At 44.3% G+C, this 127907-nt stretch overlaps 3 protein-coding genes and 1 long non-coding RNA gene across 6 annotated transcripts in view; 2 read left to right on the top strand and 2 right to left on the bottom strand.

The window, feature by feature from the left end:
• Positions 1–8425: 8425 nt before the first annotated feature.
• Positions 8426–56629, bottom strand: LOC118367366 (sodium/hydrogen exchanger 1-like). 3 transcript variants are annotated; one of them, XR_008090377.1, is made up of 13 exons: positions 55513–56629; positions 31452–31915; positions 27959–28209; positions 25081–25298; positions 24334–24536; positions 21888–21977; positions 19822–19892; positions 18852–19028; positions 18402–18525; positions 17776–17877; positions 16594–16675; positions 13454–15453; positions 8426–13406 (listed from the first exon to the last, which is right to left on the bottom strand). XR_008090377.1 is itself a non-coding variant. In XM_035750750.2 (12 exons), exons 1-12 carry the CDS (start codon positions 55835–55837, stop codon positions 15131–15133), a joined length of 2430 nt encoding a protein of 809 aa, XP_035606643.2. In that variant the 5' UTR covers positions 55838–56629; the 3' UTR covers positions 8426–15130. The 3 variants fall into 3 exon arrangements, 1 of the variants encoding a protein (XP_035606643.2); XR_008090378.1 differs by having other exon boundaries at positions 8426–13218; positions 13313–15453; XM_035750750.2 differs by having other exon boundaries at positions 8426–15453.
• LOC127915151 (uncharacterized) lies at positions 55665–66766 on the top strand. Its single transcript, XR_008090379.1, has 2 exons — positions 55665–55809; positions 65219–66766. It is a non-coding gene; the product is annotated as an uncharacterized LOC127915151 (long non-coding RNA).
• A 21897-nt stretch (positions 66767–88663) lies between these two features.
• fam110d (family with sequence similarity 110 member D) lies at positions 88664–107505 on the top strand. The gene is made up of 2 exons (XM_035750751.1): positions 88664–88957; positions 103501–107505. Exon 2 carries the CDS (start codon positions 104282–104284, stop codon positions 105653–105655), a length of 1374 nt encoding a protein of 457 aa, XP_035606644.1. The 5' UTR covers positions 88664–88957; positions 103501–104281; the 3' UTR covers positions 105656–107505.
• Positions 107506–127612: 20107 nt separating this feature from the next.
• Positions 127613–127907, bottom strand: part of LOC118367583 (uncharacterized protein C1orf232-like) — a 3294-nt gene continuing 2999 nt past the window's right edge. Inside the window, exon 4 of the mRNA XM_035751173.2 lies at positions 127613–127907. This exon is cut by the window's right edge and continues 78 nt beyond it. Coding sequence (XP_035607066.1) covers positions 127613–127907 — 295 coding nt within the window.

The raw sequence follows: 127907 nt of genomic DNA on the forward strand, positions 1-127907 counted from the left end.
GGATTTACTAAAGGTGCTTTTCCTTAAGGGAACTATACAGTCACCTCTCATGGCAGACCTTGTGGATCGGCTGCCATACGTTTGGGTTTTCTGTTTAACAAAAATTCGACGTGGATTTTATTCGGCACTTACTATAGTCCTTTTTTATTTAACCTCTTGATGGGGAAAAAAACATTTATGAAGTTGAACATGAGCTCTTTATTATCACAGAATGTTAAATGTGAATTTAAAGTTACACTTCAAGTTAGACTTCTCAAAAAAAGCACAGAATCGGTGGAATGACCCATCTCACACTCCAAATGTGAATTGGCAGTGCTATGCCAGGATGCCAGTTCAATTTTAGCAAGGCAGCCAACACAATCTGGGTTTAATTCGGACTGTCAAAAACAAATATGGGGTACATCAAATTAGACCAAGTCAAGCATCCACAGTTTGTTCCAAAAGTAGGAACTTGATTGAACTTTTCAAATGTTTCCTAAACTCGAAAAGTTCACAAAAGTCACTATGAGTGACTGGACTATCGCATAACATTCACCCCTTCTCTTTTTTACTGCTCCCTCTACACTCTCAAATATGCAGGGTTAAAAACAACACAACTTGGGTTATAGCCACAATCTCCATTGTGTAATTCCGTAAGAAATACACTCATTGACATTGCATCCCAGAAACACAATCCTTTTACAAAGGTATTGTCCCTCCTTTGTGAAGAAAGTGCAGGCAACGCCATAGGGTTGAACGTTCTCGATCATGATAGGTAGGCCCAGATAGTTCCTCCCAGCATGTTGTGCTGCCGTCTGTCCTGAGCTGTGTAGTTGAGTTTTTGTGCTTCTACACCTCCATTGCTTGCTGTTTGGGGTTTTAGGCTGGGTTTCTGTACAGCACTTTGAGATATCAGCTGATGTACGAAGGGCTATATAAATACATTTGATTTGATTTGATTTTGATTTAGTAGCAGGCCTGTCTGTATTGCAGGCATGTCTGGCTGATAGGCTGAAGTGGACCAGCAGCCAGTTTATTAATGGCTGCCCTTTATTTTCATCTGGTCCAGGGGTAGTGGTTTACACACTAGGGGCTCGTTGTGTTTCCTGCTGGTCAATACTCTGCTCTTTTAACCCTTTACAGAGGAGTGGCTTGTTGTGACCCAGGGGTTGATGTGTCCATGTTATAGGTTGCTGAATTTGACGCTTCAGGAAGAGTGATCTTCAGCTAGTTTGATGTGGAGTAGCTAATGTCTCCCAGAGCCGACGGTTGCGAGGTCTCATTAACGGAAGGAAAACAAAAATGCCTGGAACAATTTTCTTTGCTCATCGTGTTGTATTTGGTACGGTCAAAAGGAAGGGTGTTGTGTTTTTCCCTGGAGATTTCAATAGACTCCTATGTTGCTATAACTTGTAAATAGTCACCAAAATGCTCACTGTCAATTGTTGTTTGTTTTTCATCCTGGCAGTTGCCGTGCCTTGATCCTCGAGAGCCAGATTAGTAGCATTGACTTCTGACATCGGGGGATGGAATTTCCAAGTTGCAACATGATCGATCCCTGATTTGTTTTAACCGCTGGTAATAACTATGATATTGACCAATTTTTTCTCCACGAACAGCCAATTAGATACAAAGAACATCCAAAGGCATCCTGTTTAATTATACTTTATTTACCCCGTCCTGTTCATTGAGATCTTATTTACCCCGTCCTGTTCATTTAGATCTTATTTACCCCGTCCTGTTTATTGAGATCTTATTTACCCCGTCCTGTTCATTTAGATCTTATTTACCCCGTCCTGTTCATTTAGATCTTATTTACCCCGTCCTGTTCATTTAGATCTTATTTACCCCGTCCTGTTCATTCAAATCATATTTACCCCGTCCTGTTCATTCAAATCTTATTTACCCCGTCCTGTTCATTTAGATCTTATTTACCCCGTCCTGTTCATTTAGATCTTATATACCCCGTCCTGTTCATTTAGATCTTATTTACCCCCGTGAGCACACCCAATCTATTTCCACCCAAAGGTTGCCTTGGGGGTGGCCTGCTGGGGCTGTTGTGGCTGCCCTCGAATGGTGCCATCTGTCTTCTGTGCGTTGGTGATGACTGAAGGGGCGTTACTCCTGTGATCCTTGAACTCTCAAGGTTTCTAATGAACATCACTAACTTCTTACGGACCAGAACTGGTAAAACATGTGTCTTTTGCCCCCTTCTCTTTGTCATTGTCCTTCGAGACGGAAATGAAAAACTACCCCCAGAACAACGACCGACTGACATGAGTCTCAGTCCATTCTCCCATTAGCAGATTATGCAACTCTTCTTTTTCAATGGAATCCATTTCAATTAAGAACGTTGAGTTTTCCAAAGGGATGGTGAACCTTCCAGGCACGAAATCTATTTAGCAGGGGCAGTTGGGGGATTCTGAATCCCATTGTTTAGATGTGTGGCTTATGTGTGACAATTGCATGCTTGTAAATGTAATCCACAGCAAATCAATAATCCATCCCTGACATTGGCGTCTACCCCCAGTCCAATTTAATTATGGTCATTGTTGGAACCAGAAGGGCATTAAAGCAGGATCAATTAGTTAGTCAGCTAACTTTGATAAACAACCAGGAATAACAGTTGGTTTTCTGGTTCATTTAAAAAGCTAAACATCGGTATTTGAATAAATTAGACCATTCCCATTTCAAGCTTGATTCTGAAAACAAAAAAGATATTATTTCAGAATATTCAGGCAAATTAGATGGCTAACTGCTTTGTTGCAGGGCGTCAGTTTAGTGCCCTGTTCCTTTGCTTCTGGTCTTCATTTCGGATGCACAACTGACCAAGGCGATCATTTTGGCCGAGTGATGGTTATCGACCAGGGGCTAACAGCCCCCCACAGGTTTCTCTCAGCCTTCTCTAAATGTTTAGTCCTCATGCGTTGGAATAAGATAACCGAGGAAATAATCCTCTCATAATTGGAGAAGAGACATTTTACACCCACACAACTTCTTTAGTAGACCTCTAGAGGCTGTTTGGTTCGCTCAATTCAATTCCAAAACACTCTTGATAGGAACATTCAAGCAATGGCTTTTTAACGGCTAAAACAACAATTAGCCATACTTGGCAGCAGGTATATGGACCATGGAAATTAGAATAGAATGCAGTAAACAGACCATTACCCCGACGGAATTTGAACACTGTAAACCTTATTCCCTATCAACTGCAGTGATGAAATGTCCGTGTTTGCTAGGTAGTTATAAAATATCAAATGGGATACAATCTAAAAAAATGGGTAACGCCTGCTCTGTGATACTAGGATAGGGCTCACCCATCAGCAAAACCCAAGTCCATTTTTGGTTGCACAGCACCATCTTCTGGCTGTTCCTGCCAATGTCTCCCAGGCAGGACAGATAAACCCTGCCTTTAAAAACGATTTTTCCCTGGCTCTTCTTCTGAATGTAAAAATAATCAAATATATGACATAAACATTCAAATGTATTATTCCACCAACTCCAACATTAAAAGGTGACAGGATGTATTCATGGTAACCGAGCACATTTGATCTTGTCCCACCATATTCGGGAGAGTACTGTGGGTCCTCACGCAAGCCGTTTGGGCAAGCAAGAGTCACACAAATTTAACTGCGGTATAAATCAGTGAACAGGATCAAATAGACGGGATAAATCGACAGAGTCAAATGTGTTGCTAGTATTGCATATTTAGCAGTCTCGATGACTGCGAATTCGCTGCAACGCCAGAGAATATAGGCTCATTTAAATCTCGTCGGTGCAGCCAATTCATTCTAGGAGGGTCAAAAACAAATAGAGCACATCAAATTAGAGTAGGGCAAGCATCCACAGTGCTGTATTGTGTTCCAAAAGTAAGAAATTGACAAAAATGGTCAAAACCCGAGAGAGAAAATGCGTAAAAGTGCTGTGTTTTCTTTGTTTAAAGTTATTGTACAGGTTTGCTGTAATATGATGGTACATCACTCCCCCTTCTGCAAAGATTAAGAATTACATGTTAATAATGTACTGGGAAAGTATACAGAAGTGAAGTGGGAGTGAAAGGTATGTGAACCCTTTGGAATTACCTGGATTTCTGCATGAATTGGTCATAAGATTTCATCTGATCTTCATCTAAGTCACAACAATAGACAAACAGTGTGCTTAAACTAATAACACATAAATTATTGTATTTTTCTTGTCTATATTGAATACATAATTTAAACATTCACAGTGTAGGCTGGAAAAAAGTATGTGAACTCCTAGGCTAATGACTTCTCCAAAAGCTAACCTGGAGTCAGGAGTCAGCTAACCTGGAGTCAGGAGTCAGCTAACCTGGAGTCAGGAGTCAGCTAACCTGGAGTCAGGAGTCAGCTAACCTGGAGTCAGGAGTCAGCTAACCTGGAGTCAGGAGTCAGCTAACCTGGAGTCAGCTACCCTGGAGTCAGCTACCCTGGAGTCAGCTACCCTGGAGTCAGCTACCCTGGAGTCAGCTACCCTGGAGTCAGCTACCCTGGAGTCAGCTAACCTGGAGTCAGCTAACCTGGAGTCAGGAGTCAGCTAACCTGGAGTCAGCTAACCTGGAGTCAGCTAACCTGGAGTCAGCTAACCTGGAATCAGGAGTCAGCTAACCTGGAATCAGGAGTCAGCTAACCTGGAATCAGGAGTCAGCTAACCTGGAGTCAGCTAACCTGGAATCAGGAGTCAGCTAACCTGGAATCAGGAGTCAGCTAACCTGGAGTCAGCTAACCTGGAGTCAGGAGTCAGCTAACCTGGAGTCAGGAGTCAGCTAACCTGGAGTCAGGAGTCAGCTAACCTGGAGTCAGGAGTCAGCTAACCTGGAGTCAGGAGTCAGCTAACCTGGAGTCAGGAGTCAGCTAACCTGGAGTCAGGAGTCAGCTAACCTGGAGTCAGGAGTCAGCTAACCTGGAATCAGGAGTCAGCTAACCTGGAATCAGGAGTCAGCTAACCTGGAGTCAGCTAACCTGGAGTCAGCTAACCTGGAGTCAGCTAACCTGGAGTCAGCTAACCTGGAGTCAGCTAACCTGGAGTCAGCTAACCTGGTCAGCTAACAGCTAACCTGGAATCAGCTAACAGCTAACCTGGAATCAGGAGTCAGCTAACCTGGAGTCAGCTAACCTGGAGTCAGCTAACCTGGAGTCAGCTAACCTGGAGTCAGCTAACCTGGAGTCAGCTAACCTGGAGTCAGCTAACCTGGAGTCAGCTAACCTGGAGTCAGCTAACCTGGAGTCAGCTAACCTGGAGTCAGCTAACCTGGAGTCAGCTAACCTGGAGTCAGCTAACCTGGAGTCAGCTAACCTGGAGTCAGCTAACCTGGAGTCAGGAGTCAGCTAACCTGGAGTCAGGAGTCAGCTAACCTGGAGTCAGGAGTCAGCTAACCTGGAATCAGGAGTCAGCTAACCTGGAATCAGGAGTCAGCTAACCTGGAGTCAGCTAACCTGGAGTCAGCTAACCTGGAGTCAGCTAACCTGGAGTCAGCTACCCTGGAGTCAGCTACCCTGGAGTCAGCTACCCTGGAGTCAGCTACCCTGGAGTCAGCTACCCTGGAGTCAGCTACCCTGGAGTCAGGAGTCAGCTAACCTGGAGTCAGGAGTCAGCTAACCTGGAATCAGGAGTCAGCTAACCTGGAGTCAGCTAACCTGGAATCAGGAGTCAGCTAACCTGGAATCAGGAGTCAGCTAACCTGGAATCAGGAGTCAGCTAACCTGGAGTCAGCTAACCTGGAGTCAGGAGTCAGCTAACCTGGAGTCAGGAGTCAGCTAACCTGGAATCAGGAGTCAGCTAACCTGGAATCAGGAGTCAGCTAACCTGGAATCAGGAGTCAGCTAACCTGGAATCAGGAGTCAGCTAACCTGGAGTCAGGAGTCAGCTAACCTGGAGTCAGGAGTCAGCTAACCTGGAATCAGGAGTCAGCTAACCAGGAGTCAGCTAACCTGGAGTCAGCTAACCTGGAGTCAGCTAACCTGGAATCAGCTAACCTGGAGTCAGCTAACCTGGAATCAGGAGTCAGCTAACCTGGAGTCAGCTAACCTGGAGTCAGCTAACCTGGAGTCAGCTAACCTGGAGTCAGCTAACCTGGAATCAGGAGTCAGCTAACCTGGAATCAGGAGTCAGCTAACCTGGAGTCAGCTAACCTGGAGTCAGCTAACCTGGAATCAGGAGTCAGCTAACCTGGAATCAGGAGTCAGCTAACCTGGAGTCAGGAGTCAGCTAACCTGGAGTCAGCTAACCTGGAGTCAGCTAACCTGGAGTCAGCTAACCTGGAGTCAGCTAACCTGGAATCAGGAGTCAGCTAACCTGGAATCAGGAGTCAGCTAACCTGGAATCAGGAGTCAGCTAACCTGGAGTCAGCTAACCTGGAGTCAGCTAACCTGGAGTCAGCTAACCTGGAGTCAGCTAACCTGGAGTCAGCTAACCTGGAGTCAGCTAACCTGGAGTCAGCTAACCTGGAGTGGAGTCAGCTAACCTGGAGTCAGGAGTCAGCTAACCTGGAATCAGGAGTCAGCTAACCTGGAGTCAGGAGTCAGCTAACCTGGAGTCAGGAGTCAGCTAAGCTGGAGTCAGCTAAGCTGGAGTCAGCTAACCTGGAGTCAGCTAACCTGGAGTCAGGAGTCAGCTAACCTGGAGTCAGGAGTCAGCTAACCTGGAATCAGGAGTCAGCTAACCTGGAGTCAGCTAACCTGGAATCAGGAGTCAGCTAACCTGGAGTCAGCTAACCTGGAGTCAGCTAACCTGGAGTCAGCTAACCTGGAGTCAGCTAACCTGGAGTCAGCTAACCTGGAGTCAGCTAACCTGGAGTCAGCTAACCTGGAATCAGGAGTCAGCTAACCTGGAGTCAGCTAACCTGGAATCAGGAGTCAGCTAACCTGGAGTCAGCTAACCTGGAATCAGGAGTCAGCTAACCTGGAGTCAGCTAACCTGGAATCAGGAGTCAGCTAACCTGGAGTCAGCTAACCTGGAACCAGGAGTCAGCTAACCTGGAGTCAGCTAACCTGGAATCAGGAGTCAGCTAACCTGGAGTCAGCTAACCTGGAATCAGGAGTCAGCTAACCTGGAATCAGGAGTCAGCTAACCTGGAGTCAGCTAACCTGGAGTCAGCTAACCTGGAGTCAGCTAACCTGGAGTCAGCTAACCTGGAGTCAGCTAACCTGGAGTCAGGAGTCAGCTAACCTGGAGTCAGCTAACCTGGAGTCAGGAGTCAGCTAACCTGGAATCAGGAGTCAGCTAACCTGGAATCAGGAGTCAGCTAACCTGGAATCAGGAGTCAGCTAACCTGGAGTCAGCTAACCTGGAATCAGGAGTCAGCTAACCTGGAGTCAGCTAACCTGGAGTCAGCTAACCTGGAGTCAGCTAACCTGGAGTCAGCTAACCTGGAGTCAGCTAACCTGGAGTCAGCTAACCTGGAGTCAGCTAACCTGGAGTCAGGAGTCAGCTAACCTGGAATCAGGAGTCAGCTAACCTGGAGTCAGCTAACCTGGAATCAGGAGTCAGCTAACCTGGAATCAGGAGTCAGCTAACCTGGAATCAGGAGTCAGCTAACCTGGAGTCAGCTAACCTGGAATCAGGAGTCAGCTAACCTGGAATCAGGAGTCAGCTAACCTGGAATCAGGAGTCAGCTAACCTGGAATCAGGAGTCAGCTAACCTGGAATCAGGAGTCAGCTAACCTGGAGTCAGCTAACCTGGAGTCAGCTAACCTGGAGTCAGCTAACCTGGAGTCAGCTAACCTGGAGTCAGCTAACCTGGAGTCAGGAGTCAGCTAACCTGGAGTCCAATCAATGAGACCAGATTGGAGATGTTGGTTGCTACCTTGCCTTATATATATATTTTTTTTTAAACTCACAAAATTTGAGTTTGCTATTCACAAGAAGCATTGCCTAATGTGAACCATGCCTCAAACAAAAAGAGATCTCAGAAGACCTAAGATTAAGAATGGATGACTTCCATAAAGCTGGAAAAGGTTACAAAAGTATCTCTAAAAGCCTTGATGTTCATCAGTCCATGGTAAGACAAATTGTCTACAACTGGAGAAAGTTCAGCATTGTTGCTACTCTCCCTATTATTGTATAAATAAAGCAAAAACGTTGAATGAGTAGGTGTGTCCAAACGTTTGACTGGTACTGTAGTTGTAGCGTACGTTGGCCGGGATTCAATGCAAGGCGCTGTCATGGCGCTGCGCACGACAACAACTTTAGTCCGCAATTTACGCTTGAGAGGAAATGGGCAGCGTTTACAATAAATGTGATCTCCGCAAGTGTTATGGAAATGACTTTAAAAAAACATTGTTGGCTGTATATTGCTGCACGCTATAACACCTCTTGCAGCCAGCCTTTTTCTTTGTAGCTGACCTTTGAAGCAAATTAGGCCCACTTTTACTGGAGAATCAATAGTAATTGTATTGCAGAAAGAAAGAAACATTGTCAGAGAAACATATATTTTGATAAATTACAACTTTAATTTGGTATATTGTTTCATTTCAACATTACTGCATTAGTTTGTTTTCATAATCCGAGGTTTGGAATGCTTAAGCTAGGCTAACCAATAATACAGTGCACAGTTGTCACTAGTGTCATTTTTCCATACAGTTTGATATTTTACAGTAACATTATATATTTATATAACATATTGACTTATAGATTTGAATTCACTTGTATAGAAAATAAAATATTTGTATTATTGCGAAGTACACATTGCAAATCACTGGAGATCAATTAGCCGACATTAAAACAGAGATCTACGAGAAGAAGAAAAACACACAAAAAAAAAATTATGAGTGGCTGGTGGGAAATACAATCGCCATGCTGTGGACGCCATCTGTAGTAGAGCAAGGGAATTCACGAAGAAAAGCATTCATCCTAGTCTGATTTAAGTCAACGTTAGACTGCATCTCTGTCTTGCACGTGGCATAGACAGATCCAAATTCGTACCTGACCTTACCGTAAAACTATTAATGCCACACATACATCCCGTGTTACACTGGGCCATGCAAAGCCTGTGTGAACAAAAATACCCGTTCTTATTGCTCCTTGCTTTAACGTGAGTGATTTGAGTTAAAGGTATCGGTTAAAGTGCTTTTATCAATATGGCGTGGCAAATTGTTACAGACTCAGAGGTAAGGAAAGGAAGTCTACATACATTGCTCTGCTTTGTTGATCGCTTGTAATGTTCCAGGCTGCAGTATGTTTAATTAAGATGTTATATCCACATGTGCACGTCAGGAGTGAGATCACTCTGAGAAGTCTTTTTTTTTTTGACAATCAAATTCCTTTGGACATATGAAAATGACGACTGTGGAATAATTATTCAAGTCCAACCACCTGTCCATTCTCAGCAGGAGAAAAGGAAAACAAGCTCTTTTACAGTACAGCCAGTAACGGTTCAGGCCATAATAAACATGACCTTCTGACAGATCGTCAACCATCATAGTCCTATCGAGGTTGTTTTTATACCCATGATCTAGTGCTCCAACCTATCAATGCAAGGAGAACAATCATTTTGTAACGACACTAGTTCAGATGAAAGAAGCGTTTGGTCTCTTAATGTCAGTCTGGTTCGGTTCCAGTAAGGTAGCCAACCATAAGATGGAGTGACTTTAAAAGCACATAGACCCATGTCAAGCACATGGAGCAATATAAAGCACATGGAGCCAATGTAAAAAAGTGTATGAAACCAAATAAAGCATGTGAACCAAATATAAAGTACTAGAAGCAATATAAAGCAAATGAACCCAAATGAAGCACATTAACACATCGTAGAACACATGAAGAAATACAAAGCAAAGGATCAAAAAATAAAGCATGTGAACCGAATGAGAAAAAAAAATAAAAAATCACATGTAGTAGCAGCAATTATACAAATAAACACATGTAAAGCACGCATAATGCAGACAGAACCACAAGCATGGCCAAACTTAGTCCTGGGTAACCCTCCTCCTTGTGATTCCTGAACCCACTTCCAAACGAGGCCAGAGAATTTATACAGACTTTGCTTCAACAATCCATTAAAATGTAAAAAATGATTCAGTGTGGAGCTGAGAAAGGAAACAAAAATTAATTTGCATTTGAACAATTAAGGAAATCAGTGAAGCAAGACATTGAAGCCACTTCTAAAACGTTCACCTTCCTTCCCTACAGGAAATATTGAACAAAGGCTGCTGCAACGTGACAGACATAGCATTGTCACACACCAATTAATATTAAAGTCCCTAGACAGGTTGTATGGCTTGAGATTTAGTTGTCTGCAAGGAACGAAAACATAACGATGCAGAGAGTGTTACAAACACACTGCATGATTTTCAGACACCAACCGGGGCTTGCTTCGATACAAAAACTGTTTGGATGGAAAAATCTGTGTTGGTGCACAATATGGTTGGGTGAGAAACACCCTGACTATGATTTTAAGATAGCCTACATGCACCGGGCAACTACACTGAACAAAAATATAAACGCAACATGTAAAGTGTTGGTCCAATGTCTTATGAGCTGAAATAAAAGATCTCAGAAATGTTATATACGCACAAAAAGGTTATTTCGCCAAAGATTGTGCACATATTAGTTTTACATCCCTGTTAGTGAGCATTTCTCCTTTGCCAAGATAATCCATCCACCTGATAGGTGTGGCATATCAAGAAGGTGATTAAACAGCATGATCATTACACAAGTGCACCTTGTGCGGGGGACAATAAAAGGCCACTCTAAAATGTGCAGTTTTGTCACACAACAATGCCACAGATGTCTCAAGTTGGGGGAGAGTGCAATTGTCATGCTGACTGCAGGAATGTCCACCAGAGCTTTTGCCAGAGAATTGAATGTTCATTTCACTACCATAACCCACCTCTCCAATGTCGTTTTAGAGAATTTGTCAGTACGTCCAACCAGCCTCACAATCACACATCATATGTATGTAGGGTGTTGTGTGGGCGAGTGGTTTGCTGACGACAATGTTGTGAACAGAATGTCCCATGGTGTTGGTGGGGTTCTGATATGGGCAGGCATAAGCTACGGACAACGAACACAATTGCATTTTATCAATGGCATTTTGAATGCTCAAAAAAAAACGGTGACAAATTCCTGAGGCCCATCGTGAACCAACAGGTTCCCAGTCATGGGAAATCCATAGATTAGAGCCTAATGAATTGCTTTCAATTGACTGATTTCTTCATGTGAACTGTAACTCGGTAAAATCTTTGAAATTGTTGCATGTTGCACTTATATTTTTGTTCAGTATAAATTTAAAGATCGGTCTTCTGAACACTCATGATAACAGTAGTTCCTCCTTTCCAGCAGGAAACCATTGACGGTCTTTAAGTGATGGCCAAATAAAAGAGCGATGGGAAAGCGTTGAGGTAAACTGCTCTTCCACTAGCACGAAGGCTAATTTAAAAGAAATAGGGGCTTAGAAACCATTTCCAAGGCTAGTTGCCAAGCTAACGTTGACTTTCTATGGCTGCACTTACAGAACCTGTTTTGGAAACCTTGTAAATGTCATGTTCATACTATACTACATTTCTGGTCGTTTAAATAACAATACAATGGAGAGAAAAATCTGCCAGGGAAGTATCAAATGTCAATCATTAAGTAAAGCTTCATTTTAAACCCCTCTCTGATCAATAAGACATTGTCCTCGTCTAACTCTCACAGCCGAAGCAGCCTGTCTTTGACAACAAGCTCTGACATTTCAACATATCATTCATTCAATTTGGTTTCAGTGAAGATCTATTTTACCTTCCTGGACTCAACCTACAAGTATCCGCCACTGCAATGCCCATGTGAGCGAATGGGGACATGAAAGGAGAACACCACACACACACACACACACACACACACACACACACACACACACACACACACACACACACACACACACACACACACACACACACACACACACACACACACACACACACACACACACACACACACACACACACACGATGTAGTACTTTATGTGCACGAGTGGCCACAGTTTCTTAGAAGCACGCCATTACGTCGTCACCCCGTCCTCATGTTCGCCTCTCTACCGTAACCTCAGTAACCACAATGCACCTCTCCCTCCCTCTCGCTCTCCTCCCCTAAGCTGTAAGGAGACCCCTCTCTCTCCTCCCTCCTCTCCTCAGCTGTAACAAGACTCTCTCGCTCGCTCTCTTTATGGGCGTAAAGTGACAATACATGGAAGTCAGAGAGGAAGGTGACAACCAGCAAACTAGGCCACGGTCTTGGACATCCTTAGGCTTCTCTAGTTGAGACAGTTACAGACTCCAGCTAAAGTTGTCACTCACGCTACAAATCTAAGTTGGTTGTACAGGAGGTGGGTTAAGGGGTTGCTATGCTATTGAATCAATGTTAGGTGCAATGTACTTTGCACCTAAAAGTGGTTGAATGTCCCCTTGAGATGTTCAGATCGATGAGCGACAGTAATCACATTGACAATATATAGCATGCAGTCTTTTGACTCAAAATCAAATCAACTATTCAATTGTTCCTTTTGATCTTATGGCTTTGTGTAGAAAAGAGAAGCAATGTACTGTATACATAATACCTATACAACCATATACTGTACACGTCAAGGTTTTCATAGTCTTACGCAAACCCTAGTTTAGCTTTACGCTGTCGTGCGAGCAGAATAGGTGTTGGCTCTTGCGTTCGGGTGTGAATTTGCTTACAACTAGCTAGCGCACAGATCGATGGTTATAGACCTCAAATGTTAGCAGAGGAGCAATGTCCTCTTCGTTTGCGTCGACATTACAGCATGGCATTTGCTTTAAAGGGCATCGTTCAATTAGAAATGGTTATAATCAAAATAATCCCTATGTACATTTTACACCAATATACTGCATTGAATAGCTAGTTTTGCCCATGTCCTCATGCCTGTATCTCCAGGCCATCATTCACCGGCCATGTGGTGCTCGCTCGTGTGACGAAGGGTCTGCGTAGCCAAGAGCTAAAATACAACTTTGTTCTATTAGAGTCGCGCCCTGCAAGTCCCCTCCTCATTGGATATCAGGAAGACACAAACCCACGCGAAAGCTTGAGAGACAAAACGAGGAGAGATTCACTAAAGATAACGAACTAAAAACGAACTAGGTTTCCCTTTTTCATCTACGGATTAGACGTCGGAGTAGAGAAACACTCCGGGTCAAAAGTTCTACAAAGAACCAGCTAATAATTAGGACCATATGCATGTCGGGTAAAATAACAACCCGATGCCCATCTCCTAGGACAAACTACCTAGCAAGAGCTAGCTGGCTAAATGTCCATCTCCTAGGACAAACTACATAGCAAGAGCTAGCTGGCTAAATGTCCATCTCCTAGGACAAACTACATAGCAAGAGCTAGCTGGCTAAATGTCCATCTCCTAGGACAAACTACATAGCAAGAGCTAGCTGGCTAAATGTCCATCTCCTAGGACAAACTACCTAGCAAGAGCTAGCTGGCTAAATGTCCATCTCCTAGGACAAACTACCTAGCAAGAGCCAAATGTCTATGGAACACTAGATTTTCAAAAGGGGAGTGCTAAGAACCAATGGGGAACGTTAAACTGGCAACAGGGTCTTTTAAAAATGTCAAAAACAGCTGATGTAAATAAGGTGCAAGAGAGTAAAGAACAGATCAAACCCATAAGATGTAAGATGCGACTACCGGCAAGAGAATACGGAGAAAACACCACAAAATGGTTCTGAAATGGCCCATACTAGAGCATTTTCTTAAAGGGAACATATCCTCCTGAGACCCACCAATTCATTTTTGTACACTCTCTTTAACATGCCACTGCATTAAGTCCTGTTGTACCAGAGAGGACATTCTGGGTTTTTCAATGATATCACATGAGTGGATAACTTTCTCTTCCTGGGGTTTCAAAATGGCTGCCAACACAATTAGCATGTGTTGTGGTAAGAAGAGAAGTGTGCGTAATTATAATTTTTGTGAGTTTGATATTCAAATTGCTTCGAGTAAATATCTTAGAAATAATTTGGTGAGTTTTCAGAGCAGTGTAATCATTTTCCCACGTTTAAATAAGAGCTGGTTTAGAGGACCACATGTGACAAATATGTTTACCTACTGTACCCATTTACTGTAATATACATTTTTCATATTTACTATCAACCGTTTCTTTTTGTCCACTACAGCGCACATGCAAATTTCTCTTTGTAAATTATTTGAACTCAAAACACAAAATTAAGACATTACAAAACCTTTTTTTGGCTGGGTGTCAGGAGGATAACAGTATTTGGTGTGATTTTAGGGATTGGCTTATATATAGGGGAGTTAGGTCCATTCAAGATCAACAAATCTCTTGGTGTTGCATCACAATCCTTCTTTTATGTAAATGAGCTTATACTGCACAGCATACACGTCTCGGTGATGCTGCCGAGGATTAAAATAGAGGCGATATAGAGGCGATGCCAGATTTGCATCTCAACATTTCCAAGCCTGCGCTTGCCTTAGGGTCTCCATAGGCGAGGTGGTGAAGAGAGAGGTCCGTCGAGATTAGCACAGTGAAGACATTACAGTGTGAAGTACATCCAGTGTACAGCACCGAGTACACCAAGTAGAACTCTGACCAACTGAATGACAAACGATGACAAAAGACAACCACATAAACAACAGTCTCAAATGAACCCTGAAATTCAAAACAAGCCGTTAATTGTGTGATCAAATGCACCAAGTGAAAAGGAGTTGTGTCTGACAAAAAGAATAAGGCAAACTTTTCTTGAAAGTAGAAGAACGATCGTAAACGTTATGAAAACAAATGTGAAACATTGTCACCAGTCCAAAACTTTGGTAACGCATAATTAGGTTCCCCCGTCATTCGGGCTAATTCCCACCAAACCCAAGATCACCCAAGGCGGCGAGCTTCCTTCCTATCACTTAAAAAATGAAAAAAGAGCAATGAAAACTTATTGAAAAAAGATGGCTATTTAGTCTCCTTTTCTCTTTTGGTTCATAAAACAAGTTATGTCCTATGTCCTTAACAGTTTTGGCTTTATTGGTTCCTCGACCAATGGGATAGCAAACTCAAATGAGGTGGTGGTGGAGTGAAAGGAGGAGGACCTTTCCCCTGTAGTGCCCCGCTCAGGGGGAGGAGCTGTTGCAACCAGGCCCCTCCCTATTCCTCACAATGGGAGGAGCTAGTTGTTTTTTAGGGAAGGAATGGTTCATCTTCCTCATCCTCATTACTAGGGCCCGGGTCACTCAGACACCTCATCAGCCCTGGGTTCTTGTTTCCCCCCTCTTCCTCTCCCTTCTCCTCTTTCCCAGCTGAGGACAGCTTCATCATCATCAGGCCTTGGTCCTCATCCCGGGTGGCCCCCTGCCTCTGACCCAGGCCCTGGTCCGTGGCACCCCGCTTGGAGAACTCGTTCAGCATGTTGACAGAGTCCGGGGACTGGGGGGAGGCTAGGTCCACCTGGATGGTGGGGACGCCTTCTGAAGACGCCTTGATGTTGTAGAAGGCGTTGGGGTCTGCGCGAGGGGCAGGCAAGGAAAGGGTTAGCGCACGGTACATTACTCCAAACAGGGGAGGCCAACCCGAGCGCACGTTGAGTAGGCAAACGCTGTGTAACGTCGCAGATAGAAATGTCATGAATAGAGCTTACCTAATTCATATTCTACACGTCAGGTGTATGTTTGTTCCATATATCTGTATTTGTGACCGTTCTACAGAGTCATGGCATGGCTTGTTTAGTAGAAGCAGGTGTGCTAGTGTTGAGCTGGGCTAGAACAGCAGCACACACACTGTGCCTCTCTACGACTAGGGTTGGCCAACCCTGACTAGAACAAATACTTAAACTGTTCCCCAAACAAAAATAGATATACAATACACATTCAAAGTCACAAAAACACTCACATTACACTTTTTTTAAATGTGTATATACACAATCACAAACAATTACACCACAACTGTGGTGCTGGATCATTCCGTAACCTGATCGTGTCAACCACATGAAAAATGCACATTGCATTTACAAATGGAAACAAGCAACAGTTACATGCATATACAGTAAGTTTGTAGCCAAGGCTATTGGCCGCCACAGCCCATCACCTTCTACACTCGCTAGAACTGTACTACATACCTGGAATGACTTTGGCCCCTGCCTTTTCAGCTTTGAAATCACTGTCTAAAATAAAAACCAAGCGCAATGCTGCTTTACATGCCAACTTACACATGCAAACCTATTTCCAGTAGAAATACAATAAAAGGTAGAGCGGCCTACTGCATAACAGAGTAATGTAATCGTGCATTCTGTAGATAGCATCACTGCCAGCCATTTCAACGTCATTAACTGGAACAATCTTGCCAAACTAAGTATACTACATTTGAAGCAAATTGCATTCCTTTCGACTCATAACTCCCCAAAATAATTTGAAGTGATAAAGTGCAAAGGTGCCCAAAAAGGTCTGAGATGGAACAAGTCTGTTTCCATCATCTTTCCTGTTGATTCACACAACCAAGCCAACCTGGTTACACAACCACCATAGTTCCTGGAACCATGCGGGAAAGGACCATTTGAATAGAAATATCAGCGCCAGACCAGTAATGGTCGGCACGAAAGTGTAAAAAAGGGAGTGTCAGGGTGTGATGTGGGTGTAGGATGGACTCACCCGAGGCCAGTCTGGCTCTGCACATGGTGGGGGAGTCGGGAGGTGCGGCAGGGACCGTGAGGTAGTTACTCATCTCTGTCATCTGTTCACACGCACACACAAGCAACCCTTTCAATATACAAGGGTTGTGGGTTCGATTCCCGCATCAGACATACAGTATTCACTACGTGCATGAGTTGTCGGCGACTGCCAGTCACTTTAGATGAAAGCATAGTGCCATACAGCCATATTATTTACGATACAATAGGGATACTTTATTGTCCGTATTAATGGAAATTATTTTAGTGAGGTCAGCAATACAGAAATCAATGCATTACAGCAATACTTCCAAACACTAGATAGGCCAATATCATAAAACCCAAGCAAAACACATCTTGAATACAAAAGTGCTATTAAAGTTTGACAGGTCAGTAAATTGTGTTTAACCGGTCTGTTGGGATCAGCGTTTTCCTCCACTCTACAGTGTCCTTTTAAAAAGTTATAATCAATTCAAAATGTTACTTCATTTCCAAAATGAACTATTCTGCTAGGATCCGCATAGTCCTCAGTCTAGTGTCCTCAGTCTACAGTGTCCTCGGCCCACAGTGTCCTTTTTAATCAAACAGTTCCATTTAATCAAGATGTTGCTTCCATTTTCATTACATAATTAGAGACGGATTAAATGCAAGTTGGCCTCCGGGCCACAAAGCTGCATAAATTAATCAGGATCTGATTGTGTCAGGCAATTTATGGACCACTGACTAAATCCATAATAGTTAGGCTGAATTAATGCGATTGTTTAAAAAAAAAAAAGTTTACAACTGTGAGTAATGAGAGAACTTTGTGTCTGGTTGTCTGTTGAAGTTCTGTCTATGTCTGGGGGAGGCTTAGCATGGCTTCCAAAACTGATTTTGCTACATTTCATTGTTTCATCCAGTAGAATAAATGTTTTGACTAAATCCAAAGAGCAGAGTTTGGCCATGTGGGCTTCCATCCTTAATCCACCCTCTTTCAGAAAATAGGCTGTTTGTTATTTTGGGGAGGATCCCTTGTATCTGTCTATTTATGTTTAGTTTGCCCTTGAGGGGATAAATACAGTTCTATTGAACTGAATTAGTGGAATTCCAGACTAAGTGAGCACAAAAATGGTGAACACAGTGTTCAATCTGGTTTAACCAGGCCAGGAGAGTCTGCTGGTCTTACCTTCTTCTCTAGCTCGATCATCCTCTGCTTCTTCAGGAGGAAGTCGTTCCATCCATCCTCGAAAGGATCAGCCACGAGAGTGTGTCGGTTGTAGGAGCGCAGCTGGAGGGAGAGACAACACACACAACACACACTATGGGACAGGAATGCTATAGAGCTAGGATCACACAATAATAATAATAATAATACACTTTTCAGGCACCAGAGTGGATCTGTTGTAGGAGCGCATCTGGGAGGAAGGAGAGACTAAACACATTCATTCAACTCGCACCACGGGACAGGAAGCTAGGACCACACAGCAACAATGCACACTTGTATTCATGAATGTGCAGGCTTATGTCTACTTTAGTACTATAATCTTAAGAGATTTAACGTTTGACAATACTAATGAGGAAATGGCAAACAAAGCAATGTGATGTATGCAAGCATGACTGAGACGCTATGGATAAATGGCAAAATTATAATATGTAAAATTGTCTTCTCTCTTCAAACAGAGTGAGCATCTGAATTCCTACATTAGTAGCTGAGAGCAAACCCCAAATCGAGAACAAACAGATCTGAGATCAGCTTTGCAGTTGCCCTCCTAATTAGCGGAGGGGGAAATCTGATCCTATATCAGCGCTCACCCTCTGGCGGGTCTTCTGCAGGTTACTCCTGAGGATCTTCCTGATCTCCTCCTCACGGCCCTTGGTGAACTGAGGCAGGGCCCGCTCTGCTACAGCGGGTGGCAGCTTCTTGGGCTGGATGTTCCTGGGAGAGAGGAAGGAGAAAAACAAGAGACATGTTGACTGTGGCTCTACGGATAACGATGGTTGATTTTGGCCATTACCAAGCTCTAACTCACTTAGAAATTACTTCCTGTAACACCCACGAGAAAGATTTCAGGCACTTTCTCCCATACCAGTTATTTACAGGAAGTAATTGCTAGTTCAGCCTCTTGACCTTCAAACCTCTCTGGTACTCGACACACACACGGGCTTACGAGGATATAGGCTAACGCAACAATGTGGAAATGGCTATCAAGTGTAGAGCTGGTGAGCTAAAAGGAGCTGGAGGGGGAATGAGGGAGCACTCACTGCATGGAGACCTGCGAGGGCATGGCGGAGGGCAGCTTGACGCCCCCGCCGCTCTCCACCAGCTCGATGGCCTGCTTGAACTCCATCTTGTGGTAGAAGGCGATGAGCTGCGGCTCCTTGTAGCGCTCGCCCGCTATCAGGCACTTCTTTATGTACTTCTTGTTGAAGCGGTTTAGCCTGCGGGGAGAGAAGGAGATCGGGAGAGACAAGAAAACAAGTCAACCTTGGAGCCTTTTTATCCCATTGCCTCCATTTCTTGCCCCTCTATATTACACAGCCATTACAAGCCTCATTAAACCCTTATAAAGGTTAATTGATGAAAAGCTCTTGAATATGAGTAGAGCACACACACACACACAACATTGGAGACAGTGCTGTTACTGGCAGGAACACACAGTGTGAAAACAGACCGCTGTAGGATGAGCCCAGTGTTTTCATCATAATGCTCTAAATCCAAGGAGGGACTCTACACTAGAGATCGATCCAGTTAGACAGTTATCGCAAAGCTCTAAAGTCTGTCTGGGAACTGGGTCGGAAGGTGAAATATGACAACTGTCAGGTGATACAAAAAAAATAAAAATATATTTTTTTAAATCAGCTTACAGAGCTGTCTGAACAAATCTTTACACGTGGTTCTCTTGAGAGAGTAACTGCCACATAAAAACATGATTGGGTTCAGGACAGTTTCATTGAAGGACAACCATCGGTTCTGAAAGATAATCCACTTAAGGTGCTACTGCCAACGCCTGGTGGATCGCAGCTTCACCGCCACGTTGCGGAGTTAGCCTTGGGATCTTTGTTAAATTCAAACAGAAGGCAATAGACTACTATGACTGGACTGTGTAATAGAAAGTTGTCACGGTTAAGGATCTTCAACCTAAGAGGTAATCAAATGTTTTTTAATACAGTGAAAAATATATATACAGCGCTCGTCACCGTGACCTTTTAAGTCCATCCTTTTGCTACGTACTTGTCTTTCCAGTGATGATGGCCGTAGTGTCCACAGATGTCCTCAATGCCAGTCAGCAGATGGTCCAGGAACTAGAAGGGGAGAAAACAACGTTTACGTCCAAATATTGTATCTACGCAAACCAACAAGAGAAGCAGATATTTGAAATGCTTTTTAAAAAGGTGAAGTGAAAAGTGTAACCAAGCCTAATCTGTTAGTACTTTTTGTGTTTCTATTACATGTAAATAGTATATTGTCCACATCACACAGGCCACCATTTTGTCATTTTTGGATTATCCCTTAAGTAGCCTTTTCCCCACAGAGATTCTGCTGCATTGCAACAGGAATAGAGAGAGCATTAGCTCTAGATGATGTCCATCACACTCACAGATTAAAGCAGAGAAATAGGCACTGACAGAGGACGTTCAGCCGGTGGTCAGTTTTGTTCCTGTATTTTGATTACGGCCACTGCTGTGACAGTTCTGCACAGGGACAGTTTGACATGCAGAGTTGCTATGGGAACACGCAGTTTGGTCATGCCACTGAATTTATTTCAATTCGCATCGAAAATCGACATGCATAGCAATATTTTCGGGCAGCGAAGGGACTTTCCTGACAGTCGTTTCTGCATTAGTTCTACCTCTGGTAGAAGAAAACGTCTCAATCTCTCACAATAGATGGTAATATTATAATGAAAGCCTCAGGCAAGGTGACACACAGTGCGTCAGGGTCAGCCCCTGGTGCCAACTAGGCAAGAGATAAGACTTTCTAAAGTAAAACAACGGCAACCTCAAATATCCATTCATCAAAACAACCTACTGAGCAATTTGTGAGACCACAAACACAATGGTTCTGACATTAAAGCCCCGAGGGACTCCATCGGGCTCTTAAGACACCCTCATCCACTCATCCGGTGCACTCCAGGAGTCCTAGAACCGCTCTGTTTATTTTCATCACTGCCATTTACATTGGAGAAGAAGCTATAAGCTGCTAACCAGGGCATCTAGCCTAGAGCGCCGGTGACTCATCGCTCCTCTGTGCACCAGAGAACCAGAGAAACCAGAGAAACAGAGCCCCGGAGAGACAGTGTGTGTGTGTGTGTGTGTGTGTGTGTGTGTGTGTGTGTGTGTGTGTGTGTGTGTGTGTGTACAGTACGTGCCGTTATTCTGTGGCTATTATTAGCAACAGAAGCCGCCGAGTGACGGTGTGCCGTGCTGCTCAGAGGTCACTCCAGGGCAGAGCGAGAATGATCAGTAGCATCGGAGGAAGCTCGGCCTACGCAGGGGGATTTCACTTGCCAATCTGGCACCCATGGTGGATGAGTCAGTGGAGACAGTGGAGAATGAGAGGACGGTCCATTGGGAGCCACGGAGCAATGCAGGACGTTTAATTAGTCGGGAGTTAAGAGGAAGCAGGGGAATGCTGCGTTCCATTATTAAAACCACCCAGCAAGGCAATGTCAGCAAGACAAAATATATTAGAAGATCATTCCATTAATGGCAGATAGGGGGGTGCAGAGAAATATTTTGCACTCAACATTTATTTATTTATTGTATTTTACCTTTATTTAACTAGGCAAGTCAGTTAAGAACAAATTCTTATTTTCAATGATGGCCTAGGAACAGTGGGTTAACTGCTTGTTCAGGGGCAGAAAGACAGATTTGTACATGTAATGACAGTACTGTAATCTGGACAGATACTTCATTTCAAAGTCAAATGGCCATCCCTCAGATTGAAATAACCAAATCATTCATTTAACCACAGCCATTAATGCAATAGCCCATTTTACAGGGCAAGCTGGTTAGACAATTACAGTGAACAACACTAGCCTTGCAGTGCAGCTTCAGTTTCTTGCTCTTGTACTGAAAATGTCATAACCTGACCAGGGCCTGTGGGCCTGTATTTATAAAGTGTCTCAGAGTAGCAGTGCAGATCTAGGATCAGTTTTGCCATTTGGATCCTAAAATATCAGCACTCTTACTATATCCCAGGAGGAAATGAACTTTTCTGATGGGTGGTCCGGCTAGAGGAGCGGTTAGAGAAGGAGAGGCCAGGCTGTGAGGGGGTTGACGGGGTTTAAAGGTCACCTGGGTGTGGATCTCCTCATTGATGGAGCGCTTGGCCTCCTGCTTCTTCTTCACGGCCAACAGGTCCACCAGGGGTTTGATAGTCATGCCCTGCGAGGGTGAGGAGGAGGAGAGAAAGAGAGAAAGGGAGAGGTTACTAAGGTAACATTTGTGATCCTGACGCACAAATGATAAAATGTCCATCTTTAAAATCTACGCGACACCAGTGACCCAAGAGAAGCCTGTAATGTCCATTTCAACACCTTCCATTCGTGTGCATGGTGTTTACTCTGTCCCTTTCCTCAAAGTCACTGCAGAGAAGCACTGGCTGAGGGGCGACTTTCATGTCGTTTATTTCCACAGCTACTGTATTCTGTATCCATTTTGTGTATTTAGACAGTCAAGCAACATTTGCATTTAAATGAAGTTATGCGCAGGCGGTTGGTGGTGTGTGCATAAGGCCGTTCCATCCACGACTGAGGCATGCTGGGAAAAGGATTTCTCAGTGCTGGTTACAATACCATTTGGCATACTGGTTCTATCAATCTCTTTCATCCTGTTCCACTGTGTGTGTCCGTGTGTGTGTGTGTGTGTGTGTGTGTGTGTGTGTGTGTGTGTGTGTAGGCTTTAGCGTATCATTCTCTCTCTCATAAGGAGATTAAGTATATCTGGTTAACTATTATACCCTGAGTGGATGACAACAGACTCTGGCCCTTAAATAATACCCCTGCCAGCACGCACGCACGCACACACCCAATCCATCCCAGACTGCCAGCGCTGAGTGAAAAATGAAGAAGTCATTTACTGAAGACATTTGTTTCACAAAAGGCTTATAGAAGGCTTTATTTTAGTAGCTGCCATTTTGGGGATACTCTGCCAGATGACGAGTGTCCTACTGCTTCAGCATGCATCAACAGCTTCACTGTAAGATGAGTTTGCTCTGCAGGACTGGGGAATATCTGACGCGCAGAGCTTCAAACGGACAGCGTGTGTGTGTGTGTGTGTGTGTGTGTGTGTGTGTGTGTTTGTTTCAAAGTAGTAGCTCCAGTGACCTTGTGTCACACTAGCATACAGTGGCAATGGCTGCCAACAAACCATGAAAATCATTGAACACTTTAGGCCTTAAAATATACTAGAGACAAGAGGGCAACAGCACAATGTAGCAGCAAAGCAACCCATTTTGACCCAAAAGCACTCTGTAATATAGTCAACTTCCTATTAGGGCTGGGCGATATATATCGTGTGACGGTAGAAAAACATCTGTCATTTAATATTATGCTCTATCGTTTATTCCGTTGTGTCGGAAATCACACTCTTGACGGCAATATTTTTCGTCAATTGGACGTCGCTTTGCGTGTGGAAGGAAATTTGCAACACAAACAAACATGGAGGGGAGTGAACGTGACACAGAGCACGGAGACACGGAGTTCGTACCTAAAAGAGGGGCTACTTCGGTCACATGGACGTGGTTTGGGTATGAAAAGTCTGGTACGGAATAGAAAACTGTCCTCTGCAAAATATGCCGCAGGCCGGTCCCGACGACAGGCTCAAACACCACTAACCTCTTTAACCACCTGCGTAAGAATCATGTGAAACAGTGCGGAGAGAGTCTACCGATGAGACCCAGAAAAGTACAGTCAAGTGCTCAAAACAAACCCCCGACTCAGACGTTGCAAGAGGCTTTTGCCCGCGGCACACCATATGGTAAAGCATCAAGACGGTGGAAGGAGAGAACAGCTGCCGTTACAACTTACATCTGCAAAGACACGGCCCCAATATACACGGTCGAGAAACGGGGGTTTCGTGGGTTGGTGCTAACGCTCGACCCAGGGTACCAAATACCTTTTATTTGTTGAGTATAATTCAAAATGTAATAAGAAATAGGCCTTTTAGATGTGGTCGTTGTATATAAACTATTTATTCATCTAAATTTATTTTAAAAATGTGCTATATCGTCATATTATCGTTATGGGGATTTGAAATGACCTATATCGGATATGAGATTTTGGCCAGATCGCCCAGCCCTACTTCCTATATTTAGTGTTCACTCAGTGACACATTTGTATCTGATAGTCTTTAACTTGCCATAATTTAAAGAGTGCCTTCGATTTCATTATAAATCTGAAGACATAAGCAGAATTCGAGGGTTGCTAGCCAGGTACTAGCTCTTTTTGTGCCGTCTTGCCAACTCCTATGGTCATTGGCGTGGCAACCATGGCCGGCATGACAACTGTGGTCATTGGCGTGGCAACCATGGCCGGCATGACAACTGTGGTCACTGGCGTGGCAACCATGGCCGGCATGACAACTGTGGTCACTGGCGTGGCAACCATGGCCGGCATGACAACTGTGGTCACTGGCGTGGCAACCATGGCCGGCATGACAACTGTGGTCACTGCCGTGACAAGGTGCTTAGATAGCACAAATCAGATCAGGGACAAGGCTAAAGGACTTGCCCAGTACCCACCTGTACAAACACGGTGAAGAAGATTTCGGTGATGATGGCGGTGAGGAACATGGTCCTCATGGGGAAGAGGTCCTTGTCTAGCAGGTAGCCCAGGGAGAAGGCAATGGCCCCTCGCAGGCCACCGTAGGCCACAATGAACTGGTCCTTGGTGGTCAGCTTGACGATGCGGAACTTGTTGATGATAAAGGTAAGGCCCACCACGCCTTAGAGAGAGAGGGAGAGGGGGAGGGAGAGAGCAGAAGCGAGTCAACCTTCAAGGCCTTTTATCTGACTCCATGTTTGCTCCCTCCTTACACACAGACAATACCAGCCTCATTAGAACCTAAGAAAGGTCAAGGATTCCCTTTACAAATTGATCAAAAGCTTCTGAGAAAGAGGAGTAGAGCCCACACACTACATTGGAAACATTGGAACACACATTGAAGAAATATTTACGCTTCCTTTTTTTAGGGACGTGTATCTGACGAGTCTTGAAACCTGGGTTTCCTCGACGTGAGGACCAAGCAGAAATAGTGGTCTCATGACCTAACAAATGTAGTGACTGGTATTTCAGTCTGGCTCCAAGAATAACTTGCCCTTGTCAAATTGAGGATGTTAAAAATCTGTATCCTCTACTGAAACAACTTGATCAAATTATAACTAACTATGAGAAAGTTGAGCCGGTCACGTCATTTCTCTCACTATCTTTTGGAATCTGATGTAGAGACTGGTACAGTACAGTGAAGAAGGTGTCCGTGTCCGACTCACCAATGACACGTGACACCAGACAAAGGATGACGGTGACGGAGACAAAGGTCCAGTTCCAGGCGTGCGGCCCGGCCACCGTGGCCACGCCCAGGAAGATGAAGATGAGGGTCTCGCTCACGCTGCTCCACATCTTCAGGAAGTACTTGACGGTGGTGTGGGACTTGTGGGATATGTTGGCCTCCACGTAGGGTCGCATCACAGCGCCGCATGCAATCAGCCTGGGGGAAGAGAGAGAGAGAGAGAGAGCGAGAGAGAGAGAGAGAGAGAGAGAGAGAGGATGATTATAAATTTGTTCTCTGAGAAAGAAACCTTTTCTTGTTTTCCGTCATTTAATGTCTATTCTGAATTGTAGCATCTTAGAATGAAAACTCCAGACACAAGTACATTTTAGTATTTAATTGGAACTTAAAACTGTTCATTTACTGGCTGCACCTGGCGTAAGCTACGCAAGGTTCCCTGAGCCAGGAAATATGGCAGATATTTAAAGGGCTACGGATATCAGGAAGCAAACTCTATATAGTAACATGTGCATTTTGCTACTCCTGCTATAAGACGTGCTTAAGTGTCTACGTGACCAATACATTTTGATTGGATTTGATATTGATGCAATATAGTGATGTGGGGGGTCGTTACAGTTAGACGTCGCAATATTATTTCTGGACGATATTACATCGATATTTGACTCAGAGTATCGATTTTTGCTACTGTAGGTAGCGTTAGATGGTGCTAGTCAGTTGTACTTGCACCAAATAGTGGGCCAACATGTTTGTTTTTTAAACTTTTATGTCCCTGACGTGTTCAAAACTAGTTGTTTTCTCATGCCCTCACTTGTCTCTCTGCAGCCGACATATAGTGAGCAATATGTTTGGGAACATCCAATTGCCGTACCGGAAAGCAATACATATAGAATCGTGAGAGTCGCAAGACATATTCTATCAATACGTGATTGTGTTTACATCTCTTGCCTTGGTATAGGCTCAGATTATATAGGCTATGTCGTCGCACTCCTATCGCACAGCACTGTAGCCTACACATACTGTCAAATAGGTGACCGGTCTATTTACTTTCGAGCATTCTTGGCTATTGAATGAGCAGTTGGTAAATGGTAGTCTACTATTTGTTGTGTCGCGGGAATAAACCAGATGTCAGAAAAGGAGAGACATGTCCTGCCATAGGATTATGACTTAGGCCTATATGACAAATGTAAAATAAATAGGTTAAGACTACACGATGCTATTTGATCGCCTTAGCAACGGCAAAGGAATCCGTTTTATCATTAGGCCTACATTTGACCGATTTCTACGAGCCTACCAGTAAAATAATTCCTGTGCATCAAACACTTCCCTTTCCTCCAAACAATAAAAAAAAACTACATTTGCTTGCAGTACAATTAATCAACCATGAGAAGTTGTGCGTAAGTAATGTCTGAGCTGTACGTGGAGAAACATACACTTTCCCGTGAACCTTTGTGGGACAACTGAGCACGTAATGTCTTTTGTGCGCGCACACACTTTTGGTAAACGAGGCCCCATGTTACGACATGAATCAAACTACCTACATTGTAAATATAGGCTAAATTACATTCAAGTTCATGCTAATGACAAAGTTATAGTCTCGTACTTCATTGAAATGGCATAGAAAGTAGTCACATCAATTAAATTGGTTAAAAAAAACAATACAGTATAGATATATATATATATATATTTTAAAGTATTTACATGCTAAGAGAGCAAGTATTTCACGTATAGTAGAACCATTGCAACAAGGATACACAGTTTCCAAAACAAACTGGTGTAAGAGCTTATGAAACAAGGGCTCCATTTCCTCAGCTTGTTCCACGAGTTTGTTCCACGTGTGAACCAATGACTCAGTGTGATTGGACATACGGAACCAGAGTTAAGATGTGCACATCCACTCCCGCATTGCAACCACTTCTCTATTCCTCGTGTCTAGCGTGAGGCAACCCTCCTCAGTGACATTAAGGGCAGCTAGCTACCTCATTCCCTTACACAACACACTGCAGCTGTCCATCATTCCGCTCAATTTCACTCTGGGGGGGGATCTCATATACAAGCACTGGACAAAAAGCACCATATACTAATCCAAATCCTATTTAGGATGGAAGGCACAGACAGAGTGCCAACAGGCCTGGGAACAGATTGTCCTACAGTCCTACCATTGGTCCTGTAAAACACACCGACAGGAAACTCAATTCATCAGCAGCACCGATGTTTATGATCCATATTCCATACCTCGCCCCCTTTTAGGAGACGAAAGTGGAAGAGAGGAAGGGAGATGAGAATGATATGTATCACAGGAGGTGTTCGGGCCAGAGGCGTGACAGGGGGCTGTAAATTGAGCGTTGTATCCCTGCTCTGGGCTGCACATCCGTTGGCCTGTCACGACATGGGAGTGAGTTACTGACGTTTTGATAGAATTCGTACAGACGTCCTTGGCTGGGACAGACCCGGTTACATTTGATTTATTTGACCATTTAGTCAGGAATATTGCTAAGAAGCTAAGAATCTAATTCAGTGTTCACTTTATGAGTGAGATCTTTTTCCAAGGAAACGTAGAAGATAATGCAGGGATTAAACATGGTCATACTTTTCCTTTAGCTAAACACAGAATCAATGGTGTTGATGGACCAGCCGGACAGGTTCAAAAGGTCACGTATCACAGCCACTCTGTCAATGCATTATAAACACTAAACCAGCCTAAACAGAACTCTCATAGAAACCTTTTTTTATTCTCAACAATATCTATGATTCATGACCGAGAAACTCATAAAACCTTGGCCACTAGAAAGATTGTGTGTATGTGTGTGTATGTGTCTGTCTGTCCGTGAGAGTGTGTGTGCCCCACACTCCCTACTTACGCCATAATTCCAGACAGGTGGAACATCTCGGCCGAGAGGTAGGCCATGTAGCTGTAAACGAACACGAAGAGGGGCTCGATGACGCGGGTGTGCGAGGTGAACCGGGAGGTGAAGGCCGCCAGGATACCGTAGATGGCGCCCACGGCGATGCCGCCCAGCGACACAATCAGGAAGCAGATGACCCCGAGGACCACGTCCATCAGCGTTACCTCACCTGCGCCAGAGTACTCCTCAAACAGGTGGTATAAGACCTAGAGTGGAGGGGAGGGAGAGAGAGACCTTCGAGACATGGCTCAAGTGTACAGAGAATAACAGAGCCCACGCCCGAGTGTGCTCCTCAAACAGGCGGTATAAGACCTACAGAGAATGGAGGGGGATTTGAAAATAATCTAAAATAAACAACTGGTTTGGATTCCGTTGGTTAAAGCATGGTGCTAGCACGCCAGGGTCATGAGTTTGATACCCGCTGGGGCCCCTTTAAAAATGCATACACTCCCTGTACTGTGGATAAAAGTGTCTACTGAGTGGCATAAAAACCTGCAGAAAAGATAAATCAATGTTCCCAATCCCTCGTGGACAGATGCACTCAACATAAATGGTATCATAGCAACAGACTGGGATGCGACAACTAACAAGGAACTTTATTCGGGGGGCCCTGATTTTTCTTCACTGATCTTCACTTTATTCGGGGGGGGGTATGGCACATAGACTTGCCCAAAACCTACACCCTACTTCCACTCTTCCATGATCTTTTACAACACATCTGCCCTCAGAACTTAATCAAGCATATGACGCAAAAAGTTGAGGTTTTAGTTCTGGGTTTCCAAGATGAAAGTTTTTACAACATGTTGTCCTGGTATTGCAAATAAACTGAACATAGCAGAACAATTCTGCACACGGGCGCCTGTCTGCCCCACAATATTAAAATGGTTCGGCTGAACTATTGTTCATTTAAGTCTCATGACTCCAAGGCTATTTTAAGTGAACTGGTCCTATCAAAACAGTCAGTGTGTGGAGACAGTATAATCAGTAAATATAGCAACAGGAACCACTGTGCATCACAATATATTCAGAATATATTCCACACTATGCCACACTTAATCAAAGCTACTTACAGAACAGTAGTGTATTTTTAGTAGGCCTATGTGATGCCTGCTTAATGCAAGGACGCAAACAGTAAAAGAAAACAAAACTAAATGTTTTTTCTACTTTATATTTTCAATGACCAACCCATAAGAGAGAGATGGTCCATCTCACAACTGTTTCAGAGGAAAGAGAAGGAAGTCATGAGAGAAAATAATTGAAAATAGATTTGGCCTCTGGTGGCCCACTAAACTGGGCCAGCATTCGCACAAAAGGTCACAAAAATCAACAAAAACCTAACCAACCAATCACTGTTGAGGAGCTAAATGTTAGGTAGAAGGTATGAATTCAATATCCAGTGACAGAAGTATGGTGGGATTTTCCTAAAAGACTAGGCCCAATTCAAAAATGAGGCTAATTTGATACTAGGCTATTCTGATTTCTTGTGCCAATAAGAACACGATCAACTAACAACAGAGTCCTCTTCATCTGGAGGATGAATGTAGCCTACTTCTGAAAATATAGTTTGGTTTTATTATATTGTACTGCATAGCATAGTGCTGTATAGTATTGTACTGCATAGCATAGTGCTGTATAGTATTGTACTGCATAGCATAGTGCTGTATAGTATTGTACTGCATAGCATAGTGCTGTACAGTATTGTACTGCATAGCATAGTGCTGTACAGTATTGTACTACTGCATAGTGCTGTATAGTATTGTACTGCATAGTGCTGTATAGTATTGTACTGCATAGCATAGTGCTGTATAGTATTGTACTGCATAGCATAGTGCTGTATAGTATTGTACTGCATAGCATAGTGCTGTATAGTATTGTACTGCATAGCATAGTGCTGTATAGTATTGTACTGCATAGCATAGTGCTGTATAGTATTGTACTGCATAGCATAGTGCTGTATAGTATTGTACTGCATAGCATAGTGCTGTATAGTATTGTACTGCATAGCATAGTGCTGTATAGTATTGTACTGCATAGTGCTGTATAGTATTGTACTGCATAGTGCTGTACAGTATTGTACTGCATAGTGCTGTACAGTATTGTACTGCATAGGATAGTGCTGCATAGAATTGTACTGCATAGGATAGTACTGCATATAATTGTACTGCATAGGATAGTGCTGCATAGTATTGTACTGCATAGTATTGTACTGCATATTATTGTACTGCATATGATAGTGCTGTATAGTATTGTACTGCATAGGATAGTGCTGTATAGTATTGTACTGCATAGCATAGTGCTGTATATTATTGTACTGCATAGTGCTGTATAGTATTGTACTGCATAGCATAGTGCTGTATAGTATTGTACTGCATAGCATAGTGCTGTATAGTATTGTACTGCATAGTGCTTTATAGTATTGTACTGCATAGCATAGTGCTGTATAGTATTGTACTGCATAGTGCTTTATAGTATTGTACTGCATAGCATAGTGCTGTATAGTATTGTACTGCATAGGATAGTGCATAGTGCACAGCTTCTATCTCAAGGCCATCAGACTGTTAAACAGCCACCACTAACATTGAGTGCCAACACACTGAAACTGACTCAACACCAGCCACTTTAATAATGGGAATTGATGGGAATGATGTAAATATATCACTAGCCACTTTAAACAATGCTACCTTATATAATGTTACTTACCCTACATTATTCATCTCATATGCATACGTATATACTGTACTCTATATCATCGACTGCATCCTTATGTAATACATGTATACTCATCTTAATAATAATAATATATGCCATTTAGCAGACGCCTTTATAGTGCTTATGTGCATACATTCTACGTATGGGTGGTCCCGGGAATGAACCCACTACCCTGCGTTACAAGCGCCATGCTCTACCAACTGTGCTACAGAAGGACCACCCATCTTATATGTATATACTGTACTCGATACAATCTACTGTATCTTGCCTATGCTGCTCTGTACCATCACTCATTCATATATCCTTATGTACATATTCTTTATCCCCTTACACTGTGTATAAGACAGTAGTTTAGGAATTGTTAGTTGATTACTTGTTGGTTATTACTGCATTGTCGGAACTAGAAGCACAAGCATTTCGCTACACTGCATTAACATCTGCTAACCATGTGACAAATAACATTTGATTTGATTTGATTTGATATTGTACTGCATGGCATAGTGCTGTATAGTATTGTACTGCATAGGATAGTGCTGTATAGTATTGTACTGCATAAGATAGTGCTGTATAGTATTGTAGTGCATAGCATAGTGCTGTATAGTATTGTACTGCATGACATTATCTATTATTGGGGGAAACCCTGACGTGATTGTACTGTAATTCATTCATTGATTGTCTAGAATTGCATTGTACTGTATTGCCCTGCATTACACTGCATACCACCCCATCCACCACTCACCACAGTGACGGCATCATTGAGCAGCGACTCTCCGAACACCAGAATGTGCAGCAGCTCGTTGATGTGGATCTCCTCAAACACAGCCAGCACGGCCACCGGGTCCACGGCTGAGATGATGCTCCCGAACAGCAGGCAGGGCAGCAGCTCCACCTGGCTCAGGTATGTGCCCTCGATCTGGCACACGGCGTAGAGGAGACCCCCTACGAAGAAGGCGTTCCACAGGGTGCCGACCACGGCGAACATCAGGATGGTGCCGATGTTCTCCATGAACGGCCGGATGGGCAGGAAGTAGCCCGCATCCAGGATGATCGGGGGGAGGAGGCACAGGAAGAAGAGGTTGGAGTCCAGCACGGGGGGTACCTCCTCGCCCGCCAGCTTGATGAGGCCGCCGACCAGGAGGCCCACCACAATGAGCAGACAGGACTCGGGCACGATGCTGGACAGCCGGGGGATCAGGTGGAACCCTGAGGGAGGGAGAAGGTGATTAGATTCATTGTTCTCAAGGTTTACACTTTCTAGGCGGGATCTGGAATGTGCCAGTCGCCTTAAGCTACAAACTCATTGAAGATAAGGACCAGAAAACAATCACCAGTGACTCACTGAACCGGTTTGAGTTGAAAGCCCCACCAAATGCATATTCAGAATAGACTTAAGTGGAACAGAATCACATTATTTGTTCTCTTTTTCATAGCTAATTTAACATGCCAGTGCTTGCTTGCACAAGTGCCATTTCAACAGACCACAACATATCTAGGCCTCGTAGATATGGCTGGTGGGTGTGAAAACGCACAGAGGAAACAAACTTGATATCTGGCCAGAATCTGCAAGTCAGAACACGAGAAGAGTGGGCCGCATTTTCAATGTCACACAACCACAGTATCACATGTATTTTGTCAGAGGTGGAAATTGTTATGCAAATCAAATTCCTCATAATATGAATCATGTGACTCCTTTCAGAGAGAAACCACACACAGACCATTCTCGTTGTGACCATATGACATTGTCACTGAGGAAAACTTGACTGAAAAAGGTTAACTTCAACTTCACATTAACTAGGCCTAGTATGGGACCTCCCGAGTGGCGCAGTGGTCTAAGGCACTGCATTGCCGTGCTAGCTGTGCCACTAGAGATTCTGGGTTCGAGTCCAGGCTCTGTCGCACAATTGGCCCAGCGTCGTCCGGGTTAGGGGAGGGTTTGGCCGGCAGGGATGTCCTTGTCCCATCACGCTCTAGCGATTCCTGTGGCGGCACACGGCTGGCATCCGGGTTAAGTGGGCATTTCTAACAGAAAAATATGGTCTTTTTTTCTGATAGTTTATTTCCTAATCCAATTTCCTTATTTCAACAAAGCTATTACAATTAGCTGCCATGGCAACACAGTTTGGTTGTCTCAACATTGGCTCAGACAGGCTAGCTTAGTCCCAGGGCCCAGTTTTTCAAAACGCTTAATCTGGATCAGAATGAATGATCCTGTAATCCTATTTTCTTGCTATCCAGGATCAGATTGATCTGACTGTTTTTGAGACAATAAATCAGATACCACAATATCAATGTCACAGAATCAGGATTTTCAGTGCTTTTGAACAGGCCATCTACTAGACAGGTTGTGGTACTACCTCTAAACTGTCATAGGGGAAAACAGAGATGAGTAAACCACATTAATAATAAAAGGGACCTTGAGTGACCTAAAGTGACCTTTGACACTTCTCAATAACAAAATGACCACTTAGGCCAACCCAAACTGTGGTCAATTTAACACAATGAAACTTTGGTTTTCAGATATAAGAATGTTTTTTAAAACATCCTTAGTTTAGTTACATTGAAATGTCTTGAAATGTCTGGGCCCGGGAAACTGCTAAACGAATGCCTTTTCAAGCCTTAAGTGGAAACTATCTGACAAATGTTTTCAAGTGGTGAAATAGAAAGAGACATTTGAACTGACAGGCTAGCCCATCAATGGAGGGCATCTGAAACTGTGACCCATCAAATCCCATTACTCCTAAAGCCTTTCTGTAGTCTGATCACGAAACCCTGACACAGAATCAACACAGTGTCCATTTACATTGCTGCCGCATGAGGGTAAGCGTGGCACGTTGGCAGCACCATCTGGCCTGGCTAACACAGGGTGTGATCCCACTGGGACATTGAGAGGAGATGAGAGGCAGGCAGGCAGGCAAGTAAGTAAACTGCCCTTCAACGCTCACACCCTGAGCATAGCTAATTAGCATGTCATCATTTGCAGACTGTAGTGTTAGTTACGTAATGGTCACTGTCGGAGGTTTTCAAGGATAGGAGAGGAACGTGGAGAGGAACGTGTAAAACAGCAGGAGTCTAGCGCTTACGGTGGGAAACAGTAAGAGTCTGCAAATTATAGAAACAATTAACTTTGTCAATGTCTTCACAGATGATGCCTTCTTGAACGTACAAAAAAACCCTGCAATCTCCCGGGTATACAGAGAATCTGATGTTTTTCATCAACTCAGTCAGCTGGAAGGCAACACTTTCAGTGTTGGACACACTCTTTCACGGGCTAAACAAATCCATTAATGGAGTCCAGAACACTTCCACGCACTGCTGCCGTTTTAAAGCACTTTTACCGCTCTAGCGCAGAGTCCAGTGAGAAACGGCCAAAAGAGGCCTAATCTTCACAGAAAGAGATGTGTGGTGCTAGGGGCACTCTTCGCCTTTCAACCGGCCTCGTCAGGAAACTGGCACCATTCCACAAATCCCAGGAAGCATCTCCATGTGGGAAAACAAAGGAGTTAAGATAACACGGACTAATTGGAAGGCACTACAAAAGGCTCAGGCCACCTGGCTCTGCCTTTTTTGTGGAGATATGCGCATCCCTCTTGCGAAGAGGGGTTTGTGAGCTTGACGTGTAGCCTACCGTGTTCTCTCAGAGACTTGTGTTTATGCACAATATGCAGAGAAACTCATTAACCCCTAACCGATTTGATAGAGTGCGGGCTGTTTTAATTAGACAGACATTAGCTTACACCTCAGCCCCAGCCAACCACATTACACAGTTAGGCTTAAGCAAGTGGTGACTGAATAGAAGCTTGAGAAACAACCTGTACCAAACTACTTCTGAGGAGCTGTCGGAATGCCTAAGTCATGCTGGTACTAGTACATAAGACAGTGTGGTATTCAAAATTCTTCAGCCAGGATCCCATTTTGTCACGGCAGAATTCCTGGGGACCCCATTTTTTTTGTGTGTGTTTTTTTTTACCCAATCATTTCCCATGACTAAAAGACACATTTCGATTTTCACATCAACAAATAACCTTGAATTCATAGCATTTTCATTCATTTTCAATACAATCAATCAATATTTTTTCTGTTTATCTTTCTCAAACTTTTGTATATTGCCCCATACAACAATTGGTACTCCAAAACAAAATTAGGAATAAAAAATGTTAACGAAAGATAAATAAATAGGTGACCCCACAGCAGTTTCCCCGTTGCGACTCCGACATAAGAGCTTGTTGGATGTGTTGCCAGGTGAAAGAAAACAGTGGGACACAGCGTTTCCTCTGGAAATTTCCTGAAAAGCAATAACGAGTATTGGAATGCGTGTCCTTCCAGAATTGACTAACATTGAAGTGGAATTGGCCCCAACCCTGATGCATATCCTGCAAAACATAGCTTCGGTCCCTAAGGGAAGTGCGCCTTCTATTTCCTTTGAGTAGGGACTCTGATCCAGAGAGACTTCGGGTTCCCAGACTTCCAAATTCTGAATCACAATCCATAAATAACCTGGCTGCAGCAAGTTGTCAAATCCCAGAGCTTCGACAGGAAACGGGACACCAAGGTTGTATGCGTGTCAGTTACTGCACGTGGTTGGAAAGGTTTGAGCTGTCAGCACTAGGTCTGATGCATCTCCTCAATGCATTCTCTCCTATCTAAAGTTGTCACTATATCATGACATTTTTCAATGCAATTTTTATTTCAGTCTGTGGCGTCAGTCAAAAGACTGTTTGAGAATACAAGTCTGTTCTTTGACAGCAAGGTTTCCCATCTGAGGTCACACATCTTGCTTTAGGGTAGTTGTGATCTAATTAGTGTTTTAAACACATTGTTCAAATATAGGCAGAGTTGGAGAGTAATTGATTACATGTAACGGTTTACAAAAAACTCAACTGTAATCCATTTCCAGCTAAAATATTGTACTCAGATTAGAGATACTTTTGAAAAACATTACTTCCAGGATTACTTTTAAATTCAGACAGGATGTTTCTGAAAGAAAGACATTCCAATTAGCATTGGCAAATGGCGCAAGTTTAAGTTTGTTCCGCCTGAGCGAGTCTGACTAAAAGTCAGACCACTATGATGACACAGCAAATGCATTTGATGGATCGCTGGAAAAGAGCAGGAATAGGCTTTTGTAGGCTACAGTCCAAGCTATGTCTTCCAATGTTGCGACTGGTGTCGGAATCCAACGCTTGATATCTACACGATGTGACTCACGCTGTCACTCTCTCATTTAGCTATTTGCGCCTTATGGATTGTGGTGGATGTGGATGGCTGTTCACAAATGTGTGTGTAATGTCAGTGTCACCAATAAAAGGTAAATAATAGGTCAAGGAAATAAAAGCTCAGACACACAGGTAGGATTGTCAAATGTTTACCTGAGTGCCGGCCATCAGTCTCTTTTGTGTTCACACAGCAAAGACCTTGGAAGTCGTCAGCCACTCAACCTTGATAAAATAGTCCAAAACAGAAGGTGGCCGTATCGTTGCTTGGCAATGTATACAGTTGAAGTCAGAAGTTTACATTCACCTTAGCCAAATACATTTAAACTCAGATTGACAATTCCTGACATTTAATCCTAGTAAAATGTCCCTGTATTAGGTCAGTTAAGATCACCACTTTATTTTAAGAATGTGAAATGTCAGAATAGTAGTAGAGAAAATGATTTATTCCTTTCCTCACATTCCCAGTGGTTCAGAGGTTTACATACACTCAATTAGTATTTGGTAGCATTGCCTTTAAATTGTTTAACTTGAGTCAAACATTTCAGATAGCCTTCCACAAGCTTCACACAATAAGTTGAGTTTTGGCCAATTCCTCCTGATAGAGCTGGTGTAACTGAGTCAGGTTTGAAGGCCTCCTTACTCACACACGCTTTTTCAGTTCTGCTCACAAATTTTCTATAGGATTGAGGTCAGGGATTTGTGATGGCCACTCCATTAACTTGACTTTGTCGTCCTTAAGCCGTTTTGCCACAACTGTGGAAGTATGCTTGGGGTCATTGTCCACTTGGAAGACCCATTTGGGACCAAGCTTTAACTTCCTGACTGATGTCTTGAGATGTTGATTCAATATATCCACATAATATTCCTTCCTCGTGATGCCATCTATTTGGTGAAGTGCACCAGTCCGTCCTGCAGCAAAGCACCCACACAGCATGATACTGCCACCCCCGTGCTTCATGGATGGTGTTCTTCAGCTTGAAAGCACCATCCTTTTTCCTCCAAACATAACAATGGTCATTATGGCCAAACAGTTCTATTTTTGTTTCATCAGACCAACGGACATTTCTCCAAAAAGTACAATCTTTGTCCCCATGTGCAGTTGCAAACCGTAGTCTGGCTTTTTTAAATGCCGGTTTTGGAGCAGTGGCTTCTTCCTTGCTGAGCAGCCTTTCAGGTTATGTCGATATAGGACTCGTTTTATTGTGGATATACATACTTTTGTACTGGTTTCTTCCAGCATCTTCACAAGGTCCTTGGCTGCTGTTCTGGGATTGATTTGCACTTTTCGCACCAAAGTAAGTTAATCTCTAGGAGACAGAACATGTCTCCTTCCTGAGCGGTATGGTGGCTGCGTGGTCCCATGATGTTTATACTAGCGTGCAATTGTTTGTGCAGATGAACAAGGTACCTTCAGGCATTTGAAAATTGCTCCCAAGGATGAACCAGACTTTTCTTGGCTGATTTATTTTGATTTTCCCATGATGTCAAGCAAAGAGGCACTGAGTTTGATGGTAAGCCTCGAAATACATCCACAGGTACACCTCCAATTGACTCAAATTATGCCAATTAGCATAATCAGAAGCTTCTCAAGCCATTACATCATTTCTGGAATTTCCCTGGCTGTTTAAAGGAACAGTCAATTTAGTGTATGTAAACTTCTGACCCACTGGAATTGTGATACAGTGAATTATAAGTGAACTAATCTGTCTGTAAACAATTGTTGGAAATATTACTGGTGTCATGCACAAAGTAGATGTCTTAACAAACTATAGTTTCGGCAAGTCAGTTTAACAAGAAATTTGTAAAGTGGTTGAAAAACAAGTAAATGACTCCAACCTAAGTGTATGTTAACTTCTGACTGCGTATTGCTTATGGTCTAGATGCCAAGCCATCTGCGCAAATGTTCCTATTTAGTAGAAACCCCTTGTTGGTACTAGCCAGGTGGCCACAGCTAGAAAACTACCTAGCAAGACAACAAAGAAACAATTTAATTCACTCTCCATAATCCCATACTGCCAGTGCCAGCCCAAAGCCAAATGTTTAGCTAGCTAGCTGACATTAGCATATTCGCTGGCTAGCACAACATAGCAGCTGTTTCATGGAAACTAGCTAATCCATTGTGATTTAAGTATAATGTGAAAACTAGCTAGAGGTTAGCTAGCTTGGAGGAAGCATTTACTGTTGTGTGCATTGCATTGCGTCTGTGCACTTAGCTATCTAGCTAGCTACCAACCCATAGCCTACATTGCATATGAAGAGTGACTGGCTCATCCGTGGATGAATGGAGAAAATGCTTTCTTTTAAAAATACATTTGATGGCTCCCCCATGTGAAGGTTTGTGCTCTCTGACTGGCTCAAAGTCAAGTTCTTGGCCACTGACGAGTGTTGCGATAGGTTCGTCTCTACAGGGTCAGAACGCAGCAGGTACAACTTATTCTAGCAAGAGAAGGAACGGCCTCCCACTGTGATAAGTACATATCAGAAATCGATCGGCAGTGAGATTCTCTGTGCGTTTCATGCTTAAGGACGTAGCCTGCAGGAAAAAGGCAGACCGGTCAAAGCTGGATGGACTAAAGTGGTTACGACTGCAACCACTAAACTGCCAGATGTCAAACCGTCAATTCAGGACTGGAACGCTAAATTACCCATTATCCCTCATGTGTGACTGTGGGGGACAAGGGTTTGTGTGAAGACTGTCTGACGAGGAAGGGAATGACTCATCGCCCCTGGACAAGGAGCTCTTTCACCTCGAAAGGTCTGTGTTAGTCCTCCTAGCTAGGTCACACCCAAAGGCTTAAGACAATACAAACACAAGAGGGCAGGTAGCAAGCAGAGCTGAAAAACAAAGGTTTACTGTATTACATATTGTTGAGCTCCTTTCAGAAAATGGTTTGGCCTAAACACTGGAGGCACTTTTGATGTGCCTGAAGCTCCTAGCCAGATGGATGACAGCTCACACATTCTCTAGCGCGGGAGGGGGGGGTCAAACACATGGCCCACTTGGTTTTAGAAAAAAACTTTATTTAACATTTTTGATCACTGAAATGAAAGCAAGACAGTAAGGGTGGATCGGACACTCCAAAAACGATAGAGGACAATTTACAAATTGAGAAGAAAAAAAACATTTTCAGTGCGGCCCTCTGGACCTTGAAGAGCGAATGCAGCCCACGTGGAAAAAAGTGTTTGACCACCCCTCTGCTCTAGTGGCTCACTCCAATCATGGCCTCCAGTAGTATTCACCCTCTTCAGTGGCAAGTACATATCACATCTGGAGATAAGGGAGAACATTGGGATCAAAGACCGCTTCCAGTGACTGATTGCTGGTATCCCACCGCCGACACAGGTTCGCCATGTGTATGGATAAGTGCACTTCAGTGAGCAGCATGGTACTGATAAGCCATGGTGGGGTCAATGGAATGTCCCTTCCTAACCTTATTTCCTTTCTGGTGTTTATCACATTTGGTCTCAATCATTACTGTGCCTCAAACTGACACCATGTTGGGTATTTTTTTATTTATTTAAATAGGTCATGGTTGCGATGACAGATTTTTCGAGCCCGCTCCTCTGGAAACGTCTTTCTCAAAGCTACGGATCTGGATCTGTGTTATTTTACACGATGATTTTTCTACGTAGCTGCTACTCACACTCCACCTCCATGTCTCTCTTTACTCACCCTGTTTTGAACCATGATGATGATGATGTAGGCTATATTTGATCAAAGTACCAAGAATAACGTCTTGACTACTTTATTCAAATAAGACACTTCCAAGCCATCATGCCAAAACATCCTACTGTCAGGGTCAGTGACCAAATCCACAACACTACCCCGATGCACAGGCTGAAATAAACAGACGAAAAGAGGCAGAGAGAAAGAAGTGTCTGAGTGCTCTTTGTGAAAGTGGGTATTAATTATTTATCTAAACAACCTCGTCATTAAACAAAGATCTCATCCTGGAGTAATTGGCAATGGTGGTATTTCAAAGCCAGACATTCAAGTTTTCATAACAATTGGTAATCTGCCTTTTTGGACGCCGATTATGGCCGATTACATTGCAATCCATGAGGACACTCTGTGGCAGGCTGACCACCTGTTACGCGAGTGCAGCGTCAAAAGGGCCGTGTGCCTGCAAGGAGCCACGGTAAGTTGCTCGCTAGCATTAAACTTATCTTAAAAAACAATCAATCTTCACATAATCACTAGTTAACTACACATGGTTGATGATATTACTAGCTTAACTAGCTTGTCCTACATTGCATATAATCAATGTGGTGTCTTAATTTATCATTAATTAACAGGCAACAGCCTACTTCAAATTCACCAAACGGGTGATGATTTAACAAAAGCACATTCGTGAAAAAAGCACAATAGTTGCACAAATGTACCAAACCATAAACATCAATGGCTTTCTTAAAATCAATACACAGAAGTATATATTGTTTTACCTTCATATTTAGTTAAAAATAAATTCATGTTCGCAGGCAATATTAACGAGAAAAATCGTGTCACTTCTCTTGCATTCAGTGCAAGCAGAGTCAGGGTATATGCAACAGTTTGGGCCACCTGGCTCGTTGCGAACTGTGTAAAAACCGTAATTAATTTGCCAGAATTTTACATAATTATGACATAACATTGAAGGTTGTGCAATGTAACAGTAATATTTAGACTTGGGGTTGCCACCTGTTCGGCGAAATACGGAACGGTTCCTGAAAGAACAAATGTTTTGTTTTCGAAATGATAGTTTCCGGATTTGACCATATTAATGACCAAAGGCTCGTATTTCTGTGTTCATCATATTAAAATGAAGTGTAATTTGATATAGCAGTCTGACTGAGCGGTGGTAGGCAGCAGCAGGCTCGTAAGCATTCAAACACTTTACTGCGTTTGCTAGCAGTTCTTAGCAATGCTTGAAGCACAGCGCTGTTTATGACTTGAAGCCTATCAACTCAAGAGATTAGGCTGGCAATACTAAAGTGCCTATAAGAACATCAAACAGTCAAAGGTATATGAAATACAAATGGTATAGAGAGAAATAGTCGACGCATCATAATAATAACAACAACCTAAAACTTCTTAATTGGGAATATTGAACCACAACTTCCATATGTTCTCATGTTCTGAGCAAGGAACTTAAACGTTAGCTTTTTTACATGGCACATATTGCACTTTTACTTTCTTCTCCAACACTGTGTTTTTGCATTATTTAAGCCAAATTGAACAGGTTTCATTATTTATGTTATTTGTTATTATTATTGTTATTATTTATATTAAGTTAAAATAAAAGTGTTCATTCAGTATTGTTGTAATTGTCATTATTACAAATTATATTATGTCATTATTACAAATTATATTATATTATTATTCTTGATGCTCATAAAATTTCAGATGGACAATTCATTATTATTTTTCTTGCCAATGAGGTGCATGCCTTGGATTTTAGACGGATGTAAAATCAAGATCTTCTGTGGCAGAAGTCTATTGAGACAGTCTTTAGTGTTGTCACAATACAGAAATTTGACTGTGATACCCAATGCCATCACGATTCCAAAATTATACCACGACAAAAAAAGAAGCCGTATTAGCCATTCACAGAATGACTCTTAATCAATACAGATAAAACGTAGCTACTGCTGTGTACAATTGTCGGGCATCTTTTGAGTTAAATATCAATCAATTTGACAGCCATGTGTGCATTAATGCAAGTACTCTCTGGTCAGGGGTACGCCAAATAAAAATGTGATTCACATTTTTTTTTTAAGGTATGTTTTTTAAAACAATAAAATGTTTCACATTTTCAAACAGTCAATTTAGTAAGGCACGCATCCAGATACCAGCTCTAGTGGTAGTACTGCTACTACCAGCAGTACTACACCTGCACCTGTCGATGACACAAGTTGTTCTGCTTCCACGAACACATCCAATGCTACCATCAGTAATTCTTAATTTGTTGTTAGCCCAGCTAGCATGAACACTGACAGTTGTGAATCTGATGCAGCCGAGGAGCTACTGCCCCCTTACCTGGGAAAGCACCGAACAACAGCCCGGGACTTTGGACAATCGAAGAGGCGCAAATATGATGAGAACTACATTTATTTGGGGTTCACTTATACTGGGAGTAGTGACTTTCCTCAGTCACAGTGTGTTATATTTGCAAAAGTACTCTCACACAACTCGATGAAACCTTCACTCTTGCACAGACATTTAAAAACAAAACATGCCAATTTGAAAAATAAGCCACAGGAGTTTTTTGAGTGAGAATTAAGATGACTTTCGAATAGTAAGACATGTATAAAAGCAACAGATACCATTAATAAGAAGGGGCTAGAAGCGTCTTATATGGTGAGCTACCAAGTGGCTAGGACAGGCAAGCCACATACTATTTGTGGAGGACTTAATTATTCCTGCTGTTGTGGATATGGCTGAGACAATTCTGGGGGAAAAGGCAAAAAAACTATACAGACAATTCTTTCATCAAACAACACTGTTTCACGACCCATCAGTGACATGGCAGGGGATATTTTGAAACAATCACTGCTTCGCATACAAGCCAGTGCGTTACAGCTGGATGAGTCAGACGTGGCGGGCCTGGCACAGCTCCTGGTATATGTCCGTTATGTTTATGGGGAGTCAATTAAGGAAAACATCCTCTTCTGCAAACAGGAGGGGATATTTTGAAAGTACTGGACAGCTTTGTGACATCAAATGGACTATGGTGGTCAAGATGTGTTGGTGTCTGTACTAATGTCGCAAAAGCCATGACAGGGAGACAGTGGTAACGCGTGTGCAAGCAGTTGCTCCCAACGCGACTTGGGTACACTGCAGCATCCACCGAGAGGCTCTTGCTGCCAAAGGAATGCCTGACAGCTTGAAAGACGTTTTGGACACCACAGTGAAAATTTTTAAATTTGTTAAACCAAGGTCCCTGAACTCTCATGTATTTTCTGCACTATGCAATGATATGGGCAGCGACCATGTAACACTTTGACAACACATAGAAGTGCGCTGGTTATCAAGGGGCAAAGTTCTTTACTGACCATAATTTTCACTTGTCTGACCGCTTGCATGATGACGAGTTTCTCACACAACTGGCCTATCTGGGTGATGTTTCTCGCCTGAATGATCTGAATCTCGGCTTACAGGGACTCTCCGCAACTACAATCAATGTGAGGGACAAAATTGAGGCTATGATTAAGAAGTTGGAGCTCTTCGGTCTGTATTAAAAACAACACACAGGTCTTTCCATCATTGTATGATTTTTTGGTGTGCAAATTAACTCAAGCTTACGGACAATGTAAAATGTGATATCGCGAAGCACCTGAGTTGGGTGCGCAATTATGCAGGTCCTTTCCCGAAACGGATGACACAAACAACTGGATTCGTTATCCTTTTCCAACTCTGCCTCTAGTCCACTTACCGATATCTGAACAAGAGCCACATCAAAATTGCAACAAGCGGTTCTATGAAAATTGAATTTAATCAGAAGCTGTTGCCAGATTTCTGGATTGGGCTACGCTCAGAGTATCCTGCCTTGGCAAATCGCACTGTTAAGACACGGATGCCCCTTTCAACCACGTATCTATGTGAGAGTGGATTCTCGGCCCTCACTAGCATGAAAACTAAATACAGGCACAGAATGTGTGTGGGAAATTATTTAAGACCGAGACGAGTTATGAGCATCCTTTCAAACACACCCTTCTCAGTTATTCACGATTTTTGATGAACAAATAAGGTTTTATATGTAAGATGGTTAAATAAAGAGCAACATTTTAGATTATTATTATTTGTGCCCTGGTCCTATAAGAGGTCGTTGTCACTTCCCACAAGCCGGGTTGTGACAAAAAACTAATTCTTATGTTTAATAAATGTATCGTATTGTGTGTGGCAGGCTTACAATGATGGCAAAAAACAACATTTGAGAGTGCGCTGACCCTGGTGCTGGAGGGGGTACGCAGCTGGAGGTTGAATGTTTGAAGGGGTACGGGACTATAAAACGTTTAGGAACCACTGCATTAATGAATCAATTATACAATGAATTTGACTTATGTTGTTGATTGGTAAAAACTAACAGTAATCATTCATTTGAATGGTAAATCTCTATTGATAAAATGGGTAAATCTATTGGATAGGCAGATTAATAGCAAAGGTGAATGCATTGCCTACTCAATAGGAGTGTGTGCATGCATTGAGTTATTGAGCTTGTGTTGGCTGGATTCTATCAGTTTCCCTTCCAATGTATACTTATTTTCACTTACATAGTACTAGGGGTAGTGAATTGATGTTAGCTTCAACTGTAAGCTAGCAAGGAAAGTTAGCCTAAAAAGCTATATAGCTAGCAAGCTAACATTACCGTTATCTTATTGCATTGTAAAGTGCTGTAGCTGTATACAGAGGTTGTTTTTGAGAACAGTAATTAACGTTTTCAACATTTCATGTTGCATTATTCGAGTGTCTTAACTTGTGCAGCAGGAGTTGGGAGTGAACTTGTTGCAGCCCAGACTCAGTGGTTCCTCAGGACAGGCTGGCTAGCAATTTCTGTATACCGTGCAACACTGGTGGGATCTTACGCAACAAACCTCTTACTGGAAGTCCTATTTGAAGGAACTGGTTCAGAAATAGTTTGTGTCCTTTACACTTCTTATACTCAGTCCACATATTTCTGCACCAAAGGTTTGTTTTCATAATGAGTTTTGGCAGGACTCTGATACTATGCAACGTTAACCATCAGTGAGAAATGTAATTGTTGCTCTGTCGACAAATTCCAACTTCCGACTGTCACATCCATCCATCCATCCAATGCTGCAACCAATTGATGAGATCCGTCCGAGAAGACGCAAATCAAATAGAATTCTAATCAAAGCTCAACGGCAAACTAATTGATGTTTACAGATCTCCATCGATGTTTAAGATACCGGAGCATTAGCCTATTGCCCTCTGAAGATTAGTCATGCCTCAGTGACAAACTGAAGATAAATGTTCAATGTTGACATGTGAAGCCATCAGCACGTCCCCCACAAGGGTTCCCTTGTGTTCATGGTAAGGAGTGGCTCTATGGCCTTATCCATCAGATGAAGGTGGATCTCTTTCTTCCCCTATGCTATTGGTGACAGATTACAGTGAGCCACAGGGATGAGAAGAATGCAAAAGATAATGTCTGAGACAAAGACAAGACTAAAGCGTAGGCTATCCAACACTATTCACTGCAATAATTGTAGGTCTGTATCCCGAAGACGACAATTATGAACCCGATTCAATTAGGATATTTGTTCATATGGACAATCAACCTGTGAATACCCTGGTAATACATAGATAAAACATTTAAAAACTTGACTAGTCTGTCGATGGGATGTAAAAAGTTAAAGAACCATATAAGCAAATAATGGGAAAACCTGTAAAGTCGTAAAACACTGTGGCAGGAAAGGGAAGTGTCATTTTAGTTAATGATATAGGCTTACTTATTATCTCTCCCAGACTTCCACACAGTCATTAAATATTAGGTCTGAAGGCCACTGTGTCAAATAAGGCAAAGGTTGCATCTTCTGAATCCACTGTCACATTACTCAGCTATGGGCTAAAGACCACCTAAACGTTTCAGTGCTAACTAAGCTTGCTTGCAGAGCCGAATGTGTAATCTTTTACACTTCGTACACTGGAGTCGTGTCCGGGTAATTAAGCTTTTAAATACTCGCGCCAGAAGCAGTGCTTAGAGAAACAGATTATGTAGGCCAGGTTTCTCATTACAGCAGACTCATTTGGAAGGCATCCTCATGTTTACGCAGAAAACCAACCTTGAGCAAACTGAGATAAAATGACAAACCTGGTATTTGAGCCCACTGGAGCCATTTATCCTATTAGCTCTACTTTCAGACCACTCCTTGTTCGTGACAACTCAAGGCGATTGTAACAAGGTGACTGGGTTTGATGTTGTAAAATTATTAGGCCTAATCTAATTATGGTGTCCATTGGCAGGCCGCGGTTCCGGTAGTAATAGATTATACTGCTTCGTGACGTACAACATCTCCATATTGTTACAATATGCCCAGCAGTTGTGCTGTCCGCCTCTTAGGCTTATCATCCATCTCAGTTGTATGTTTACTGTAGATAACGGCCTCTTAAATCTTCTGAAAGAGTGCCTTGATCTTTCAGTGAACCCTTTGTGGTAGAAACAAAATTTTACGAGAGATACAGGCTCCAAGTGTAAACTCGTGAAAATAAACAAATAGGGCTGGACTTACAGGGCTGCCCGCTGGCCCGGGGAGGTTTTGGAGATCCTCCATGCCAGTCAATCTGCGTCAATGGGCCAGTGAAAAATACATATAGTGCTAGGTCAAGGGGTCTGAATCATTTCCGAATGCACACTGTATTTATGAATGTACGTACACACACCAAAAGTTTGGACACACCTAGTCATTCAAGGGTTTTTCTTTCGTTTTTACTATTTTCTACATTGTAGATTAATGGTGAAGACATCAAAACTATGAAATCATGTACAGTAGTAACCAAAAGTGTTGAGATTCTTTCAAGTAGCCACCCTTGCCTCGATGACAGATTTTGCACACTCCTGGCACTCTCAGCCAGCTTCATGAGGAATGCATTTCTATTTACAGGTGTGCTTTGTTAAAAATGTATTTGTGGAATTTCCTTCTTAGTGTGTTTGAGCCAATAAGATGTGTTGTGACAAGGTAGGGGTGATATACAAAAGATAGCCCTATTTGGTAAAAGACCAAGTCCATATTATGGCAAGAACAGCTCAAATAAGCAAAGAGAAACAACAGTCCATTATTACTTTAAGAGATTAAGGTCAGTCAAACTCTGGAAATGTTTTATAACTGAACTTTTCTTCAAGTGAAATCGCAAAAACCATCCAGCTCTATGATGAATCTGGCTCTCATGAGGACCACCACAGGAAAGGAAGACCCAGAGTTAACTCTAAAGAACTTATTCTCTGCAGCAGAGTTATCAGACTCAGATTGCAGCCCAAATCAATGCTTGAGTTCAAGTAACAGACACATCACATCAACTGTTCAGAGACTGTCAAATCAGGCTTTCGTGGTTGAATTGCTGCAAAGAAACCACTACTAAAGGACACCAATAATAATAATAAGAAGAAGAGACTTGCTTGGGCCAAGAAACACGAACAATGAACATTAGACTGGTGGAAATCTGTCCTTCGGTCTGATATTTGGTTCCAATAGGCGTGTCTTTGTGAGATGCAGAGCAGGTGAATGGATGATCTCCGCATGTGTGGTTCCCACCGTGAAGCATGGGGGAGGAGGTGTGATGGTGCTTCGCTGGTGACAGTGTCTGTGATTTATTTAGATTTTTTTTTAAAGGCACGCAACCTGCATGGCTACCACAACATTCTGCAGCGATACACCATCCCATCTGGTTTGCACTGAGTGGGATGTTAATTTGTTTTTTACAGGACAATGACCCAACATTCCTCCAGGCTGTGTAATGGCTATTTGACCAAGGAGAGTAGAGTGCTGCATCAGATGACCTGGCCTCCACAAATTACCTGACCTCAACCCAATTGAGACGATTTGGGATGAGTTGGACCGCAGCATGAAGGAAAAGCAGGCAACAAGAGCTCAGCATATGTGGGACCTCCTTCAAGACTGTTGGGAAAGCATTCCGCATGAAGCTGGTTGAGAGAATGCCAAGAGTCTGCAAAGCTGTCAAGGCAAAAGGTTGCAACTTTGAAGAATCTAAAATAGATTTTGATTTGTTTAACACTTTTTTTGGTTACATGATTCCGTGTGTCATTTCATAGTTTTGATGTCTTCACTATTACTCTAACTAAGCTGTTAGTTTGTTATGTAGATTATTTACCAAACACGCGCCACACAAATAGCCTAGCTTGAGCAGAATATCATCTGTCGGGCAGAAACAACGTGCAGCTCTCAAACAACTGGTGGTCACACGGAGTAGCCAACAGTGCCTTCAGAAAGTATACATTTATCCACAACGTGTTGTGTTAGTCAGAATTTAAAATGGATTCAATTAAGATTGTGTCACTGGCCTAAACACAATACCCCCTGATGTCAAAGTGGAATAAGGTACAAACTAATTCAAAATGAAAAGCCTAAATGTCTTGAGTCAATAAGTATTCAGCCCCTTTGTTATTGCAAAACTAAATAAGTTCAGGAGTAAAAATGTATTTAACAAGTCACATAAATAAGCTGCATGGACTTACTCTGCGTGCAGCAATAGTGTTTAACATTATTTTTGAATGACTACCTCATCTCTGCACCCCACACGTACAATTATCTGTAAGGTCCTTCAGTTGATTTCAAACAAATTCAACCACAAAGACCAGGGATGCCTTGCAAAGGTGATCATGAATTTGTAGATGGTAAAAAAAAAATATATATATATATATAAAATCTTTGTGCCAATTACTGATGAGCAATGTTGTTTTTTTTAGTAAGCTTTCATAAGGTTTAGCTCTTGATTGCCCTAATTTTATGTTTTATATTTTTATATATAAAAATATAAAACTGTAAGAAATGTAGTAAAGAAATTAACTTTATGTTCTGAATACAAAGCATTATGTTTGGGGTAAATCCAAGACAACACATCACTGAGTATTCATATTTTCAAGTATGGTGGTGGCTGCATCATGTTATGGGAAGCTTGTCATCAGCAAGGACTAGATATTTTTTTTTAAATAAAAATAAAACGGGATCAGCAATTCTAGAGGAAAACCAGGTTCAGTCTGCTTTCAGTCTGCTTTCCACCAGACACTGGGAGATTAATGGATTAGTTCCAGTTGACTTTTTTATTTTTATTTATTTAAAGGGCCTCCAGAGTGGCGCAGTGGTCTAAGGCACTGCACCGCAGTGCTAGCTGTGCAACTAGAGACCCTGGTTCGAGTTCAGGCTCTGTCGCGGCCGGCTGCAACAGGGAGACCCATGGGGCGGTGCACAATTGGCCCAGCGGTGTCCGGGTTAGGGGAGGGTTTGGCCAGCAGGGATGTTCTTGTCCCATCGCTCACTAGCTACTCCTATGGCGGGCCAGGCGCAATGCACGCTGACACGGTCGTGTTTCCTCTGACACATTGGTGTGGCCGGCTTCCGGGTTAAGCGGGCATTGTGTCAAGAAGCAGCTTGGCTGGGTTGTGTTTTGGAGGACGCACGCTGTTTCCCTTCACCGAGTCTGTACAAGAGTTGCAGCGATGGGACAAGACTAACTACCAATTGGATACCACGAAATTGGGGAGAAGAAAAGGGGTAACATAATAATTTTAAAAATATATATAAAACAGCTTAAATCCATAGCAAGACTTAAATGGCTGTCAAGCAATAATCAACAACCAACTAGACGAGTTAACAATTTTTTAAATAATAAAGATTGTACAATCCAGGTGTGCAAAGCTCTCGCTATTTCTGAAACTATCTGCCGCCATTGTCGCAACCCCTATTACCAGCCTGTTCAACCTCTCTTTCATATCGTCTGAGATCCCCAAGGATTGAAAGCTGCCGCAGTCATCCCCCTCTTCAAAGGGGAGACACCCTGGACCCAAACTGCTATAGACCTATATCCATCCTGCCCTGCCTATCTAAGGTCTTCGAAAGCCAAGTCAACAAACAGGTCACTGACCATCTCGAATCCCACCGTACCTTCTCCGCTGTGCAATCTGGTTTCCGAGCCGGTCACGGGTGCACCTCAGCCACACTCAAGGTACTAAATGATATCATAACCGCCATCGATAAAAGACAGTACTGTGCAGCAGTCTTCATCGACCTCGCCAAGGCTTTCGACTCTGTCAATCACCAAATTCTTATCGGCAGACTCAACAGCCTCGGTTTTTCGGATGACTGCCTTGCCTGGTTCACCAATTACTTTGCAGACAGAGTTCAGTGTGTCAAATCAGAGGGCATGCTGTCCGGTCCTCTGGCAGTCTCTATGGGGGTGCCACAGGGTTCAATTCTCGGGCCGACTCTTTTCTCTGTATATATCAATGATGTTGCTCTTGCTGCGGGCGATTCCCTGATCCACCTCTACGCAGACGACACCATTCTATATACTTTCGGCCCGTCATTGGACACTGTGCTATCCAACCTCCAAACGAGCTTCAATGCCATACAGCACTCCTTCCGTGGCCTCCAACTGCTCTTAAACGCGAGTAAAACCAAATGCATGCTTTTCAACCGATCGCTGCCTGCACCCGCATGCCCGACTAGCATCACCACCCTGGATGGTTCCAACCTTGAATATGTGGACATCTATAAGTACCTAGGTGTCTGGCTAGACTGCAAACTCTCCTTCCAGACTCACATCAAACATCTCCAATCAAAAATCAAATCCAGAGTCGGCTTTCTATTCCGCAACAAAGCCTCCTTCACTCACGCTGCCAAGCTTACCCTAGTAAAACTGACTATCCTACCGATCCTCGACTTCGGCGATGTCATCTACAAAATGGCTTCCAACACTCTACTCAGCAAACTGGATGCAGTCTATCACAGTGCCATCCGTTTTGTCACTAAAGCACCTTATACCACCCACCACTGCGACTTGTATGCTCTAGTCGGCTGGCCCTCACTACATATTCGTCGCCAGACCCACTGGCTCCAGGTCATCTACAAGTCCATGCTAGGTAAAGCTCCGCCTTATCTCAGTTCACTGGTCACGTTGGCAACACCCATCCGTAGCACGCGCTCCAGCAGGTGTATCTCACTGATCATCCCTAAAGCCAACACCTCATTTGGCCGCCTTTCGTTCCAGTACTCTGCTGCCTGTGACTGGAATGAATTGCAAAAATCGCTGAAGTTGGAGACTTTTATCTCCCTCTCCAACTTCAAACATCAGCTATCCGAGCAGCTAACCGATCGCTGCAGCTGTACATAGTCTATAGGTAAATAGCTCACCCTTTTTCACCTACCTCATTCCCATACTGTTTTTATACTGTTTTTATTTATTTACTTTTCTGCTCTTTTGCACACCAATATCTCTACCTGTACATGCCCATCTGATCATTTATCACTCCAGTGTTAATCTGCAAAATTGTATTATTCGCCTACCTCCTCATGCCTTTTGCACACATTGTATATAGACTGCCCATCTTTTTTCTACTGTGTTATTGACTTGCTAATTGTTTACTCCATGTGTAACTCTGTGTTGTCTGTTCACACTGCTATGCTTTATCTTGGCCAGGTCGCAGTTGCAAATGAGAACTTGTTCTCAACTAGCCTACCTGGTTAAATAAAGGTGAAATAAAAAATAAAAATAAAATAAAAAGAGACTTACCGAGAAAGACTCAAAGCTGTAATTGCTGCCAAAGCTGATTCTAACGTGTATTGACTCAGGGGTGTGAATACTTATGAAAAGGACATATTTACATTTTCATTCAATTTGCAGATTTAAAAAAAACATGGTTTTCACTTTGCCATCATGGGGAATTGTATTTAATACATTTCTAATTCAGGCTGTAACAACAAAATGTGGAATAAGTCAAGGGGTATGAATACTTTCTGAAGGCACAGATTAGACAGATTAGACAGATTTTTTAAAAGACCTTGAAAGTGGTATCCTGATGTCGTTTAAGCATCGTTGTGGACTTTCAATAATAGCCTTGGGAAACTCTCGCTCTATGTACGTGCCCTCAATGTGAGCTTAGTATCTATCACCTGTGTATCAATACTGAATAGAGCCTGAAACATTCCTCTGCGACTCTTGCTGCAGTTGTCCCTCTGATTGACAGTCGGTGAAGAGCCACAGTAAAAGCTGAACAATGTATAACAGGACAAAACTCAAATAGAAAACAACTCTGTGCCATGACTTGCATTAGATGGGGAAAGGAGAGATATTTTTGGCTTGCATATTGGGTCATTCAAGGTGAGCATGGTTGCCGCCAATCAATTGAATAGTTGACTAGGGCCAATTCTTTTCCCAAATTAATTGTCTATCAACAGTGTCCTTGGCTTTATTTATTGCAGAACAATCATCTATGAAAATGTATTTACACAGTAGCATCAGCATGTCATTGTGTGACGTCAATAGATATATTGAGTCAAAAGGTGCATTGAAGGGCCAACTATGCAATCTTATGCATTGTGAGTGTTGCAAGAGTGAGCCGAGCGGAAAAGAACTTAGCAGAGGCTCTCCATCTATTTTTCTTCCATTTCCATTCAAAGCACCTCTGTTCCAGGTGGCAGTTGGTTTACCCCAGACAAATATTGACCACAGATTAGACCAACGGCCCAGAAGGTGGGTGAGTAGGACTCGGGCTCTCAGCAGAACAGAACAGGACACGGCCGCATGCCATTTTAGTTTGAGCTGCCATGTTTGCATTACAAATGGAGGTGTGACAAACTTGAGTCGCCAGGCATATATCAGAGGTTATTGTACCTACCTGGTCACCTGTTGCCTAAACATAGTCGGAGTAGACCTAACCGAGCTGCAAAGCCATGCAGTCCAGTCTTCAGCCTAACTCTTCAGATATAGGCCTTATCATATCAACCCTACAGCCTATATTTATTAGTGTTGTATAATACTACCGCCATGACCCTTCGGAGACACAGGGTTCTACCTAGCATATAAATCATCTACTAGTTGAACTGAACGCCAAACTACTTGTGCTTTGATGCGTTACACATTAAAATGCGGTACAGGGTCATTTATAGCAGTGTGTTAGTAGCTTGTTAACACACATTCCCATTGTTAATGGTTAGATATTAACTGGTGCTAACCGGCGCTCCCGCACATAGACTCTGTACCAGTGCCCCCAGTAAATAGCCTCGGTATTGTTATTTTACTGCTGCTCTTAAATTATTACTTTAATTTGTTTTCTTTTTTTTGTTGTATTTTTTCTTACAAGCCCTTAACCAACAATGCGATTTTAAGTATGTCACTATTAAAAGATACTGACCGGTTGTATTCGGCGCATGTGACAGACAAAATTTGATTTGACAGCATTTACGAGAGACAAATATCTAGGCCAGGTCCAATACATGTCTTCCAATGTACAGTACAGATTGCTGAGGTAAAACCATAGGCTCGTCCTGAATGTGGGCCACAACTCACGTGAACAATACTTGTATTGAGGACTTGAATGTTAAGTGGAGCTAGGCCAATACATTGTTATCAGTTAATATGGCCTGTACTCCTCAGACCTATATCAGTGCTGGCAAACTTGCGAGAACGTTTAATCATCTGAGGATCTCTCTATCACCACACTCCCTGCTACAATAAATCATATGTATCCCAAGGCTATATTGACACATATGAAGAGCTATTGCTTTGGGGAATAAGGGATATTGATTGTAAGTCCTTCTTATCAAATGAAGGAAGTCTAGTCTTGGAGAAAAAGACCAGAGCAAGCAAAGCCAGTCTGACAGGGCAGCAAAAGAACATTTAAATAGACAATGGATGCAGCTTTAGGCTTTAAAAAAAAAAAAAAAAAGAGAGAGAGAATGCGATCTCTGAGCAGGACACGGGCAGGAACCTGGGGCTGAGCATTGCAGCTGCCACGGCAGATTATAAACACTGGGGTTTCAGCATAATCAGAAGGCGAAGGTCACCACTGCTGTTCCCGTTTGTTTCGCTCACGCTCACTCAATCTTTCACACCTGCCTCTCCTCCTTTCCCTGATATCCTGCATTCTCCTTTCTACCCATTTCCCTGTCTTTCTGTCGCTCACCTCTACAATTCCCTCCCTGTTCCTCTCCATCTTCTTTCTCCATCTAGACAGTCACCTTGCCTCATCCTCACTCCCTTCCTCCCTCCAAACCACTGCACCCATCTGGGTGCTCTCCCAATCTTCCCCCAGGACAGTGGGCCTCCCCCCTGGGTAAGTGGGACAGTCCCTCTCTGGCCTGGCCACAGGCTGGCACTCACCCAGGCTTAATATTATGTTGCGGAGAAAATGGCATGCTGCTGGCTCTTAGCGAATGGCAGCAGGGGACGCAGCAGGGAACACTGCAGGGGCATGAGAGCACACCACATACAGGAAGAGGAGAGAAAAAAAAGAGAGAGGGAGGGAGTGGGAGATGAGAATGAGGGAGTGGGAGATGAGAATGAGGGAGTGGGAGATGAGAATGAGGGAGTGGGAGATGAGAATGAGGGAGTGGGAGATGAGAATGAGGGAGTGGGAGATGAGTGGGAGATGAGAATGAGGCAGTGGGAGATGAGAATGAGGAGTGGGAATGATGAGGCAGTGGGAGATGAGAATGAGGCAGTGGGAGATGAGAATGAGGCAGTGGGAGATGAGAATGAGTGGGAGGAGAATGAGGGGAGATGAGAATGAGGGAGTGGGAGATGAGAATGAGGCAGTGGGAGATGAGAATGAGGCAGTGGGAGATGAGAATGAGGCAGTGGGAGATGAGAATGAGGCAGTGGGAGATGAGAATGAGGGAGTGGGAGATGAGAATGAGGCAGTGGGAGATGAGAATGAGGGAGTGGGAGATGAGAATGAGGGAGTGGGAGATGAGAATGAGGCAGTGGGAGATGAGAATGAGGCAGTGGGAGATGAGAATGAGGCAGTGGGAGATGAGAATGAGGCAGTGGGAGATGAGAATGAGGCAGTGGGAGATGAGAATGAGGCAGTGGGAGATGAGAATGAGGCAGTGGGAGATGAGAATGAGGCAGTGGGAGATGAGAATGAGGGAGTGGGAGATGAGAATGAGGGAGTGGGAGATGAGAATGAGGGAGTGGGAGATGAGAATGAGGCAGTGGGAGATGAGAATGAGGGAGTGGGAGATGAGAATGAGGGAGTGGGAGATGAGAATGAGGGAGTGGGAGATGGGACGAGCACTGCATGAAGAGCAACAAACAAGTAAAGGAGGTGAGAAGTAGCAGTGCGAGATGAAATGATTGCAGTAAGGAGAAAGACAGGGAGTGGCGAGGGGACCACAACCAGTGACAGGGAAAAGGGAAGAGGATAGAAGTTAGACTACACGTGAGTGTGTGTTTCCCATTGCCAAACATCCTGTGTCAACAAAACAGCTTTTTAACAGGAACAGTGGTCAAAGATGTCCCCTTGATGAGAACTTGCAATGATTTCAGTCTAGCCTATGCACAAAACTGCAACAAAAATGTGCTTAGTCACAATACATTGTGTCAAGGAGCACTGATTGCACCTTCCCACTTCAAAACATGAGCTAAGCGTATGATCATCATTCCCAGGAAGATCACTTACTATGCAGAATACAGGAAAACAAGTCCAACCAGTACAAGAGTCACCTAAGACTAACAATGAGTATATCTGTGACATCTTTATGCAGAGTACAAGGGAATGTCACATTATGGACTACCCCTCCATAATGACCTATTGACTTCAATATGTAGTATTTTCCCATCTCACATGGCATAATCCCCTGCTAGGGAACAAACCATATATTCTTTGAACTTTAACATTTGATTGGGGTTCAAAGGGTATATACTCAAGAGTATCAGGAAAGACATCGTTTCTCTTGATAATGCTGAAATGAAATGGCAACCAATGGCATTCTTCAAACACCTAGATTGCCTGCTCACCTCACGGAACTGGTAAGAGAAACATGCGTGCTTTACTTTTTCCTCTGTATAGGCTATGAGAATAAAACTCAAGCTGAACCTCAAAGCAAATAAACCAGCCTGACAGTGCAACTCACCCAATTTCATTAATGAGGCCAGCAACACCCACAACGAGATCTCGAAAGGCACCTGTATGTGATGGTAATCTAGAGACAGGACGGGGAAGGCCTTTTTTGTGTACGTGTAGTTCGTATGTTCGTGGCTGCCTGCTATCCCTCGGTGGTCGTCGCGGCGGTCGTGTCCTCCTCCAGTGTTTTCCTGGGCGCTGATGTCCGGTGAGCTTGCAGCTCCAAGCGTCAGTACGGTGCCCTCCAGAAAGATCAACATCACCAGAAGTAGGAGTCCCCGCTCCAGAAAACTTCTGGAGCCAGTGGGTGAGTGTAAAGCTACGCGAACAGACATGTTGCAATTCGTTTTTATAACTTAAAATATATATATTTTATTTGGGGGTGTAATGAACACACTTTCCTCACTCGCAACTGGTTTTCCAAAGGACCGACAACATATCCATGTTCGACAACTGGCTGGCTAGCTAGGTAACTTTAGTGAGATATTCGAGATGGATGCGGCAGTTCCAGGTACTGTAGCAAGCTGGCTAACAACGTTCGCGAAAGCAGGAAACGTCGAAGGTGCCTGAGCGAGCTATCCGTCCAGGCAACCGAGAGCTCAAGACACGGCTACGGCGCTGTGTTAGGTAGCAAGTTACACACCCTCTCCTAAATATCACAACTTTGAATTGAAAACTTGGTCCGAAATCTTGCTTCAGATACTGACAGCGTAGGTTAAATCTCTTCCGCGAAAGATGTCATTGCTCACCGCCGACCGGTAAAAAAAAAAAAAAAAGATGCTGCTCATACAATTCCTGTTCCACCGTAAGATAAATATCATCGATAATGTCCACGGTTACAGCTGACCGAAGTCCAATGTTGACCTTGAATGAAACGTTTAGAACTGTCACGTTGCAATTGTGTGGGGGGATCATAGATATTTGAACTGCATTCCATGCTTTCGCATCCGTGTATGCGCCGTACCCTGTCCCGACAAGACCTTACTTGAACTCAGTCAGTTTGAGGAGCTGTGGCTCCATCCATCACACATTTTTCTAGCTCCAACAGTGGCTTCGAATGTTATCCCTCCGCAAGTGTACTCCTTGTAATGTGATGTTAGCGAGATAAATACAACCTTCAAAACGCACACCCTTTCGCGGAGGGAGGAGAATGGGGAGGGAGCCCTTTTTTAATTTCGACCACAGTGACATCTATTGGAGAGGAGGTATTTGATACTTAATATCTTATGTTCACGTATGGAAAACCATACATTTCCTGTTCAAAAGTCTGACTAGGCCCAGTGGGTAGTCGCGCCCATCACATTCTGTCCCAGGAGGCTTCGAGGGCGTGAACTGCTATGGCTGATCTGCCAGGATTGCAGGGCAGAACAAAGCCATGGTTATCCTAGTATCTGGCATCTGTTGGAGCATAAACTCCATGTTATTTAAGTCTTCAGTGTAGGCTAACTCAAATTGTACCTCTAAAATGAGAATATCTTGTAAATACATTCGTTGAAAAGATATCCAACTGGAATCTTTTTTCTTTTTTTTATGATTTTCAATTCAATATCAACATTTTGTTATGGAAATGGTGTGTGTTTTTGTGCGAGTCCAGCCAAACACATTTCACCATACCTTCAATATCAAATGGGTGTTATATGGAAATGGGTGTGTTTTCTTGAGAGTACACCCAAAACATTTTGTCACCCATTTCGTAAACCCAATGCCTTGGGTGGTGACACTATGTCACGAATAGCATACTGTACACAACCTATTTTTGTTTGTTTACTTTGACTTTTAGTGTAGTCTGTCATTGTGTTTAGTGTCTCTCTGTGGCACTTTAACCCCCACAGCTTTCCAAATACAGTTGTACCATACCACTGAAGGTGTCTGGCTTGTAATTACTGTGGTGGGAAATGGTTTGGTCATTGAGAGCTGTTTGCACCTAAAAACCTAAAAAAAAATATGAACTGCTGAACTGAGGATGAGTAGATCGGATGCTGCTGCTGATGATCATTTTGGGTGTCATAAAGTATTTAAAGGAGGTGAAGGTAGTTGAACAAGTGCTTTTTTTCTATGAAACACTTTAAAGCACACAGTGATCATTGTGAACATTCTTATTAATTTACAGTATTGTATATTGTACTGTAAAAGTTGTAATTTATCCAAGGGGATTAGGTAGTGTAGCCTCTGTCTGACCTGCCAACACCTGTATGCAGTCTACCACAATAGCTGCATTAATAAGTTATGATGAATACCAACCACACGCCTGTGTTGCTGCACTTCATGCCTCTGGGGCTTAGGCACACACATTGGCATAGGGATGTGTCCCTGCATGCACCCTTGCACTCTGTTCCTGCAATTCCATAAAATATAGAAGTGCAGCACGATAGTGAGACACACACACACACACACACACACACACACACACAGAGGTTTGCTGTGCCTATTTTTAAAATACTTCTTCAAGTGTTGTTGCACAATAGATTTTTCTAATTTGCTTGAGATAAACAGTATGATAAAAGTCAGATAATACACACATTTTCAGGCCAGGAGAAAGTTAATTGAAATTGATTTCCACCATCCAAAATCCATTTGTCTGTATATGAACAGTTGCATAAATGGCCCAGCTTACTTTTATGGGTCGTTCCATTCGATTTCAATCACTTTTCGACTGCACCCCTTTTGATTTGAACAAAACGTTCTATACATATTTTCCAATGGTAGAAGTGTTCAGAAAGTCACTTTTTGGACCTGGATGCCAAAACATTTAGGAGATAGAGGTCCTCATAGTTTACCCATTTTGCATACCCCATCCTACCATGAGACATCCATGTTTTCATGTCTGGAAAAGATACATGATTGAGTTTGATATAACTGTATATTTCAACGTTTACAAACAGGGTTGTCAAACTATTTGACCATTTATTTATTTTTAAATAAATTTTCTTTAATTTTTTTTATCCTTAAATGTCAATTATCTAGACACAGCATGCTCTTGAATACAGGGTGTCATGTTTGGCTTATACATTTATTAAAATAGGAATACATTTGAAAATGCAACTTTCAAATGGTAGCACAAAGATGGTTGGAGGTCCACACATCAGAGAGTGTTGTTGACTTGAATGTGAATAACATGCATTTCCATTTAAGTCAAAATTCGTCGGTGGGTGGACTGGCGGCCATCTTTGTGGTAGTAATTGGGAGTTAAACATTTTATTTAAATGTCAATGGTGTACCAGCTAAGTTGCATTGGTCTGAAGGGATATGTCCGTTCTATTCATTGTATTTCTATGATGGAAATGACACCCACCCTGTATTCAAGAGTAAGCTGTGTCTCAACCAATGGCGGGCACAACACAAACACCTCAGATTATGTAAAATGGGGTCTAAAATACAACGTGCGAGAGAAAAAAATTCGGAGTTTAAGTGTTTTTAGATCATTTACGTTAAATGTAAAGAAATAAATGATCAAATAGTTTGACAATCCTGTTTGTAAGCTTGATATTACACTCCAGAGATGAAGACATTGATGTCTCATGGTAGGGTGGGGTATGTACAATGGGTCAACTTTGAGCATCTCCATCTCCTAAATGTTTTAGCATTCAGGTTCAAAATGTAACTTTCTGACCACTTTGCCATGGGCAAATATGTATGGAAAGTTTTGTTCAAATCAAAAGGGGTGCAGTCAAAAAGTGATTGAAATCAAATGGAACGACCCTTATGCAAGGCTCTTTAGTCATGGCATGATGCTCTCATTTGCATAGTTTGGAAAGTTCATTACGTTTGCCCTCATTTCAATCATGGAGAGCGAAGCCAACATTTTGGCATGTCTGGTCTATATTTGTACACATAAATGTGTACATTTATTCTCTCCTCTCTATTGTGGCTAAGGTCATGGTGCCAGTGTTTGCTTCAAGGACTCAAATTACTACAACATGACTCCAAACTACATCAAACACTTTGGGGAAATAAAAAGAGACATGTCGTTTTGGTCCGTGGATATGAACCAAATTACCCAGGACGCTTAAGTTAAACACATGTTTGGTTTGTCTTGTGTATTTCTTCAGCTTGGTTTGTGCACATACAGTGCCTTGCGAAAGTATTCGGCCCCCTTGAACTTTGCGACCTTTTGCCACATTTCAGGCTTCAAACATAAAGATATAAAACTGTATTTTTTTGTGAACAATCAACAACAAGTGGGACACAATCATTAAGTGGAACGACATTTATTGTATATTTCAAACTTTTTTTAACAAATCAAAAACTGAAAAATTGGGCGTGCAAAATTATTCAGCCCCTTTACTTTCAGCGCAGCAAACTCTCTCCAGAAGTTCAGTGAGGATCTCTGAATGATCCAATGTTGACCTAAATGACTAATGATGATAAATACAATCCACCTGTGTGTAGTCAAGTCTCGGTATAAATGCACCTGCAATGTCATAGTCTCAGAGGTCCGTTAAAAGCGCAGAGAGCATCATGAAGAACAAGGAACACACCAGGCAGGTCCGAGATACTGTTGTGAAGAAGTTTAAAGCCGGATTTGGATACAAAAATATTTCCCAAGCTTTAAACATCCCAAGGAGCACTGCGCAAGCGATAATATTGAAATGGAAGGAGTATCAGACCACTGCAAATCTACCAAGACCTGGCCGTCCCTCTAAACTTTCAGCTCATACAAGGAGAAGACTGATCAGAGATGCAGCCAAGAGGCCCATGATCACTCTGGATGAACTGCAGAGATCTACAGCTGAGGTGGGAGACTCTGTCCATAGGACAACAATCAGTCATATAGTGCACAAATCTGGCCTTTCTGGAAGAGTGGCAAGAAGAAAGCCATTTCTTAAAGATATCCATAAAAAGTGTTGTTTAAAGTTTGCCACAAGCCACCTGGGAGACACACCAAACATGTGGAAGAAGGTGCTCTGGTCAGATGAAAACAAAATTGAACTTTTTGGCAACAATGCAAAACGTTATGTTTGGCGTAAAAGCAACACAGCTCATCACCCTGAACACACCATCCCCACTGTCAAACATGGTGGTGGCAGCATCATGGTCTGGGCCTGCTTTTCTTCAGCAGGGACAGGGAAGGCGGTTAAAATTGATGGGAAGATGGATGGAGCCAAATACAGGACCATTCTGGAAGAAAACCTGATGGAGTCTGCAAAAGACCTGAGACTGGGACGGAGATTTGTCTTCCAACAAGACAATGATCCAAAACATAAAGCAAAATCTACAATGGAATGGTTCAAAAATAAACATATCCAGGTGTTAGAATGGCCAAGTCAAAGTCCAGACCTGAATCCAATCGAGAATCTGTGGAAAGAACTGCTGAAGAAACTGCTGTTCACAAATGCTCTCCATCCAACCTCACTGAGCCCGAGCTGTTTTTCAAGGAGGAATGGGGAAAAAATTCAGTCTCTCGATGTGCAAAACTGATAGAGACATACCCCAAGCGACTTACAGCTGTAATACCTTTGAGCCTTGTTTTGCATCCCTAACTCAATAAACTACATCAAGCCAATTACACCCAGGCAGCATTTCAACCTGCAGATGGGGACTGGGTGTGATTTCTAGCATGTTCCAATGGAAGAAAAACAGGTGGGACAGACCATATGATTCAGACCCATAGACTTAGATAGACATCATATCATTGTATCTGACCCATTATTGCGTCTGTGAGAGGAGGGCAGCGCTATTGAGGCCATCTCCATTTTGAAGTAGTCAATTTTCTTCTACTACTTCTATGAGTTAGCAAACAAACTGAAAGGGTGTGTACTGCCACCTGGAGTGTGTTAATAATATAATAATAATAATATATATAATAATATATGCCATTTAGCAGACATGAGTTAGTTTATCCAAAGCGACTTACAGTCATGTGTGCATACATTCTACGTATGGGCGGTCCCGGGATCGAACCCACTACCCTGGCGTTACAAGCGCCAAAGTTTTATGCTCTACCAACTGAGCTACAGCTACACTGTGTATGTGGCGTCGATATGGAAAACATTCATTCTAAACAGCACTGTAGGACCATGCTCACACACTCATGAAAAAATGAACAGCTCACACACTTCGACACAAACAAATAAATGCACACTGTACTCATACAAATAGCCTATGCCCTAAGCCTACGCCATTGAAAACAGGTCAGCAACTAAACAATTATAATAATCGTAACCTTGAGTAGACAGTGCGCTGTTTTGGAAAGCCTGATGAAATAATAACAACAATACTGTATTCATTGTGTTGCCTGCTTTATTTACCCCACTTGGCCGGGCCGTTGTGAGATCATGCTTAGATACCATCTACCGTCTAAGCACAAATGTGAATTTGACTGGGCTACGTCAACAGACCTTCTCATTAGAAGCAAGCCACAAGATCCCTGGCAAACTGCTAGCCTGGTAAAACCAGACTGAACGCTGTGCTCAAGTTAAACAATGGTGAGCGTGCCATTCAAATTGGTTTAACCAGGCTAGCAGACTGGTACCGTCTCATCCTATCCACAACATGCAGCCTAGTAATCATGACCCCCTCAGTGTTCAATTTGAAAAACAAATGCTGTCATGTCATGCCACGTTGTCATTGTCTCCTGATGTAAGCACTGTGCTCACTGACAAGCCCTGACAACATGTCTAAAAGAATGTCAGTCACCATAATATCTGACAGCATGAAACGAAAATAGACTGTGGAGATAACAATGTTGGTTTGTCGAGACGCTCAAACAACAGTCTACACATCCCAAGTTCCGTTTCGTTTGCATTTTCACTTAGTCTCCCATTGACCTCAATGCCTGACTATGGGAACATTTTGGAGGTTCGAATTGTCTCTTAAGAGTCAGAGTTGTTCTTCCAATGTAGAATACATTTCCTCATGAACCTATTATATCTGTTCAGTTATATAACCATTAATACCAAGTCATATAATTTTCCATTAAGGTTCACAGGGATTGTTCTCAGAGAGTAAGAGACGCCTCCTGGTATTTTTACCATGACCACAGAGCATAGTTAATGTATACTGAACAGACATATAAACACAACATGTAAAGTGTTGGTCCCATGTTTTCATGAGATTAAATAAAATTTCCCAGACATTTTCCATACGCACAAAAAGCTTATTTCCCTCAAATGTTGTACACAAATTTGGTTAAATCCCTGTTAGTGAGCATTTCTCCTTTGCCAAGATAACCCCATCCACCTGATAGGTGTGGCATATCAAGATGCTGATTAAAAAGCATGAGGTTTTCTGACTAGCTTGGAAAGACAGTACCGTGCAGTATCGAAGAGCCCTCACTGCTGCTCGATCATTCTATTTTTCCAAATTAATTGAGGAGAATGAAAACAATCCAAAATGGATTTTTAATACTGTCGTAAAGCTAACTAAAAAGAAGCATTCTCCAAGAGAGGATGGTTTTCACTTCAGCAGTGATAAATTCTTGTTCTTTGACGAAAAGATCATGATTGTTAGAAAGCAAATTATGGACTCCTCTTTAAATTTGCATATTTCTCCAAAGCTCAGTTGTCCTGAGTCTGCACAACACTGCCAGGACCTAGGATCAAGGGAGACACTCAAGTACTTTTTATCCTATATCTCTTGACACATTCATGAAAATAGTAATGGCCTTTAAACCTTCAAGCTTCATACTGGACCCTATTCCAACTTAACTACTGAAGTAGCTGCTTCCTGTGCTTGGTCCTCCTACGTTGAATATAAAAATGGCTCACTATCCACCGGATGTGTACCAAACTCACTAAAAGTGGCAGTAATGAAGCCTCTCTTGAAAAAGCCAAACCTTGACCCAGAAAATATGAAAAACTATTGGCCTATATCGAATCTCCCATTCCTCTCAAAAATGTTTGATAAAGCTGTTGCACAGCAACTCACTGCCTTCCTGAAGACAAAACAATGTATATGAAACACTTCAGTCTGGTTTTAGACCCCATCTTAACACTGAGACTGCACTCGTGAAGGTGGTAAATGACCGTTTAATGGCATCAGACTGAGGCTCTGCATCTGTCCTCGTGCTCCCAGACCTTAGTGCTGCTTTTGACACCGTCGATCACCACATTCTTTTGGAGAGATTGGAAACCAAAATTGATCTACACGGACAAGTTCTGGCCTGGTTTAGATCTTATCTGTCAGAAAGATATCACTTTGTCTCTGTGGATGGTTTGTCCTCTGACAAATCAACTGTAAGTTTCGGTATTTCTCAAGGTTCCATTTTAGGACCACTATTGTTTTCACTATATATTTTACCACTTGGTGATATCATTCGGAAACATAATGTTAACTTTCACTGCTACTGTATGCGGACAACACACAGCTGTACATTTTGATGAAACATGGTGATGCCCCAAAATTGCCCTCCCTGGAAGCCTGTATTTCAGACATAAGGAAGTGGATGGTGGCAAATGTTTTACTTTTAAACTCGGACAAAACATAGATGCTAGTTCTGGTCCCAAGAAACAAAGTGATCTTCTGTTGGATCTGACAATTAATCTTGGTGGTTGTACAGTTGTCTCAAATAGAACTGTGAAAGACCTCAGCATTACTCTGGACCCTGATTTCTCGTTTGACGAACATGTCAAGACTATTTCAAGGACATCTTTTTCCATCTACGTAACATTGCAAAAATCTGAAACTTTCTGTCCAAAAATTATGCGGAAAGTTAATCCATGCTTTTGTCACTTCTAGATTAGACTACTGCAATGGTCTACTTTCCGGCTACCCGGATAAAGCACTAAATAAACTTCAGTTAGTGCTAAACACGGCTGCTAGAATCTTGACTAGAACCCCAAAAAAATTATCATATTACTCCAGTGCTAGCCTCTCTACACTGGCTTCCTGATAAGGCAAGGGCTGATTTCAAGGTTTTACTGCTAACCTACAAAGCATTACATGGGCTTGCTTCTACCTGTCTCTCCAATTTGGTCCTGCCGTACATACCTACACGTACGCTACGGTTACAAGACACAGGCCTCATTACTGTCCCTAGAATTTCTAAGCAAACAGCTGGAAGAAGGACTTTCTCCTATAGAGCTTTATTATTATGGAATGGTCTGCCTATCCATGTGAGAGACGTGGACTCGGTCTCAACTTTTAAGTCTTTATTGAAAACTCATCTCTTCAGTAGGTCCTATGATTGAGTGTAGTCTGGCCCAGGGGTGTGAAGGTGAATGGAAAGGCACTAGAGCGACGAACCGCCCTTGCTGTCTCTGCCTGGCCGGTTCCCCTCTCTCCACCTCGATTCTCTGCCTCTAACCCCTATTATTGGGGCTGAGTCACTGGCTTATTGGTGCTCTTCCATGCCATCCCTCAACCCACTCAACTCACTTGAGTGGGTTGAGTCACTGACGTGATCTTCCTGTCCAGGTTTGGCACCCCCCTCGTGTTCGTGCCGTGATGGAGATCTTTCTGTGCTATACTCGGCTTTGTCTCAGGGTAGTAAGTTGGTGGTTGAAGCTATCCTTCTAGGGGTGTGGGGGCTGTGCTTTGGCAAAGTGGGTGGGGTTATATCCTGCCTGGTTGGCCCTGTTCGGGGGTATTGTCGGACAGGGCCACAGTGTCTCCCGATCCCTCCTGTCTCAGCCTCCAGTATTTATGCTGCAATAGTTTATGTGTCGGGGCTAGGGTCAGTCTGTTATATCTGGAGTATTTATCCTGTCTTATCCAGTGTCCTGTGAGAATTTAAGTATGCTCCCTCTAATTCTCTCTCTCTTTCTCTCTTCTCTCAGAGGACCTGAGCCCTGCCTCGGGACTACTTGGCCATGCTGTCCCCAGTCCACCTGGTCGTGCTGCTGCTCCAGTTTCAACTGTTCTGCCTGCGGCTATGGAACTCTGACCTGTTCACTGGACGTGCTACCTTGTCCCAGACCTGCTGTTTTTCGACTCTCTCTACCGCACCTGCTGTCTCAATCTCTGAATGATCAGCTATAAAAAGCCAACTGACATTTACTCCTGAGGTGCTGACTTGTTGCACCCTCTACAAACACTGAGATTTTTATTATTTGACCCTGCTGGTCATCTATGAATATTTGAACATCGTGACCATGTACTGTTATAATCTCCACCTGGCACAGCCAGAAGAGCCTGGTTCCTCTCTAGGTTTCTTCCTAGGTTCCGGCCTTTCTAGGGAGTTTTTCCTAGCCACTGTGCTTCTACATCTGTATTGCTTGCTGTTTGGGGTTTTAGGCTGGGTTTCTGTATAGCACTTGTGACATTGGCTGATGTAAAAAGGGCTTTATAAATACATTTGATTGATTGATTGATCATTACTCAGGTGCTGAGGTGCTGGGCACAATGAACGGCACTCTAAAATGTACAGTTTTGCCACAACACAATGCCGCAGATGTCTCAACTTTTGAGGAAGTGTACAATTGGCATGCTGACTACAGGAATGTCCAACAGAGCTTTTGCCAGAGAATCTCTAATCCTCTAACATAAGCCGCCTCCAATGTCATTTTAGAGAATTTGGCAGTACATCCAACCGGCCTCACAACCGCAAACCACATGTAACCACAGCAGCCAAGGACCTCCACATCTGGCTTCTTCACCTGCGGGATCGTCTGAGACCAGCCACCCGGACAGCTGATGAAACTGAAGAGTATTTATGTTTGTAATAAAGCCCTTTGGGGTGAGTGGACCTATGCCCTCCCAGGCCCACCCATGGTTGCACCCCTGCCCAGTCATGTTAAATCCATAAATTAGGGCCTAATTTATTTATTTCAATTGACTGATTTCCTTATATGAACTGAAACTCAGTAAAATCGTTGTAATTGTTGCATGTTGCGTTTATATTTTTGGTCAGTATACATATACAGTAGGGCTTATTATATGTTGGTGTGGCAGGTAGCCTAGCGGTTAGAGCAGGTAGCCTAGTGGTTAGAGCAGTTAGCCTAGCGGTTAGAGCAGGTAGCCTAGCGTTTAGAGCAGGTAGCCTGGTGGTTAGAGCAGTTAGCCTAGCGGTTAGAGCAGGTAGCCTAGCGGTTAGTGTTGGGCCAGTAACTGAAAGTTTGCTTGATCGAATCCCTGAGCTGACAAGGTAAAAATCTGTTGTTCTGCTCCTGAAAAAGACTGTTCCTAGGCCATCATTGTAAATAAGAATTTGTTCTTAACTGACTTGCCTAGTTAAATAAAGGTTAAATAAAAAAATAAAAAATGTTGGCTCAAGGCCAGCAGCTAAGCTACTGTATTAGAGTTGCATAGTAATATGTTAGGTTAGTATTAGCACTAAGGTGTATGTGGACTGATCATTGTCTATCAATAAAGCACAAATTGGGACAGCTTGGAGAAATGTCTGTATGTTGTTATGCCCACCGTTTTCCTTTCACTGAAACCAATGAATGTCAATTATTATCTCCTTGTTCTTCATATCAAGAGCTATCTCAATAATGCACTGCACTGACTGGTTAACTGGAAATGCAGGTTATGCTAGACAATGGCAACAGATAGAAAGACAATGACATTTACGTAAGCCCCTAACTGAATGAGCCAGATTCTGATGCATTCTGGCATTAATTTGTTTGCAAAATGAGAGGTGTGTCACACGCCCACTGGCTCTGCTCTCCACTGCAGCATGTAATACAGCTGTTAGAGACTTGATTCAACACCCCATTTCTAATCTCATACACATCTATTCTCTCTCTCTCTCTCACACAGACACGCACACATATGCACAGACACCAAAAAAAATCATGACCACACATCATGCACACAATTGAACAAGAAGTACTGTGGTGTGAATTCTCAAATTGTCAAGGCCCTTAAAAGGGCATTCTCTAATCCAATACAGTTCAAATGCCAATGGTTGTTACTGGTTTGTTAACACTGCCTCCCTAAATCCAACAAATGTCAATGTGAATATGTGCACTTGCATATTTCTACCTGAAGATGGCACTACCTGCGCAAGCAGGCTACACTTCTCATCTGTGACTTCAGAACTGTCGTTTTACTACCGTTTACATCTCTTCCCATGAACTCAAGGAAAGGCAAAGACTTAAAGCTTCCTAGTTAAGTTATATTTATATTGTTATATTGTGTGTAGCAATATTAAATTATCATCATATATGTCCCTTGCAAGAGAACAGGTGAAGTATACACTACAGGTCAAAAGTTTTAGAACACCTACTCATTCAAGGGTTTTTCTTTAGTTTTACTATGTTCTTCATTGTAGAATAATAGTGAATACATCAAAACTATGAAATAACACATATGGAATCATGTAGTAACAAAAAAGTGTTAAACAAATCAGAATACATTTTATATTTGAGATTCTTCAAATAGCCACCCTTTGCCTTGATGACAGCATTGCAAACACTTGGCATTCTCTCAACCAGCTTCATGAGGTAGTCACCTGGAATGCATTTCAATTAACAGGTGTTCCTTCTTAACAGTTAATTTGTGGAATTTCTTTCCTTCTTAATGCATTTGAGCCAATTAGTTGTGTGGTGACAAGGTAGGAGTGGTATTTGGTAAAAGACCAAGTCCATATTATGGCAAGAACAGCTCAAATAAGCAAAGAGAGACGATAGTGCATCACTACTTCAAGACATGAAGGTCAGTCAATGCAGAACATTTCAAGAACATTGAACGTTACTTCAAGTGCAATCGCAAAAACAATCAAGCGCTATGATGAAACTGGCTCTCATGAGGACCGCCACAGGAATGGAAGACCCAGAGTTACCTCTGCTGCAGAGGAGGATATTCATTAGAGTTACCAGCCTCAGAAATTGCAGCCCAAATAAATGCTTCACAGAGTTCAAGTAACAGACACATCTCAACGTAAACTGTTCAGAGGAGACTGTGTGAATCAGGCCTTCATGCTCGAATTGCTGCAAAGAAACCACTACTAAAGGACACCAATAATAAGAAGAGACTTGCTTGGGCCAAGAAACAGGAGCAATGAACATTAGACCTGTGGAAATTTGTCCTTTGGTCTGGAGTCCAAATTGGAAATGTTTGGTTCCAACTGCCGTGTCTTTGTGAAACGCGGTGTGGGTGAACGGATGATCTCCGCATGTGTATATTCCCACCGTAAAGCATGGAAGAGAAGGTGTTATGGTGTGGGTGTGCTTTGTTGGTGATTTTGTCTGTGATTTATTTCGATTTCAAGGCGGTTTGGGATGAGTCGGACCGCAGAGTGAAGGAAAAGCAGCCAAGTGCTCAGCATATGTGGGAACTCCTTAAAGACTGTTGGAAAAGCATTCCTCGTGAAGCTGGTTGAGAGAATGCCAAGAGTGTGCAATACTGTCATCAGGGGAAAGGGTGGCTATTTGAAGAATCTCAAATATAAAATGTATTTTGATTTGTTAAACACTTTTTTTGGTTACTACATGATCCCATATGTGTTAGGTCATAATTTTGATGTCTTTACTATTATTCTACAATGTAGAACATAGTAAAAATATAGAAAAACCCTTGAATGAGTAGGTGTTCTAAAACATTTGACCCGTAGTGTACATTTACAGCTCATTCTCAAAAACTCAAAAACCAAGGACGTAACAGTTGGGGACTCAATTTGCTGAGGAAAACCATTTAAGCGTGCTGTATATCTTAACTGTGCAAACAAGTTTCAGATGTGTGGCCTGACTGAAAATGAAATATTGCAAGGCCTTTTTGTGGCACTTTTCTCACGTTTTAATCAAATCCATTGTGATTGCTGAACCAAGGCTGTGTTTTGTCAGTCAGACCTGTACGGCATCCATATTAGGAAGGACATTTGGTCTGAGAACTGATGGAGTTTGGTCTGAAATTTGAGGAAGTTCCTAATATGGATACCGTAAAGCAGCGGTTCCCAGTGTGTTCCTCTGTTCAGTTTATGCTCCAGGCAGACGTCTGCCTACGGGGGTAACCCATAACTCTTTCCTCAGTACCGTGAGAGGTGTGCTCGCTCAGCGATTCTGCTATAAGGCCACATCTGGTATCCCTACAGAGATGAGGGAGGGAGCTTAGGCTTTGAAGTTTAGGCTAAGAAGTGCTGAGAGCCATTGTAGCCCTGTATGCCTCACATTCTATTCCATGTAAGTTGGCACTTGAAAGTATTGGACTATCACTCTAAATCTTGGGATATATAGGTGTGTATTCTTTCTGCCCCCAAGGATTTGGAGTATAAAATAGGGAATATTTCTCAGTGATCTCTATGCGGAAGGTTTTCAAGCCAACTTGATGTTGAGATGTTGAATTTGACTAATATCCACTAGAGGGCCTCGTTGACCCCCTTGTTGTCATGATGGGCTCGCTGAGGAACATCTGCTGGAGTTATGACTTCATCCTCTAGGCCAAGGATGAGGGGGAGACAGCTTACCTCAGTCGTGCCTGCTCCCAGGTCATATATGAGCTGTATTTCATCACTCCTCTGGACATTGTTTTCAGGAAACATGAGCCTCTGACATCACCAATTAGAAAGTCTCTCACAATCTCAAGAACACACACACATACACTGAGTGTACAATACATTAGGAACACCTTCCTTATTTTGAGTTGTACCCCCTTTCGCCATCAGAACAGACTCAATTTGTCAGGGGCATGGACTCTACAAGGTGTTGAAAGCGAACCACAGGGATGCTGGCCCATGTGGACTCCAATGCTTCCCATAGTTGTGTCAAGTTGGCGAGATGTCCTTTTTGGTGGTGGACCATTCTTGATACACATGGGGAACTGTGAAAAACCCAGAGGGCTGCAGTTCTTGACACACTCAAACGGGTTGCGCCTGGCACCTACTACCATACCCCGTTCAAAGGCACTTAAATATATTGTCTTGAACGACACACATACACAATCCATGTCTCAATTGTCTCAAGGCTTTCTTTAACCTGTCTCCTCCGCTACATCTACACTTATTGGAGTGACTTTAACAGGTGACATCAATAAGGGATCATAGCTGTCACCTGGAGTCACCTGGTCAGTCAGTCAGGGAATGAGCAGGTGTTCCTAATATTTTGTACACTCAGTGTGTATTTGTGCACACCACACACATCTCCATATTTGCACGTGTCATAGTTCTTTCCACAACGCCCCGAGCAGAGCTGAGGATGTGTGAGTCAATATGGACGGATATGAGAGCAGACAGGTTTACGACAGCCAGCAGGGCACTGCAGCATCAGACCAAGGCAACGTTTGAATATTGCATTAGAACATCCAGGACCCTGCAGGCTCTGCAGCAGAGCTCCTGCCCTGCCCAACCCAACCCCTCTCTCTCTCACTGGGGGAAGACACCGTGAGGTGCAGCCTGAGCCTGGAACCTGTGGAGCTCAGGGAGAGAATAGACACCATCTGGGTTATGACAAGTCTCAATTTCCAGTCTTTCACATAGTTGTAGTTTGTATTTCAGAAGCAATGGTCTGACTTGTTGAGACTAGGTTATGGCCATTCTCTTGTAGCCCTCGTCTCCAGCCTACCAGAACCAGAATGTTCATGTTGAAACAATGTAACCACAAAATCATGTTCTGTAAAATGTGTTTGGTGAAACGATATACCAGTATTAAAAATGTGTAACATGTAATAATAATAATACATGGGACTTATATGGTGCTTTTCATGGACCCAAAGTCGCTTTACAATTGTAGAAATGAAACATGAAACAGGAATCCAAACAAAACAACATCGCACTAAAAAAAAAAACATGAACAAAGAGAGTGTATGGGGAGGGTAAGGTTGGGGTTTGAATACGAACCCGGTTTAGGGTAAGGGGTAAGGTTGGGGTTTGAATACGAACCCGGTTTAGGGTAAGGGGTAAGGTTGGGGTTTGAATACGAACCCGGTTTAGGGTAAGGGGTAAGGTTGGGGTTTGAATACGAACCCGGTTTAGGGTAAGGGGTAAGGTTGGGGTTTGAATACGAACCCGGTTTAGGGTAAGGGGTAAGGTTGGGGTTTGAATACGAACCCGGTTTAGGGTAAGGGGTAAGGTTGGGGTTTGAATACGAACCCGGTTTAGGGTAAGGGGTAGGGAAAGGGTTAGGATACGAACCTGGTTTAGGGTAAGGGGTAGGGTAAGGGTTAGGATACAAACCTGGTTTAGGGTAAGGGGTAGACTTAAATGTAAATGTAAATGTAAGGGTTTGTGTTAGGTGGTGCACAGTATGGTGGAGTGTCTTTGTAGTGTTCACGCTTAGAAAAAAGGGCTCCAAAAGGTTTCTGCGGCTGTCCCCATAGGAGAACCCTTTGAAGAACCCCTTTTGGTTACAGATAGAGCTCTTTTGGGTTCCATGTAGAACCCACTGTTCAACCTGGAACCAAAAGGAGTTTACCTGGAACCAAAAGGAGTTTACCTGGAACCAAAAGGGTTCGAGGAATCTTTTTTTGGTTCAAGTGAGCACTTTTTTCCCCCTAATAATTTATTGCTTTGCTTGTACGTGTTTGTGGGGGTGGGGGTACGGCTAGACTGAAAGACTTGGAGCAGCCCTGGAGAAGCCCCTGTCACATCGGCTCTGGAGCTACGACCTGGGGGTGACAAGGTGTCCTGCTGTGGTGGAATGTAGTGATAGGGGAGAAGAAGGTCTGAGAGGTAAGGGAGACAAGTTGGTTAAAAAGAGGATCTTGTATTCAATTCGCTGGGAGACCGGGAGCCAATGGAGTTCCCTGAGGGCAGAGGTGATGTGCTGCCAGGACTTAGAGTGGGTGAGTCAGGCTGCAGAGCTTTGAACCATTCGGAGCTTGTGGAGGGAGCTTGAGTTGATTCTAACAATTCTAACACGCCGTTTATTATTCTAACGATCAGATGATTCATCTTTTCCCATGACTAAGGGCTGCTAACCCCAGGCGGCGGATGTGTGTCGGTGTAAACGTGATGACAGGATTAACTAGCTGCTACCGCAGGGTTGCGGAAACTGGACTCCTGCTGTTCTATGGCTGACTGAGGTGAGCCTGACCACAAACACTCATTCTGGACCCAAAACCACAGGGCCGGTGTAGGGAGATTGGGGCAAGCACAAGCAGGAGATAAATAAAGACCACCAAAGGAGTTGGGGGAAATGGAATTTGCACCAAGGAGAAAGTACAAGTGAATGGGAGTTTAGAAGGACTGTCAAATAAGAAAATAAACTGAGCCTTTAACTGAGTCAATTGTAAATATAAACCCGATTACAGAGAGAAAGGGAAAACACACAGGCCAAAAGAGAGATAGTAGGAAAATGATGTTAGAAAGTGCATAATGAGCCATTGAGAAAGCACAGTAGAAATGCATGTAAATGTATAACAGAGAAAAAGGACGAGAGAGAGAGAGAGAGAGAGAGAGAGAGTTAGGCTTAACATGTGGTGTTGTGCATGCCTGACCGACTCTGAAAAGGTATGCGAAAAGTGAACTGAAATGAATATATAAGGCACATCTTTCTTCCTGGTTGAGTTGCGGCCACACTTGATCTGACTGGACACAAAGGGCGTGAGTCACTAGCCCTGTTTACACCAGAGCAGAGCTCTAACCAGACTATCAGTGAACTGTGTTAGAACAACAGTGGGCTGAGTAAGAGACCTGACTACAGACCCATACAGACAGGCTAAGCAGGACTCGTGTGAAACAATACCAAGCGGTGTACACCGGCCCCAGTGTGTGTGTTATCAGTAGCTAAACCAAGACACATTCTGTTTAACCACCAAAGGAACGATGCAAGAAGGGATTGGTTCACCGCTATCAGCCTCTCCAGTGCAAAACAGGCAAATCTCTGTGGTAGACTGCAATCGTCGTAGAATCTAGAGAATCTGTTTGAAATAGGCTGTTTCAAGGTTACTATTGAGTTGTACTATAAGAGAGACTATTGAGTGAATTATGATGAGGTTATGGTATGGATGGATATAGAAGTGGACCCAAAGGGTAGTTTAGGGTCAAGCTCCGCACCAGACTGACTCTCTGTTGGGAGCGCACACAGCATAGACCATTCCTCCTCTATGGGTGGTTGTGGACATTGGCATTTGTAACAGACATCTTCTAAGATAGTACAAGAGAATGCACTCATGAAGCCTCCGCTCAATAAGCCTTTGTTTGACTCTGAAACGCACAATAAAATAACATCATCAGGAAAGACGAGCGAAACAAATAACAATTGTCCACGTTTTTTGGGGGGGATGGAAGGAAGAAGTGGGCGATTGTGAAGTTTCTCCACGTCAGCGATCATAAGGAGAGGGGCGGGGATGGGGAGAAACAAAGACACGAGTGATAATCCCGCCCAAATACACAGGCATCCCTTTGAAGTGACGCTCCATAACAATTCCAGTTTCTAATTCATCTCAGTTTGCGTTATGTGTCTACTTGGACAGTGATATCAACGTTTAGACAACTGAAGCAATCCTGATACAGTGTGTTTCATCTAATGACTGTATCCCATGACCCTACTACCCATTGTGTTAATGTAGGAACCTGATGGTCTCAGCGCAGTGGCTAGCTGCTCGGGACCTCTGTGCTGTTCGTCTGAAGTAATCAGAAAGAGAGAGAAGGAGGAGGTAGAGAGACAGAGAGAGAGAGAGAGAGAGAGAGAGAGAGAGAGAGAGAGAGAGAGAGAGAGAAGAGAGAAAAGAGAAAAGAGAAAAGAGAAAGAGAAAGAGAGGGAGAAAGAGTGTGTACTAGTTTGTGTGAAGTTATCAGAAGAGAGAGAGAGAGAGAGGAGGAAGGAAGGAAGGTAGGAAGGAAGGAAGGAAGGAAGGAAGGAAGGAAGGAAGGAAGGAAGGAAGGAAGGAAGGAAGGAAGGAGAAGAGAGAGAGAGAGAGAGAGCCTTAGCCAGCAGACTACATCATGAGAACATTGCATGTTAGTGTGGAGAGTAGGCCAGCCAAGATTAGAGCTCTCTCTTCATGATGATGTATTTAAATGAACCACATTTAGGGTCCTTTGGCAACCAGGAGTATGTATACACTCGGACAGTAGCCTACACTACAGAATACATTAAAAGCTGGAAAGGTTGTACAGTAGCTGAATATCACATGTACTGAACCATTCATATACAGTATAGTATGAAACATATGGTAGAACGTCTAGCTGTGCTCTAGTCTGTATCTGTGTAGTATTCTACATGTCCTTGGCTTAAGGCCAACATATTTTTATTTTATTTCAGCTTTATCTAACTAGGCAAGTAAGTTAAGTACAAATTCTTATTTACAATGACGGCCTACCATACCGTAGATAGTTGTTATCATGCTATCAACTATCGTGACTCGTTGTATATTTTTATGGATATTGTTACTAATAATAACCATAACTTGTGTAATGGGAGGCTAACACAGTCTACTGTGCTAAACAGTAACTTTCCTAGCCTGTTCCCAGACTTCTTTGTGGTATATAGCCAACTCCTATGATCATTGTCATGCATAACGACCATTGGAGTTGGCAAATACAACACACACAGATTTGGGACCAGGCTATAAAGTGTTGGTGGTAGTTTCCATGGTGACAGATCAAAATGATTGACAAGCCAGCTCTGTCTCTTATAGGTGACTGATGCAAATCCAACCTGCCATTCGATATGACCTTATTCCTCCACCATGGCTTTTGAAATATTCAGCAGTTTAATCTAGAGTGTGGGTAATATTTTGACTTTGACATGAATGAAGTATTTCATGATTTTGGGATTAGATTCCACACGAGACTGTCAATTACTGTTGTGAGTTGATAGGCATATACAAACATACTTACGACTGGTTTAAATGATTCGAATAGTATGGTATTAAACAAGACTTCTCCACTTCAGCTCTCTGTAGCACCCACTTGGGTGATGCCTCAGCAGCTCTGGGAGCCAAAAAACACAAATTAGCGTTCGATTTGAGCAGTGCACGACTCCCTCACCGGCGTGGCCCGGTCACTTGACACGCCATTACCCCGGTTCAACCTGGGGCAGCTTAATCGAATCGCCTCATTGGTTACAATATGTTCTATTTTGCTCACAGAATATCACTTTGCCAGTCTTGCTTCTGTTACTCTCATATTGACATATTAGTTCCTTGAACTTTTAAATTGTCATTTCATTTGAGATCTAAGCTAATTGTTACGCTGGCTACTGCTGTAGTGTTCTTCTGAGGTGTAAGTAGGAACAAATAGGAACACACACACACACACACACACACACACACACACACACACACACACACATATTCATGCTAGCTCAGGTCCAGCTTCAGAGTGAGGTTGTGAGCTGTCTTGGTTTAATGTGCCACAGACCTGCTGACTTTTTGTAATCATTCAAGATAGACTATCTGTCTGGATTTATTTCACCTTGACTCCATGCCAAAGCTTCTCCTCCTCCCTTAGTGTAAACTAACCCTACTGGTATGCCTGTGCCAGTCATTCACAGCGGAGGAGTTTGGGGAGTGACGCCACAGGCTTAAATGGCTGAAGGGCATCAAACGTAGGTCATGCAGGCCAAACACCTGGCCAGACAGACATCAGCCTGGCCCCCGATCTGTATGTGCTACCTTGCCTGTTCCTATGGCCATTGTCATGTGACCAGCACACACAGAGGCATGTAAGTGGAGTTTGGAATTCATGCTAACATGGATAGAAGTGGATTATTACTGTACTGAGACTGAGGGGAGGAATTGCAATGAACTTGTCCTGAATACGACAGTATTCTTATCTCAATAATACCTGTATATCCAGGCTTGTGATATGGGGTATACGCAAGCACCTCCTCTAAATACCCTGGCTCATTGTCGTCATCGCCATAGCTGAATGCCAGGATAAAGTCAGTGAGACAGAGAGAGCACAGAAAGAGGCTCAGACAGCTAAACGCTAATCTAAAGAGGTGAGCAGTGCACGACTCCACAGCCCTTTGATGCCTACATGGCTCACTTTTCCTGCTCACATCATAGGCCCTCGGGGAACTGCCAGAGCAGCACACTCCATCAGTCATCTTACTCATCAACACACATCTATGATCACGCACCAGTAGCGTAGCCATACATTCGTCGGTGGTTGGGCCCATAGAAATAGAAGGAATAGAATGGGCTTGGAACCTCTAACCCTGGCAATTTGACCTGTAAAGTCATGGGGACACTCACAATGGCTGCCTGGTAGTATGATGCAATCATTTCCATGGTAATGTTTGGCTCATGCAACGGAAAATCCACTATATGACCAAAAGTATGTGGATACCTGCTTGTCTGACATCCCATTCCAGAATCATAAGCATTAATATGGAGTTGGTCCCCCCTTTTCTGGTATAACAGCCTCCACTATTCTGGGAAGACTTTCCACTAGTTGTTGGAACATTGCTGCCGGGACTTGCTTCCTTTCAGCCACAAGAGCGTTAGTGAGGTCGGGTGCTGATGTTGGGCGAATAGGCCTGGCTCAGAGTCGGTGTTCCAATTCATCCCAAAGGTGTTCGATGGGGTTGAGGTCAGGGCTTTGTGCCGGGTAGTCAATATTTGTCACAACGATCTTGACATTTAATTTCTGTATGGACTTCACTTTGTGCATGTCCGTGGGTTCAGCATTGTCATGCTGAAACAGGAAAAGGCCTTTCCCAAAGTGTTGCCACAAAGTTGGAAGCACAAAATCATGTAGAAGGTCATCATCATATGCTGTAGCGTTAAGATTTCCCGTTAATCGTTAAGATTTCCCTTCATGGTTCAGGCCTTCCCACTTCACAATAACCGCACTTACAGTTGACCGGGGCAGCTCCAGCAGAGCAGAAATGTGTCGAACTGACTTGTTGGAAAGGTGGCATCCTATGACGGTGCCACACAGAAAGTCACTGAGCTCTTCAGTAAAACCATTGTACTGACAATGTTTGTCTATGGAGATTGCATGGCTGTGTGCTTGAAATAGTGGCTGAAATAGCCGAATCAACAAATCACAGCACATAATTGATGAGTACACTTCCTGCTTTTACTTCCTGCTTTTCTCCTAATGGTACACTTGCAATGGGCGCCCATTATGCCATTATTTACTTCAATGGGCCCGTTATATTCATTCTATTTCTATTTTATTTATTTTTTTTGGGGGGGTGCAGCTAACTTCCTGCAATGCTACACATTTCACCATGAGTCAAGGAGAAAACATAGCAGTTTTATTGCTAATGTCATGCTATTCTACACATTTTGCCATGAGGATGAGAGAACATTTTGCTGTTGACGGTGAAGAAGGCACTGGATTATGAGCTGTCGTATTTTCTAAATGAACAAATGAAGTAGGCAGTGGCATAGTGCATATAGACATAGAAGCAGAGTGACATATGCCTCAATGCAGTCATATTTGTAGCTTATTGGGGGATGTGGCTTTAAGTTAGTTATTTTGGGCCAACCATCCCTTGAGAGTGAATGTCATTCCAGTAAACTGCTTGCTATGAATTTTATCTGATAGTGTTCGCATGTTTAGGTCAAAAGACAAATAATGTCCCGTTTGGAACATTGACAAATAGAGAGAATTCAATGAAAATCTTTCAATGTTTTTTTTGTTGCTCAATCTGATTGGGCGGGCCTTACTCCCCCTGGTTGGGCCCACCCGGACCCCACCGGACCCCCCCCCGGACCATCTAGGGAGTTTTTTATTTAACCTTTATTTAACTAGGCAAGTCAGTTAAGAACATTATTATTTACAACGACGGCCTTTTGCGCCGCCCTATGAGACTCCCAATCAGGGCCGGTTGTGATACAGCCTGGAATCAAACCTGGGTCTGTAGTGACACCTATAGCACTGAGATGCAGTCCCTTAGACCGCTGCGCCACTCTGGGTTTGGCGAATGGGTACAATCTGTGAGCTCTGGCTCAGAGGGTTGCATGTTCAATCCCAGTGGTAGGCACTCGTTTAACCCTATCCCAAACCCTAATCCTTAACTTCGGAATGAATGTCTAAACTTGACCTTCGAAATGTGACGTTAATGAGAGCTTGTTGGGTGCACACGCACACACACACACACAGGATCACATGCAGACACAGCCACACACACTTCAAAATGGCAAAGACACACAAAAAAAATCACATGCACACACACACACACACACACATACACACAGAAATGCAGTCTCACACACAAACAGATACTTCAAACCTGGCCTGTAAAGCCCCAGGGGAGCAGGGTGTGGAGGATGGGGTGATAGGGGGAGGAAGAGAAGAGGCAGTCCAACACAAACACGACCCCCTCGTGTACATAGCATTTGCTCTTCCTTATCTCTTTTCATCCCGCTCTCATTTTCTCCTAGATTTTTTTCACCTCGCTAGCTGACACAGCTGCAAACTTCAAACTTCTTCTGTCCGTGGGTTTGTGTTTGTGTGCAAGAGATTGGTGAGGAATGCAATAATCTTGCACATAGTGAACAACTCAATGCCGATACTCAATGACTCATATCCACGTCAATGACAACTGCACTGTCAATATGCCAGTACAAGCAGTCCATTTCAATGGCGGCAAAACACATCGGTGAGGTCAAATGAACTTCCCCAACACTACTGCAGGAGTTACAGTGGAACTCCATCATATCCTTCCTCAGAATGTTGTGGGAACGTTGTCTAGTGATTCACGTGCTTTGTTCACTTGCCGGTACTCACATTCATTCAGTGAATTTGCTGTTATTGCTTGGCAACTCACTCTGTTGATTCCAGATTCAGGGATTGAATGAAAGTGTTATTCCAGTAACCGACAAATTGGGAATGGCAGGGAGGAAGTGAGCTCGCCAAGGGGCGGGGCCTGTCTGTATTACTGTTATTTTTCTTCCAGTCATGAATCAATGGACTGGATTTCCACAGTTTTGGCGTCAGAATTGGAACTGTTTTCCTATCAAATCTTGAGCATTTAACAATTACCAGCTTATAGAGTGTCCCACTCCCAACTCCTTACACAGTGAAGAGTGGGCCATACAGGTAGTAAACGCTGATACTAAATAAACACGGATACTTGAGACTAAATCTGAACCTGAGCTGGCATTGATGTATGTTACCTATGGGCTATATGGGACAAGTGTTGCAAATGGCATTATGGTCATGGGTGGTAAGCCAGGTCCTCAGACAGGTTTGGAATGACAACAACAAAGGAGTTGGCTAAAGTTTATACAAATTGGTACACAGGCCAGGTGGGTGGGTAGGTGCCCGGTCCACTATGCAAGGGTTGTTGACCACAGTTGTCTCTTGGACATATATCCTGTGTGTGTGTGTGTGTGTGTGTGTGTGTGTGTGTGTGTGTGTGTGTGTGTGTGTGTGTGTGTGTGTGTGTGTGTGTGTGTGTGTGTGTGTGTGTGTGTGTGTGTGTGTGTGTGTGTGTGTGTGTGTGTGTGTGTGTGTGTGTGTGTGTGTGTGTGTGCGTGTGCGCGCACAAGCGTGCCTGTTCTGTTTTGTGTTACTCATTGATAAGGGATTGTTTCTTCCTGGGAGAAACGAGAGGAAACTGTAATAGGCCTCTTCTTCCTGTTTATAGCAACCGCCTTGTTAACACACACACAGAAAGCATGGAGAGATAAGGATAGACAGGGGTTAAGGATGAACAGACAGGCTGAGATAAACAGAATTTAGGCTTGGGTGGCATAATTAGACAAGAGGTCATCTGTTACTAGTGGTATCAGAACACTAGGCCTGTTCTGATATCTAAAGACATGGGCTACTTGTAAACCAGGTGTCTCTGATTGCCTTAATTTTAGGCGAGTTTGGGTAATTGCTTATCTGGATCTCTCACAGTGATGTAACAAAATGTTAAGATAAATAAAAGGGTGACCACCTGTTGCCATTGCTATACATTGCCACTGGATTTCTGAGCTCTGTTGGTTATATCAAAGTATTTCCAAAAGCTTATTGCGATGACAAAAAAATACAAACAGTACGGGGTAACATGTTTAATCGGACAATTCATCTGGTAAACATTGGGAATGTATCTGGGAAGAAAGTAGATGCGCTAACGGAGGAAAACAATATACCTACTGGCCGCCAAACTCCATTGTTGACATGGGTGAAGCCTGACCAACTATCTCCCATAAAATGACAGCAGACACTGACCATAGCATTAGCGTGGCCGCACCTCTTCCCTGGACAACAACATGTTACTGGGAGATCCGTGGCAAAGGTCAAGACAGGGTCAAGCTTATTTGACATTGTTTTAAGGTCATAAAGAGACCAACAGTTCTTTACCAATGCCTAACTTAAACCTGGCTCTAAAAATCCATGCTCAGGTCTAGGTAGATGATCAATCCAGGCTTTTCAGAAATGGTAGCGCTATGAGGAAAAGTCCACATAAAATGGTGACATGGTCTGGTACCATTAACCCCAGTGGTCAGACTGTGGTCAGACCAAGTGGACCAGGGAGGTTGGTACATTTTAGCACTTTAAAGGGTCTCTTTATGTCAACAGCCCTATTCTGGCCAACGTTGCCTGTAATGGTCACATAAAAGGTGTCAGTGTTTTGGACTATGGCATCGAAAGCAAACAAAATGGACGGAGGCTCCTTCTTTTAATGAAAGTGTGACATTATACTTTAGAATAGCCTGGGGTTATACAAGAGTGGAGCCACTGGCTGCCTATGTGGCCCCTATTCCCCTCAGCTTATACCTCCCACTCTGTGTTCACGATATGGGTCATTCCGCACCACGCACCCCTCAAGGAAGCTCTGGAACGGTCCACATACTGCTGCTTATGGGGGATTCAAGTTTCCAATAGGAGAGCACTGCGGTATATGGGCAACTCAATCTAAAAAGAGCCTGACTAATCAACATTTAATTCAGGGAAAAGCCTCCAGGTATCGCCGTGGGCGAGGACTACAGACAATTGTAATTTAGGTTGAGCAGTCGGGGACCAGGGAGAGTTTGTGCTCTTTGAAACCTCACAGGGATCCAAACTAAGGCCACCTCTGACTGACAGGCTAGCCAGGGAACAAGGTTACTTTTGAGCAGCTACCCATAAGTGCAGCATTTGCTCAAGCACAGAGTAAACAAGACTCATTGCCCTCTCTCCTTCTCAACACATTTTGGGCCTTAGGAAGTACACAGGATCAGCATCCGTGAATTAGTTTCCCCACAGCGGCAATCTCATTACAAACGATCAAGCACTTCTCGATTAAATTACGATCAGGTAACACAGTAAATATAGAATGTTGTGAATTAAAAGGCTGCGTCTATCAAACATTGCCTCATAGAATAAAATAGTTGAATGAATCCAGAAGCCAACATCCTTTCCCCCAGACATTATACCATGTCTTCTCTCCTTTGTGGTTTCATCGTCGTTTAAACACTAGTCAGGTTGTAACTGATGTTTTGGCACTGATGTTGGTTACCCACTCTGGTGTTTTGAGTGCTGTTTCCCCTGCACATGTTGACTAGATGCCTGCAGGCCTCCACTGAGAGATCTCCATGTACAGTAAATGTTTGTTCTGAGCCTAAGGAGGTATGTCAGAATTATAATAGTTCCGTAATGTTAAAGATTAGTGCTGAAATTAAGAACTTTGGCCTCTGCACTAAATTATTCACTGCAAATCTTTTAAAGCATACTGCCACTCTTAAATCTGTACTTTTGACCATCTCAATACGCAATGGTTTCAGAAAACTACCCGTGTTAGAATGAAAGAAAGGTCGAGTCGAGCTGCAAACGCATATCTCCACATCTCCTGTCCCTACAAGACATGTCCACTTAGTCCCATGTTGTGGGACAAGGTAAGTGCTGACAAGGCCTCTGTGTAGCCACATCCGACCATCCCACTGTCCAAGAAATAACAACAGAGCAAACCGCCACAGAAAGGAAGCGTAGACCCAAGCATGTTACTGCAGGTAGGGAATGGTGGAGGGTAATGGAGAGTTAGAGGACCATGTCTCCAGGTGAAGGACTCAGACAAATGGTAGCCAGACCGCCTAGGCCGCGTGGGGACTATAGGGCCTGTCAGAGAGCCACTCGCTGTCCTCAACACCTCTGTCACGGGACAGGTGGTAAGTGACGCCCCATCGCACGTTCGCCTTCCGGCGTCTTCCTCTAGGAGATGAGGATGAGGGTGGGGGCTGGGTTGGAGTGGGAACTGGTGCTCCACGGACAGACAAGCAGTGTCGACTTCATTGTAGGTACTGTAGAGAGTGAATTTGAACAGAAAAAGCTAGGAGGAGCATTGATGCATGTCATTGAGTCTCCTAAGGCAAGGTGGTTGATGCCTTGTTTGAGTTCTCAGATAGTGTGGGCTCGGTCAGCAAGGCATCTTACCCAATGCTTGGTGAAGTCATTACCATAGTAATGTAATGAATAGACCGGCGTGAAAAATGATGTTCGTGCTTCCATGGAGAAGTAATGTGATTCTGGATGGCCAGATTGCCAGCAAGAAGGACAAGAAACTGCCACGTGGGGAATCGTAAGTGGCTCATTTCATCTTGTTTTTGATACCATGTCTTGTTTTGATGTGTTTTGACTGATTTAATTTCAATGCTAATATGGCTCAAATTTGCTAGCTTGTTAACCAACTGTAAATATGTATTTGAGAGACAACAAGTGGTCATTGTGCAAATGTATGTTTTCAATAAACAGTGGAGACAAAATATAGCTTACATTTGATCAACAATCCAAGCCAAACCAGTCTGTTTTGTCCCATAGTTGCGCACGCCTCGGTTTTGTTGCTAGCAACCATCCCGTCTATGGCTACACTTGCACTGGCTGCCTTGTATTGTGATGCAATCATTTTCATGGTAATGTAGAATGTTAACTCAAATTATGTTAACCTATGTGGCTCATGCAATGGAACGGAATTTTGTAATGTCAGTTGAGTTGAATCAACAAATCACAGCACACTTTGATGGGGACACCTCCTGCTTTTACTTCCTGCTTTGCTCCTATGGGTACACTCACTATGTCTGCCAGTCCACCCATTATGCCATCATTGACTTGAACGATGTCTTATTCAGTCTATTTCTATGGTCGTTACATTGTATACAGAGGGTCATATACTGTATCAACTGTAAACCAGTATAGGCTACATATGGAATCTATTTTGGCTAAGCATGTTGCCAAAGGGTATATAGAGTAGAAGTGTCTTGCCTGGGCCACGAAAACCTCCACCATATGGACTCATTGATGGTGAAGATTAGAAGAACCAAGGTGAAATTGGAGAATTTTATGAACTTCTGAAGGGAGCGCAGTAGACTTAATATAGGCCTAGATGAGGCTTCCCTCCCGTGTGAGTGAATTCGCCAGGATCTTTCTCGACATCCGTCCAGAGCCAGGTATTTGACAGATCCCTCCTCATGTCCATGGGCAGCGTTCTTGGCTGCCTTCCCCTTTGTGATCAAGACACCTTTGATGTCTGCCACTTCCCACAAGCTCCGTCCAGTTTCATCCTCTGTTGTAGAGCTCCCCAGACCCTCTGTTGGCAAAGGTAGCTAATGCAGGAAGACAAATACACCCACGGGCCTTCAAGGTTCCTTCCCACGAGTCTATAAATACATCCTGAGCAGTGAAGATATGGAAAGTTATGTTATTTCCCAAAAATAGTTTATTGAATTGAACACTCTTCGGTGCAGGGTACTAAGTCGAAATGTGGGGTTGTTGTGTGCCACTGAGGGAGAAGTCAGTCACATTGGACTGTATAATCCACAGGTACTAACCTCCGACCAAAAGTCAATATAGCCTCCCTTGACGGAGAAAGGCCTCTTTTACAAAAGCTGCTACTTAAGAAAAATGATATCACAAGCATGGAAAATGAGAATATTTGCAGTAGGTAGCAGCTGGCTATGTTGGTTAAGAAAATGTGAGGGTTAATTAAATCCACTTTCATTATGATAATATAAACTATGGAGGGAGGGGCCATCAAAGCAAAAAGGCCTAATTTTCATGACTGTTCCAACAAACACTCCCACATTGACGGTTCTCAATATTATTGCAGTTGGCCGTATTGACACTTAGCTTTGACTTGCTATTCAGCTATCCCGTTGACCTACAAAACGGACACTTATATCCTGAAGTTTCCACCGTTTGTTTTCGCCGAACGCCTGAATGTGTTGCTTCCAGTTGTTTGTGTGCTGAGCTGCAGGCCGAATGACTTCTGCCGCTCGACTCCAACACACTTTTCATTACGATGGCATGTCCTCTGGCTCGGCCCAGCCATGTCTGGCATTGTTTTAAGGGGACAAAGACATTCAGTTGTTCACCCAGAGGCTACGCCTCCCTGAGCCAAATGGAAATACCTAGGCCTCCAGAGAATGTTATCCTCCATCCTCTGCCATGCTTCGACTCCTTTTTTTCTCCACTTCTTACAATAATATTGTTCTTTAATAAGATCAAAAATATGACACATGGCACATTCCTGTCTTTCTCATCGCACGATTTGGATTCCCAGCACCTTGTGACTGTTTTCCCCGGCCGAGCAATGGGGCTGAAAGAGTGAGCCGTCTAGAGATGAGTCAGTGAGAGGATGGCTCTGACCCACAACACAGAGCTTAGCATCTCGATAGGCCTCAGCCATAGCCCCAACCATCAATCAGATCTCCACCCCCAGTCGCTATCCAGGTGAGCCAAAACAACCTTGCCACTAGCGTCAACAATTCCCGGCGTCTTTAGGGCTCTGGGAACTCTCACCCTCTTCTCCCTCCTTTTTTTGTCTCTTTTTCTCTCCCTCGCTCTTTTTTCTTGGTGAGATTACGTGTGTTTAACAAAACAACGTGGAGGCATGGTGTTCCTCGGCAGATGTAAACAAAAAAAGGGTGTTGTGACTGGGAGGAGAGGGCAGGGGACGGGAGTAGAGGTCAGAGTAGAAGTACAGAGTGGAGGTATGCTAAGGTCGGACAGAATGCCACCAGGTCTGGGCTCTGGAGCCTGGCTGCCTGGACTATGTACACATGCCGAGAGAAATGAATAGCCAGGTCATGCTGATGGAACTAAACGATTTAAAGTTCTGTAAAATAGAGGACACAGAGGGAATGGTGGTTATGACCATTAGGCCTAGACGTATACAGTGGGAAAAGTTCCCATACATAAAACAATCGGATACGATGTATACTCTCTGCTTAGTGTTATGGGTTAGCAGATAAGAGTTGTGTTTCAAGAGGGAGGATATACTGTACAGTAGGGTGGAGATTTTCAGTTGGAGACAGACTAAGAGAGATGCATATCAGGAAAGCCCTGATACCAAGCCATGTATCCTTTCACATCATATCTGTGTCAGTGTAAGGAAAGGGGTCTGCATCCAGAAAATGCCCTGAAGGTGAAGTCAACTTTGTTTCTCCTCAATTCGCCCATATTCCCCATCACCAACAACTCAATGAAAATGTACAGCAATCTTCATTTGGTTGCTCATTTGGTTTGCTGGTTAGATAGATTGATTCCGGACAACAACTGGACAAGAACTGCCACAAAAGACAGATCCATGGGCCATGGCGCCTCTTTTCTTTTGATTAGCATGCAATCTCACTTCTTATGAAAGACAAACCAACTAAACATCAACGGGCCTCATGCCATTACATGATTACATTTGTGCAAGGACCAGAGGTAAAACAAAGCCATTTCTGGTAGGTTTAAAATAAAAACGCTGACAACCCGACATACAGTATAAGTCATTGTTCTTTGCTTCTTTCCCGTGTACCCAGTGTCTTAGTGGAATAAAACCTGTGCAAAAAGAAAGTCAGAGCTATCTAGAGTAGGCACTTCTTAAAGACACTATATACTCTATACTGACTTTTAGGAACATTAATACTGGGTGTGCCCTGCACTCAGGTTGGTAAAAAGGTAGGGCAGACAGGTTTGAGGTGGTGCACTCACATCCTGTCTGTGTGAGCCAATCACTGTCAGATAGTGGCCTCCGCAGCCCAGATCCAGGCCGGATTACTTTACATTTGGGCGTCTTTGGTGGCAGCAGCGGGATCTGGAACAACTTTGTTGGACCCCCAGGGCGACCCTGTTGTCTCCCCGGCGCCCCTGCACCTCGATACATGACTGTTCACAGCTTTCTAGGGATTATCACCATACGTTAATAGGAGCTCAAACAGCTGACTGGCTCCAGGAATCGTGGTAGGATTTAGCCACCTGCTATAATGGCGTCTCAAAACTGAGGTGGCGAGCATAGTGAGGAACAATGAGGGGTGATTTGCATTTCGCAGGATGTGCACTAACTCCCTCATAGGGGAAAAGATGGCGTCAAACAAGGTTGGTGTCTTTTGCTACCTCACACACAGTGCCCACAGCAGGAAGTGGGGCTTCCTTGAGCCGGGGTTTGGGGCCAGAGGTCAACCAATGGGATCAGCAGATCATGTTACAGCACACAGATGTGAGAATGGAGCAGTGGCACCGGTCCGGAGGTACCCAAAATGCAGTGTGACTGACAGGTCGACCTCTGATTAGAGAAAACCGGAAAGGGAATCTCTTTTACTCAATTAGTTTCTTCACACACTGGAGAAGTAAAATAAAGGTTCAATTAAAAAAAGAAAAGAGGAACGAGTGAAGATAAGTGTGAAATTTAGCATGTCAGTGAGTTTGTGTTTCTGTTTTCTGTACGTGTGAGTGCATGTGTGTATCTTTGAGTGTGTTAATACTCTCTGCAGAGCAAGGGTGTCATGCAACCCCAAAATCTGAGGGGGCACAATGGATGTGAGGATTTTTTTGCTGCAATTTGCTGGAACCATAGTCATTATGCTTCATTCTATGTCTAAAGTATGTTTATTTTTCTGCATATCTAAGCATATCTCTTGAGCTGTCTGTATCCTCCTGATTGGTGGCATGCCAGCTAAAATTGTTAGACAAGCTAGCGACTCTAAATTAATTGATAGCCTGAAGGCTTCTTGGTAGCTGGTTATGAGGTTGGGAAGTCAACTTCATAAACTTATATATATATATATACTTATACTTAACTTATATATATATATATGTGTGTGTGTGTGTGTGTGTTCATTTTGTTATTGTTGTTTCTCTGTAATAATAGTAGCCACCTAGCAAGTTTATGAAATATATATATATATGCCACTGCTGAAGCTGGTTGAGAGAATGCCAAGAGTGTGCAAAGCTGTCATCAAGTATAAAATATATTTTGATTTTTTTAACACTTATTTGGTTACTACATGATTCCTTAGGTGTTATTTCATAGTTTTGATGTCTTCACTATTATTCTACAATGTAGAAAATAGTTTTAGAAAATTAAGAAAAACCCTGGAATGAGTAGGTGTGTCCAAACTTTTGACTGGTACAATAGATATACATTTCTTATTGAAACAGGCCAAATCTGAGGGGGCATGTGCCCCTGTGCCCCTTATGGGCATGACGCCTCTGCGTGCAGAGTATTTCCAGTTACAATGTGCTGTGCTACCTCACTCGCCCTGTCAAGAGTGACGAGAGCACAGGAATGAAAAACAGGTGTGTGTGAAATGTGTGGATCTCTTCTTTATCTCTCTCCTTTCCTCCCCCCGGTCTCCCGACCTTTTGGAGTCTGGCACTTTTGCCTGTTTTTTGGGGGGAGAAAGGGAGGAAGGGGGGACAGGCACAGACGGAGGGAGCACTAGCACAGAAGGAGAGAAAAAACAACAATGATGATTGCAGACTGTGGCAAACTTCACCTCTTATCCCACACCCTGGATTAACTCTTAATTGTCCCCTACAGTCAGATCTGAGTGTCCAGAACAACAGTGCAGTGTTAAATCCCAGCAAGCCTTTTGTTATACAACAATTAATCACATTATAAGCTAGTAAGCCAATCATCATTAAATATAGACAAAAATCCACCACAGGAGTACTTTGAGGAGACTTTACCTCAAACCCCAAATTAATTAAAGATAGTGAGACAAGAGATTCGGGACATCCCTTGATATATTTATTGTTGTTTGCTTAGTAAATGTCCCAGTCCCAAGTGACTTTAGTTAATTTAATATAATCTTCTGAAGCCGTCTAGACAGTCTGCTACCACCCTAAATTGTATGACTGCAATTATCTTTGAATTCGGGTTTCCCAGCCAACACAAACCCAAGGATGTGGCTTTAATCAAAAATATATTGAGTGAAACATGTAAAGTACCAAATTGTGGATCATGTAGCTTTCTGAAAAATATAATACTAAATGTATAATGAGTAGCCCAACCATACACAAATCTATTTTAGCCATACAAATTAAAAATGTCTGATACCAAGTTCTGTTTTGTCTTCAATATTGTTCTGAAGTACATTAGGTAAGGTAAAGCCTATCATCGTTCTGCTGTCCATCGTTGGTGATTATGTATGTACAGTACTTTAACTAAACATCTTGATTCTGATTAAGACTTGACTGGCCCTGAAAATGAAATCAAGGTCTATCTCCTCCCCCTCCAATCACCCACCCCCACATAAAGGCTGAACAGGAGTCCGTTTGCACAGCGCCCTACCTGCCCACTCACCACTGTGCCACGGAGTCGCACGGCTGCTACAACGTAAACTACGTGTTCTGGCAGTCTGCGCAAGAAGCGGACGCAGCACTGCAGACAAGAAGCGTGCAGCACTAGCGGTCTGTCAGTCCGACTATCTGCCGAATAAACTAGGCTACACAAGAAGCGGAGCAGATAACCACTCGGACAGATCCATGTCCCGTCCCAGCGGTTGAAAGAACAGAAAGAAACGAGAGGACACCTTCACATGCATGAAGAGCAACACAACACAAGGTGAGCATGAAATTGATTTTTAAACTGATTGGGTAGCACAAAGTTATAATGCCCGTTTATTAGCCTACTGTAGATCTTATTACTAGGTCAATTAAATACAAAATAGGCTCCATCGTTTTGAGGAGTGCTTTCCATTAGTGTCGTGAATGAATAGCCTTCAACACTGAGCATTGACAATAATTACTTACATATTATTTACGGTTTAATCAACTATGATCTGAGCTGTAAATAATGCAATAAATTATGCCTGATCATATGTGAATAAATCGGAGAATAGGTTCGGACTTAGCTTGTGTATAACTCTGTTGTAGACTATTATATATGTTACTGAATATTAAGGGTAATTGCCCGAGCGCACTTTGGACACGTGTGATTAACAAGTACACCACAATTAAACCCTGGGCAATGTGACAAGGTGCATTCAGTGCATCTTGGCGGTGTTTTATTTGGATGAGAGGTTATTTTGCTAACGGGTCAGCAATGCCTCACTGAGAGAAACATTTGATTCATGCCTGTTTTATCATGTTGGAAACGGGAGTATACAAAATTATGCACCATAATTCCTCACCATAACTAAACGCAAAGTAGGCTACTTTCAAGCCGGGTGCACTGCCTGTTGGTATTCTTGAATAAGCATAATTGTGCATCTATTTTAGGCAGTGTGCCAGTCAGTTTGTGATTTCAGATGGATAGGCTATACCCTCACATGTAATATGCCTCATATAAACTGCAAGCACCAGTAATGTATTTTTGCGCATAAAGTGGATTGTGTAGTGCTACATGGCGTTTTAAAGTTGTAACTGTCAGCCTCTGAGGCCAGCGCTGTTGGAGAAGTTGACATGCACTATAATTCATCATATGACGTGTAACCTATACATGAAGGCCCCTCTGACTCGACCGTGAACTGTTCTAGTCGATAAGACTGCCGTTTCACGACTGCTTGTGACTACGGTCGAGATAAAAGTGAGATCGGGTGAAATTACTTCCCGATAAGATTGAACATCCGCGCGCTGATTGGACAAGAGGCATACTAATCAAATCAAATCAATCATACTACCTTGGACCATCATATTTTCCTCCCGATAAAAACTAAAGCATGAGAAGAAATTATGGATGAGCTTCAAAACATCTGATCTCGTTGTAATGTCCTGGAATTTTCCATGAATGAGTGCAATGTTTCCATAGATTTTTACTGAGTTACAGTTCATATGAGGAAATCATTCATTTTAAATCAATTCATTAGGCCCTAATCTATGGCTTTCACATGACTGGGAATACAGATATGCATCTGTTGGTCACAGATACCTTTAAAAAAAATAGGCCTCACAATGGGCCTTGGGATCTCGTCACTGGGTTTTTGTGCATTCAAATCACTATAAAATGCAATTGTGTTCATTGTCTGTAGCTTATGCATGTCCATATCATAACCCCCACCAACACCATGGGGAACTCTGTTCACAACTTTAACATCAGCAAACTGCTCGCCCACACAACGCCATACACGTGGTCTGCTTTTGTGAGGCCAGTTGGACGTACTGCCAAATTCTCTAAAACGACGTTGGAGGTGGCTTATGGTAGAGCAATTAACATTAAAGTCTCTGGCAGCAGCTCTGGTGGACATTTCTGCTGTCAGTATGCCAATTGCACACTCCCTCAAAACCTGAGAAATTTGTGGCGTTGTGTTGTGTGACAAAACTGCACATTTTAGGGTGGCCTTCTATTGTCCCCAGCACAAGGTGCACATGTGTAATGATCATGCTGTTTAGTCAGCTTTTTGATATGCCACACCTGTCAGATGGATGGATTATCTTGGCAAAGGAGAAATGTTCACTAACAGGGATGTAAACAAATTTGTGCAGAAATGTGCTTTTTGTGCGTATGGAACATTTCTGGGATCTTTTATTTCAGTTCATGAAACATGGGACCAACACTTTACATGTTTAATTTATATTTTTGTTCAGTGTATGTTGCCTTGAAGCTATTGTGTGGCAATCTGTTTACCTGCAATGGCAACGTTTTATGTGGCCTCAGGTTGTAGTCTAACCTGGTTTAGACATTAGGCCAATGGCAATGAACCTATAGGGAAGATATTAGACACTGATGAGCCAAGTAAGTGCCCTAAAAAGTGAGACATCGGGCAGAAGACTGCGCTACCTGAGATCTCACAACCAGTGGTTCTTCAACAAGGTTCTTATGCAATCATATAAAAGATAAAATTCAAAACCTATTGTATCTCACAGTCAGTCTTGGGTGATGCTCAAGTTCCCTTAGACTAGGGTTGGGCCAGAGCATTGTGTGGCCCATGTTCCACTCATCCCCCACCATCTCGTTCTGATATTTGGAGATAGTAGATTATTCGTGTGGAGTCACTAGCATATACCACTGAAGGTCAGTCCATATAACCTGGAGTTCTGGACCAAACAAAGAGCACTCTTTTGTCTTGCAACCACAAACACACGTGCTGTGGTGTGTTTGTGTGTGTTTGTGTGTGTGTGTGTGTGTGTGTGCGCGCGCACGCATGTCCATAGAGCAGTCTGTTTCCCCTTCCGATTATAAAGAAAAGCAGCAGAGGTATTTTTTAATCATGCACTGTGGTAGCTTTGTGGTGTTGTTCCATTTTGACAGGCTGTTGCATGTTTTAAGATGCGGACATGGACAGCTGTGCTAGTATATCATGCAGTAGTGATGATGCTGATGTGCTCTTCCTTCCTCGCTAGTGAACCGACATGATCTGCCCCGCCACAACGCAGTTAACTTGGTTTTTGTGTGACATTGCTGAGCGATAAAGCTCAATGCGATTCCTCAGCAATTGTATACACAGTCATGGCAGTAGTCTCTCGCGTTCAGTGGCATTTTCTATTCCCGGTCGCTCTTTGGAGATGAGGTGATCTCTGGCTGTGAGGACAGGAGCCTGGCAGATTTAGGACATTCACCAGTGTTTTGTGGAAGGTTATAACCCGTAGACAACCTTGTCCCATCATACAGATAACTGTGTAGTTCCATGATGTATTTGTCCTTTAATGTTCATCCTTATGAAACAAGCTTTGAGATCTGTCATATATGAGAACACCAGTATGCGTCATCTCTTCCTATGCTCATGGCTTCCAGTCTGCGGGAACCAGCAGTGATCTGACCGACTCTACCTGCAAATTAACAGTCTGGCTTCATGGAACAGTTGTAAACATCTGTAGTGTGTTTTTCACCTATGGCAGTGGGTTCACACACTGCTAATTTAGCCGCTGTAATAAGGCTGTTGTCTGTCTTTGAAGTTGATCCCACCAGAGCAGACAGGCAGGAAGTTGCGCTCTGCTTACGGCAGGCCCAGCGGCACAAACAGAGCAGAGAGCAGGCAAAGCCAACCTCCAACAGGAGCCCTGACATCAGTAGGATGACTAAGATTAAACATAACATGGGCCGGGCCTCCGCGGGTTAAACGGCTCAGATCACCCGCGGTGTTGGTGGCAGCGGCAGGTCGAGTCAGGGCCCAAAATGTCACACTGCCCACAGTGACCTTTTCTGGCGGTTTGTGTGTGTGAATGCATAGCCACGTGTTCATCCAGCAACACACACACATATTCCGTAGAAATACACACATTGCGTTCTAGACTGACAAATAGCAGGTTAAATTTACCAGCGGTATGCCATTGACCCATGTATGCCCTGGTGTAGGACCGGGCTGAGACACTTATGGGACACATGCTCTTATTATTTCTGCATTCTTTCAGTCTCATTCTTCATTTCTCTCTGTCATTTGTCTTTACACTCTCTTTTGTGAGACTCCCCACATGTATAATCTCATTGGTGTTGACCCACATCAATCTGATCTGCTGCAATATAGTGGAAGCCTCAGGGCCTTTCATGGTTTTAGTTCACAATAGGCCCCTCATGTGTTTCTTATCACTTAAAGTTCATGAATCCCACAGTTACTTTTCACTGAACTCTTATGTTTTCTCTCACAGACCAGTCTTGTAATCAGTCATTTCCCCAAATGAAAATCATTGGTTTGTGTGTGTCATATTGTACTCTCCAAAATAAAAATAAAACATTTGTTTTGCCAAATCCCTTTCCTGTTGCATGGTTGCCATGTACAGCCCACTAGTTACAGAAGGTGAAGCCCCCTAGTTACGGAGGGAAGTTCAGGTTCCTAATTAGAGGGTAAAGGGTCCTGTAAGTGACATCACCTTCCCCCTGGCACTATGAGTGAGTGAGTGTGTGTGTGTGTGTGTGTGTGTGTGTGTGTGTGTGTGTGTGTGTGTGTGTGTGTGTGTGTGTGTGTGTGTGTGTGTGTGTGTGTGTGTGTGTGTGTGTGTGTGTGTGTGTGTGTGTGTGTGTGTGTGTGTGTGTGTGTGTGTGTGTGTGTGTGTGTGTGTGTGAATGAGAGGCAGCTGTTGTGAGACATTTGACAATCACTGCTGTGTGAGACTTCAAACACCCTCCGTCTTCACACAAACTGTCAGAATCGGAGCTTATAATTTGACTTTATTGTTCCTTTAAATGTGTTGTGTTTGAGGAGGTGCTTTTGAGATAGCTAGCTTCCTCCAAAGCTCAACTGGAAATGCACCTAAACAGAGAACCTTGTGCACAAAGTTTCATCAGGGGCTTCATCTTTCCTTGAGGATGCTTATTTATTGTCGTTTCTTTCAGTAAGTCATTTCCACAACATGTAAAAAATCTTTTATTCATTATTATATTTTATTGGGCTGTACCTGTACCAAAACTCCTGTATTTTTCCTTCATGGCTTGTTCTCCATCTCCTTTTTAAATAGTGAGCCAATTTGTTTTCAGCTATTTTATTTCCATAACTGATTAAAAACAAATCCCTCATGGCTCCCCCTACAGCAGACATACTGTATGATGAGCAATATGTTTGGATCATCGAATCGCAGTAAAATCGCAGCATCTAATTACTATACATATAGAATCCTGAGAATCGCGATAAATGTCCTATCCCTGGCAATTCCCAGCCCTTCACTCTTAAAAATGAAAGGTGCTATCTAGAACCTAAAATGGTTCTTTGGCTGTCCCCATAGAATAACTATTTGAAGAAGCCTTTTTGGTTCCAGATAGAACCCTTTTGGTTCCAGGTAGAACCCAGGTAGAACCCTTTTGGGGTCCATGTAAAACCCTTTCCACGGAGGGTTCTACATGAAACCCAAAAGGGTTCTTACCTGGAACCAAAAAGGGTTCTCCTGTGGGGACCCTTTTTACATTTACATTTACATTTAAGTCATTTAGCAGACGCTCTTATCCAGAGCGACTTACAAATTGGTGCATACACCTTATGACAACCAGTGGAACAGCCACTTGCATCTAAATCTTGTTGGGGGGGAGAAGGGGGGTGAGAAGGATTACTTACCCTTACTTACCCTATCCTAGGTATTCCTTGAAGAGGTGGGGTTTCAGGTGTCTCCGGAAGGTGGTGATTGACTCCGCTGTCCTGGCGTCGTGAGGGAGTTTGTTCCACCATTGGGGGGCCAGGGCAGCGAACAGTTTTGACTGGGCTGAGCGGGAACTGTACTTCCTCAGTGGTAGGGAGGCGAGCAGGCCAGAGGTGGATGAACGCAGTGCCCTTGTTTGGGTGTAGGGCCTGATCAGAGCCTGGAGGTACTGAGGTGCCGTTCCCCTCACAGCTCCGTAGGCGAGCACCATGGTCTTGTAGCGGATGCGAGCTTCAACTGGAAGCCAGTGGAGAGAGCGGAGGAGCGGGGTGACGTGAGAGAACTTGGGAAGGTTGAACACCAGACGGGCTGCGGCGTTCTGGATGAGTTGTAGGGGTTTAATGGCACAGGCAGGGAGCCCAGCCAACAGCGAGTTGCAGTAATCAAGACGGGAGATGACAAGTGCCTGGATTAGGACCTGCGCCGCTTCCTGTGTGAGGCAGGGTCGTACTCTGCGGATGTTGTAGAGCATGAACCTACAGGAACGGGACACCGCCTTGATGTTAGTTGAGAACGTCAGGGTGTTGTCCAGGATCACGCCAAGGTTCTTAGCGCTCTGGGAGGAGGACACAATGGAGTTGTCAACCGTGATGGCGAGATCATGGAACGGGCAGTCCTTCCCCGGGAGGAAGAGGAGCTCCGTCTTGCTGAGGTTCAGCTTGAGGTGGTGATCCGTCATCCACACTGATATGTCTGCCAGACATGCAGAGATGCGATTCGCCACCTGGTCATCAGAAGGGGGAAAGGAGAAGATTAATTGTGTGTCGTCTGCATAGCAATGATAGAGAGTGCATTAGCTAAAAGTGCCCCAGAATCTTCATCGGAGGCACAACAAATCAGATAATTATACCTATGAATCTAGTAATTTTCACGATTCTCAACCACCCTCCCACTGTAGCATCCCATAGACCCATCTCTATCAGCCCCTAACCCAATAAATAATGAATCATTGCTAACTAAATCATGAAAGGTGGTCCGCCCCTCCATCTCCTACTGGTCCCCTGTGTCGTGGTGACAGCTGTGGGAGCTCCTCTCCCTCTCCCTCTCACATCCCTGTAATTGTTCACAGCCCTGCTGGGTACCTCGGTGGCTCTGCCACATCCAATCAGAATCACCCATAGTGATCAGAATCACCCATAGTGATCAGAATCACCCATAGTGATCAGAATCACCCATAGTAATATTCACTCAGTCGCTGACGCATGACAGTCTGGACCCTTCAATGAAGAGGACACGACAGTGCTGGATACGGCCTCCGAGACTGCTATCCATTCCATCCGTCCTCTCCATCCCGACTCACTATGGGGCGTCTTGGTTGACTCTGACAGGGCAAGGAGGAGGAACGAGGGTTCTATTTCTGTGGCACTTGGGGCCTGTTTGTGGAGACGTAGGCTGACGACTGGGTAATGAGTGAAGACAGCTGGCAGGTTCAGTAGAGGTGACACACTAAGAGTACATATGACAGGAAGGAAAACACTGGGCCTTGTTCCGGGACTGTGTTTGAGAGGTTTTACCCTCATCTAGTTTTCCCCATGGTTGACTCCTTTATTCGGTTCGGAAATATCCGAAAAATACAAAAAAGTAGGGCAAGTCGTATGTGGTCAGTGCTTGGTGGGCCTCTGTAAATGTGGCATGTTTTCGCAGGGAAATATGAAAAACACATTAGCTGACATTCTCTCTTTTCCTCCGGGTAAGTTAATCGAGTCGTATTGGTTTTTCCGTTCAGTTGATAACTGTGGCCGTCTCGTTGGTGGTGGGTTGGTGATAAGTGACTGGTAGCCTACATTGTAGGTTGGTACATCGTACTCAGGCCATGGTTCATCCATACGGGGACAGATAGCCAATCAATGGAAAGTGTGAGTCTGTGAGGGGCGGTAGGGGGTGCCCTCTGGCACAGTGGTTGGCTAGGATGTATCAGTGTGTTCGGAGATGACATGATGTTTGGGGAGGGAGGCATAGCTGGAGGAGTCCCCCCTTCAACACTTGGATGATGCTTTAACAGACAAAAAAGGTCTAGTCGGAACATCCCAGCAACGTTGTAAGACTTCTGTGAGAATGTTTTGTGGTCCCCGTTATTTTCTATTTAGAGAGCTAAGAGGCTGCAAATGCAGACACCCTCAACGTTTCGACAGAACTAAGACACAAGATGCCCAGCTGTGCTAAACTTAGTTGTTTATTATATAATGTAGCATCTAAATAGTCTGCCTTTTATTAAGTCGATACATGGTTACATGAACAACTGCAGCACTGACAAAGTGTATTTTGTGTACTGACACAAAGTAGAAAGAGAAAAGACATGAAACCTCTCATCTTGTTGGACATTCCCTCACGGGTTCTGCAAATGGGCCGCATGCCTCAAACTCTCCTTTAACACTATGAAACCACTAGAAACTGGCATTTGCTGCTTCAGAGAGGGCGAATTCTTCCGACTTGTTGAAATCAAACATCTGGCTCGTCTCCAGTAAGAGCTCTAGATAGAGCTTTGACACCAGCTGAGAGCTTAATGAGGGCTTACTCCGGCAGAACAGCCTTCATAATTTAACACTCCAGGGGATGTGCCCAGATGTATGTGTGTGTACGGTACTGTGTATACAACCCCAGGATGGTGTATTTGGGAGGTTTGGGGGGGATGCTCTCTGCTACTCAACAGGGTTCTTTCTCACACACAGCATTCAGCAGTATATTTGACAGAGGGTTTGTTTTGTTTAGTCACATAAAGACATGCTGGCATTTATAGGTGTAACAGTGGTGGTCATTGCTCAGAATATGTACACCAAGCTATCCAGACCTGGGATGGAGGCACCACCAACCTCTCCCATCTCCCTTTTGACCTCAGCTGCATCCCCCAAATTCCCGACCAGAAGGACTATTGTAATATGTAAAACATTTCCCAACATTTTCTTGATAGGTTCCCAGTATACATGTTCTCCTTCCGTGTGTATGAGCTCACCCTTCAGTGGTTCACTCGTCAACTGTGAGTCGTCATAGCAGAGGCTTAACATTCCACCACTGAGCTGTAGACAGAGAGTGGATCAGGTGTCACTATAATGTGGCATGGGTTACCAGGGAGTCCGGGGCTGGGACTGGTGCACGGGTTGTATCCACGGCAGCAACTTCCACTAAGGACAGGGGGGACGTGTCCCTCACCACAAATCAAAGTTACATAGAAAGATATCTGAACGTATGTAATACTGAAAGGCCAATGAAGAGAGCTATGTTTTTTTCTGCATCTGTGGAATTGTCTATGTGGGCAAAACACATGCTTAATTGTCTTTTTCCATGCATTAGGCCTAAAATGTGTAACACACAAACAGTCCGTATTGAGTCATTGGGTTACATGCTGTAGGTCAACTGTGCTGTGGTTATCAGCTCAACCAGAGGGGGTGTCTGCTCCTGCTGTCGGAAAAAAAGTTAGAAGTTAGAATAGTCGAGGAAGTCTGGCCGTCTTATCTCAACTGTTTCAACCTTTATTAGTTTTGCGGTTGTGTGAGAGTTGATAAGAGGTTGATCAGGGCCGGCAGTCTTGCACCTCCAGTGCCACAATCACGTAGTCCGTGTGGTCCTTTGAGTAGCTAATCAAGGGCGCTTTTTTTTAAGCGACGTTCTGTACTTCAGGTTTTTGTGATTAGCCTCAGACTTGTAGGACTTTCCTAACCTGGAATATGCTTGGAATAGGCTAATATAAATAGTTGACTTACATACTGTACATACTGTAAAATGGGCGGCAGGTAGCCTAGTGGTTACGGGGTTGGGCCAGTAACTGAAAGATTGCTGGATCAAATCCCCAAGCTGACAAGGTAAAACATCTGTTCTGCCCCTGAACAAGGCAGTTAACCCACTGTCGTCATTGTAAATAAGAATTTGTTCTTAACTGATTCGCCTCGTTAAATAAAGGTTATTTTTTTTTAAATGATACAGAGCAGGACAGATTGCTTTCGTCTGTACAGGCTGTCTCTATTTCGCACTTATAGGCTTCGACTCTCCACTCACTGTCTTCCAGTGATTAACTTTGAATGACAAAAGAGCCACATTCAGTGAGTTAAGTGGCCATCTCATCTATTTTATGGTTGGGAGGAGGTCTATTAAGGTGGCGGTCCCTTAAGTCGTCCCCCTTGTGACCTGATGCCCCCCTGCATGACAGTGGAGGGGTCTGAGGTATCCCCCGTCCCCACCCCACCCTGCAACATCCCCCACCTCCTGCCCCACAACCATACATCAAGTAGCTAATGGCCTGATGGCACTTGAAGCCTCACAATTGTGATGGGATTTACGGTGTGTCACTGGCTTTGTCTGTTGGGCCAGTGGAGGGGTGTTTGTCCTCCTGGCTCCATCTCTGTTATTTTTTATTGTCATGTTGTTGTTTTTTGTCCTCCCCCAGCTAATGAGATGGAGTGGTCCAGGTCTTTCCCTTCTTATTCTACCAGACCCAGAGAGAGCCATTGTTTAGAGCCATTAATAATCCAATGTCTGTGGCCCTAGAAGAGCCAATTCTCTGTCCATCCTCAGAACAGACCCTCTAGAGATGTTTCTGTGGTGCTGGTTAATGACCGAACAGGGTTGAACCGTTAATTTGGACCATTAATGGTCATCGTCTTTATGTTCACACATGGCGCTGTCAACCTGGGCGTGTTATGCGTCCATAGAATCTACAGATGCCGCAAGAGAATCCTGAATAGGTCCTGGTTAAAATGTTACCATTTGATAAAGTTGGAGTCCAATGGTGATGGTCTTCCAGCTTCTGCCTGTTTCATCCTACAGAGAGGAGCCAGATGGTTCAAAAGACAGAAAGAAAAGGGGAATACAGGAGAAAGAGAAAGCAGAAAATATAGGGGTGAAGATTGAGAGATTACCCTTCTGCTGATAGATAGTTCACAGCAGATGCCCCTCATTTCTTTCACAGGTGTAAAGAGGGTCAGCACATTTTTAAAGTGCTTCAAAGGGCCCCCCCCCGAGAATTGATGTACCTCTTCTCTTGTGTTTTATCCCTCTGAATACATATTTCAAAGTGGAACTTGTTTTAACCTTCTAAACTGAGGACAGCCGGTTCCCTTTGGATATGCTTTGTTACCTCTGGACTCTAGCTGTTTCATTGGTGGGTAGACGAGGAAGTCCTCGTGAACCAAACAAACACTCCCTGGGTTGGAGCCTTATCTTCCCCACCAGAGTAATCAACAGCGCTCTTTAACCTTTCCTAGTCGAATGTCTTTGCTTACTCATGTAGTTTAACCTCTAGCACCATTTGCATTTGAAACAGTAGCTAAATTAACAATCAATTGAATTCGTTGTTTTTTTAAAATTAGGTCTGTCCTCTGAGCTCTGGAGTGGGAAACAGATAGGCATGACCTTTGCTTTTGGTTTATCTAACCTGGGTCATACTCATCAACCAAGTAGCCCAAATAATACCATTGATTAAAAGCTCAATTGAGTGAGCCGGATCCATTTGTTGTGCACACAACCGCAATGCGACCCTGGTGATCACGGAACGTCGGACCCTTTTCGCGCTCGCACTGGGCCGGACAGTTGTCTGTCCGGCCCAGATGCAGCATGACACAAAACATCTGCTTCCTCTTATAGGCTACATGGGGGCGCCTGGCTAAGCCTTCCCTGCAGGCGGGCGAGCAGCTTCACAGAGAGAGAGGGAGAGAGAAGGGTGGGAGGGAAAAACAGAGAGAAAGAAAGCAGGAGAGAGAGGGGGGAGAGTGAGACAATTACAGCGAGAGAGAGAGAGAGAGAGAGTGCGAGTGGGGTAGAAAAAGATGAGAGATGGACAGTGAGGTTTGAAAGCCAGGGAGATGAGAGGGGTACAGAAGAGGTTAATATTTACCCATTGTGAGAGAAGGGGGAAGCCAGAGCGGGAGCAGGGGCGATGCAGTGTAATGGGAGAAACGTTCTACTGTGGCCGTCACACGCTTTTCAAAAGAGGGAGGATCACAGTAAAGGGTGCTGGGTACTAATTAGTCTCATTAGAGTCAATGGAGTTACTGGAGGCTGTTGTCTGTGTGTAAATCCAGGTTGGGATCACCCCCTCGCTCTCACGGTGTATGTGTGCGCACGTGCGAAAGCGTCAACCTGGTCTACTGAGCTCACCCTGTGTTCTACATCTTCTCTCAGTTATCAATCACCATGTGTGTCCAGAAGAAATATGAGCAAACTTACATTTGGAAGACTGTCTGCGTGGACTATGCTTGTAAGTAATAAATAGTGTCCCAAACAACCAACGGCAAGCGTTGTGATTCACACTGATCTATGAATTATTCTCAGTGATAGTACTCACAGTGCTCAGAGCAAGAGATAACCTCTTATCAGAGACTGGCTGGCTCTCTTTAAATGGCTCGTGTCCCATCCAATGAATACAATGCCTTCAGGAGACATTTACATTTCAAAGAACAGAAGAACATTCATATGAACACAGTCAATCTCAGCGGGGAACATGGTTTTTGAACTTGGTCTGAGTGAAAGAAAAAGGCAGTGGTTTTCAAAAGATGTACGGTCTCTGGAGTTATACTTTCATATACTGAACATTCTCCCTTGTTTTGTCATATAATATTACTATTTGCTTAACTCTTGACTCCAACATCCTGTGGTCACCCGTTTTGTCTTCCAGTGGTCATTAATAAAACCAGGATCTACTCCATGCCACAAACTCTATAGAACTCCTATTCAGATTGGATTGAAGAACTCACACTTCCATGGAGGGTTAGAGGCTGGCTGTCATCAGTGCCCCATGTTTGAGTTCATAGGCCAGGCAATAATCTTGCTTTACGCTCCAGTGTCATGATCCTGCCAGTTGAAACGGCAATCCTACTGTCTGATGGAGCACATATGCTCCGGAAGAACGGTGTGTGGTAAATATGGCGCCCCCCCCATCTCCACCACCGTTACCCTTAGTTACGCTACATTTTTCATCCCCTCTTACTTTCTGTAGTCACACTTTATTGGACGGTCATGATAGTCCTTCTGTAGATACAGATGGTCAAACTATCAACAAACGAGGCAACTGCGTGCTAATGTTAGGGTTAGATTTAGAATGTGGGTTAGTTGGTTGAAAGGTCACTGATCGTCTGCAGAGCATCTGTAGATGGACCATACAAATAAAGAGTTAACCCTTTCTGTATTTACCCCTGTTTTTACCCCTGTTTTTACCCCTGTCTAGACTCTTTCCTCTGACACCTGTTGATGTTTGTCTTATTCCAAACAATGGGTACCTTTCCCGGGCCTTGCCTGCTTGACATCTGGAAAGTGTAGCCATCCCCCCTCCTCTCTAGATGGAATTTATAGTAGTAGGCCATCTAGGTCTTTCAACAGCAGGGCAGAGGGGGGTAGGGGGTGGAGGTGTGGAGGTTGAACGGTAGTGAGCCAACTTAAACGACGGAGGTAGGGAGGTAAGCCCCGTTTTCATGTCATGCTGCCCGTAGTTAGCTTTTTCACAAATTCGTAGGACTTTGTTTAAAGTCTTGGGGGTTTGTTTTGGTGATCATTAGGGCTAGGATCCTTATGGAAAGTACTTGCTGTTTGCAAAGTGCCTCTGTTTCTTTGCTATTGAACCATACCAACATACTAACCTTATACTATTATGCAATGTGTACACAAAACCCTTTAGAAACACCACAGACATAGATCATTTTCCTGCCAGGAGGTCACTCATTGTTTTGCCACATAAAAACTAATTGCCAAAATAGACTTATTTGTATCGCACCTCAGGCCACTCTGAGAACAATTACCACTCTGACTCTTCAGCAGTCACACAGAGGAAGGAGCATGTTTGGTTCTCTGGGACAGTTTATTAATACTTTTTGAAGGAAAGTAAATGAAAAACAGCCACCACCTGTGCCCCCAGGTTTTTGTTGCAGTTCTGGGGTTTACAGACGAGGTCTTTCTACTGCTATACCCCACATGGTAGCCTATGTAGGCTCCTGAGTGGCGCAGCGGTCTAAGGCACTGCATCTCAGTGCTGGAGGTGTCACTACAGACCCTGGTTCAATCCTGTGCTGTATCGTAATCGGGAGTCCCACAGGGCGGTGCACAATTGGCCCAGCATCGTCCAGGTTAGAGGAGGGGTAGGCCGTCATTGTGAAATAAGAATTTGCTCTTAACTGACTTTCCTAGTTAAATAAAAAAAATGTGCCTTCTGTTTTTACCCATGAAAAGTAACAGAATGTGGGCTCTCCAAAAGGCTGGATAATCTGCAAACCAACTCTGCAGACAAACGTTTTAATTTACTGGGCAGGGCCTTATTGCCACGTGCTGACACACACATGCACACAGGATAATCATAGAGAGCACCCTCCTTGGTTTAGGTACACCATCCCATTATAGACACACAACCTTGCCCCCTCCCTTCCTTACTCCCAAGTCATCGCAATGCGTTCCCCGAAAAATAACGGTCTTCTCTTTCTATGCAACATGTAACTGAGATATGTACCACTTCAAACAACTCCAGTTACTTTTGTTTTAAAGTTGAATGTATCTTTCATTGGGGCTTGCTAATTTGGAGAACAAGCTGCCCCACTGCAACTGTGAGAGAGTTATTGCGTTGGAAGTGTATTGGTTTACTTAGCAGTTTTATTTTTGCAGCGTTTTAAAATATTGATGGTCTTGCGTTAGCGAAGCATTCCGTACAGCCGTTTAAGAATGCAAATGTGGTTCAACTCATCTCAGCTGGTTATGCAATTTTATATTAGGAGAGATGCCTCTTTTCTGTCAACCTTGCATGTTGAGGAGAAATCGTTTGAGGAGATGTGTTGAGCTCCTTCCCCTTGAGCACATAGACACACAGACACACTCTCACAGCTACAGGGTGCTATGAATATCAATGCAGAAGTATGATTCCTATTATTATTGTAGCCTCCAAGATATTCAATTCCTCGTAAAACTCGGATTGGCATGTTTTGTGTATTCCCAATAGCAGTCAGCTCAGTGCATGCGTGGGAGCTTGGCCCAGCTCTTTCCTGGCAGACACAGGACTCATTACAATAGTGCAAAAGGAGCTCAGAGTGAGCTTTAGAGACCACTGTCCCTATCGTCTCTCTCTGTTTCTCCGTCTCTGCGGCCCTGGAGAAAAGCAGGCCGTGCTAACACCTCTCTTTTTTGATGTTTTTCTCCCAGGGGACTGTGGGTGCAGGTGAGGAGAAGGGCAAGTCCTTCATCCGTCCGTCAACGTCAGAAGTGTCCCGGTGCCGCCCACCCTCAGGTCACCTCAACCACGACGGGCGGCCGAACAAATAGGCATCTCTCGACCCAGCGTCCCTCAGACTGCCTGCCTTCACCAAGCAAATATTTGTGGCCGTTACATCTCATTTCCCAGGTTTAACCTTCAGTGAAAAGATCAATGGAAAAGGGAGTGATCGCTCAGAGAGAGACAGACAGAGAGAACAAGAAAGTGGGGGGTGAAAGGGGGGGTGACAAAATAGTAACCCTTTCAAAGTAACCCTCTCTGCCTGCTATTTCTGCTGCGCTGTGGGCAGGAGAACGTCCCATTTGGGAGTGCTGTTGACCAGTGGCAACAGGATTTCCCTGCACCCTGCCCATTTATCTAAATTCCTGTGTAAATACTGGATAGAGATATCAATTTGTCTGGGCTCCAATAGTGCCCAGAAAGAGACTATAAGCTATCTATAGAAAGCTCCACAACAAACTTGGCCTCTGTGGTCACAGAATTGCCACCTAGTTATTTCCTCAGTAGAGAGATCCAGGAACTGTGAGTGAGAATGGGAGATGCTATGCTTTAGTTCTAAAGCAGAAAGCTTACTGAAAAGCTCACACCAGACTAGAACTTGAAAGGTACAACAATAGATCCAGGGGGAACACCTTTGGCAACTAGCAGCAGGAGAAGGCAGCCATTTTGGGGCTGCTGTTTTGATGTCTTTACCCAGAAAGGTGGAGCACCATGAAGCCGTTAACACCCATAGGATCCCCCTCACCTCTGAGGCTCCTCAACAAGGGCCCGGACTACCTGCGTAGGCAGATGGAGGGTGGGGGCCAGGGCCGTTCCATCAGCGCTGTAGAGAGACTCGAGGCAGACAAGGCCAAGTATGTTAAGAGCCAGCAGGTCATTAACACCAAACAGGAGCCCGTCCTGGTGCCTTGCACACCACCTCCTCCACACCGTCGTCCCTACACCGTGCCTGGGTGCCTCACACCACGACTGCCACCCCGCCGATCCTCTGCTCCTTTCTCCACCCTGACCGCCCCCCTCACCGTACGAGATGAGAACGAGAATGATGACTCGAGGAAGGAGAATCGGAGGACGTCGGTGGATGTGGAAGCACGGAACAGGAGTAACGCCATCAAGGTGACCCCACCCAGCCCCAGGAACCCCTGGACTCCACCCTCCATACCCCTGGTAGCCCCTCATAGTGCACCCATCCTGAGGAGGAGCACCGGTAAGCGCATGCTGCGGCCTGACTCCCTGGTCATCTACCGACAGAAGAAAGAGTGCAAAATCCTGCCTAGTGGTGGCATCGTATTGGGGAACTCCAACATGGAGATAAAGGGGTACAACTTTGTCCGCCGCCTCTTCCAGGGCTCCATGCGGGAGAAGAGTGGCGGGGGCGAGGGGGGCACCCAGAAGATGGTGATCAGCGAGGAGAAAGCTTTGTCGCGGGATGGTGACTCACGCATGTCTTGGACCAATGATAAGGACACCGTGGACGGGGGACAGGTAGGGCCAGGCAGCCGGAGATCCAGTAAGACAGACCACGAGCGCTCACCGCTTCCCAGCCCTGGCTTCAGCTGTACATCGGAGCGGACTAAGAATGGTGTTAGCTGTGTTAGCAATGGCACTACCAATGGTACCAGAAACGGCAATGGCATCACCGAGGGCAATGACGTAAGTGACCACACTGACAACGAGTCGGACATCTGGAAGCGGGTGGCCCCGCGGTGGCGCTCAGGACTACAACGCTCCAAGTCAGATCTGCTTCTGCGATGCTCAGTGGCGTTGTCTGACCAGGAGCATTTCTTTGACTACTGCGGGCTGGACCTTGACATGGTGGACCGGTTGGGGCCTGAGAACTTCCTGGGTGGGATCAGCGACGTAGACACGCTCTCATTGGTGCTGAGGAGCATAGGAGGAGGGGGCGGTGGCTCGGAGCCCAGCGAGTTCTCCCGCCACTCAGGAGAGGCGGGGCTTTTCCAGGAGGAGGTGGCCGAGAAGCTGACCACGGGGGTGTCAATCATCGAGAGGAATGCCCGTGTCATCAAGTGGCTCTACAGCTGCAAGAACGCAGCACAGGAGGGGCCCAAAGAGTCCACTGTTTAGACACCACTTCTCTAAAAGAAGACATGTTCCCTTATGACTGAAGGACAGAGACTTTGTTATTGTACTGTAATCCTTAGTCTTCTCCCAGGTTGATATGCTGTATTTATATGTCCTATGGGAAGTGTGAGGGGTGTGGATGGCCTACACCTTATTTTCAAGTGGAATCATTTACCCCTGCATACGTTTTGTCAGTGAGTGTGTGATTGTGTTGGATATGGCTGTCCCACCCACTCCTTATCCTAACCAATAGGTATTGTCGGATCTATAGTGACTGACAGCCTCCCCTACGCTTCGCTCTGACTCTACAACCAACAATAAGGGGCATCAGTGAGAAAACAACAGGCACAGATGAGGCTGTAGTTAGTGCCGTGGACGCGCAACAACACAACCCTACACTCTTCTCTCGAACATATCAATAATTTAGAATGGAAAACCACAGAGTGTTTTTTTTCTGAACTGGAGTGAACCGTGAGTACCTCATTCCGAACTGTGCCAGTTTAGTTTGTGTGTAGCTTCTTTTTTTTTTCTTTTCTTAAAACGCAGGCGTTGGAACAGGCACGCGAGGGACCCCTGTGGGGTTGTTAATGCACTGAACTGGACGAGAAGTGTGAGAGAGAGAGGCAACGAGTGAGTGAGAGAGAAAGAGAAACAGCTTTGACTCTTTAGAGAGAATCCTCTATTAAACACTGAGCATAATACTCTAGAGGCAGTAATACCGGGACAGTAGTATTTGACAAGGAGGGACGCAGGGTCGGTTATTTTGATCCTACAGCACCTCTGAACCTTACCCCAAGGAGAGGTAACTCTGACACAGCAGCTACTGACCACTGATACGTTAGTTGTGATACAATTGTTATTGATTTTGACAGCTACCGCTGTGTAATTGGCTGGCAGCAAACTCTGCATTGCCTTTACCCCTGTTGCTACTGTGTAAGCTACCTTGTTGCCATTGCAGGTAGAAATTAAAGTGTGATATGTTCTTTTACTGGATAACTGGTCAATTCCTTGTGGAATAAAGTTACTTTTTTACTTCGCTTCCACAAAATATTAACTTCAAGGGCATTTAAATTCCTCACCAAACAATGATTATTTTGTTTCTATTTTCATGTAACAGATTTCACCTTAGTAGGTGTTCAAAGTGTAAGGGACCATGAGCTATCAGGTTGCCAAATATTTGAGAGTGACACCTTCACAGAGCTGACGTTTACAGAGTCCCCCAGACTCCCTCGGGGGTGGAGGTTGGGGTTCATCTCCCCCTGGGGCCAATGGTCATCTGGCTCTCCCCCACAGGAGACCCCAGGCCTGAGGGAGGATGGTAAAGGGGGATAAGAACTCCCTCTCTCCCCCTCTACCTCTAATAGCCATAGATCCTACCTCACTTCATCAATCTGTCATTGATGCCCCTTTTATCTAAATTAAAATGTCACGTTGATCAGAGTTCTCCCAGGGATACCCCTGAAAAATGAACTGAAGGTCCACAGGTGGTATGTACGGGTTAGAATGTGACCAGGAGAGACAGAGAGAGGCATTGGGTGGAGTAATATTGGACCTGAGGAGGGTCACATGATGGGCTATGTAATAAATCAACAACCAATCCCCTTTTAGACCCATAGCATTTTCTCTCTGTATGTAGCATGGCACCCAAACCAACTGGACCTCCCCTTTAAACTGGATTTGTGTTGGAAACTCCTCTGAGAAAACTGTTCTCTTGCATGTTTACAAAACGGCTCTGTACATTTTTTGATCTATGTTCTATTTTCCATATATGAGAGGTTCCGTTTTTATTCCAAAGAGAAATGTGTATGATGTTGTACACAGAACATTTGAAGAATAAAGTACTATTTGTGCAACAAAAATGTTTCATTTTTTATTGTTCTTTGGCTCCATTAAGCAGCACACATTCTGTCTCACCGAAACAGTACATGATGACTTCATCCACTCTTTAACATTGCATAAGTGCACTCTTAATTCTTACAAACTTAGCTAACCATTTCATGGGTACAGGCAACCTGTTGTTTACAGTAGGCTAACAACTAATTTTGAGAAGAAAGAAACCCTCTGTAAATAGTTGTTTTAGGAATGTCTGATTGAAAAGAGTGAGTGAGTCAGTGTTTTGATGTTGTCTGGCCTTTGACAGACATCTCATTTTTCACATTAGCTCAAGAGGCTGCCTGTGGTAATCATTTTAGCATCCTGAGCATATAGAACCCTGAGGGAGTTGCAACAGGTCCTGTTTACAGACAACACAAAGGAGACTGTGGCCTGATGCTATGTCTGGGTGGTCAGGTTGAGACGTCCATGGACAACTGCTTCCTTTTCTCCTTTTCTGTCTCTCTCTCTCTCTCTCTCTCTCTCTCTTTTCTCTCTCTCTGCCTGTATACCTATCTCTTTCTCTCTCCCTCTCTCTAATTCTCCCTCTCTCTACCTTTGTTCCCCCTCTCCCTGTATTTCTGTCTTTGCCTGGCTCTCTCTGTCTCTTTCCTCCAAACCCATCTCCCATCCAACACACACACAAACTCTCTCTCTCTCTCTCTCTCTCTCTCTCTCTCTCTCTCTCTCTCTCTCTCTCTCTCTCTCTCTCTCTCTCTCTCTCTCTCTCTCTGTTCTCTCTCTCTCTGTGTGTCTCTCTCTCTCTCTCTCTCTCTCTCTCTCTCTCTCTCTCTCTCTCTCTCTCTGATGAGAACAATAGGTATCCTGTCTGTCTGTGTGTGTCAGTCAGGGCTGACTACAGAGCCTGCTGTTACATCCTGTTATTGGTTCAAAGGACCAGGTTTTTAACACATGTTCACGTTTTCAGTTGCTCCTCTCCTTTCCGGGATAAACAAACCAAACATCTAGTTTCAGTCCGTTTGAATTGGATGATATCAAGTTATATTGATGGAAAGACACTGCCACAAAATGTTGCTTTTCCAAATGTACAATACTACAAATGAAAGGTTTCTACCTGTTAGACATCAAAGGGTTTCTAAAAAATGTGGCTGGCTTGTGGAAAGTAGGCGATAACCTGGCAGGGATCTACCATCCACGGCTTTGATGCTGATGTGAGTGTTTCCTAACGTTAAACGTCAGGGGGCCTTGCAGAGAACCAGACCAGACCTCCATGTGTTTACCCAGCACCACCAAATCCTTTCTGTTAGCTGCCCTCATTCTTTTTATTTGAGGACTGCTTCAGAGGTAGCCTGGTCCCAGATCTGTTTGTGCTGTCTTGCCAACTTCTTTGGTCATTGTCACGCCAATGACCATAGGAATTGGGAAGATGACACAAGCAGATCTGGGACCAGGCTAGATAAGAAATCCCTGCGAAATCCCCTTTGCCTCGAAATGGGAGAACTCTAAAAATGTAGTCTCCAGCACCTGTCTCTATCTATCTGCAGAAGTCCTGCTGAGACTGAGGCTGTCCTAATATGGACACTGTATCAATCAATCAATCAATCAATCAATCAATCAATCAATCAAATGTATTTATAAAGCCCTTTTTTACATCAGCTGATGTCACAAAATGCTATACAGAAAAGCAGCCTAAAACCCCAAACAGCTAGCAATGCAGATGTAGAAGCACGGTAGCTAGGAAAAACTCCCTAGAAATGCAGGAACCTAGAGAGGAACCAGGCTCTAAAGGGTGGCCAGTCCTCTTCTGGCTGTGCCGGGTGGAGATTATAACAGAACTTGGCCAAGATGTTCAAATGTTCATAGATGACCACGGTCAGATAATAATAATCACAGTGGTTGTAAAGCGTGCAACAGCTCAGCACCTCAGGAGTAAATGTCAGTTGGCTTTTCATAGCTGATCATTCAGAGTTCGAGACAGCAGGTGCGGTGGAGAGAGCGAGTCGAAAACAGCAGGTCAGGGTCAAGGTAGCACGCCCGGTGAACAGGTCAGGGTCCCATAGCCGCAGGCAGAACAGTTGAAACTGGAGCAGTAGCACGACCAGGTGGACTGGGGACAGCAAGGAGTCATCAGGCCAGGTAGTCCTGGGGCATGGTCCTAGGGCTCAGGTCCTCCAGGAAGGGAGGGAGAGGGAGAGAATTAGAGGGAGCTTACTTAAATTCACACAGGACACCGTATAACACAGGAGAATAACACCAGAGATAACAGACAGACCCTAGCCCCCAACACATAAACTATCGCAGCATAGATACTGGAGGCTGAGACAGGAAGGGTCAGGAGACACTGTGGCCTCGTCCGACGATACCCCCCCCCGGACAGGGCCAACCAGGCAGGATGTAACCCCACTCACTCTGCCAAAGCACAGCCCCCACACCACTAGAGGGATATCCACAAACCACCAATCTACTACCCTGAGACAAGGCTACATATAGCCCATGAAGATCTCCCCCACGGCACAAATCCGAGGGGGGCGCCAAGGCATTGTCACAAGTTGCTCGGGCAGGTTTACATCGTACAGTATCTCCCCTCAAAAAGACATACTGTATGTTACTGCTGCCGATATTATTAGTGTGTGTTCTTGCACTGTTGGATAGCGATTCGTGCTCTGTTTTCCCTCCCTGCACTCTGAATAGAAATGTGTGTCAGGGTTAGCAAGGGTTGTGAAGTGTGTCAAATCTGGCCTAGTTCTTCTGGGCCAGCAGTTCCATCGTGCTGCAACCGTCCAGCACGCTGGAGTGAAGCCCGATCCGTGACCCATAGAGCGATATAGGGAAAGAGGGATGAACACACGCGCGCACACACACTTAAACCAGAGCATACAAAAAACACACGCACACGCACATGCGCACACGCACGCACGCACGCACGCACGCACGCACGCACGCACACACACACACACACACACACACACACACACACACACACACACACACACACACACACACACACTTACACCAGAGCATGCACACTTACACCAGAGCATGCACACACACACACACACACACACACACACACACACACACACACACACACACACACACACACACACACACACACACACACACACACACACACACACACACACACACTTACACCAGAGCATGCAAACACACACACACACACACACACACACACACACACACACACACACACACACACACACACACACACACACACACACACACACACACACACACACACACACACACACACGGGCACAGGGGCACAGGATCACTATGATAGTGCTAGCACATGGCACAGAGACCAGAGGCATTCCTGAGGCACGTTTTCCTAAGGGATGTCTTAATCAGTAACAACAACATACAAACTAATGGTGGGAGTTAGTTGGAGGCCTCAAATGTGTGTGTGTGTGTGTGTGTGTGTGTGTGTGTGTGTGTGTGTGTGTGTGTGTGTGTGTGTGTGTGTGTGTGTGTGTGTGTGTGTGTGTGTGTGTGTGTGTGTGTGTGTGTGTGTGTGTGTGTGTGTCCTTGCGGTCAGACGGTCAGAGAACTTGGGAACAGAGGGGTCGACACATGACCACACAGTCCGGTATATAGCTCAGGCCCGAGTACCCGGTGACACAAACCTGAGACAAACTTCTGACTGACGGAAAACTACTCCATAACAGGGGGGAGAAACAACTCAAACACATGATGACTTCCTGCAATGATTTATCTGGGATTTATGCTGGCACGTGCACAGATAGGGGTATACCTGTGCACGTGCGTGACCAGTATCCAAACATGCATGGCTTGTAAGGATCAATAGCTTTTTATTTTTTATTGCCTAGCTGTGGATTGTGAGTGACCCAATAACAAGGCATAGCAGTCAGGAACGCACGGAAAATCTGTCAGTGAACAGCATGGAGACAAACATACCTTTCACAAATATTTAAAATAAAGTTGCTGGAAAACACATGTTGGAAAGCAAATGGACCCTGCTGAAAGAAAGGACTCTAATCTGTCTGCTGTGAAAAACTAGATTTGATTAACTTCCAAATACGCCTAGCAAACATTGTTTACAACAGAGAGATAGCCCAATGGGCAAACACTGGTTAAATCAACGTTGTTTCCACATTTCAACAAAATTACGTTAAACCAACGTGGAATAGACGTTGAATTGACGCCTGTGCCCAGTGGGAGGCTTTTGGCACGAGCACATCGGCCAAGCCTGCAAGTGAGCTGCGCGTCATTGGGTGAGTCAGCTTTTTCATTTTGAGCACCTGCCCCTGAAAGGTCTGTGCACGTCCCTGGGTTTATGTGATTGATGAGTCATGCTGTGATGTAGGCTACAGTATATTCCAAGGGTTATGTAATGTAGCTCCCAAAACCTGATCAGATTGATTCCAACACCCCAAACTACTTACATTGTACACCTACAGAGAAAATAAGAAACACACCTACCTCTTCCACCCACCCACCCACCCACCCGTTCCCCATACCCAACCCTGTCCCTATGGAGGTTTGAAACCTTATACCCTTAACCCGTAGATGGGGTGTGAGTAGGGGTGGGCGGTGGTTCAGTTTCAGTGTGCCCTTCCCCTAACAAAAACCATGGGATGCTGGAGCAACCAGGGGGATCCAATGGCTCCACCGGGCCATAAATCAGAAGACAGCCCTTTTCACTCCCTTCTCTCATGCGACCTTCGCTCCCTGGGGTCAGGGAGAGGAGGTATAGTGCGCCCCTGTGGGAAACCTGACCAGGAGACACCAGCACACACGGCTAGCTCCTCTCCGCAAGACGAGTTGACGTCAGGAAAGACAACAACGATGGGGGATGGAGGGGGGATGGGTTGGCGCGGGTGGAAACTTGCAGGAAGAGCAGACAAGTTGTATGAGCTGTATTTTCTGTGTGTGGTGGCGAGGTCAATGGAGCCCATTGTGGGGCAAGGGTTGACTAGTTCTTGTTGAACTGAAACCGAAACCGACGGTTATTGAGATGCTGGTGGTGTTGGCTTGGTGGCGGTCAGGAGTTCTGGAACTTTAGTATGCTACAGACTTCCTTAGTTAAAATGTCCCAATCAGACTCAGTAACACCCCCTCACACTCGCTGCTTAGCGTCAGCTGTGAGAAGGTGACAATGGCATTAGTGACAGCTGCAAAGCCTCAAGAGTCAAAGTGGCAAACTACAATGCAAACAGTTTACTTAGTCATCCAAAACATGTCATATAAAAGTGGCCTGATATTTTGACTAATTTCATCTAATTCCATGTTGTTTCGGTGATGTTTTTACTGTGACTGAGAAGACCCAAGGATCATGGCAGATTAAAGCATATTGATACAGGGTAGGGAGAGGGTCAGTGGAAACAATGCTGGAACCAGCCGTGGATCTAACCTGGGGCAGCCTGGGTGTGTTGGGTTTATCGGCTCTGTGAATGTACAGCCTTATGACTCCTTGCTGTCCCCAGTCCACCTGTTCGTGCTGCTGCTCCAGTTTCAACTGCTCTGCCTGCGGCTATGGAACCCTGACCTGTTCACCGGACGTACTACCTGTCCCAGACATGCTGTTTTCAACTCTCTAGAGACAGCAGGAGCGGTAGAGATACTCTGAATGATTGGCTATGATAAGCCAACTGTCATTTACTCCTGAGGTGCTGAACTGTTGCACCCTTTACAACCACTGTGATTATTCTTATTTGACCCTGCTTGTCATCTATGAACATTTGAACATCTTGGCCAAGTTCTGTTATAATCTCCACCTGCCACAGCCAGAAGAGGACTGGCCACCCCTCATAGCCTGGTTCCTCTCTAGGTTTCTTCCTGGGTTCCGGCCTTTCTAGGGAGTTTTTCCTAGCCACCGTGCTTCTACACCTGCATTGCTTGCTGTTTGGGGTTTTAGGCTGGGTTTCTGTACAGCACTTTGTGACAACAGCTCATTTGATTGATTGGTTATGAAACATGAACAACTGAATTTTCTGAGAAAAAAAAACAATATTATTTAAATGTACCAATTCTTGCTATGTTTGGGTTATATCACACATACATTATCAGCAATAATATACATTTTCTTTATGAGACATAAAAAAACTCTTATATTCATTGCAACTTGGGTTTACTATACAGTATAATGCTAAAATATACAGCACCATTCTTAAACCTAATTGTTTATAAAAGAGGATCTGTGGCGAGGAGAGTTGGCTAATCATATGTTCTGATCTATTCCTAGTCATGTGGGAACCTACGTGGAGAAAACATCAGCAGACAGCTGCTGTGGATGTGTTAGTAGAAACATTAAACTAGACGTTTCATGCTTTGACATTCGACTCCTAGGGAGTTTAAAGTTCATACTTAAAACCCTCACAATACAATCTTACTTATTGCCCATTTTATTGTATCCCCGCTGTTTTCGTTTACTCTATTTCACTTCCAGTTCTTGATGTTTTCTCAGAGCCGGGTTAAACTGTCTCTTATCCCCATGTGTTCACAATATGGGCCAGCTATAACTAGTGAGTGACTTGCTCCTTTTCTTGGTTTTGAGCTTTGATGTGGTGCCCAAGCCGTTCAATTTGTTTGTGAAATGTACAAAGATGAAACAGGTCTGATTGAGAAACTGTAATATAAAGTCTTCCTATAAAAACATGGGGGGGGGGGAGAACAACAATATTTCTGCTCGTAAGAGGAGAATCCATCTAGGCTTACATGGATACTTTGGGATTTTGGCAAATGAACTTGTGGATACCATTTTTATGTCTCTGTGTCCAGTATGAAGGAAGTTAGATGTCGTTTTGCGATGCATGCTAGCTGATACCATAGACTTCCAGCCATTGCGCTAACGCTAGTTAGCACTACTCTTAGATAACAACTTCCTTCAAACTGCACGCAGAAACATAAAAATGGTATCCACGTTCATCTGACTCTGGGGAAGTAGATAAAGGGACTCATTGCCAAAATCCCCAAATATCTCTTTAAGACTGTGACCTTGGGGCAGTGTGTCTGAGAGAGAAAGGAGGTCAACCACTCTGAAACGTCCTGATTAGAAAGCAGCCAGACTCAGGGGACTGGCCGGCAGGGAGGATTTGGTAGTAATTTACTGTCTTCTGTCTCTCTCCCTCTAATTGCCGACTGTTTATCTGCATGGGACGAGTTGGCACATATTCCCACGAAGCAGGAAGCTAGACCAAATTAGGGCCCAGGATAGGGGGTAGAGAGTCGGACTAAAAACATACAACTCCCAGGATTTTTACAGGGAAGTAGATATGTTGTCCACTGTCCAATTTAAGGGAATTACTCAGCTTCTGGAGCAAACAAACGTGAGGAAGCCTCGAAATCTATGTGATAAAGGGTTACTAGCGAGCCAATGCTAACTGGCATTAGCGCAATAACTGGATGTCTATGGGTATCTGCTTCCAGGCATTGCGCTAACGCTAGTTAGCATTAGCCCGCAAAATGACCTCTAACCTCCTTCACACTGAACACAGATACAGAAAAAAGGTGTCCGTGAGTTCATCCGATAAAGGTTCCCATTGCCAAAATCCCAAGGTATCCCTTTAATAAGATGTACTTAGAGACAGGTAGTGGAGGTGGCTCTGCGTATGATCCCCATGGGTAAGAGAGTAAGAGTATAGACGGAGAGCAGAGTGTAGTGTCACGCCTCCCGAATGGGGTTTCTACTTAGGCTCCTGTGGGATTGCCTGCTGTGCTCCAGCGCCGACTGACCAACATCAAAACAGACCAGACCAGACCAGTGTTTGTGTGTGTGACCTCGCCCAAAGTCGCCCACTGCTGCGGGGTTTCGCTGTTCCTTATTTAACCCCCGCCTGGTTGGCAGGGAGAGGAACGGCCCTCCACCACGGCGCCATGCTGCTCAGGACCTCCCCTGAGATAGCAGCCGAATATGGTGACCATAATATTAGAGGATATCTGCTCACCACTCTGTCCACTGTTGAAACTAGCTAGAGTTGGTATATGGCATAGTAGGAAGTCATCAGTTCTCAGGCAAAACTCCAAATGTTCGTCATAAGTCAATGATGACCAAGAGATGTGTGTGAATGAGTGATGTATAGGGATGCACAATCTGAACATCTGCAGGCACTGACAGGGAGGAGTAGGACCCTGATATAGAGTGGAGTCAAGTCTCCTGTCTAATTACTGTATATCGGTGATTATAAGTCAACATTTTTTACTTTTGATTTTCCTGGATGGCCAGTGAAGACTGCTCTACGGTGTCATATAGAGGGTAACTGTATAATTATCAAGTTTTTCAGAGTAACCACATCAGATTATTTTTACTTCTACATTTATATACAGTACTTATACAATGATCAGCAGGAGAACATGTACTGTAGGATAACTGTACACCCCAAACCTCCAGGTAATGAGAGGAAACCAGCACAGAGAGGACAGGAAGAGGAGATGCATAATGCTTTGCAGGGAAGTCTATTTATATGCAACCCTCTGAGCAATTTTGTTTGCTTGGCTGAGAAATATCCCTCATTAATGTGTAAATAACAACAAACATTCCTCTTGCAGGAGAATCGTTCATTTGAATTGGAGGGCAAATGTTTATTCAATCAAAAGTAATGTATTGCCTGTGATATTCGTGCTCCATGGCAAACCCAAATGAGCAAACAACTGTGCAAAGTGGCCCAAAGATAATTATTCCCTCTAAAATGAATATATGACATTTAAGTCTTCAAATTACAGACAGGAGATGACTTTGTCTTTGTCTTAATATAGGCCTTTTTTGCAAATGACCCTCAGGCAGAGTACGGACAGGCTGGGCTCTGTGTGGTCCTGTGGTGTACTCAAATGACATGGAGGGCTGGGCTAGAGACCGCCCTGAGGGGCCAGGGCTTAACCCAGGTGTCTAATTGGTCAATTAACCTGTCACTCAGACAGGTGTAAAGTTCTTGAGTGACTCATTTTGGCCTTCCTCAAAGCAAGTCACCTGCATGATGTCACCTAACGATGTTGACTGAAGGGATTTGCACAGCATTAATCCAGGCCTTTTAACTCTGAGAGCAGTCGCTCTATCCAATGTTTGGCCCAGTCAAACTGGGCTTACAGTCTGGTTAAGAACAATATACAGCGAGAATACCAAACATTATTGAGCTGCACACCTCCCATTTGCCTTCAGAACAGCGTCAAGTCAGTTGGAGCATTGGACTCTACAAGGTGTTCCACAGGGATGCTGGCCCATGTTGACTCCAATGCTTCCCACAGTTGTGTCAAGTTAGCTGGATGTCCTTTGGACCATGCTTGATACTCACAGGAAACTGTTAAGCGTGAAAGATTCTGCAGCGTTGCAGTTCTTGACACAAACAGGTGTGCCATACCCCATTCAAAGGCACTTAAATATTTGTCTTGCCCATTCACCCTCTGAATGGCACACGTACACAATCCATGTTTCAATTCCTTCTTTAACCTGTCTCCTCCCCTTGAATCTACACTGATTGAAGTGGATTTAACAAGTGACATCAATAAGGGATCATAGCTTTCACCGGTCAGTCTATGTCATAGAAAGAGCAGCTGTTCCCCTTAAGAGTCGCTTGACGCAGCGGTGCTTTAATCTAAGTAACATAATACAAAAATCCCCATCAAAATCTATCAGTTTAAACTAGAGATATCTTTTTTTGCATTGCTGCCATCTCAATCCACCACATCTGGACTTCCACTCTATGGAAAGGGGAGACTCTCACGAGCACGATGGTGTTCTCCGTTCTGCTCTACGACCCCCACAAGTATCACAGGACTCGTCTGAAGGTAACCGGTACCTGATTATTATTATTTTTAAATGAATGGGAGTATGAATGTAGTTTTGTTCCAACACAAACGTTTCCTGAGTTTTCTTATATCTCATATACAAGGACAAACACTTCAAAACGTTGTTGCTTTTGATGTCTTTTTTTGCCATTTATGAATATGTTATTCAATGCGTTTCTCTAAAGGCCTGAATCAATATTTTATCCCAAAAATGTTTTATATACCTAAAGGGGTCGTAGGATTCAAATCAAATGTTATTAGTCACATGCGTAGTGACGCACCTTACAGTGAAATGCTTACTTACGAGCCCCTAACCAACAGTGCAGTTTAAAAAAATGGAGATAAAAACAAGAGATAAAAGTAACAAGTAATTAAAGAGGAGCAGTAAAAAATAACAATATATACAGGGGGGTGCCGGTACAGAGTCAATGTGCGGGGCACCGGTTAGTTGAGGTAGTATGTACATGTAGGTAGTGTTAATTAAAGTGACTATGCATAGATTACAATAGAGAGTGGCAGTGGTGTGGAGAGGGGAAGAAGGGGGAGCAATGTGAATAGTCTGGGTTGACATTTGACTAGATGTTCAGGAGTCTTATGGCTTGGGTGTAGAAGCTGTTTAGAAGCCTCTTGGACCTAGACTTGGCGCTCCGGTACCGCTTGCCACGTGGTAGCTGAGAGAACAGTCTATGACTAGGGTGGCTGGGTTCTTTGACAATTTTTAGGGCCTTCCTCTGACACCGCCTGGTACAGAGGTCCTCAGTGGCTGGAAGTACTGGGCTGTTCACACTGCTCTCTGTAGAGCCTTGCGGTCGGAGGCCGAGCAGTTGCCATACCAGGCAGTGATGCAACCAATCAAGCTCGGGGAGCTCTCAAGCTCGGGGATTCGATCCAGCAACCTTTTGGTTACTGGCCCAATGCTCTAACCATAGGCTACCTGCCGCCAATGGGGTCCATCTGATATACTAATACACCACAAATCTGATTCAATCATTCAATAGCTCTTGCTCTTGCATTTTCAGTTTTATGGTCAATTGAGTCCATACAGGTCAAGGTTAAAGCCCAATCCCCATTTCCCTTCCCCCCAATCCTCTCTATCCCACAATAGCACTGCCTCCTGACAACCTCTATCAACTCCTCACCAACCCCCCCCAGTACCCAGCGACACACCAGATTCCCAGGTCAGTCCGAAATAGAGACGGATGAGCTAGGCGGCATGAGGAGGAATTCCTGTCAGTGCCCATGGAGGAACGACTAGCAGACACGAAGACCAGGGCTTTTAATGACACCTTGATGACAGGCGGGACGGACGGGGGTATGCATAGCTACTGCAGAAGTAAGGGGGAGTGTGAGGAGTGGAAGGGGTGGAAGACTGGCCCATGGGTCCAGAATGGATATATAAGCCTATCTGCCCCCGCCATCCATTGGCTGTTCTAAGGCACTGATCTCAGACAAGATATGAAGTATTGAAGTGTGGATATTATTGGATGACCAATATGACATTTCCTCCTTGGCTCGCTGTCTTGAAGATGATGACTTAGCTATTCGTTTGATATTGCCGTATCTGATGGTAGGACTGAGCCTATTCTCGACTAGCTGTGGTGGTTCCTTCCCCCTGTGGGGTTTAGGAAGAGCTGGGTTTGAAGGGGAGGGGGGTATAGCTGCAACACAGGAGCAGAGCAAAGAACAACATCCCAAACAGCTGTAGAAACAGAAACGTGACACGGACAGGGATTTTGGCGAGGGGTTGTCGAACTCATCCTGCATTCAGAGCCATGTTCCAAACATAGCAAAGCAAAGACGAAGCTCATAACACCACTTTATGAGGGTCACTTTGTATGTCCAACAACAACCATGGCTCTGTTTTGGTTTTAATTGAATGATTGGATTTGAATCAAATGGAGAAAAGAAATGAAAAGTATGAATTAACTGTCGAGAAAGATGTCAGTTGAAGTCCAAAGGTGGCTTCACTGTGGATCGTATAAAGTTTTCAATAATCCTCACATTCTTTCATTCATTGGATAGCAGTTCTCTGCTCTAACTCTTCATGTAAAACATCATGGCTGAGAGACAATCAATATAACCGTGTTAAAGCAGGCAGCTGAAGCCTGCACAGACGGCACAGATGAATGCGTACGTAATTGACTGAGAACTTATTGACTCCCTGGACATTTAACAGTCAGTCCCTCGACACCTCAACCCTTGTTACAGACTAATAATAATCACCCTAATAGACAAATCAATCTATTTACAGAGCACTGAGGCAACGGTGCCAAGTTTGGGAGGTGGGATAAAAATGTCCTGCAGTTTAAGAGTGGAGGAGGAAAGAGAGAGAGAGAGAGAGGTGGGTGATGGGGGTTGGAAGGGTGGAGAGGCTGGGGGGCTTCTAAAGGCTTGTGTGTGTTGGCAGATTACCCCTCTGATGGGGATAGTGGGGGAGATAGCGAAAAGGGGAGGGATATAGGGGGTGTCTCAAATCCACCCCTAAAGACCCAGGAGGTTACAGTATCTGACATTGAGTTGGCAGATTACGAACTGAGAGCTGAAAACTCAGCCACTCCAGTTCCGGTGAGATTCCCATGGCAACGAGAATGGGTTAGACGGAACAGAAGAGGGTGTGTGTGAATAGTTGAACCCCTTTCCGCCTTCTTTTTCTCTTCCGGTGAAAAACCTTGGAGACTTCCTAAATCCTCACAATCAGCCAGGCCACAGATTTCAGATCAGCTCTCTGGGTTTAAAAGAAAGACAGGAAAAGCAAATGCTGTCAACTCTATGTTTTTTCACATGACTGCGCTGTGAGCATGTCCAATTCTTTAACACACACGCACACACACGCATGCACGCACGCACGCACGCACACACACGCACGCACGCACACACACTGACTGGATCATCAACACATTATCACTTCTGGATTATGGGTGCGTCACAGAGTTCCTCTGAGTGTGACGGAACTCAAACGAAAAGGGAAAATCAAGTAAATCCTCTCTTGAATCTTTGCAGAACACTTTCATTGGGAGTATGAGTGTTCTGGCTCACACTACTTTGGCAATCTGCTGTTTTTCTTTGATAAGAGCGTTATGGAGCTGATTCTGCCCATCTGGCAGGTCATTTACCCCATAGCTGAAAGAACTATATCATCAATAATATTTTATAACTATAAACTGTCAAATAGGAAAACCTCTGAATCCAAGAGTGAATCCCATGATTAACCTGTGCATTCTGACACTTTGTTCTGTGTTTCCATTGAAGATGGAAATATTTAATAAAAGTTAAATGAAAAAGAAAAATCTGAGGTATTCAAAGGTGACCTCTTGTGAACTGGAGTGCTTTGTCTTCTCCAAGCTGTGACGAGATTATTCCCCTGGTTGGCCCTGACAGCAGGCCAGGTAAACATCCACAGGGGATGTGTGTGTGTGTGTGTGCCTGCCTGCCTGCCTGCCTGCGTGCGCGCGTGTGTGTGCGTGTGTGTGTGCCTGTGTGTTGTTTCACACACCTTGTTCACACAGGTAGGTTTCCAGATGGTACTGCTGCCTGTGTGTGTGATCAGGTCTACAGAGACGCCCACCTCTAGTCTGACTGTCACCCGTGGGGGCTTCTGGGGATGTCTGTCTGGCTGAGAGAAGGAAAGCTCCTTGTGGAAGAAGTGTGTGAGTTAAACACTGGCTTTACTGTTTGTTTTTACTACGCTTGTAAAAGGAGAGACATTAGAGCCACATTCAAAAAGTTGGCATAAGTGTGGGCAACATAATTTCAATATTTTTTCCTTGTGAGACAAAGACATGAAAGCTTTGGTCATTTTTCAAGGTCTGTTTCATACATAGGGTACCCTAGTTGGATCTCCTCGGGGCTAAAACAGACAGCCCGGTTGCCTATGTTTGAGGTGCGACTCAAACTGACCAGGACGACTTACAGGCTGGACAGGATGAAAAGGCAACGTCAACTTACAGCTATAATCACATAGCAATTTGATTCAAACCAATCATTTTGAAATATGTTCTAAAAATGGCCACAGACGGAATAGTCCCCTGCTGAGCTCATCCTGTTTGTGTGATGGATTTAAATAGCTGACCAATAAAAAGGGCTTCTGGGTAATATCCTCTTCATTTGTCTGCCATTGTGTTTGAGTGGATCCGTTTGAGCACGGTGAGGCACAGTATTACTAATCTTTATCACATTATGGGCAGTTATTTGGGATGCAAGGTGATTTGTGGACCAGTGATTATGCACACAGTCTGATTGCAATTTTGTTTATCTCAAACATGCATTGTGTCCACTGCATTGGTGTATGTGCCAGTAGCATTAAAAACTGTACTTAGTGAAATGCAACTAAGGTTAGTAGCATTAGATTAATAATTACATTCACATTTCTTCTCATTAGATTGATGCTATGATTAACCAGGTGTAATTTTACACATCACGATAATTATAAAGGTATCCTCACCACAATAGGGCGTTTTGGGTGAGAAAGAATCCCTTTGCTCATTAAACTTCAAAACTATCGGCTCCCTTCTTCTCCTGATCCAGGAAAGAGTGGTCAAACAGTGTGGGCTTGGTGCAACAATGAACAAATGCTCAGACAGCGTTTGTGGCCTGCTTTGTTGGCTGTCCTTACTTCATGGAAGAACTCAGGCAGTGTTGTGCACAGGAGTGTTACTGTTGAGTCGTCATCGTTCAGTCATTCAGCGGTTAAAAACGGGGGGAAAAAGACCCAGCCTCTGCTGATCTGAGATCATGTCTTGGAATGTAGTAGGGAGGGAGGTAGCGGTATAGACACACCTGCAGGCATGGGAGGCACAGAGGGAACAGAGCAGGAAACACAAGGGGACAGAACATACATGGGCCGTTTGGAACAGGACGCAGAGTTGGTAGGGTCAGGTTTCCAGAGAGAAAGAGCGAGACAGTCGGAGCGAGAAAGAGAGTGAAGAGAGATACAGAGGGTTTTCAAGTGTCTCCATACACCCCTATGAAAAGACTGTGTGGTTTGGGTTACATATTTAAACGGGGATGTACATCTCTCAACAGGGCAGGGCGCCAGACAAGACAACCTGTATGCCTGGGCATCTGGGAGTCAAGTAATGTCAAGATAAGATTGAGTACTTCAACCTAAACATCCTAATACAGGGGTTGGGGTTGTTGTGGCTCACTCTGTTACAACCTTCAACACCCTTCTGATTGGACTTGCTCTTTTTTAAAATCTCTTTCTTTCTGTCACTTCCTCTGTGTCTCTGTCTCTTTCTCGCAGTCTATCTCAGTCGCTGTTGCGGTTGCTGTTGCTGTTGCTGTTGCTCTCTCTCTCTCGCTCTCTCTCTCACTCTCTCTCTTTACAATTTCTCAAATAAGTAAATGAGTAACCCTCCACTTGAACATGTACTACAATTCAGGGACCACTATTCTTGTGTACAGTGTGTATTGTATAAAATCACTGTTGACTTGTCTTTGATGCACATTACACATTAGGGAAGGAGCATGAAGGGGAGGGAAGGAGGCATGAAGGGGAGGGATAGGGGGCATGAAGGGGAGGGAAGGGGGCATGAAGGGGAGGGAAGGAGGCATGAGGGGAGGGATAGGGGCATAAAGGGGAGGAAGGAGCATGAAGGGGAGGGAAGGAGGCATGAAGGGGAGGGATAGGGGGCATGAAGGGGAGGGATAGGGGGCATAAAGGGGAGGGAAGGAGCATGAAGGGGAGGGAAGGAGGCATGAAGGGGAGGGATAGGGGGCATGAAGGGGAGGGATAGGGGGCATGAAGGGGAGGGATAGGGGGCATGAAGGGGAGGGAAGGAGGCATGAAGGGGAGGGATAGGGGGCATGAAGGGGAGGGATAGGGGCATGAAGGGGAGGGATAGGGGGCATGAAGGGGAGGGATAGGGGGCATGAAGGGGAGGGATAGGGGGCATGAAGGGGAGGGAAGGAGGCATGAAGGGGAGGGATAGGGGGGCATAAAGGGAGGGAAGGAGCATGAAGGGAGGGAAGGAGGCATGAAGGGGAGGGATAGGGGGCATGAAGGGGAGGGATAGGGGGCATGAAGGGGAGGGAAGGAGGCATGAGGGGAAGGAGGCATGAAGGGGAGGGATAGGGGCATGAAGGGAGGGAAGGGGGCATGAATGGGAGGGAAGGAGGCATGAAGGGGAGGGAAGGGGGCATGAAGGGGAGGGAAGGAGGCATGAAGGGGAGGGAAGGAGGCATGAAAGGGAGGGAAGGAGGCATGAAGGGGGGAGGGGGATGAAGGGGAGGGAAGGAGGCATGAAGGGGAGGGAAGGAGGCATGAAAGGGAGGGGGAGGCATGAAGGGGAGGGAAGGGGGCATGAAGGGGAGGGAAGGGGGCATGAAGGGGAGGGAAGGGGGCATGAAGGGGAGGGAAGGAGGCATAGGGGGCATGAAGGGGAGGGAAGGGGGCATGAATGGGAGGGAAGGAGGCATGAAGGGGAGGGAAGGGGGATGAAGGGGAGGGAAGGAGGCATGAAAGGGAGGGAAGGAGGCATGAAAGGGAGGGAAGGAGGCATGAAGGGGAGGGAAAGGGGGCAGGAAGGGGAGGGAAGGGGGCATGAAGGGGAGGGAAGGAGGCATGAAGGGGAGGGAAGCATGAAGGGGAGGGAAGGAGGCATGAAGGGGAGGGAAGGAGGCATGAAAGGGAGGGAAGGAGGCATGAAGGGGAGGGAAGGGGGCATGAAGGGGAGGGAAGGAGGCATGAAGGGGAGGGAAGGAGGCATGAAAGGGAGGGAAGGAGGCATGAAAGGGAGGGAGGAGGCATGAAAGGGAGGGAAGGAGGGGCATGCATGAAAGGGAGGAAGGAGGGAAAGGGGGAAGGAGGCATGAAGGGGAGGGAAGGAGGCATGAAGGGGAGGGGGAGGCATGAAAGGGAGGGAAGGAGGCATGAAAGGGAGGGAAGGAGGCATGGGGGGAGGGAAGGAGGCATGAAGGGGAGGGAGGCATGAAGGGAGGGAAGGAGGCATGAAGGGGAAGGGAAGGAGGCATGAAGGGGAGGGATAGGGGGCATGAGGGGAAGGGAAGGAGGCATGAAGGGGAGGGATAGGGGGCATGAAGGGGGCAGGGGCATGAGGGGGGGAAGGAGGCATGAAGGGGAGGGATAGGGGGCATGAAGGGGAGGGAAGGAGGCATGAAGGGGAGGAAGGAGGCATGAAGTGGTGGGATAGGGGGAGGGGGCATGAAGTGGTGGGATAGGGGCATGAAGGGGAGGGAAGGAGGCATGAAGGGAGGGAAGGGGGCATGAAGTGGTGGGATAGGGGCATGAAGGGAAGGAAGGGGGCATGAAAGGGAGGGAAGGAGGCATGAAGGGAAGGAAGGGGGCATGAAAGGGAGGGAAGGAGGCATGAGGGGTGGGAAGGGGAATGCCTTGTTGTGGTTCAAACATAGGCTGACAGCTGTGGCATCACCCTTTCTCTGTCAGCTGTCACACTACAGCACACTACAGAGGGAGTGTCGTATAGCCCAGTGACGAAAGGGGATCAATATAAATGGATTCTCTTCACTGTCGAGAAATAGAGTGAAGTCCATAGGGGAAATAACTAGAGGGTTGATTTAGGATGTGGCAGTCCCTATAGAGTGTACTACTTTTGACCAGGGCCCATCACACAGGGCACAGACGTCAGTTCAACGACTATTCCACGTTGGTTCACCATTACGATGTTGAAACCACATTGATTCAACCAGTGTGTGCCCAGTGGGATAGGTCTCTGGTAAAGAAAAATAATGCACAATAGAGGGGAATAGGGTGGCATTTGGGACACAACTCAGCCAACTCACTGATGGTTCAAAATCAAATCTCCAGTTGGAAGTTACCATTACTTCTACTGTGCCTGTGGATTGAAGTGTTTTCAGCATAACTAACTAATGTTTTGAGACAGGACGTGTGTTGGTTAGACAGGAAATGGGATTGAGAGCTGACAGAGAGGATATGGAGGAAACAGAATGCTGAGAGAGGAAATAAAAGAGGGGAATGAAAAAGACAGAGAGAGGAAGGAGAGGTCTGTCTGTCCGTCCGTCCGTCTGTCCGTCCGTCCGTCCGTCCGTCCGCTGTAAATTACAATAAAGCAGGAAGGGAGGAAGTCACAGATAGGAAATATGGGCAGGCCTGTATGTATTTTGGCTAGATTTGGGGTTATGGTTAGGCGTTATGGTTAGGCGCTAGGGTTAGGGTTAGGTTTTCGGGTTAAGGTTAGGTTTAGGGGTTAGGCAAAATAGGATTTTGAATGGGACTGAATTGTGTGTCCCACAAGGTTAGCTATACAGGACTATGTGCTCACAAATGTGTGATAGAGGGAGAGAACCCATATGAAGTTAAATGAAGAGTAATTGAGAGACATGCTGTTGTATAACAGATGACTGTAAGTGAGAACCATCCAGAGTACTTTCCAGTAGTACCATACTCACTGTGAAGTTGACCTGTGACTTGGCAAAGATCGCTCCCTGCTGTTGACTGCAAAAGCGCAACCTTGTAAACTCTTCAAACTAACCCCATGCTCTCCTCTTATATCCCCCACTTCTCTTCTGTCCAACAACAAGAAAGGTTGTGACTTCACTGACCCTGAGGGTGAGCGGTATGAGACAACGGTTGGACCCGTGCCATAGTAACCAGGCCATGATGACAGACAGACAGACGCACAGCATGACCAGGTTCACACAGACATGCACACATGACAACAAGGCTCAAGGGGTGTCTCAGATCTTCCCACGCTAGTCCCATAGACCTCATGTGTTCTTAGCACGTATAGGAGTTCACACGTAAGTTAATTTTATTTTTATTTTACCTTTATTTTACTAGGCAAGTCAGTTAAGAACAAATTCTTATTTTCAATGACGGCCTAGGAACAGTGGGTTAACTGCCTGTTCAAGGGCAGAACGACAGATTTTGTACCTTGTCAGCTCGGGGTCAGCCCGGGGTCAGCTCGGGGTCAGCTCGGGGATTTGAACTAGTAACCTTTCGGTTACTTTCGGTTACTAGTCCAATGCTCTAACCACTAGGCTACCCTGACCCTCCCAGCTGCCAACGCCCTCCTCCTGTCGCGACTGCGATTGGGAGAAAGGTCTGGCTGTCATTTGTCTACGTCCTCTGTCATGTTCTCACGTGTGTAATGGCTCTTATGTGCTTTGGGCTCACGTGCAAGTGTGTATCTTACAAGGTCAATATTAAACAAGAGGCGATATTGTCCCACCCCAATGTTGTGAAGTCAGACCTACGCCCTTGCATGTGCTCTGCCTCACTGACCTGTCATTCTTAATGGTGAATTATCAGTGCAATAGTGTTTATTTGAGCACAAGAGGTAGCAACACATCAGAACAAAACATTTGAAAAAGCGTATTGAAAACAGAAAAGACAGACAGAAAATATAGCAATTTGGACACATGACCTTCTTACAGACAAGTGTCACAAAATGACTGCAGTAGGGTCACACTGCAATTGTGTTTTGTAGGGGCAATAGAATAAATTAACCAGTCTCACGCCCAAATAAGTTAAACCCAAGACACTCAAACCATGACCTTCACGAACCAGTCAGCCAAAACAGTTTGACAAATAGTATGTTCTGAAAGGCCATGCAATCCTAATCATTCAATTCTGCACATCCTATTTCCCCCATTCTTAACTTCACAAGAAAACATGAAATATTTCCTATATACATTGCAAAATGGTTTTTACAGTGAAAGCAAAATCAGCTATGAAATCCCTTTCCAAATTGGTGCCATAACCCAACACCTAATCCCACTACTCCTCTGTAATCTGTAATCTCCTAATCTGTTTTTGTTTGTTAATTGATCTAATCCAGCCTGTTAGTGGGTGTCATTTTCAGGTATGAGTCCTATGACATGAACTAAATGCCGTCTGTGGGTGCCAGCGCTGGTTCATATGCTGTACAGTTCAACACTATTGAGAAGGTATGGAAAGGGAGGTGCTAAAATTCAAATCAACCCCTAGTCCCTATTCCCTATACACTCCCTTAGATCTGAAAAGTCCATTTTGGGATTGGGAATGATTTGATGTGGCTCAGGTTAGCCTGAATGCCAGTCTGTTTCTGCTTAAACTAACTGGCTTTATCACTATCTTGCCAAGAGACACGTCAGCTACAGCAGCAACAGATTGGCATCCTTGCTACTGGTGTTGGTGTGGTGGGTACAATCTACACCAGAGCAAGTAGAATGAAGATGATAACGGGTTACGAGTAGCCTGGTCCCAGATCTGTTCACTCTGTTTTCCCAACTCCTATGGTCACTGTCGTGCAATGATTGCAAGACAGCATCAACCAATCTGGGACCAGGCTAGACTAGGAGGGCATTCTGCCCCATGTACGCCCTCACCCCCCTGACCCCACTCAATCCCTGCCCCATACCCCATCCCACCCCCTTACAGCTGGCTTGTTAATCTTGCTGGCCAGACATGCTCTTGGTCTTCAACTCAGCCAGCTTGCCTGTGACAAAGTTCCACTTGAAGGGTGTGTTCTCGCTCCCTCCTCCCAGCATGGCGTATTTGGAGAAGCTAGTGTTGCTCCCTCCTCCTCCATCTTGACTCTGCTCTCCCTCTGTGTTCCCCCCCTGGTAACTCTCCCCCCCTCCTCCCTCACCAGCTCCCTCTCCCACCGCCTCCTGACCCTCCTCCACCGTGCACGTCTCGTTTGCTGCGGCTTCAGCCTGTTTCGCGGTGGCCATTTGTTTC

Source organism: Oncorhynchus keta, chromosome 34 (assembly GCF_023373465.1).
Source record: "Oncorhynchus keta strain PuntledgeMale-10-30-2019 chromosome 34, Oket_V2, whole genome shotgun sequence".
In the NCBI taxonomy this organism is placed as follows: domain Eukaryota; kingdom Metazoa; phylum Chordata; class Actinopteri; order Salmoniformes; family Salmonidae; genus Oncorhynchus; species Oncorhynchus keta.

Excerpts from the sequence above, each read along its gene's own strand:
- LOC118367366 (XM_035750750.2), bottom strand. The coding sequence starts at position 55,837 with ATGTCTGTTCGCGTAGCTTTACACTCACCCACTGGCTCCAGAAGTTTT. Across the intron at positions 19,893-21,887 it reads ATGAGGAGATCCACACCCAG|TTCCTGGACCATCTGCTGAC; the intron begins GTGACCTTTAAA and ends CTCCCCTTCTAG. Across the intron at positions 18,526-18,851 it reads CCCTCGCAGGTCTCCATGCA|GAACATCCAGCCCAAGAAGC; the intron begins GTGAGTGCTCCC and ends CCTCTCTCCCAG.
- fam110d (XM_035750751.1), top strand. The coding sequence starts at position 104,282 with ATGAAGCCGTTAACACCCATAGGATCCCCCTCACCTCTGAGGCTCCTC.